The 131,032-nt window shown below is 50.9% G+C and overlaps 2 protein-coding genes across 4 annotated transcripts; one reads left to right on the plus strand and one right to left on the minus strand.

Moving 5' to 3' along the window:
• Positions 1-13,990: 13,990 nt before the first annotated feature.
• Positions 13,991-33,155, minus strand: ECHDC2 (enoyl-CoA hydratase domain containing 2). 3 transcript variants are annotated; one of them, XM_029082752.2, is made up of 10 exons: positions 33,057-33,155; positions 21,790-21,857; positions 20,808-20,895; positions 17,400-17,486; positions 16,996-17,088; positions 16,751-16,807; positions 16,281-16,468; positions 15,416-15,466; positions 14,726-14,773; positions 13,991-14,301 (listed from the first exon to the last, which is right to left on the minus strand). In XM_029082752.2, the coding sequence occupies exons 2-10, from the start codon at positions 21,838-21,840 to the stop codon at positions 14,224-14,226; spliced, it is 741 nt and encodes a 246-aa protein (XP_028938585.1). In that variant the 5' UTR covers positions 21,841-21,857; positions 33,057-33,155; the 3' UTR covers positions 13,991-14,223. The 3 variants fall into 3 exon arrangements, with proteins under 3 accessions (XP_028938585.1, XP_028938583.1, XP_028938584.1); XM_029082750.1 differs by lacking the exon at positions 33,057-33,155 and adding an exon at positions 27,698-27,957; XM_029082751.1 differs by lacking the exons at positions 15,416-15,466; positions 33,057-33,155 and adding an exon at positions 27,698-27,960.
• Positions 27,892-119,190, plus strand: SCP2 (sterol carrier protein 2). The gene is made up of 17 exons (XM_029081836.2): positions 27,892-28,015; positions 33,192-33,517; positions 40,829-40,886; positions 42,171-42,242; positions 42,804-42,932; positions 43,872-43,936; positions 50,575-50,701; positions 60,582-60,645; positions 69,961-70,047; positions 72,961-73,108; positions 77,740-77,887; positions 79,505-79,612; positions 93,992-94,145; positions 97,562-97,664; positions 103,236-103,365; positions 113,251-113,330; positions 118,151-119,190. Exons 1-17 carry the CDS (start codon positions 27,892-27,894, stop codon positions 118,244-118,246), a joined length of 2,019 nt encoding a protein of 672 aa, XP_028937669.1. The 3' UTR covers positions 118,247-119,190.
• Positions 119,191-131,032: the final 11,842 nt, after the last annotated feature.

Here is a 131,032-nt window from a genome sequence, read left to right on the forward strand (position 1 = left end):
AAGTAAAACACAACAATAAACAGTGATGTTCCCTGCCCACAAACCACCTTTAATTGTGGTATCTGAGAAGCACTTATTAAATGCCAAGTTCTGTTCTAAGCATTGGGTTAGATACAGGATAATTAGGTCTCATTTGGGTTCGTGGAGTAAGTAGGAGGGAGAACTGGTCCCCATTGTGCAGATGAGGGAACTGAGGCACAGAGAAGTGAAGTGACTTGCTCAAGATCACAGACAAGTGGCAGAGCTGGGATTAGAACTCAGGGCCTCTGACTCCCAGGCCCGGGCCCGTTCCACTAAGTCACGTGGAGCCGCCATCCCTGCTCCCCTCTGCCCTAAGTCGTGTCTCCCCCATGCTGGGGAAGGGTCCAAGCTCCAAGGGGGGCCGAACGTAGCTCACAAGCCGTAGGCTCCCGGCCGCTGAGTTAGTTAGACGTGCTGAAGGCTGTGAGATCCCAACGCGGGCTGCGGAGGGGGAGCTGGAGGCCGAGGCCAAGCCTAGACGTTGGGACTGAATTCCTCAAACGCTCCTCTCCATCTTCCTGCTCTTCCTCCTCTTCTCCCATGTCATCCCAGCGTGGGCGGTGCCCTCCCCAGATGTCAACCTCACTGAGTCCTGCAGCCCCACCACGTTCAAGAAAGGGAACGGCCTGGCTGCCCCGTTCAGCGGGGCCCGGGCCTACTCTGAGAGTCAGCAGAAGCCCCTGTCTCACAAGCCCCTGTCCCAGAGCAAAGCAGAGGGAGGGGCTGTAGGAGAAATGTTCGGGATTTAGTGGAGAGACCCCTGGCCTGGGAGTCAGAAGGACCTGGGTTCTAATCCTGGCTCTGCTACTTGCCTGCTGGGTGACTAGGGCAAGTCACTCCCCTTCTCTGTGCCTCAGTTACCTCATCTGGGAAATGGGGATTAAGACTGTGAGCCCCATGTGGGACAGGGACCGCGTTCAACCTGATTAACAAGCGCTGAGTCCACTTTCTGGCATATAATAATAACCTAACAAATATCACAATTATTATGTGAATTGTGGCCCCCACGTCAATATCACCAGGACATTTGGGGGCGTTGTGTTCTGCCCACCCCCTTGCCCTCCAACTGTCCACTCCATTCCGAACTCACCCGGGAGGGACGACTTGTCAGTGGAGCTCGCTAAACACCTCGGGACCCCACCAAGGATTTCCCGCTACAGAGCCTCCCGGGGGAAGCAGCAGGTTCTGGTGGAAAGAGCCAAAGGCCTGGGAGTCAGAAGAGCTCAGTGTTAATCCCGCTCCTGCTGGGTGACCTTAGGCTAGTCACTTCACTTCTCTGTGCCTCGGTTTCCTCATCTGTAAAATGGGGATTAAATCCTACTCCCTCTTGGTTGTATGCCCCATGTGGGGCAGGGACTGTGCCTGAATGTGTTGTACCTACTCAAGTGCTTAATATGGTGCCTGGCACACAGTGAGCTCTTAACAAATATTCATTCATTCATTCATTCAACAGTATTTATTGAGCGCTTACTATGTGCAGAGCACTGTACTAAGCGCTTGGGATGAACAAGTCGGCAACAGATAGAGACAGTCCCTGCCGTTTGACGGGCTTACAGTCTAATCGGGGGAGACGGACAGACGAGAACAATGGCACTAAACAGCGTCAAGGGGAAGAACATCTCGTAAAAACCGATGGCAACTAAATAGAATCAAGGCGATGTACAATTCATTAACAAAATAAATAGGGTAACGAAAATATATACAGTTGAGCGGACGAGTACAGTGCTGTGGGGATGGGAAGGGAGAGGTGGAGGAGCAGAGGGAAAAAGGGAAAATGAGGCTTTAGCTGTGGAGAGGTAAAGGGGGGATGGCAGAGGGAGTAGAGGGCGAAGAGGAGCTCAGTCTGGGAACGCCTCTTGGAGGAGGTGATTTTTAAGTAAGGTTTTGAAGAGGGAAAGAGAATCAGTTTGGCGGAGGTGAAATATCATCATCATAATCTGACAGAGCAAAGATGGTTGATTTTACATTTTCTTTATGGTATTTGTTAGGCACTATGCAAATAGTAGATGCCAAAAAATCAGAATGGACACAATCTTTATCCCACATGATACAGTCTTAATCCTTATTTTACGGATGAGTCACGGCTCCGCGTGACTTAGTGGAACGAGCCCGGGCCTGGAAGTCAGAGGCCTTGAGTTCTAATACCACCTCTGCCACTTGGTCTGCTCTGTGACCTTGAGCAAGTCACTTCACTTCTCTGTGCCTAAGTTCCCTCATCTGCAAAATGGGGACCTGTTCTCCCTCCTATTTACTCCAAGAATCCAAATAAGACCTAATTATCCTGTATCTAACCCAATGCTTAGAACAGAACTTGGCATTTAGTAAGAGAAGCAACTTGCCCGGGGCCATTCAGCAAAGTGGCAAGTTGGGATTAGAACCCAGGTCCTTCTGACTCCCAGGCCCATTCTCTATTCACTAGGCTGCTCTGCTTCTCATAATTAAGCACCTTCTGTGTGCAGAGCACTGTACTAAGCGCTTGGGAGAGTAATAGTAGTAAGCGCTTAAATACCAAATTATCACAGTAGAGTAAATGAATCCAATCCTCGCCCCCGAGAAGCAAGTTTCAGAACTGAAGCTCGTCCATCCTTCCTGACAGAAGACCTTAATCCGCAGCCCCTCACCTACGTACCTCACTCCCCCGCCTCCTTTTCCTTTCCCCGGGTTCGCTTTTTGTCTCTTTTGCTGCATCCTTACGACTTGTCGCTCCCAGCTAAAGAACTCACTAAACCCAGCGGGTTCCCGGGGTGAAGGGAGGCACCTTTTCCACCCGCTCAACCCAGCCTCAGACTCCTCCACAGACAAAAGGCCCGTTCTTCGGCCTCCTTGTTCGGATCCAATATTTCTTTCTAAAGCGCAGGGTGCCATCATCTGGTGGCTCGCTTCATGAACCGCGCCTGCCGTTTGCTCGTTCAACTCAAAAATTCAGCCGATGAAACATTGGACCCGCGCATTTACCTTTTGTAGGAAATGACCGAGGAAAATACGAACGCGGTCCCCAACTTCCACGAATTATATAATCAAATTTCTTGCATTTGGGGAAGTAGCAGGGATTAACAATCAATCTCTCAATCAATCAATGGTATTTTTTTTTGTATGGGTATTTGTTAAGTAATAATAATAATAATGTTGGTATTTGTTAAGCGCTTACTATGTGCCGAGCACTGTTCTAAGCGCTGGGGTAGACACAGGGGAATCAGGTTGTCCCACATGGGACTCACAGTCTTAATCCCCATTTTACAGATGAGGTAACTGAGGCACCGAGAAGTTAAATGACTTGCCCAAAGTCACACAGCTGACAAGTGGCCGAGCCAAGATTCGAACTCATGACCCCTGACTCCAAAGCCCGTGCTCTTTCCACTGAGCCACGAAGTGCTACATGCCAGGCACTAAGACTGGGGTTGTACACACATAGAGCTCAGTCTTAATCCCCATTTTACAGATGAGGGAGCTGAGGCACAGAGAAGTTATGCGTTGCCCAAAATCACCCAGCAGAAAAGTAAAGGAGCCGGGTTTAGAACCCAGGCCTGTGATCTTTCCATTAGGTCACACTGCTTCTCTTCTTGAATGCTTACTGTGTGCAGAGAGCTGCACTAAGCGCTTTGGAGTTGGAAAACCTGCTCTATCTCCGCCCACAGGAGCTTACAGTCTGCAAAGGGAGCCAGATGTTAAAATAAATTACAAATAGGGAAATTGAAGAGTATAAGGATCTGTAAGCCCCGTGGGAATTGGGGTGGAGTGAATATCATTTACTTAAAGGGTACAGATCCAAGGGCTTAGGGGAAGCGGGGCAGGGGAAGGAGCGTGGGGGAAATGAAGGTTAGTCAGGGAAGACCTCTTGGAGGAGACACTTTTAAGGGTGGGGGGGTGTTTAAAGCTGCAGAGAGCAGGGGTCTTTAGGAACTGAGGGGTGAGGGAGTTCTAGGCCAGAGGGAGGACGTAGGTGAGGGGTCAGCAGCGAGACAGAAGAGATTGAGGTACAGTGGGCATCTCATCATGGGTCAAAAAACAATGCCAGCGTGTACTGGAGTCGTCCCTCCCTCCCCCCCATATTTAGGCATGAATATATTCCCAAGGTATTGCACAGCCCTCTCTCCTTGACATACTCCATTACCGGGCTGTGGTCATCTCTCTCCATTCCATTAGCCTTTCCCCGCTTTTCCTTTCAGCCCTTTAGGGTGCTTACCCAAAACTCCTCACTCCAAGACTCCAGGCTAAAGAGGTCTTAAAATCCAAAGGAACTTCAGTGGGACCAAACCGGCTGCAGACCTATCTAGACGTGGTCCCCTACCCAAAGTAGGCAACCTGGGGAAAGGGACTCCACGAACCTAATAGTGAGGAGCTTCTAAGCACTTTGGAACTCACACCCAACCCTACTCCACTTAATTATAATAATAATAATAATGGTATTTGTTAAGCTACGTGCCAAGCACTGTTCTAACCAGTGGGGCAGATATAAGGTAATCAGGTTGGGGCTCACGATCTTTACCCCCATTTTACAGATGAGGTACCTGAGGCCCAGAGAAGTTAAGTGGCTTGCCCAAGGTCATACAGCAGAGAAATGGTGGTGCTGGGATGACGTATATATCCTTGAACTCAATTCCTTCCCTTACCTGTAATTTATTTTAGTGCCCATCTCCCCACACTAATAATAATAATGTTGGTATTTGTTAAGCACTTACTATGTGCAGAACACTGTTCTAATAGCTGGGGTAGAACAGGGTCATCAGGTTGTCCCACGTGAGGCTCACAGTCTTAATCCCCATTTTACAGATGAGGTAACAGGCACAGAGAAGTTAAGTGACTTGCCCACAGTCACACAGCTGACAGGTGGCAGAGCCGGAATTCAAACCCATGACCACCCATGACCTCTGACTCCCAAGCCCGTGCTCTTTCCTCTGAGCCACGCTGCTTCTCTCACTAGATTGTAAACTCTTTGAGAGGAGGGATCCTGTCAACCAAGCAGCATGGCATGGTGGATATGGGCCTGGGAGTCAGAAGGTTATGGGTTCTAATCCCGGCTCTGCCACTTGCCTGCTCTGTGATCTTGGACAAGTCACGTCACCTCTCTGTGGCTCAGTTACCTCATCTGTAAAGTGGGGATTAAGACTGAACCCACATAAGGGACAGGGACTGTGTCCAACCCAAATACCTTGTACCCACCCCAGCGCTTAATGCAGTTCTCTGCACATAGTAAGCGCTTAACAAATGCCATCATTATTATTATTACTCTCCCAAGAGATTAGTGCAGAGTAAGTGCTCAAAAAACAGTATGGGAAGCGGTGTGGCCTGTGCCCCTTGGTGGAATAATCCCCGCGAGTTCTGACAGCCTATGGCTCCTGCTGGAATAATCCCCGGGGCCTCCGAGGGCCTGCGGCCCCTGCAGGGACAATCCCTAGGGACTCTGAAAGTCTGCACCCCCGATGGACCAATCCTCGGGGTCTCTGAGGGTCTGCATCTCTCGGTGGATCAATCTTCAGGGGACCTGAGGGACCAAGGACCTGCACGAAACTCAACAATTTCCTCAGGGTTCAAGTAGTTATTGCCGTTGACTACCTCGCCTACAACGCTTAAACTTCCTTGAACCCACCGTGATCCCTCAACCCCTGCCCTCCAGTCAGCCCATCCCAGTCCTCGACACTCCTTCCCCTCCTGCTCCTCTATATAACCTCTCCCCGTTCTGCCACTTGGCAGCTGTGTGACTGTGGGGAAATCACTTAACTTCTCTGGGCCTCAGTTACCTGAGAAGCAGCATGGCTCAGTGGAAAGAGCACGGGCTTTGGAGTCAGGGTTCATGAGTTCGAATCCCAGCTCTGCCACTTGTCGGCTGTGTGACTGTGGGCAAGTCACTTAACTTCTCTGTGCCTCAGTTCCCTCATCTGTAAAATGGGGATGAAGACTGTGAGCCCCATGAGGGACAACCTGATCACCTTGTATCCCCCCAGCGCTTAGAACAGTGCTCGGCACATAGTAAGCGCTTAACAAATACCAACATTATTATTACCTCATCTGTAAAATGGGGATTAACTGTGAGCCTCACGTGGGACGACCCGATTACCTGGTATCTACCCCAGTGCTTAGTATGGTGCTCTGCACATAGTAAGCGCTTAAAAAATACCAACATTACTCCCCACTCCTCACCCCGTCACCACCCATCACGCCTTCCCCGTCCCTGTCCTCCTGTCCCAGTGCTACCCCTCATCTCCCTCCCCCGCACCAGCTCCCATCAACTCACTCTCATCCAACCCGTCCTCACCCCTTGCACCTCCCCAAACCAAACACGTCTAACAGGGAACTCCTTATCTTCCCTCCCAAAACCTGTCCTTCCCCTGACTTTCCCATCACTGTAGGTGGCACCACCATCCTTCCCATCTCACAAGCCTGTAACCTTGGCATGATTCCTCTCTCTCATTCAACCCACATATTCAATCCATCACAAATCCTGTCCGTCCCACCTTGACATCATCACTGAAATCCACCCTTTCCTCTCCATCCAGACGGCTGCCATGTCAATACAGTCATTCATCCTATCCCACCTGGATTACTGCATCAACCTCCTGTCTCTCGCCACTCCACTCCATATTTCACTCTGCTGCCTGGATCATTTTTCTACAAAAATGTTCAGGCCAATGTTTCCTCACTCGAGAACCTCTAGCAGTTGCCCATCCACCTCCACATCAAACAAAAACCCACCACTGGCTTGAAAGCACTCAATCACCTTGCCTCCTCCTACCTCACCTCACTACTCTCCTACTTCAACCCACCCCACACACCTCGCTCCTTTAAGGCCAACCTTCTCACTGTACCTTGATCTCATCTATCTCACTGCCAAACTCTTTCCCCTTGTCCTGCCTCTGACCTGGAACACCGTCCCTCTTCACATCAGACACTCTCCCCTCCTTCAAAGCCTTTTGAAGGCCCATCTCCTCCAAGAGGCCTTCCCTGACTAAGTCCTCCTTCCCTCTTCTCCCACTCCCTTCTGCGTCCCCTTGATTTGCTCCCTTTATTCATTTCCCCTCCCAGGCCCACAGCACTTATTTACATATCTGTAATTTTATAAATTTATATCAATGTCTAAGTACTTAGTCCAGCGCTCTGCACGTGGCCTAGTGGAAAGAGCACGGTCCTGGGAGTCAGAGGATTTGGGTTCTAATCCCAGCTCTGCCACATGTCTGCTGTGTGACCTTGGACAAATCACTTCACTTCTCTGTACCTCAGTTACCTCATCTGTAAAATGGGGATTAAGACTGTCAGCCCCAAGTGGGACAGGGACTGTGTCCAACCTGATTACCTATAACTACCCCAGCGCTTAGAACAGAAATACCACAGTTATTATTATTATTAGTGGTAGTAAGCACTCAATAAATGCAATTGACTCACTGCACCCCCTGGCGAAGCAGTCCCCAGAGGCTCCGGGGGACACCCATCCCCGGTGGACTAATTCCCAGGGGTTCTGAGGGCCAGCACTTCTGCTGGACCAATCATCAGGGGCTCTGGGGGCTTGCATCTCCTGGTCAACCGATCCCCAGGGAGTCTGGGGGCCCACACCCCCGATGGACCAATCCCCGGGGTCTCTAAGAGCCTGCATCCCCATTTCCCAGAAGCTGGACCAATCTCCAGGGGCTCTGAGTTCTGGGGCCCCTAAGGGGACCAATCCCCAGGATCTCTAAGGGCCTGCATCCCCATTCCCCAGAAGCTCTGACATTTTGTTCCCCCAAGCTGGACGAATCCCCAGGGGCTTCGGGATCCTGCGCCCCTTGGTGGGCCAATCCCAGGGCCTCCGAGGTCCTGAATCCCCCAGTTAGACCAATCCCCAGAGGTTCAGAGGGCCTGTGCCACCTGCAGGAACCGTCCCCAGAGCCTCTGAGGGCCTCCCCCCGCTGCTGGAACAATCTCTGGGGCTTCTGAGGGTCTGAGTTGTGACTCAATCTCCAGGGGCTCTGAGGGCCCGTAGCCCCAGGTGGACCAATCCCCAGGGACTCAAAGGACCTGTGACCCTTGCTGGATTAATCCCCATCAGACTAATCCTGAGTCACATTTCCTGCTGGAACAATCCCCCGGGACTCGGAGGGACCTCGCTCTTTGTAGAACTAATCTCCAGAGGCTCAGGGGGGCCAGCACCAAGCAATGGGGATCGAGAGGACACGTTTCCTTTATTTAGAATTCATTTACTTCAACGAATCTGACAATCTGTGCTATTTATCGAGCGCTTACTGGGTGCCAACTAAGTGTTTGAGAAAGTACAGGACAGCAGAGCCGATGGATGCAACCCCTGCCCACAGAGAGCCTACAGTCGAGAGGGGGAGACAGACATTAACGTAAATTCGCGAGATGTACGTAAATTCGGTGGGCCTGAAGATGAGGTAAATTACAAGTGCTGAAAGGATTCACGGCCAAATGCACAGATGGCACAGAAGAGCGAGGGAGTAGAGGAAATGAGGGCTTAGTCGGAGAGGGCGTCTTGGAGATGGGATTTTAATAAGGCTTTGAAGGTGGGAAGAGTGTCAGCTATGAAGGGGCAGGGAGCTCCAGGCCCAAGGGAGGACATCATCAGATGAGAACAAGGTGGAATGTGAGTAGGATGGCGTTAGACGAGCGAAGTGAGCAGGCCGGGTTGTTGTAGGAGAGTAGCAAGGTAAGATAGGACAGGGAGAGCTGACTGAATGCTTCAAAGCCAATGGTAAGGAGTTTCTCTTTGATGTGCAGGTGGATGGACAATCGCTGGAGGTTCCTGTGGCGGGGTGGGAGGGATGTGGGCTGAATGATTATTTAGAAAAACGATACATGCAGGAATATGAAGTATGGACTGGAATGAGCAGAGATAGGAGGTGGGGAGGTCAGCGAGGAGGCTGATGTAATAGTCAAAGTGGGATAGGAGCAGCATGGGAGCAATTTGGGTTGGCAAGGCTAAAACCTGCCTTGTCCTCTCCATCCAATCACTGGTATTTTACTCTCACTGATATATATTGGTAGATTCGTATTTTTGTTCAGTTATTTATTCTGATGCCTAGCCTAACACACTTGCTCAACTACCAATATTTATCTTTGTTCTCGGTAATCTAGCTCCTGCCCCCTTCATTCCCTAGAAACTGCCCTCAGAGGTCACCAAGGATCTCCTTCTAGCTAAACCCAATGCCTTCTACTCCATCCTAATCCTCCTTGATCTCTCGGCCTCCTTCGACACTTTGGATCACCCCCTTCTCCTGATTGCTTTTAAGCTCCTTGAAGGCAGCTGATATGTCAATTGCTTCCCTTGTATTCAGCAGGTGCCCAATCAATTCCATTGATTGATTGATTGGGGTTGTGTCTCCCAGTGGGCTGCTGCCTGGGACAAGATGGTTGTGCTTTGAGTGACACTTCTAAGAGTCAATGAACTGTACTGATGCTGGTGAATGGGCATGTCTATAAAGGCATCTTGGCACCATTATCATCCCTTGACCTTTTCTGTGGGGAGAGGGGAATGTTATGATTAATAATAATAATGTTTTTTGCTAAGTGCTTACTATGGGCCAAGCACTGTTCTAACCACTGAGCCCCCGAGGACCCAGAGGATTCCCAGGGGCTTGGGGGAGTCTCCCTGTGGAGGAGTGTGAAGGAACCAGGGTTCCTCCAGGACTTCCCCTCTCTGCTTGTTCTTTAGCAGCCCCTGTCCAACCGGATTCTTAGCTAAGTTTTCCCTGAGGGCCCAGGGCACCGTACTATACCAGAAAATCCCCCTCTTCCCACTCTCTGCTCCAAGGCCACTGCATCCCCTGCCTTGGCACCTGAGAAGATTGGTATGTTGCTCAGTGAGATTGCTCCGGGCTGTGTACATGCATGCTCTGTGGGGCAGAGGGGATCTGATGACTTGCACACAGATAAGCAGTCAGGCAGGCAGGTGCTGGCATTTTCTGCCTCCGGTCTGTCAGCTCTGCAATGATTTCCCAACCTGCGGGCCCCAGACACTACCCTGGGCATTGCACCAGCCTGGGATTCCAGATCTGTGGAGCCCATCCGGCATGTTGAGTCCGGTCCCCAGAGAACTTAGAGCCTGTGGGCCCAGGCCTGCCACTGGATGCTCTTCTGTCCAGGGGTCCCCGTGACAGGGCTTGACTGACTCCGGGGCTCACGGGGTGAACCGTGGAGCTGCTGGGATAAAGGCTCCCCGGAACAGCCCTCGCTATGGCCACCGACTGAGGCTCCCACCTCCTATTCCGACAAAAACTGGCCAGTTGGAGTGGCTTTCCCCCAGTCACTCCCCCTCAGAACTCCCTCCCTCATCATTACCACCGTCAGTGGTATTTATCGAGCATTTACGTTATGCAGATCACTGCACTAACCGCTGGGGAGAGCGCGATTCCACAGAGTCGGAAGCTACATTCCCCATCCACACTGAGCCCCCTTTCAGCCCCCTTTGGCCTGTTGCTGGGGACAGTATGTGGGAGGTGCTTACGGGCTCCAGCATCAGCCAGGAAGGGGAGAGCACCTCCAGACTCGCCAAAGATCACCCTCCTCACTTTTCCTCTCCTCATCCTCTGCTCCCCAAACCCTGAGCTACAGGGAAGTCAAATCAAAGTAGTGCCAGCTGCTGTCCCAAGAATGCCCAGGTGCCCAGGCCCCTTTGCCAAAGAGCATATGAATCTTGTCAACTAGAGAAGCAGCATGGTGTAGTGAAAGGGGCCTGGCAGTTAGCGGGTCTTGGGTTCTAATCCTAGCTCTGCCATTTTTCTGCTGTGACCCCTGGGCAAGTCACTTCTCTGTGCCTCAGTTACCTCATCTGCAAAATGGGGATTGAGACTGTGAGCCTGTCCCAAAGTGACCCATCATCTCAATTTCAAATGCTATCTCGTGACTGCCCAAGCCAGCAAGGCAGAGCTCCGAAGCGTGAGTGGGATAATAATAATAATAGTATTTGTTAAGCGCCAAGCACTGTTTTAAGCGCTAGGGTAGATACAAGGTTGTCCCACATGAGGCTCACAGTCTTAATCCCCATTTTATAGGTCACTGAGGCACAGGGAAGTTAAGTGACTTGCCCAAACAGCTGACCAATCGTGGAGCCGGGATTCAAACCCACAACCTCTGACTCCCAGGCCCGTGCTCCTTCCACTAAGCCACACTGCTTCTCTCATACTGGGGACACCGCTCCCACAGGCCAAACCACTAGAGAAGCAGTGTGGCTCAGTGGAAAGAGCCCGGGCTTGGGAGTCAGAGGTCATGGATTTGAATCCTGACTCTGCCACTTGTCAGCTTTGTGACTGTGGGCTAGTCACTTCACTTCTTTGTGCCTCAGTTACCTCATCTGTAAAATGGGGATTAACTGTGAGCCTCACGTGGGACAATCTGATTACCTTGTATCTACCCCAGCGCTTAGAACAGTCCTCTGCACATAGTAAGCGCTTAACAAATACCATTATTTTTATTATTATTAGATTGTCAGCCCAAGACGGGAACACAGAAAGCGTCCCTCACCCCCGTGCCAATCAAATTAGGTATGGAGGAGGGGGAAGGGTGGAGATTGGATAAACTGAGGCCAGAAGCTGGAATGGCCTCGAAGCACAGGTAATAAATACCTGTGGCCTCTTTCTGGGCAGCGGATCGACACTCACAGCAGCCGGCTGTGGGTCACCTCTGGCCAGAGCAAGGGTTGCCCGCTCTGCCTGCGCCTAGAGAGGAGCTGTGGGATGGGCGACTGCCCCGCTGAACGCTCGTGGGGCTGGAAGCTGGGTGCCTCACCCCGGGTGGCAAGTGGGAAGCGTCCGTAGGTGGGAGGTAGCTGCCTCACCATACGTGAACGAACTGTAAGTCAATTCCTCCTGGGTGGGACCTGGGTATTTTCCTAGACGCGAGTGACACGGAAGTATATTCCTCCTGATGGGAAGCTCTGATACCATTAATCATATTCCTCCCGAAAGGGAGGTTCAGTTGGCCTCCTCTAAAGAGAATCAATTCCCGAAAGAACCCATCCCCGGCTGACGGGTGTCACAGCCCCATGTGGGACAGGAACTGGGTCCAACCCGATTTGTTTGTATCTAGCCCAGAGCTTAGAACGGTGCCTGCACACTGTAAGTGCTTAAATACAATTATTAATTAGCATCAGCTGATAGTGCTAGTCCATTAGCATTTGTTAATGCTACAACTGGGGAGTTAGTGTCTATTAATGGTGGGAGCCAGAGGGTGGAAACCCTTCTCCACAACGAGGAGCCGGTGAGGAGATAGAGGATCATCAGTCTCGTCTATCTTGACATCAAGGCTTCTCCCTCATCCTGCTTCTGGCCTGCAGTGCCCTCCCTCAACATATCCGACAGACAACTCCTCTTCCTGACTTAAAAGCCTTAACGAAGGCCCATCTTCTCCAAGAGCCCTCCTTTCGTCGTTTCCCACTCCCTTCTCTCTTTCCAGGCCCGACGTCTCTTCCGACCCACGTTCTTGGGTAGAACGGAATTTTCCCTCCTCTTTCCGGGAGGGTTTACGCCTCCCTGTGCCCGACCCCGGTCCCTGGCCAAAAGACGTGAGGGCGGCCCAAGGGGATGGGGGAAGGCCGAAGGCGACCCAAGCGTCTCTCCTACCATGTATGCTGAGCAGCCGGCGGGCCCGGCGGCCCAGCCCTGCGGGAAGCTGGCTGGGAGCCGAGGGGGTCCGGCTCAGGAGGGGCACCACCGGGCTCTGCGGGACCCTGTGCCTGCTGGGGAGTCCCTGGCTGACCAGCCTCCTCGGACCCGGGGAATCCCTGGTGGGAGCAGGAGCCACGTCCGGCCCGGACCGACTCGTTAACCGTCAGGGCCCACCGGGCCCAGTTGAGGACTCCGCGCCCCGGTCCCCTACCCCGCTCACAGCCCGGTTTCTCTGTGGGCCCCAGCGGGTCAGCCCAGGTCCCGGGAAGGGACAGTGATAGCCTAGAGCAGCTGGCCCAGCCTGGAAACCAATCCGATTCCAGCTCCCTTGGTGATGATGATGATGATGATGGTATTTGTTAAAACCAAGCACTGTTCTGAGCACTGGGGTAGATACAGGGTAATCAAGTCATCCTACGTGGGGCTCACACTTTTAATCCCCATTTTACAGATGAGGTAGTTAAGTGATTTGCCCTAGGTCACACTCAGACAAGAGGCAGAGCTGGGATTAGAACCCACGTCCTCCGAATCCCAAGGCCACGCTCTTAAACGAAATGAGTCGCACGAAGAGAAAACACTGTCAGAAGAAGTGGGTGGTGGAGGGGACAGCCCCGGTACCCTGGCCTGCCTCTGACAGTCCAATCCCAGAAGAATAGGGTGGTGCCTCCGGGTCTGGGGAAGGACTCCAACTCTGGCGGGTCCGAAGAGCGTGTGCCGGCCGGGCGGCCGGCAGAACAAGCCGGAGGTCGTGCCTGGCAGCTTTGGGGCCGGAGAGCGGGCCCACGGTTGACTCCACGGGTTGGTCTGGCTCCTCCGGGCAGCCGGAGCCGAGGGCAGCCGGCCTGGCTACGTTTACCAGGGGCTTGGGTTGAGAAGCCAGGAGCTGAGAGCGCGGACAAGGCCACAGGCGGGCAAGGGCAAGAGAGGTAGGGTATGAGCTGGGGGCAGGGCCTGCGGGAGTGGGTGGGCAGGCAAGAAGTTGTCCGTTCCCCAGGACGATTCCCCCAGCCCTTTGCAGGAACGAGGAGCACGGGCCTAGGAGTGGCGGTCAGAGCAGCTGGCCGGGGGGCTACAGCCAGGAGCTTCCCCCACTGGGGAAGGCGGAGAGTGCTGAGGGGCAGATAGGTGGGGTAGGCGCCAGGATCATCTCTGGCATCCGGGAGCAGCTCTGCGCTGTCAGAGGTCAGGTGCTCCGGCAAGCCCAAGGTCACCGACGAGCTACGGAGAAGCTCCTCTCTAGCACACCCCAGAGCCCCTCCCCGACCCGCACCACCACCACCCGCCGCTCACCGCTCCCAACGGCCCGTAGAGACACAGCCGACGGAGACACGGGCTGCGGAGACCCGGCCGGGACACGTGGGTCGCAGAGACATAGGCTGGGCTTCAACAGCGGCAGGGTAGAAACTTTATGGAGTGTGAGTTCACGCTCCCTGCTTCACCCTGGACAAGCCTCCTTCCTACGGGAAGCAACACAAAAGCTGGATGTGGGGGAGGGCAGGGGAAGGGGGCTGAGAGGAGCGTGGCTGGCCCAGTTGGGTGGGAGGCCGGAAGCTGGCGAGGAGTCCGGGAACGGAGGCCGGCCAGGGTTGGAGAGGGCTGGGCCTCCGCTGGAGCGTCACTGGCCCGTGAAGCGGGGGGGCCGCTTCTCCCGGAAGGCTGCCATGCCTTCCCGCCGATCACGGGTTGGGATGTTCTGCAGGGAGAGAGAAGGTGCCGGTGAGGCCGGAGCGCGGGGCCGTTTCCCACCCGGCCTGGCCCCTCCTGGCCTCCCACGCCCCTGCCGGTTGCCGAGTCAGCTCCCTCCTTGGCCCGCCACCCACCGGGCCCCCACACTACCCCTCCGCCCCCTGAGGCCGGGCACAGTCGGCAAGACTCTCGGCCCCACCTGGGGAGAGGTACTGGGGACCCACCCACCCGGCTCAGCGGGGCCCATCCTGGCCCGGCCGCCCCCTTCCCTAGGGGCAGAGAGAAAAGTCCGGGTTGAGTCTCGGAGCCACCGGCGTCTGCTGGGCCGTGGGGACGCACTGACCAGAAGCCCCGGTTCGAGCCCCCGGGGGGAACCGCGGGTCGGACTCCCCCTCCCCAGCTGAGCGCAGCCCCGGGCCGGCCGGTCCTACCTGAGCGTAGCAAAGCCCTTCGAGGGCCAGGCCCGATGCCAGGTCCATCTGGGGGAGCAGAGAGAGGCCGAGGCTGTCAGCGGGGTAACCCCGGAGAAACGCCGACACGGGCACGCGCCCCCGGCCGGCCCACGGCTCCCCCGACCCCAGCCTCGGGGCAGAAAGGGGACGGGCAGGTTGAAGTTCAGAACAGCCTGGGCTGCGCTGGGTGCTGGGGGTGGACTGGGGCGTGGACGGGAGGATGAGGCTGAGCTGTGCTGGGGATTGGACTGGGGACTGAACTGGGGATGGGACTGTGTTGAGCTGAGCTGGGAGTCGGGGGGCTGCATCCACCTCCTCCCTCCAGACAGGTATTTCTGGTTCTGCCCCAGTCCAGAGACCTTCAGGGTGGGAGGAGGGATGGAGGCGAGTCACATCAGCTTTCTCCCCCCAGCCCCTCCCACCACCCCCGTCGCGCCCCTTCCCGCCAGCCCCTGATCTGCTCTGTTCAGCCAGGCCCCTCGGCCCAACCTCCGAGATAGCCATCCACGGGCCAGCCCTCCAGCCCCCGGCCCCCTGGGGCTCAAACGGAGTCAAGCCACTGCCCCTGGGGCGGCCCCGGGTCCTGGAGCGGCCCGGCCCGCTGGATCAGGCCCCTACACCTGGGTCCCCGGGCTTCCCCTCCCCCCAGGGGCTGGGGACCCTCCTCACCTCCATCCCTCTGGACACGGCCACTTTGCCCAGTTTCACAGCGATGGGGGCCTGGGGAGAGGAACGGAAGGTGCCCTCTGGAAAACCAGGCCCGCGCCCCTCCCTGACCTCGACCTGCCCCAACCTGGACTGGGGGCATCCCGAGGGCAAGAATGCTGGGAAAGGGTCTACAAGCTGTGGTGGCTTAGTGTCCTCTCCCTCCCCTCCCGCCAGGCTGGATGGGACCGCTCCAAGTCATCTAGCCCATCCCCCCGTCTCCGGACAAGAATGCGGTCCAACCATCACAGCTCACCGTCTCCGGACCGGAAGACCCGCCAGTACAATGACCGGGATGTGTTAAGCGCACACTATGGGCCAAGCACTGGGGTTGATTCAATCTAAGCAGATCAGACACAGTCTCTTTCCCAAATGGAGCTCCCCGTCTACGTGGGAGGTGGAGCGGAGATTGTACCCTAACCACTCTTACTGATCCGCCACCACCAGCCGCCAGTCTTAGAAGTCTTGCCCCCGGAGTCCCGAAGTCTAACCTGAGTCCTTCCTGCTACGGGCTCATTTCCTGCGATCTGGTTTTTAGAGGAGAGGGATCCAGCCACCGCCCTCGGGGTGGAGGGGGGCCCGACCCTCGGGGTGCCCGCTGTCTGCACTAGGGGAGCCACCCTGGTCCGCGCCACCTTGGCTCGCTTCACCTCGGATGACTGACTGCCTCCCAACTCCAATCCCCCACCTCGATGCGGCCCGCTGGGGTCTTCTAGGGCTGCGGCGGGGAGGAGTGGAAAGACCGAGCCCTCCACACGCAGCCACACCCACTCCCCGCTCCTCTCCTCAGCGGGGGCCGTGCCCTCGCTGGTCTCGGCATGCCGCCCACCTGGGGCACGATCTCCAGGGCTAAGGCCAGGGCCCGGTGGTAGGCGGCGTCCCCATCCTGGTTCTGCTGCACGGCGTGGTTCACCAGCCCCATGCCCGCGGCCTCTTGCCCGTCCACGCGTCGCCCGGTGAAGATGAGCTCCTTGGCCAGGCCGGTGCCCACGCAGCGGGGCAGGCGCTGAGTCCCGCCTGCACAAGGGAAGGGGCGAAGGCGGGAGTGGGGGTATTGCGGGGCAGAACTCAAGCCCGGGGCCTCTGTGCCTGACTGGTACCAGTTGACCAAAGCTGGGGAAGGGATGGAGCGTCCCGCCAACACAAGGTGTGTCGGGGGGTGAGGGCCGGGAAGGGCACGGAGGAGTAGCCCGTGCCCTGGTGAGCAGGCCGGATGCGGGGCAGAGCTCAAGCCTAGGGTGGGTCTATGCGTCGGGGGGCGGAGGTGGGAGGGTGGGGGCCTCGTCGGTGGGAGGTTACCTGCCCCAGGAAGGAGTCCACGGGTTGTCTCGATCAGTCCCATGATGGCGGAGGAAGCTGCCCGCACCCGAGGAACGGAGGGCGAGAGACCAGACTTCTTTCCCCGTGTCGGAGGGGTCTCCCCGTCCCCGCCCGCCCCAAACCCACAGGTGCCCCGTTCAGGGGAAGCAGCGGGGGCCGGGGATCTCACCCCAAGACCCCTGGTCCCCACCACCCCAACCCCGAACCCGTCCCCGGCCACGCACCTGCCACGCGCAGGTCACAGGCCAAGGCGAGCTCCAGGCCCCCGCCCAGGGCGAAGCCATCCATGGCGGCGATGGTGGGGGCGGGGAACGCGGCTGTGGGGCAGACCCAGGAGACCGCGGCCTCAGCCCCAACCGGTCGGCCCTCACCAGCCGGCCCTGACCCGGAACGGGGGCCGTCACGGGGGCCTTGTGCTCCCAGCCACCCCCCCTTCACTCAGGCAGGGTTGCTCCTCTGCACCTCAGTTTCCCTGGGTGTACAAGAGGCAGCAGCAGGGGCAGGTCAGGGTGGGTCACCTTAGTGGAGGGGGGAAGGGATAGGAGCGGCTGGGGACATGCTGGGGAAAGGGCTGGGGCAGGGCTGGAAGCAGGGAAGGGAGACGGGGAGGGGGTGGCCTGGCCCATACCAATCTCATCCATCAGTGTCCGGAGACGCTGCACGAAGGGTCCCACCTCGGCGTCGCTCATCTGCTCACGCTCCTTCAGGTCAGCGCCTGGGGCGGAGGGACGCGGGGGCAGAGTTGAGGCCCCGAGCAGCGACCCCGGGGTCAGAGCAGGGGGCCCCGGGGTGTACGGAAAGGGACTAGCCATGCGGGCCGCAGGGCAGAGCAGGGGGCCTGGGGATGTTGGGGAGGGGAGTGGCGATGCGGTCAGCGGGGCAGAGCAGGGGGCTTGGATTGAGGGAGCGATGGATGCTGCTCATTGGTGCAGAGCAGGGCTGGGGGGATTGACTGAAGCAGAGCTGCCCCATCCCCAACTCCCCACCCCAGGGCCCAGTGGAAAAGCTGCCCTAGAACACCTGGCTTCCTGAGAGAGGAATGAAGAGGCCGTCCAGTCCCAGCCCCGGCCCTGTTCACAACACAAGTCTACCCTCCCCTCCACTCCCTCAGCCAGCCCAGTCCCCGCCACAAAACGACCCCAGCCCTGTTCTCGGCACAATTTTCACCCCCCTACCACTCCCCGAACACTTCAGCCGGCACAGCCAGGGCCCAAGGTCCAGCCCCAGCCCTGTTCCTAGCCTAATTCTCCCCATCCCCCCACGACGCCAGCCAGCACAGCCTCAGCACAGCCTCCGCACAGCTCCAGGCCCAGCCCTGTTCTCCCCACCTCCCCAGCACCTCAGGCAGCGGGAACGTCCTCAGGCCCATCCCTTGCCCAGGCCGTTCTGAGCTCGAACCTGTCTGGCTACCCCCTGGCTCCTGCCCCGAGCCCGGGGCTTTGCTGCACATGTTGGCATTTCCGCGTTTCCATATTTAATTTTGTTCCGAGCCGGGGCTGAGCCCACGGTCCTGGAGAAGAGGCTCCGGGGCCCTAACGGCCAAGAGCATCCCAGACCCCAACCCATGCCTCGGGCCCCCCCGGCCCTAGCACACCATCGCCAGGAGCAAATGCCCCGGGGGGCGCCCCTGCTAGCCAGGGGCAGAACGGCTGACAACGCTCATCGTGTCCCAGGGGCCGGCCTGGGCAAGGGCAGGCAGACAGGCAAACCCTTCTCTCCCCATCTCGGAGCCAGGGGCTCAGGCTGGGTCCGACACCTCACCCCCCAGAGACCCGGCTCCCCGAGTCGTGGAAACTCAATCCTGGTCCGGGATCGGTCCGGGCCCGGTGCGAGCTCGGGCCCCGCCTCCGGGATGCACTTCGCCCATCAAACCTGGCCCACGGGCTGAAAGCTCCTTGATGGCAGCGAGGATGCCTGCCCTCCCCGGAAGCGCCCAATCGATCAATCGATAGTATTTATTAAACGCTTACTGGGTGCAGAGCACCCCACTAAGCGCTTACCCATTGATCGATCGATTGAGACTCCAGCTCCCCACAGTGCCGGCGGGAAGCACCGAAGGGGGACTGGCTGGGATTCGGACCCCTGGTGGGGCAGGGGATGCTCCTGGGATCCAGCAGGTCGCAGCGGGGCTACAAGCAGTGGAGGCAGAGGCGGGCTGGGAACGCAGGATGTGGGTTCAGGCTCGGTTAGGCCACTCACTTGCTGGGTGAGCTCGGACAAGTCACCTGACCTCTCTCTGGGGCCAGTTCTCCATCTGCAGAGTGGGGATGGTCCCAGCCAGCTGCCTCATCACACCTAGGGCCCAGAGATCTGACTGAGGCTCCGGCTGCGTGGGTGGGCGGGAACTCACCGGACAGGTGACTGAGCTTTTCAATCAGGTGGGCTGGGTCAGCTCCAACTTGAAGAACTGGTTTCAAAATGCCATACCGTCGCCTCTAAGGCACTTCTTTCAGCCCTCTTCCCCTCCACGGACCCTTGGTTTTCTCCCCTCCCCTCAAGCCCGCAAGCTTTGCTCTTCTCAAGCCAACCTTCTCTCGTCTCTCTCAGCAGTGTCCCTTGGCTCCCTCCCTCCCTCCCATCTTGCCTGGAACTCCCCCCAACTTCGCATCTGGCAGACCACCACTCTCCTCATCTTCAAGCCCCCACCTACCTTTTTATGGTATTCGTTAAGCACTTCCTCTGCGCCAGGCACTTGTATTAAGTGCTGGGGTACCTCCAAGATAGGCTAGACACAGTTCGTGTCCCTCCTGGGGCTCAGAGTCTTCCCCCCTATTTTACAGATGTGGTAACTGAGGCCCAGAGCAGTTAAGTGACTTGCCCAAGGTCACAAAGCAGACAAGTGGTGGAGCCAGGATTAGAACCCAAGTCCTTCTGAATCCACTAAGCCGTGCTGCTTCTAAACCAGCAGGCCTTCTCTAGTTTCTCATCCCCTCCAACCTATCTTCCCTGCCACTGCCAGTTCAGCACCTGTGTGTCACTTAAACACTTGGGTAGAGAGGCAGCGTGGCTTAGTGGAATGAGCAAGGGCCCGGGAGCCTGGGTTCTAATCCTGGCTCTACCGCATACCTGTGTGACCTTGGGCAAGTCACTTAACTTCTCTGCGCCTCAGTCCCCTCACCCACAGAATGGGGATTCGATCCCCGTTCTCCCACCTATTTAGACCGTGAGCCCCTTGGGGGACCAGGTGATCTTGTACCTACCCCAGAGCCTATGACGGTGCTTGGCACACAGCAGGTACTTAAATGCTACGATTATTATTAAAGTTACCCCACTCTCTCAACTACAGTGCTTTATGTACAGACCTTTAAATTCTGTTGCTTCCTACCTGTAATTTATTTTAGTGCCTTTCTCTCCCCTGCCAGATTGCAAGCTCCTTGAGGGCAGGGATCCCCATCTACTGACTCTCCTGGACTCTCCCAAGTCCTTAGTATCATGGCTGATTAACTTACATCCACCTCAACGCTTGGAACAGTGCTTAAGACAAAGTAATAAATGCCATAAAAAAGTAAACATTCGATCACTACCACTGATTGATTGATTGTGACGCCAGGAATTGCCTTTCTAAGGCTAGATGCCGAGAACTGTTGAGAAGGTTCCCCGGGGGAACATCACGAGGAAAATCCCGGGGGCATTTGCCGGCAGTTACTAGCTCCGATGTGGTTTTCATCCGGCGCCTTGGCCCGATTCCTCCCAGCACCGCAACTCCCATCTCCCCAGCCTCGTCTTCTTCCTTTCTGTGCCACCTATGCATTTGGGTCCCTACCCTCTAAGCACTTCGATCCTCATCCCCAGCCCCACAGTCCGCTTCTTCGCTTGTAATTTTTTACAAAATGTCTGCAGCCCCTGCTAGACTGTCAGCTTCTCATGCTTTCCAACTCTCCCAAGCGCTTAGCTGAGCACTCAATAAATGCCACTGATTGATTGAGAGGGAAGATGGGGTGAGTGGAAATCGTGACAGCAGGAGTGATCCCTGAGGGATGCCGGTGGGGGGAGAAGGAGTACGTGGAGGAGGGAGGGAAGGGCCGTGCTACTTTACCTGCGCAAAATACCCCTTTCACGGCACTCCTGACCACCACCACCCGAACTCCGCTGTCTCCACGCAGCCGGTCCAGTGCAGCAAACCACTGAGAGGGGGAGATGCTTCGGTCAGGGTGGCGGGAGTCAGATCCCGCACCCCCGGCCTGGCGCTGCCCGACCCGCTTTAGCTGCTGGGGGTTCGGAAGCCCCCTCTCCAAAGGCGAATGGTCAGGGACCCCCCCAGTGGGGCGGGGGCAGTGGGGAGTTGGACCCCCGAGGTTAGGATCAGAACCCAGGGATCAGTTTGAGGTCCGGCCGCCCCGATCGAGGTGTCTGTGTCTCCCTCGGAGATCTTCCCGCAGGGGCGAGAGAAGGGCAGGCAGACTAGCTGCCAAACCAACATGTCCAGACCTGCCAGGGCAGGTGGGCTTCATATACTGAACCCACAGCGGAGAGAGGAGTGTATTGGTGGGAGGGACATCTCTCTGGGGCTCTCTCCATGGAAACCCTGGATCTGGGCCGTCAGGCCATCCCGTCCCCAGGTGTGAGGCGAGAGTGGAACTGGAAGTCTCCGAGTGGGCTTCGACTCTCCGGTCTGCACCAGCAGGAGCGGGGGTCACCGAGGGCCGGGCCGGACCGGTGACGGCTCAGCTGCTTCCTTCCGGGCACAGCCCGACCGGTCCCGCTGCGCTCGACCCAGGTCCGTGGCCCCCGGCCAGCCATTCCCGTCTCCAGGCCACCGGCCGGGGCCGGGCTTCCGGTGCTCCCACCTGACGGGAGCTATCTCCTACCCCGTAAGCTCTAGGGGGTCAGGGGGTAGGAGGGGAGACCCCGAGTTCAACTTCTTTCTCTCCCCTGCTCCCTGCAGAGGGGCAAGTTCTGAAGCCTCCACTTTCCCATCTGTGAAATGGGGCCCAGCATCCTGGAGACACTGAAGCCCGATGGGGCTTCTCCCCTCTGGAGCCGTGAGGATGGGGACGGGGGACACACACCCCACTCACCTCACTGATAAAGACCTTCCCCAAGGAATTCCGGGCATGGGGCCTGTTCATCAGAATTTCGGCAATTCCTGTGCGAGAGAGAGAGAGTCAGAGACCACATCCTTCCGGCCCAGTCCAGGGCTGGCTCATCCGGCTCCGTTCCCAGAGGATATTTAAAGGGTGGGAATGGGGGGCTGGGGGTTGGAGAAAGGTCACTCCTACTAGGCTAGGAAGCAATAACATCACTTGGGTACAGAGCTTGGCACCCAGTAAGCGCTTTAAAAGTTCTAACACTACGCCTAGCCCCCGGCTCTCACCGTCCGTCAACCTTCCCGCCCCGTCCCCCAGAGCGACGCCCATTAACTGTCCCTAACCCACAGACCACGGAAGCTCCAGACTGGGGTTTCTGACTCCACGCGAAGGGCCTCTTTCCAGCTGCCCTTGGGTCTGGGCTTGCTCTTCCAGCAAGGCAAACCTCTAACTTTCCCACTTCCCTCCTCTCTCCTCACAGACTCTGCTCCATATCAAGTCTCCTCCCTAAAACCTAGACTCCCCTCATGCCCAGCTCCACTCAAGCCAGTAACCAACAGATGGGTGGAATTTATTGAGCACTTACTCCATACTCAGTGACTTGGAGAATACAATAGAGTTAATAGCCACTAAAATCACATCTCCTCCGGGACATTCCCCGAGCCACTACTGCGTCGCCTACGCGCTCGAGTCCGTATCCCCTGAGCCCCACCTCACCCCACCCCATCACGTACAGATCGTTAAATTTTGGTGTTTCTTCCGCCCTGCAATCAATCCTTAGTGTCTCTCTCCCCTGCCAGTCTGTAAGCACCTTGGCGGGGATTGTGTTTACTAACTTTATTGCACTCTCCCAAGTCACCCTTCCATCTCCCCACAATTGTTTCCTTGAAGTAAATGTCTACATAGCTGCAGCTGGTTGGTTTCCAGGCATTAATCAGGGTTATTAGTAATAATAATAATAATAACAAGAGCATTTTTTTAGCCAAGCATTGCACTAAAAGCTGGAGTAGATCCCAGAAAATCTGGTTGGACAGAGTCCCCAACCCACATGGGGCTCACAGTCTAAGTGGGAGAGGGAAGAGGCATTCATCCCCATTTTACAGAGGAGAAAACCGAGGCCCAGAGGAGTGAAACGACTTGCCCGAGGTCACACAGCAGGCAAGTGGATAAGCCTGGATGAGAACCCAGGTCCTCTGACTCTCAGGCCTAGGCTCCTTCCACTAGGTCATGCTGCTTCCCAATCTTGCCAGATACGGGGGGAATAGGCACGGTCAGTTCAGTGTCCCGGGGAGTCCCGCACACTGGGAGACTCCCAGTGGCCACCAGCTCAGGACACGGGCAGGATTCCCCAGCATCAAACTGGGCAGGCTGCCTGGCACTGGACGCAGCCACCTCACGTCTACCAACGCTGTTGCGTTGTGCTCTCCCGAGCGCTTGGTACAGTGCTCTGCACAGAGGCCCTCAGTAAACACCACTGATTGATAGCTGGCCTCCTCCAAGAAGGGCTGGGGACTGGGCTTCTTCTCACCACGGTTGAAGTGAACAAACAGGTGGTTTTTCACCCCTGTTTGACTTTGCCTCTACAAATACACAGGGCAAATATTTTCCAGTTGGTCGGTACTGACCCCGCTAAATGAGTCAGCTGGGCCGAACCGCCGACCTCCCCCTCCCCCCGAGGTCACTCACTCTTTGAACGCGGACTCCGCTCCCGGCGGGAAGGTTTCTGGCCGGACCCCTCTCCTCCTCTCGCTCCAACAACCTGCTCCCACCAGTTCCCCGCCCACCCCGGGGGCACCACGGTTGGCACTGGAGGGCCGGGGTCAAGGCGACGCCCGAGCCCATCGGAAAGCTGTTCAGCTGAGGGTGGCGATGCCCAGCGCTCCGACCGGGAGAATCGGGCCCGGCTGAAAGTTCCCCCAGTTGGCCTGCTCATTCATTCAATAGTATTTATTGAGCGCTTACTATGTGCAGAGCACTGTACTAAGCACTTGGAATGTACAAATTGGCAACAGATAGAGACGGTCCCTGTCCATTGACGGGCTTACAGTCTAATCGGGGGAGACACATAATAATAATGTTGGTATTTGTTAAGCGCTTACTATGTGCCGAGCACTGTTCTAAGCGCTGGGGTAGACACAACACATGGACAAAAACAGTAGCAATAAATAGAATCAAGGTGATGTACAACTCATTAACAAAATAAATAGGGTGATAAAAATATATACAAATGAGCGGACAAGCACAGTGCTGAGGGGAGGGGAAGAGAGAGGGGGAGGAGCAGAGGGAAAGGGGGGGAAAGAGGGCTTAGCTGAGGGGAGGTGAAGGGAGGGCAGAAGGGCAGCAGAGGGAGCAGAGGGAAAAGGGGAGCTCAGTCTGGGAAGGTCTCCTGGAGGAGGTTGAGCTCTAAGTAGGGCTTTGAAGAGGGGAAGAGAATTAGTTTGGCGGAGGTGAGGAGGGAGGGCGTTCCAGGATCGCGGGAGGACGTGGGCCAGGGCCAACTGCTTTATGCACTGGGCCTTCTTGCAATTTATGACCATTTTTAATGGGATTTTGCTACTTCATCAATTAATAGTCATTGATTTAATTCCAGCCAGATAGCCCAAGGGCTTCCGGCAGCGTTTCGCCGACAAGCCGGGGCCAAGAGCTCATTTATAATAGTAATAATAATGTTGGTATTTGTTAAGCGCTTACTACATGCAGAGCACTGTTCTAAGCGCTGGGGTAGATACAGAGTAATCAGGTTGTCCCATGTGAGGCTCCTAGTTAATCCCCATTTTACAGATGAGGTCACTGAGGCCCAGAGAAGTTAAGCGACTTGCCCAGAGTCGCCCAGCTGACAAGCGGTGGAGTCGGGATTAGAACCCATGACCTCTGACTCCCAACCCCGGGCTCTTTCCACTGAGCCGTGCCGCTTCTCAAGCCTCTTGGCTCATTCCCGGTGTCGACCGCTCGGTTCGTTGACTCTGATGGGAAGCGGCACGGCCTAGTGGATAGAGCACTGGCCCGGGAGTCGAAAAGACCTGGGTTCTGATTCCGGCTCTTACACTTGTCTGTGTGACCTTGGGCAGATCTCCTAACTTCTTTGGGCCTCAGTCACCTCATCTGTGAAATGAGGACTGAGACTGTGCGCCCCGTGTGGGATGGGGGCTGTGTCCAACGAGATCTGCTCGTATTCACCCCAGGGGTCGGTCCAGTACCTGGCACATAGTAAGCGCTTAATAAATCCCACAATTATATTATTATTATGCTAGTGGGTGTTCTTTGCCCTTTGTATTTTTACCTCATCTCCTCACTGGGATGGTGACTCTGTCTGACCCTGTTATGTTTGTAACATTCTCAACACAGTAAGCAACAGCTTAGCAAACACCATAATCCTTCCCCCAGCTCCCTTTCCAAGAGGGAAAGGGAATGTGTCCCACCTGATTATCCTGCATCTACCCCAGCACTTAGTACAGTGCTTGGCACCTAGAGAGCACTTATTACATGCCACGATAATCATTCCCATTATTGCTTTTCGATCCCTGCCCTAGGGCCTGGTACCCACCCGGCACGGCAGCGATTACAGTTGCTCAGCCTCTCTGGGTGACCCCAGGAGTTGCCGGACCTCACGGCCCCAGAGCAGCCGGTGTGACCGCGCTCCGGCCACGGCGTGGGAGGAGCGGGCCGGGCTCCGCAGCCCTTGTTCGGAAAGAAACCAGCCTCGGTGGTCCTCCACAGAGCAGGGAGCGGGTGGGTGGTGGTGGGGAGGGCAGTCTCCTCAGGACGCTGCAAGCGTCTCGGTCCCGGCTGACCTCGTGGCAGGGTTCTCTGGTCGGGACTTCTGCCTGGCAGTCCTCTGAGGGCTTTGGGTTGGAACGGGGGAAACTGCCGGTGGGTGGGCTTCCTCCCCGCCGCGTCCCTGAGACAGAAGCAGAGGGTGCTGGGCACTGTGGGCGGACAGCTTTAATGTCCCCGGAGGGTGGGCTCCTCTGCTCGGGTGGGGGGCACGTGCGGGCAGAGCGTCATTTCCCCAGTGACTTCGAGAGAAAGGAAGGGGATGGAGAGGGGGGTGTCTGACTGGAGGTTTTGGGGGTGGAGGGAGGAGGAGGGAGGTTGGGTTTTGTTTGGTCTAAATCACCACATCCCACCTGCCGGCTGGGTGGGGAGTCTAACCGGGGCCCCTCCTCTCCCATCTCGTTCATTCATTAGTATTTACTAAGTACTTACTGTGAGCAGAACACTGTACTAAGCGCTTGGGAGGGTACGATATAACAATCAACAGACACTTTCCCTGCCAGCAATGAGTTTACAGTCTAGAGGGAGAGACAGGCTTGAGGCCCTGGGGTCGGGGTGCCCCGGCATGGCGGCGGAGGAGGGTCCGGGCTCTTTTGGGGTGGGGGAGTGGGGTCTCTGGGTCAGTCCCCATGACGGGGGGGAAGGGGCAGGCAGGAGGGCCTGGGCAACGAGTCCACCCCGGGGAGCGGGCCACCTTCCTAGGATGGGGTCCTAGCCCAAGTTGGGGTCACGTCCAGCTCCGGTGGGTGGGAGCAGCGGCCCATTCCCGGGGCTCCCCGAGACCCCTCTCTGCCCTTCCAGGGCCACGGAGGTGGTGTGGATCCGTGGAAAAAGCCCGGGTTTGGGAGTCAGAGGTCGTGGGTTCTAATCCCGGCCTCCACCGCTCGCCGGCTGGGTGACTGTGGGCAAGTCACTTCACTTCTCTGGGACTCAGTGACCTCATCTGGAAAATGGGGATGGAAACTGTGAACCCCATGTGGGACCACCTGATCACCTTGTGTCCCCCAGAACATAGAACAGTGCTTTGTACATAGTAAGCGCTTAACAAATACCACCATTTATTTTCCCAGACTGAGCTTCCCCTTTTCCCTCTGCTCCCGCCCCCTTCCCCTCCCCTCAGCACTGTGCTCATTTGGATAGATTTTTATTCCCCTGCTTATTTTGTTACTGAGGTGTACATCCCCCTCATTCTATTTATCATCATCAATGTTGTCTTGTTTTTGCCTGTCTGTCTCCCCCGATTAGACTGTGAGCCCGTCATGGGCAGGGATTGTCTCTATCTGTTGCCGATTTGTATATTCCAAGCGCTTAGTACAGTGCTCTGCACATAGTAAGCACTCAATAAATACTATTGAATGAATGAGGGGGGACTAACTTGGGAGACACCTCATTTTGGTGGGGGGAGCTCAGCTGAAGCAGCACAGCGTAGTGGACTTCCACGGGCCTGGAAGTCAGAGGGTCATGGGTTCTAATCCCAGTCCCGCCACTGGTCTGCAGTGTGACCTTGGGCCGGTCACTTCACTTCTCTGGCCCTCAGTCCCCTCCTCTGCAAAATGGGGATTGAGACTGGGAACCTAATGTGGGAACAGGGCTGTGTCCAACCCCATTTGCCTGGATTCATTCAGCAGTACTTATTGGGTGCTTACTAGGAGCAGAGCACTGTACTGAGCGCTTGGAATGTACAATTGGGCAATAGAGAGAGACCATCCCTGCCCAATGACGGGCTCACGGTCTGAACGGGCTCCAGTCTAAACTTCGATCTGCCTTACTGCTTGGAGAAGCAGTGCGGCTCAGTGGAAAGAGCCCGGGCTTGGGAGTCAGGGGTCATGGGTTCGAATCCCGACTCCGCCGCTTGTCAGCTGTGTGACTTTGGGCAAGTCGCTTCACTTCTCTGGGCCTCAGTTCCCTCATCTGGAAAATGGGGATTAACTGTGAGCCTCACGTGGGACGACCTGATGACCCTGGATCTCCCCCAGCGCTCAGAGCAGCGCTCTGCACATAGTAAGCGCTTAACACATACCAACATTATTATTATCACTCCAGGGCCTGGCACACAGCAGGTACTTCACAGATGTCATCATCCTAATTATCATGATTATTTGAGTTATTGGCTGAGCGCACTCACCGCCGTGTTCTCCGGCCAGCGTCCGCACCTGCACCTCGGGGTCCCCGGGGTGGCCCCGCGCGCCGCCGTAGCCCCGGCCCGGGCTGCCGCCGGCGGGTCCGGGGGCTCCCTCCGGCCGGACCAGCCGGAGACCGGTCGCCCCGCGGCCCGGGGGCCGCAGCGCTTGGCGCAGCGTTGGGCGCAGGACGGGAAGCATGGAGCCGGGCTCGCTCGGTCCGTCGGTCCCGGCGCGGGGCGAGAGGCGCGGCGCCCCCTGCCGGCCCTCCGTCGGAACACCCGGCCGGGCAACCCCGCCCCGCCCGGACCGCGTGACGGCACGTGCGCCGCGCCCCCTGCCGGCCCCCCGAGGGAACACCCGGCGGGGCAACCCCGCCCCGCCCGGAGCGCGAGAGCGCGCGCGAGGGGCGGGAGGCGCAGCGCCCCCTGCCGGCCCTCCGCGGGCCCCGAGCGGCCCCGCCCGGCCCGGCCCGGCCCTCCCATGTTCAATTCATTCCTTCACTCAATGGTCTTTATAATAATGATGGTGGTATTTGTGAAGGGCTTACTATGTGCAAAGCACTGTTCTAAGCGCTGGGGGGGGATGCAAGGTGATCAGGTTGTCCCACGTGGGGCTCACAGTTTTCATCCCTCTTTTCCAGTTGGGGAACTGAGGCCCAGAGAAGTGACGTGACTTGTCCACAGTCACAGAGTTGACAAGTGGCAGAGGCGGGATTCGAACCCATGACCTTTGACTCCCAAGCCCGGGCTCTTTCCACTGAGCCACGCCGCTTCTCTATTTATGGAGCGCTTACTATGTGCAGAGCACTGGATTAAGCATTCGGAGTGGACAATGCGGCGACGGATAGAGACAATCCCTGCCCAATAACGGGAGAAGCAGCGTGGCGCGACTCAGTGGAAAGAGCCCGGGCTGGGGAGTCAGAGATCATGGGTTCAAATCCTGCCTCCACCTCTTGTCAGCTGTGTGATTTTGGGCAAGTCCCTCAGTTACCTCATCTGTAAAATGGGGGTTATAACTGTTAGCCCCATGTGGGACAACCTGATTACCTTGTATCTCCCCTTTCCCCCTGCGCTTAGAACAGTGCTCTGCACACAGTAAGTGCTTAATAATGTTGGTATTTAAGTGCTTACTATGTGCAGAGCACTGTTCTAAGCGCTGGGGTAGATACAGGGTAATCAGCTTGTCCCACATGAGGCTCACAGTCTTCATCCCCATTTTACAGATGAGGGAACTGAGGCACAGAGAAGTTAAGTGACTTGCCCACAGTCACAGAGCTAAGTGGCAGAGGCAGGATTCAAACCCATGACCTTTGACTCCCAAGCCCGGGCTCTCTCCACTGAGCCACGCTGCTTCTCTGCAACAAATGCCAACATTATTATTTTTATTATTATTATTATTATTAAACGGCTCTGTCCAGTTCTGCCTTAGGTCGGCCCAGATAGAAATCTCTAAACTCTGTTTCTTCCCCCTACTTGTCATTTATCATCACCACCTTCGGTGGTATTTATTGAGCGCTCTCTGCAAAGCACTCTGCTAAACACTCGGGAAAAGGCAAAAGAACAGAGTTAGCAGATCCTCACTCTAGGCTTCAAGGCTCTCCATCACCTTGCCCCTTCCTACCTCTCCTCCCTTCTCTCTTTCTACCGCCCACCCCACATGCTCCGCTCCTCTGCCGCCCACCTCCTCACCATCCCTCGGTCTCGCCCATCCCGCCGTCGACCCCCGGGTCACGTCCTCCCGCGGTCCCGGAACGCCCTCCCTCCTCACCTCCGCCAAATTGATTCTCTTTCCCTCTTCAAAACCCTACTTAAAACTCACCTCCTCCAAGAGGCCTTCCCAGACTGAGCTCCTCTTCTCCCTCTACTCCCTCTGCCATCCCCCCTTTACCTCTCCGCAGCTAAACCCTCATTTTCCCCTTTTCCCTCTGCTCCTCCACCTCTCCCTTCCCATCCCCACAGCACTGTACTCGTCCGCTCAACTGTACATATTTTCGTTACCCTATTTATTTTGTTAATGAATCGTACATCGCCTTGATTCTATTTAGTCGCCATCGGTTTTTACGAGATGTTCTTCCCCTCGACTCTGTTTATTGCCATCGTTCTTGTCTGTCCGTCTCCCCCGATTGGACCGTAAGCCCGTCAAACGGCAGGGACTGTCTCTATCTGTTGCCGACTTGTTCATCCCAAGCGCTTAGTACAGTGCTCTGCACATAGTAAGCGCTCAATAAATACTATTGAATGAATGAAAGATACACGTCCCTTGCCCATAATGAGTTTACAGTCTGTTCCGGCCTCGCTCTCCGCAGCCAGAACGTGAACTCCCCGAGGGCAGGGATCATGTCTACTATTATTTTTTCCAAACGCTTAGCCCAGTGTTCATTCAGTAAAGGCCACTGATTGAGGGGTTCTGGACCCACTTTTCCAGGGAGTTTTCTATTCCACGTCAGGTCTTGTGGCTGCTGCCTCACGCTGACTCATATCGCCCTGGGATTTTCACCCCTCCCTTGCCCCACAGCACTTATGTACATAACTGTGATTTGTTTATTCATATTAATGTCTGTCATCCCCTCTAGACCTTAATCTCACCGTGGTTAGGGAACAGATCTACCCACTCAGTTATATCTCCCAAATGCTTAGAACAGTGCTCGGAAGACAGTAAGTGCTCAATAAATATGATCGATTGAATGACTGGCTCAAGTTTACTGTCCGGAAGAAGGCTGTGGTAAACCACTTCTGTATTTCTACTAAGAAACTCTAAGAATACACTACTAGGACGATTGCAGATGGAGGAGGGGCGTCCTGGGAGAGATGTGTCCACGGAGACCACTCGACAGCATAAGAGGGGACTCTCCCGAGCACTCAGTACAGTGCTGTGCACACAATAAGTGCTAAATTCACGCACCTGAATGAAGGAATGGCTCACGGTCTAAAAGGGGGAGAGAGACAACAAAACAAAACAAAACAAGAGCAGGCATGAGCAGGCCTGCTCTTTGACTTTGGGCACGTTACCACCTCTCGAAGCCTCCATTTCCACCTGTATAAAATGGGGATAAACCTGATTTTCCTTCCTCTTAGTGTGTGGACGCCAGGTGGGATAAAGGCCATCTGATCTGGAGATCTTATACCAAAGTCAACCACAGCCTGGCTTGCCAAGTAAGCATGTAGCAATCGCAAATTATTAACCTTTTGGGGTCAGTGTCCTGCCTCTTCCTACTGGCAAGAGGCAGCGGGGCTTAGTGGAAAGAGCACGGACTTGGGAGTCAGAGGTCATGGGTTTTAATCCCGACGCTGCCGCTTGTCAGCTAGCTGTGTGACCTTGGGCAAGTCACTTAACTTCTCTGTGCCTCCGTTACCTCATCTGTAAAATGGGGGTGAAGACTATGTGCCCCACGTGGGACAACCTGATGACCTTGTATCTACCCCAGGGCTTAGAACAGTGCTTGGCGCTTAACAAAAACCAACATTTATTATTATTATTACTGTCCAGAAGCAGTGAGATGCTGGCCTCCCCTGATTCATTCTTCTTCCCTCCATTCAGGCCACACCCCCCACCCCAACAACCAACTCGACTTCTGGGGATTTCCTCTCCACTTAGACACTCAGACCCACCCATAGACCCTCCTATCCCTAATTTATTTATTTATATTATTAATGTCTCTCTCCCCCCCACCCCCAAGACTTCTAAGCTCTCTTTGGTCAGGAAACATGTCCACCAACTGTTATATTGTACTCTCCCAAGTGTTTAGTACAGTGCAGAGCACACAGTAAGCACTCAATGTGATGGATGGATTGATACCTACTTATCTACAGACCTTAATCTTTGAGCACTTTATTTATTTCACCTATCCATTTTTATATTCTGTTCTATCTGCAAACTCTTTTGCATCTGTCTCCACTGCTAGACTGTAAACTAGTTGAGGGCAGGGATTGTGTCTCTGAAATTGTGTCTCTGAAATGAGAAGCAGCGTGGCTCAGTGGAAAGAGCACGGACTTTGGAGTCAGGGCTCATGAGTTCGAATCCCAGCTCTGCCACTTGTCGGCTGTGTGACTGTGGGCAAGTCACTTAACTTCTCTGTGCCTCAGTTCCCTCATCTGTAAAATGGGGATTAAGACTGTGAGCCCCACGTGGGACAACCTGATTCCCCTATGTCTACCCCAGTGCTTAGAACAGTGCTCGGCACATAGTAAGCGCTTAACAAATACCAACATTATTAAATCTGTTGTGCCCTCCCAAGTGCTCAATACACAATAGATGTTCAATCAATGCTTTATGGGTTTTAAACGCCTGCTGTGTGACCTTGGGCAAGTCACTTACTGTGCCTCAGTTTCTTCATCTGGGGCAAGTGGGATTGAGTACTCATTCTTCTTTCCCCTAAACTGTGATCCCCAAGTGGGATAGGAACTGCATCTGATCTGATCGTATTGTATCTGTCCTGGCGCTTCGGACATACCAATCGTCTTTATTGAGCCCTTACTATGTGCAGAGCACTGTACTAAGCACCTGGGAGAGCACAAGACAACATTATTAGCAGATACTTTCCCTGCCCACAGTGAGCTTACGGTCTACAGGGGGAGAGAGACATGAATGTGACAGACAGACAGTACTATGAACACTTTAACAAATGCAGTTATTTTTATCTACCATCTTAAAAGCAGTAATTATGTGAACAGTTATGATCAAGATGGAAAAATGTGGCATTTGCAATTAATAGGCAATAATAATTAAGATGGCATATGAGAAGCCGCGTGGCCCAGTGGAAAGAGCCCATGCTTGGGAGTCAGAGGCCATGGGTTCGAATCCCGGAGCTGCCACTTGGCAGCTGTGTGACTATGGGCAAGTCATTTCACTTCTCTGGGCCTCAGTTACCTCATCTGTAAAATGGGGATGAAGACCGGGAGGCTCAAGTGGGACAACCTAATGACCTGTATCTACCCCAGGGCTTAAAACAGTGCTCTGCACATAGTAAGTGCTTAACAACTACCAACATTATTATTATTATTGTCAGCCGGGTGACTGTGGGCAAGTCCTTTCACTTCTCTGTGCCTCAGTTCCCTCATCTGTAAAATGGGGATTAACTGTGAGCCTCACGTGGGACGACCTGATGACCCTGGATCTCCCCCAGCGCTTAGAACAGTGCTCTGCACATAGTAAGCGCTTAACAAATACCAACATTATTATGATTATTGTCAGCCGTGTGACTGTGGGCAAGTCCTTTCACTTCTCTGGGCCTCAGTGACCTCATCTGGAAAATGGGGATTAACTGGGAGCCTCACGTGGGACGAGCTGATGACCCTGGATCTCCCCCAGCTCTTAGAACAGTGCTCTAAGCGCTTAACAAATACCACTATTATTAGTAAGCGCCTAATTGTCCGGCGGAGGGCAAGGGCAGGCGAAGCAGGACGGCAGAAGCGGAGCCCCGGCCCGTCGACGTCCAGCTCCCGAAGGCCTCAGCGGCGGCACGAGGCCGTCGGCGCCAAGGCGGGGCTCCCCGCGCAGGCGCCCTGGGGCCGACGCGCGAGGGCCGGGCGTGCGCCTGCGCAGTCGGCGGCGGGGGGGCCCCCCTCCCCCTCCTCCCCCCCCGCGCAGGCGCGCGAGCGCGGGGTGTGCGCGTGCGCAGCGGGCCGGCCGCTGAGGCGGAGGGGAGGGCGGGGCGCCCACCGACCACCCAGCGACCGTCCTGCTGCCCGTCCTCCTGCCCGTCCTCCAGTCAATCCTCCATCCTCCTGCCCGCCCTCCTGTCCATTCTCCTGCCCTTCCGTGCTCCCGTCGCCATGGCCCCGGCCGACCACAGAGTCTTCGTGGTGGGAGTTGGCATGACCAAGGTACCGGCTGGGGGGCAGAGGGGGCGTCACCCATCCTAACTCTGCTGTTTCTTAAGCGCTTACTCTGTGCCAAGCGCTGGGCCAAGGGCGGGGGGGCCTGTATAAGCGCCGCTCACCTCCTCACTGGGCTTCATTCTAGGTCATGGGTTCGAATCCCGGCTCTGCCCCTCGTCAGCCGTGTGACGGTGGGCCAGTCACTTCACTTCTCTGGGCCTCAGTGATCTCATCTGGAAAATGGGGATGAAGACAGTGCTCTGCACATAGTAAGCGCTTAACCAATACCACGAGAAGCAGCGTGGCTCAGTGGAAAGAGCACGGGCTTGGGAGTGAGAGGTCTTGGGTTCGAATCCCCGCTCTGCCACTTGTCAGCTGCGTGACTGTGGGCAAGTCACTTCACTTCTCTGGGCCTCAGTGACCTCATCTGTAAAATGGGGATGAAGACTGTGTGCCCCACGTGGGACAACCTGATTCCCCTGTGTCTACCCCAGCGCTTAGAACAGTGCTCTGCACATAGTAAGCGCTTAACAAATACCAACATTATTATTATTACCAACATTATGATTATTCATTCTCGCCGTCGAACCCCGGCCCACCTCCTCCCTCTGGCCTGGAACACCTGCCCTCCTCACATTCACCAAACTCTCTTCCCCTCTTTAAAGCCCTCCTGAGAGCTCACCTCCTCCAGGAAGCCTTCCCACACTGAGCACCCTTTTCCCTCTGCTCCTCCTCCCCATCGCCCCTACTCCCTCCCTCTGCCCTACCCCCTTCCCCTCCCCACAGCACTTGTCTATATTTGTACATATTTATTGCTCTATTTATTTTATTAATGATGTGTACCTATCTATAATTCTGTTGATCTATTTTGATGGCAGTGATGCCCGTCTCCTTGTTTTGTTGTCCATCTCTCCCTTCTAGGCTTTGCACATAGCAAGCGCTTAACAAATATCACTATTTATTTAGGCTGTGAGCCCGTTGTCAGGTAGGGATGGTCTCTATCTGTTGCCGGATTGTCCTTTCCAAGCGCTTAGTAATAATAATAATAATGTTGGTATTTCTTAAGCACTTACTATGTGCTGAGCACTGTTCTAAGCGCTGGGGTAGACATAGGGGAATCAGGTTGTCCCACGTGGGGCTCACAGTCTTAATCCCCATTTTACAGATGAGGGAACTGAGGCACAGAGAAGTTAAGTGACTCGCCCACAGTCACACAGCCGACAAGTGGCAGAGCTGGGATTCGAACACATGAGCCCTGACTCCAAAGCCCGTGCTCTTTCCACTGAGCCACGCTGCTTCTCAGCGCTCTGCACACAGTAAGCACTCAATAAATAGGAAAACTATGTGCCACACACTATTCTAAGCGCTGGGGCAGTTGTGCAACTGAATCAGGTTGGACACAGGCCCTGTCTCACTCGGGGCGCACAGTCTTAATCCCCATTTTCCATGCGAGGTCACTGAGGCCCAAGAAGTGAAGTGATTTGCCCAAGGTCACGCAGCAGACGTGGCGGATCCTGGATTAGAACCCACATCTTCCTACTCCTAAGCCTGTGCTCTTTCCACTAATAATAATAATGTTGGTATTTGTTAAGCGCTTACTATGTGCAGAGCACTGTTCTAAGTGCGGGGGTAGGTACAGGGTAATCACGTTATCCCACTTGAGGCTCACAGTCTTCATCCCCATTTTACAGAATAGGGAACTGAGGCACAGAAAGTTAAGTGACTTGCCCACAGTCATCCGGTAGACAAGCAGCAGGGCCGGGATTCGAACCCATGACCTCTGACTTCCAAGCCCGTGCTCTTTCCACTGAGCCACGCTGCTTCTCCGAGGCCACATTGCTTCATTCAGTCGTATATATTGAGCGCTTACTGTGTGCAGAGCACTGTACTGAGCGCTTGGGAGGTACAATTCAGCATTAGAGACAACCCCTGCCCACAGTGGCCTCACGGTCTAGAAGTGGGGAGACAAACAGCAAAACAAGTCAACAGGCATCAGTAGCATAATTATAAATTAGTAGAATTATAGATACATACACATTAATAAAAAATAAGTAGAATTATAAGCATAAATATGTACATATCTACGCAAGTGCTGTGGGGCAGGGAGGGAGGGTAGAGCAAAGGGAGCTGGTTGGGGCAGTAGGGAGAGGAGGGGGAGTGGAGGAAAAGGGGGGCTTAGTCTGGGAAGGCCTCCTGGAGGAGGTGAGCTTTCAGTAGACTTGGCAAATGCCTGTGGCCCATGAAGACCATCTCATAGACTGGCCTGGCCACCTGGGGGCTGACCCTGCTCCTCCTTGCGCCCTGGTTGTTAGCTAGAACCCCCCTCCAACCCCTCTCCAACCCCCCAAAAGGGAAAAGCCTGGGAGAAGACACCTCCTACAGTGGCAAGATCGGAGGTCAGAAGCCTCCCACCAGGGTGGTGAGAAGCCTCAAGGGGCCCACAGAACAGATTTTTATTTTTTTTTAAGTCATGGCAAGAGCTGTTTGAAATGGTATTCATTTTAATCTTATTTATTGAGCATTTAATGTGGGCAAAACATTGTACTAAGCGCTTGGGAGAATGCCGTGTAACAACAGACGGACACATTCCCTGCCCACAATGAGCCCACAGTCTAGAGGGGGAGGTGGACATTAGTTACATAAATAAGTAAATAACAGATACTTGCATAAGTGCCATGGGGCTGGGTTGGGAGCCGGGGGATGAATGAAGGGAGCCAGTCGGAGTGACGCAGAAAGAGAGGAGGACTTAGTCAGGGAAGGCTTCTTGGAGGAGATGTGCTTTCAATAAGGCTTTGAAGGGGGAGCTCCCTCAACCTAGAAGAGATTGTAGCAGGAGGGAGTGTGGCGAGACACAAGGAAAAACTTCCAATCAAGGGCATTCAGAACAGAGTCAGATTACTAAGGGACGTTATGGGGCTGTCCCTGCGGGGGTCTATCTGTCAAGGGAGAAATTATTATTGCTCACCCCTCCCTGTGCCACGCAACACTTAGTCCGTATCTGTAATTTATGTATTTGTATAATTATAAATACATTATAATTATATTTGTCTCCCCCGCTAGACTATAAGCTTGTTATGGGCAGCTAATTCTGTTGTATCGTGCTCTTTGAAGCAGATAGTACAGTGTCCCGCGCACTGTGAGGGCTTAATAAATATAATTGATTGAAAGGGAGGAGAGGCGGGAATTAATGCTTCACCTTCCACCGGGGCAGGGGGCTCGACCAGGTGGTCTCCCGGGGTCATCCACTTAGGGGATTCGGTGAGAAGAAGGTATTGTGCTCTTGGTCCTTATAATTCAGGAGAGGCAGGAGCCTCGAAAAGTTTTTCTCTCTCCCCCCAGATAGGTGAGTTTGTGGAATCAGTTGGCTAACGTGGAGCTAAATATTTTCTAAGATAACTGTTTATTCGAGATAAATATCCATCCTAGATAAATAGACTTTTGTAGCTTTGGCTCTTTGCACAAGAAGGGAATAGATCAAGGCCGGACAGGCTTTTTTTTAATGGTATCTGTTAAGCGCTTATTATATGTCAAGCAGCATAACCTAGTGGATAGAGCATGAGCCTAGAAATCGCAAGGACCTGGGTTCTAATCCCAGCTCGGCCACTTGTCTGCTGTGTGACCTTGGGCAAGTCACTTCACTTCTCAATGCCTCAGTTACCTCATCTGTAAAAAGGGGATTAAGACTGTGAGCCCCATGCAGGACAGGGACCCTGTACAACCTGACAACCTCGTATCTACCCTAGCGCTTAGTATAGTGTCTGGCGTATAATAAGCACTTAACAAATACCAACAAAAGAGCACTGGGTTAGATGATAATACATGATAATCAGGTTGGGCACAGTCCCTCTCCCACATGTGGCTCACAGTCCAAGTTGGAGGTAGGGGGACTTAATTCCCATTTTACATAAGAGGCAACTGAGGCACAGAGAAGTTAATTGACTTGCCCAAGGTCAAACAGCAGACAAGAGTCAAGTAGGTCCTCTGAATCAGGCCCGTGCTCTTTCCACTAGACCGTGCTGCTGCTTTTTACTCTGTTTTCTTGCGTAAGGAAGCTGCTCTGACTGCAAAATGGAATTTTATCTAGTGTAAAATTGAGAGTTTTGGGAGTACAACCCTTTGGGAGTATTTACAAATCTTAGGGACCGTTAGGCCGCACACAAAATTGGCTTACTGTGCCTTGATTAATATTTTGGTATGTGCAAAGTACTGTGTTAAATGCTGGGGAGGAAATATACAGATGAGAAGTAGCCCCCAGCCCTCTACGGGGCTCACAAACTTGTACGTACCCCAGGGCTTAGTACAGTTCTTGACACATAGTAAATTCTCTAGTAACAAATACTGCGATGATTATTAATCCAATCTAAGAATAAAGAGGAAAGGGTGGGGATTTGTGCCAGACGTGTAAGGAAAGGCAAACGGAAATAAAAGACCAAGACAGTGACAAACGTGAAAGGTACAGCAGGTTTTCACAGTCCTCCCAGATCAGACCGCCAGTCACAGAGTTCACAACAGCAGAAACAAAGCCGCTTTCCAGGTCCCCGTGTGACTCCATTGACGAAGTCTCCCGTTGGGACCTCTGAACCATTGCGTGGGCAGATGCCCCTGCCAAGAATGGCTTCTCCCTTCATCTCCCTCAAACCAGGACCTTTCCCTCATTCATCCGTCAGTTGCATTTATTAAGTGTTTATTGTGTGCAGAGCACCGTACTGAGCGCTTGAAAGAATGCAGTATCAAAGAGTTGGTAGATGTTGTTCCCTTCCCACTTGCAGTCTACACCAATCCATTCCAGGTTTACTTTAGCCACAATAGCTCTTACCAAAACAGCGTGGCTCAGTGGAAGGAGCCCGGGCTTGGGAGTCAGAGGTCATGGGTTCGAATTCTGGCTCTGCCACTTGTCAGCTGTGTGACTGTGGGCAAGTCACTTAACTTCTCTGTGCCTCAGTTTCCTCATCTGTAAAATGGGGATTAAGACTCTGAGCCTCACGTGGGACAACCTGATGACCCTGTATCTACCCCAGCGCTTAGAACAGTGCTCTGCACATAGTAAGTGCTTAACAAATACCAACAGTATTATTATTATTATTAAAGTGACCCTTCAGGACTTGGGTCTGTACACTAAAACACTTGTTTTTCAGCAATTCAACAAATCCTGCAAGAGTCAGGTGAGAGGGGAAAAAGCAGGGAATAAGTGGTTGCGGAGGGGACAGTGGGAGATTAGGGGAATTAGCTGGAGTGCTGGGTTTTGACGGTTTTATCGTTCCCTCCCACCCACGTAGCTCAGTGTCCTTTGCACAGCAAAGGCTCAATAAAATACTACGGATTGACTGATTTTAAGGCAAGAGGCAATTGCAGCCATTTCAAGGCCCAGTGAACGAGAGCAACTGGGGCACAGTGAGACTGGAAGGAATGGATTCTCTTGGATATTTAGGAAGGTGGAAAAGAGCGGTGTTCCCCCGGACCTAGGACAATGATGTTTTGGAACCCCTGGAGCCTGGGGATGTCAGCTGGCCTGAGTTGCCCCGGATGAATAGTTTGGGGGAGCTGCCTTGGGGGAACCAGTCCGTGCTCGATCAGGCCCCTTGGTCTCTAGATCTGCCTTGACTAGGGAGGGAGGCCGGACCTTGGGCCCAGCGGGCTCTTCTCTCTTCATTTTCCCTGTCTCAGGGGGAACCACTCTTTTTTTTAATGGTCTTTGTTAAGCACTTACTATGTGCCAGGCTCTGTACTGAGTGCCGGGGTAGCCACAAGGTAATCTGGTTGGACACAGTTGCTGTCCCACATGGGACTTACGGTCTTAATCACCATTTTACAGATGCCGTAACTGAGGCCCAGAGGAGTGTAGTGATGTGCCCGAGGTCACACAACAGATAAGTGACAGAGCCAGGATTAGAACCCAGGTTTTTCAGACTCCCGGGTCCGTGCTCTACCCACTAGACCACGCTGCTTCTCTGAAACCACTAGTCCCTCTGAGGTGGCTTCGTTCTGGGTTACCCAGAATCAGAGGAGGGGTTCTATTGGATAGTCACCCTACTTTGGAGAACTCCATGATTCAGTGGTATTTGAGTGCTTGCTGCTTGCAGAGCACTGTGCTAAAGCACTAGGGAGAGTCCAGTATAAGGGAGTCAGTAAACATGATCCTTGTCCATAGGAAACGTAGAGAGAGAGGTTACAGTCTAGAGAAACTTTTTAAGTACTGGAGTGGAAGTGGAAAGTGAGGATCTGGCTGCTCTCCATCTCTTCTGCCTTTGAAGACCTGCCTTGAGGTCACTGCGGTTCTCCTGATGTGCAAGCCACAGCCATGGTCTTCAGCAAGTCGGACAGAGGTGGAGCATGCTAAAGCTGCCGTGGGCCTAGTGTCCTCGTGCTCAGATTTTCACCCTTTATTCACCCCTCCGTCAGCCCCAGTACTGATGTACGTATCCATAATTTATTTATATTGTCTGTCTCCACCTCTAGGCTGTACTTGTGGGCAGGGAATGTTTCTACCAACTCTGTTATATTGGACTTTCCCAAGCGCTTAATACAGTGCTCCGCCCACGGTAAAGTCTCAGAATATACAGTTGATTGGTGGCAGAAGGATCCCAAGATCTTCAGCTGTTCTGATTTTTTTTCGATATTTGTTATGCACTTACTACGTCCCAGGCACTCTAGTAATCGCTTGGGTACCCGCTGGTAGATACAGGCCATCCCATGGGGGACTCACAGTCTTAATCCCCATTTTACAGATGAGGTAACAGGCACAGAGAAGGTAAGGGACTTGCCTAAAGTCACACAAAAACATGTGTGGAGCCAAGATTAGAACCTAAGTCTCATGACATCCAGGCCTGTGCTCTTTCCACTAGACCGCACTGCCTGTTGAGGGAGCCAAATCCAAGCAAGTGCGTGGCTTTCTCAGCAGACCCCTTTAATATTTCAAAATGTTGGTGTAAGTGTTGAATTTATTCGGGTATCCAAAAATATTTTAAAATGCTTGTATATGGATAGAGTTCACTGTAATCCAAAAATATGTGAAACTTGCCCTTATATCAGAAAGGAACGGCAAGTATATCTCCGCAACCAGCTGCCCACAGACTGGAGATGGTGACAAAATACTTACTGCCGTCCCAGAAATTCAAACAAGCAGCCGTTGGGCTGAACTAGATATTCCTTTGTTCTTTAAAATGAAAACCTGAAAAGTGATACTGAGTGGTAAAGGCAAAGACACAAACGGGAAAGGGCAGTAATTGTTTCTTATGTCTCTGGCCATAAAATCTGATTCTCAAAACCCAGTCATTATGGTTTTACTGACTTTTTTTTTCTTTTGGGTACATTTTCTAGTTTGAGAAGCCTGGGCTTCAAGGTGCACTTGACTACCCTGAAATGGCAAAAGAGGCAGGTAAGTAATGCTTAGGAGAACGTTGGGCTTTGAGCATCCCTAAATCAGATTGTCTAACCTAGTGTGTGTGGCCACATTCAGGTGGCTTGATTGTCCCTTTCCCTGGGTGGAGGGGAAGAGATGTGGTGTCTACAGTGCTGGAGTGGCGAAGCCGCTGTGTCTGCCAGAGCTCCAGATGAGGAGCCATGTGGCCTCTGAGGGAAACCTGCCCGGGTGGAATAACAGTGACGTCCCAATCCATCCACTGTCCACTGGCTAATCCCTCAGAAAGAGGATCTTTCCCCCAAACCAAGCAGCTGCAGAGCCCGGTCTTGGACAGATGGGATTCTTTGATCCAGGTGGAGGCTGGGCCTCAGAGTAAGATTGTCAGGGATGGGGCTTGACAGAGATTCCTCTGCACATGGGCCCAGCCAGCTTCCTCAGGTCTCCAGAAGCGATGATGCCGTTCAACGTGAGGGCAGTCATTTTCTTTTATTCCTCTTTCCGTCATCATCGGGACAAATCTTGTGGACCCTTTGCACTGCTCTGTATCCCTGCCTACCTACTCGCCCCTCGCAGCAGGAATATGACCAGCTGGGCAGAGACAGTGCCAGTGACCCTGCCTGAACCATCCTCATGTTAATCAATTCCCCAGAGGAGGTTCGTGGTCACAGAGTCTCAGTCCCAAGACTCAGGCTTTGTTCACGATGGGAGACTCTTTTTTTTAAATGATATTTGTTAAAGCACTGTCTATATGCCAGGAATTGTACTAAGCACTGGAATAGAGGCTGGACACAGTCCCTGTCCCACATGGGGCTCGTAGTCTTAGTCCCCATTTTATAAATGAGGAAACTGAGGCCCAGAGAAGTGAAGTGATTTGCCCAAGGTCACAGAGCAGGCCCCTGGCGGAGCCGGGATTAGAACCTAGGTCCTCTGACTCCACTAGGCCATGCTGCTTCTCAGTGTAGATCAGAACAGGGAGAGGCAGGGAGGTAATCGGGAGGGATTTAACTTTTTTATGGTATTTGTTAAACGCTTACTATGTGCCAGGTGCTGTACTAAGTGCTGGAGTAGATACCAGAGCTCACATCTTCATCCCCATTTTATAGATGAGGTAACTGAGACCCGGACAAATGAATTGACTTGCCTGAGGTCACACAGCAGACAAGGGGCAGAGCCAGGATTAGAATTCAGGTCCTGACTCCCAGGCACTTTCTCTATCCACTAGGCCATGCTGTGGCATTTTGCACTGTTGGAAACTCCATTTACAAACAGGTACAAATTCAATAAATTGTTTTCTTCCAGGCCAGAGAGCTTTAGCTGATGCACAAGTTCCTTATTCGGCTGTGGAACAAGCGTGTGTTGGCTATGTTTATGGTAAGTTATATTTGTAATGAATTGTTCAGGAAAAAAAAGAAAATTAGCAATCCCGTGCTGACCCAGTGGTCCACCCAGCCCAGTATTTCGTCCCTGGTAATGGCAGTGGAAGAGCACTGGAATTTAGGGCCCCGGAAGATGACCCCGTACTCCTTAGCTGGGCTCCTAGAAAAAGCTAGGTGTCAGTGCCTGATCCCTCAGCTCCAGGCTTCCCGGTGGGCTGGACTACTAGTCTCCGCCGGTGCCTACAGTTAGTTGCTCCCAACCGCGTTGGTCGCACACTGACTAACCACAGCCATCCCTATTCCAGAAGTGAAGAGTTGGGGATCATTTTTTAAGTTTTCAGAGCGGAAAGCCGAGAAGATTGTCCTGTCTGCCCCCTTAACAGTGCGTTGGTGGTTTTGCCCAAAGTCCATATTAGGAAGGTATCGTTCAGTAGGCCCTTGTTCTTAACCACTTGCTGGATCCAAATGAATGAGAACGCGCATGCTTCAGCTAAGCGCCCTGCTTCGGCCAGCGCCGTGCTTTCTCAGTTTCCCCTTTGTCTCCCGTTCTCTGTAGGCGATTCCACCTGTGGCCAGAGGGCTGTCTACAGTTTAGGAGTGACAGGCATTCCCATCATCAACGTGAACAACAACTGTTCCACGGGCTCTACGGCTTTGTTCATGGCCCGACAGCTGATCCAGGGAGGTAACGGTCTCTTCAGTCTTACACTACGGACACTTAAAACTAAAATCTTACGTTTCTCAGAAACTGTCTCCCAGAGCCCTCTGGTTAATAAACTGCAGATATTTGCCATTAGATATTTGATACGACACCTTTGCCTTAGGTGCCTGTGTTCAGATGTTCTTGTTTTAGAGCTTGGAATTATACCAAGCAGAGTTAAACAGTCATGGTGCAGACAGAAGGACATGCGGATTCGCAGACAGCTGGGTGGATGTTACGTAAGTACATTCAAGTGGCAGAGCTATGTTTAGAATCCAGGTCCTCTGACACCCAAGCCTGAGCTCTTTCCACTAGGCCCCACTGCTTCTCGATGAGAAACATTTGCAGCCTAGTTCTCTTATTTTGTTTGTTTGTTTTTAATGGTATTTGTTAAGCGCTTACTATGTGCCAGGCACTGTATTAAGCGCGGGGATAGATAAAAGAAAAATCAGGTCCAGTCCATGAGGCTCACAGTTTTAATCCTCATTTTAGAGTTAAGGTAGCTAAGGCACAGAGAAGTGAAGTGACTTGCCCAAGGTCACACAGCAGACGCGGTGGAGCAGGGATTAGAACCTTCTGACTCCCAGGTCTGTGCTCTATCCACTAGACCACACTGCTTCTCTGTACCCTTTACACACTTGATATTCACCCCATCTGCAGTCGCACTCGTGTATGTAACTGTAATTTATTTTAATGCCTGTCTCCCCATCTAGACTGTAAACTCTTCTTGCACAGGGAGCATGTCTACCTACCCTGTTATATTGAGCTCTTCCAAGCATTTAGTACAGTGCTCTGCACACAGTGAGCACTCAGTAAATACCAGTGATTGATTTTACAGCTTATAACACCAGCAACTTTGGCTGTTATCGTGCCTGTGGAAATTTAGCCCGACATTAAATTAATCTCCCCTGTTTTGTTTTCAAGGTTTGGCAGACTGCGTCTTGGCTCTTGGGTTTGAAAAGATGGAAAAGGGATCGCTCGGATCAAAAGTAAGTGTTTAAGTTGTTCCCCTTGAAATTCTAACCTACTGATCATTAAAGCAATGGGAAAATGATCCTAAACAAAATTGGCAGAATTAATTTAATACGAAATGAGGCGACCTATCCTCAACCAGATTCCTTGACAAGATAAGATTACAAAATGTAGATCGTACCTTTGCAGCGTAAAAAGATGAGAGCACACGGCAGTGAACTCGAAGACAGCCAGTCACTCCCAAACTGAAGGGGGGTGGCGGGGAAGGAGAAAAAAGGGGAGTTCAGGGATCAAGACCGACAGTCGAAAAGTCTCCTGTTCTGCCGGAGGCCCATAGTGACCAATGTGTGAGGCACATAGGCAACCACAGACGATGTGAGGGAACGTTAGCACTGGTTCCCCCATGCTTAAAGCTGCCTTTTTCCTTTGTTTAAGTATTAGATCGAACAGCAGATTCGATGGCTGGAGGATCGGTCTCAGGCCACAGGTTTCCAGGCACTGCATCAGTGGGGTTCCTTTGAAAGTTGGGCTTAGTACAGCCTTGCACCCTTTCCTCTCTGTCCACCTTTGGAGTGGACTTCAGTACTAACTTCTCCAGAGTCGATCGTCCGTAGCAGATGATGCATCATCCCATCTGAGCCAGTGCCTCGGTGCTTTCGATTTTGTAATATGGCAGGACCTCGATGTTTGGGAGTCACTGCCCTGTAGACCAGCTCTCCATCTCGGGCAGGAATTGGGCAAGTGGTTTCATAATGCTGTCATAATGCTCACAGCTCCGATTTTCCCTGAGCCCACATTTTCCAGATTTCCCAACTCTATCCTGGCCATATTGTTATGTCTTGTGATGTCATCTCTAGCAGCAAGAGTAGACTGTCAAGGATATGATCCTTTCAGAGCAGACGCTTCTCTTGGAGCACAACTGCAGGCTTCTTCGGATTGATTTTTCTGCCCGAAGCGATTAGTGGCTCGCGTGGAGCATTAAGTAAGGAATCGTGTCTCCGAGAGCATTGCCCGCTAGTGTGCTCATCCCCAAATAATAGATCACAAGAGTCGCTGGCTTCTTCGTCTTTTGCGTAAGTGGCTGCAAATTCCCTACTCTGCCGTCTAAGTGATGCTCTTTGTGGACTGCGGGCTGTAGGCTTCTAAACACCGTCAACAAGGCTGGGACCATTAATGGTGAAAGGCATCCGTCTGTAAGAAGGCAGCGCGCCTTTATGCCATGTGTGAGAGTGTAGGGGGTCAGACTTATTCCAATGTGGAGGGGCCTCGTGATGGTTAAAGAAACTTTTCCCAACAGCCAAACGAGCTAAGATCGTCTCATAGGCCATCACTGCATACCCAGTGGAAAGCCTATGTGGTTCCGCTCGCCACATTTTTCCTGCAACGGCCTGCTGGCAAAGATCACGTCAATCGGCCGTGGTTTTCAGGAAGTGTTTTTTCCTCCCTCTGGTCTGTTCGGTGGTTCAGCATTACTCTGGCTGGAATCTGGCCAGGAATGGCCAGGAGAGCTCTCCTTCATTCATTCATTCAATAGTATTTATTGAGCGCTTACTATGTGCAGAGCACTGTACTAAGCACTTGGGATGAACAAGTCGGCAACAGATAGAGACAGTCCCTGCCGTTTGACGGGCTTACAGTCTAATCGGGGGAGACGGACAGACAAGAACAATGGCACTAAACAGCGTCAAAGCGAAGAACATCTCGTAAAAACAATGGCAACTAAATAGAATCAAGGCGATGTACAATTCATTAACAAAATAAATAGGGTAACGAAAATATATACAGTTGAGCGGACGAGTACAGTGCTGTGGGGATGGGAAGGGAGAGATGGAGGAGCAGAGGGAAAAGGGGAAAATGAGGCTTTAGCTGCGGAGAGGTAAAGGGGGGATGGCAGAGGGAGTAGAGGGGGAAGAGGAGCTCAGTCTGGGAACGCCTCTTGGAGGAGGTGATTTTTAAGTAAGGTTTTGAAGAGGGAAAGAGAATCAGTTTGGCGGAGGTGAGGAGGGAGGGCGTTCCGGGACCGCGGGAGGACGTGACCCGGGGGTCGACGGCGGGATAGGCGAGACCGAGGGACGGTGAGGAGGTGGGCGGCAGAGGAGCGGAGCGTGCGGGGTGGGCGGTAGAAAGAGAGAAGGGAGGAGAGGTAGGAAGGGGCAAGGTGATGGAGAGCCTCGAAGCCTAGAGTGAGGAGTTTTTGTTTGGAGCGGAGGTCGATAGGCAACCACTGGAGTTGTTTAAGAAGGGGAGTGACATGTCCAGATTGTTTCTGCAGGAAGATGAGCCGGGCAGCGGAGTGAAGAATAGACCGGAGCGGGGCGAGAGAGGAGGAAGGGAGGTCAGAGAGAAGGCCGACACAGTAGTCTAGCCGGGATATAACGAGAGCCCGTAATAGTAAGGTAGCCGTTTGGGTGGAGAGGAAAGGGCGGATCTTGGCGATATTGTAGAGGTGAAACCGGCAGGTCTTGGTAACGGATAGGATGTGTGGGGTGAACGAGAGGGACGAGTCAAGGATGACACCGAGATTGCGGGCCTGCGGGACGAGAAGGATGGTCGTGCCATCCACGGTGATAGAGAAGTCTGGGAGCAGACCGGGTTTGGGAGGGAAGATGAGGAGCTCAGTCTTGCTCATGTTGAGTTTTAGGTGGCGGGCCGACATCCAGGTGGAGACGTCCCGGAGGCAGGAGATGCGCGCCTGAAGGGAGGGGGAGAGGACAGGGGCGGAGATGTAGATCTGCGTGTCATCTGCGTAGAGATGGTAGTCAAAGCCGTGAGAGCGGATGAGTTCACCGAGGGAGTGAGTGTAAATGGAGAACAGAAGAGGGCCAAGAACTGACCCTTGAGGAACTCCAACATTAAAGGATGGGAGGGGGAGGAGGCTCCAGCGTAGGAGACCGAGAATGATCGGCCAGAGAGGTAAGAGTAGAACCAGGAGAGGACAGAGTCCGTGAAGCCAAGGTGAGATAAGGTATGGAGGAGGAGGGGATGGTCGACAGTGTCAAAGGCAGCAGAGAGGTCAAGGAGGATCAGAATGGAGTAGGAGCCATGGGATTTGGCAAGAAGGAGGTCACGGGTGACCTTAGAGAGAGCAGTCTCGGTAGAGTGGAGGGGACGGAAGCCAGATTGGAGGGGGTCTAGGAGAGAATGGGAGTTAAGGAATTCTAGGCATCGATTGTAGACGACTCGTTCTAGGATTTTGGAAAGGAAGGGTAGTAGGGAGATAGGACGATAACTGGAGGGGGAAGTGGGGTCAAGAGCGGGTTTTTTTAGGATGGGGGAGACGTGGGCATGTTTGAAGGCAGAGGGGAAGGAGCCCTTGGAGATTGAGTGGTTAAAAATAGAAGTTAAGGAAGGGAGGAGGGCAGGGGCGATGGTTTTAATAAGGTGAGAGGGAATGGGGTCCGAGGCGCAGGTGGAGGGGGTGGCACTTGCGAGGAGGGAGGAGATCTCCTCTGAGGATACTGCAGGGAAGGATGGGAAAGTAGGGGAGGGGGTTGTTGGGGGGGAGGGGAGAGGCGGAGGGATGACTTTGGGGAGCTCAGACCTGATCGTGTTGATTTTCGTGAGGAAATAGGTGGCCAGATCATTGGGGGTGAGAGATGGGGGAGGGGGAGGAACAGGGGGCCTAAGGAGAGAGTTAAAGGTCTCCTGCGTCGGCTATCGCGTGAGGCACGATTGACCTTCTTATTCCGACGGACAGCCGGTGCCTCTTTGAGCCCTTGTGGCACTTCTTCCCATTCCCGGATTATACACAATTCGATGAGGTTCCCCTGGAGTTTGTATCCAACATACGTGGACTGCACTGCCAGGGCCTTTCCTGTTCGAAGCCTTCAGTACTGCAGCTGGCGAAATGAGAGATGGTTATTTTAAGGAAACTGCTTCAGTTCACTTTCTGTGGCACCCAAGACTTTGAGAAGGCAATTGAGAATTTTGTCGGAGCATTCACCCCAAGTGGTCTAGATGGCAGTGGGCTGGATCACTGGTGGAAACTCAGCATTTAGGGTCGTAGGACTCTGGTCTGTGTATTGCCCAAAGTTCATCAAAAAACAACTCGCTAATCCTATATTCAGCTGCTTCTGCTTGCGGCATCTGACACTTCTCTCTGGGTTGGTAGGTTACTTCTTTACATAATTCTTGTTGTGCTTGTTGGGAGGAGTCATTGAGCAACAATGGGATTTTTTTTAGTTAAACCACACAGTGTGTCTAGGCCTATAATCGGTCCCTGATAACGTGTTACAGGTTTTTGACAAAATTGGTTTGATCAGTGATGTGTTACTCATATCATTCACCAACTCAGTCATTTGGCGGATCATGGCAAACTCACATTCACCTGTGTAGACTGGTATTGCTTGACCTGGTGGAAAGAGCACGGGCCTGAGAGTCAGGAGGACTGTGTTCTAATCCCTGCTCTGCCGCTTCACCTTGGGCACATCACTTAACTTCTCTGTGCCTCAGTTGTCCCCCTTTATAGAATGGGGATGAAGACTGTGAGCCCCAAATGCGACATGGTCTGGGTCCAACCTGATCATCTTGTATCTACTCCATCACTTGACACATAAATCAAGTGCTTAACAAATACCATAAAAAAGAAAAAACAAATTACAAATATTCTCCAAATCAAATAATCTGCACAGAACTGAGAAATCGTCTTCCCACAGTGGAGAGAGTGACTAAATCCTCTCCACCCAATCTTTTTGCTCAGGAACCATCTCTTTTTGGAATAAAGATCCTTCTCTTACTCCTAGAGATTGTCTCTGCTTGGAGAAGGTTTACCTCTGTATAAGATGGAGTCAGTCTGTCTCTTTTGCCCAATTAAAAAAAAAGTGTTTTGGTTTAGGCCGACTCAGTGGCTGCCTTCTACTTGAAGGGAGATTGTCTTCAGACTCCAGTAGCCTGAGGCTCTGAGATCCTGGTTGCCGGATTTAGCATCGATTTCTCAGACCCTGATTGAAAATGTCTAAGGATTTGCCTGGTTTTTCTCTTCCCCCTTCCTCTGCTTTCAGCAGATGGGGTGGTGAGCCTCATGGTTGGATTTGCTCTCATGTGGGGCTTCTCTTTTCTTTTTGAAAATGGATTCCGTGGCTGCTTGGACTGTTGAAGACTTTAGTTGACTGGACAAATTTTGTGTAGACCAGTACCCGGCATGGGGCACCTTGCCAAAATACCTAGAGTAAGACGCAATATTCCTCCTTCAAACCAGGCATGCAGAACCTGGCCAGAAACCGCAAGGAAACTCAACCTGAGTATGTCGTTGAATTCTAAAACTCTGATTACTCGTGTCTGTTAATAATATTTTATTTGGAGGTATATTTGCGTGCAAGGATGCAAAAAGGTAAATTCAAATAGATTTAAAACCCCAACCCAAGGTTTACACCAGAAAACCCCCAAAACAGATCATCCATGCCCTTTTCCCCAGCCTACCTTCCCATCGGATTAACCAACGATAGGGGCTTTACCAAAGTGAACAAGGCTCTGAGGAGGCCCCTGACACTGCATCGGGAGGAAAAAGATAGGTGAAATCCTTCCTCACCATTATCCAGGGCAGCTCTGGGGTTTGCTTTGCCCTGGATCACCCCTCTTATGGTGCAAAGAGGTCAGGAGTTGAGCCTCTTTGCTTCCTGGGACTGGCAAGTCTAGTTTGGTGCTTTTCTCCCCTCTCTGAGTGACTTTCAACAGGATCTTTTGGATTACTGAAAACTGACCATAGAGAAGCTCCACCAATCCTCCTCCTCCTAATAATTATGGCATTTAAGTACTTACTATGTGTCAAACGCTGCTCTAAGTGCTAGTGTAGGTACAAGTTAATCAGGTTGACCATAGTCCCTGTCACGTAGGGGACTCGCAATGGGATTGGATCCCCATTTTGCAGTTGAGGAAACAGTGATTTGCCTAAGCTCACCTTTTGGGTAAATGGCAGGCCTGGGATTAGACCCAGGTCCTCTGACTCCCAGGCCTGCGCTCTTTCCCCTGGGCCACAGGCTGCTTACCAAAAACTGACCCTGGCTAGATTCTGGAGAGGGTTCAAGACCTCCTACCTTGTTTTTTCTTCCTCCTGCAACTGGTTCCTGTAGTTTTGGCTAGTCCATCCTTAGAGTGGGCAACTTTTTGCACCAGTGCAGTTGTTCCACTCAACTGCTGGAATGAAGAATCCCCAGAGTCCAAGGGGGATGACCATCCGCAAATGCACACACCTCAGAAGGCAACTCTGCAGCCAACTCAATCTCACTTCTGAGTTTGGGATCTCAGACACCTGTCACCTGACAGTGGTGGCTGGGGGGCCGAACCCTGTACCCGGTTTTAAGTCTGCCCAGCAATTAATTTCATTATCAATTATGTATACGAATCTCTTAAATGCCTCATAATGAGAAATCAGAAAAAACCCTTCATAACATCATTTGAAAAATACTTTCTTTAGTCAGATGATTATTTCTCTTCTAGGCAAACTTATGATATCTCAAATGTACGGTTTTTTTGGTCAGAAGGAACTTCTGTCCGAATTTTCTTGAGTGCTGAGCGACAAGCCCTTCATTTTCCAAATGATATAATAATTTTCGTGAGCACAAAGGAATGTAGTTTGTTCCTCACCGTTTCCAAAGGGGAGACATTCTCTTGCATATCCAGAGATTCCAACAGCCCTCTGAATTTGTTTGTTTTACAGTACACAGACAGGACCAACCCTTTGGACAAGCACGTAGAAGTGATGGTGAAGAAGTTTGGCCTTGCCCCAAAGCCAATAGCTGCTCAGCTCTTTGGAAATGCCGGGAAGGAACACATGGAAAAATATGGTACTTTTCAATTCTCTTCCTAAATCATTTTTTTTCGTTTTTGGTGACGACGAATAGAACCAGAGAAAAGTGACGTGAATTACAGCTCTTTTAAAAAGATCCATACTCTCCCGCCTCATGCCAGTAAATGAAGGAGCTTCATTCTGAAGCTGGTGAACCATCAGTTAACCAATTGGCAGCATTTATCGAGCACTTACCGAAACAGTAGTAGTAATTTTATTTACTCAGTGCTTATTGAGTGCATAGCACTCTTCTAAGCACTGAAAAAAATACACAGGTGGGAATCGGACATGGTCCCAGGTCCTCGGTGAAAAAAAAAAAGGGAAAGGGGACTGGTGACAGACGCATAGGGAGAGAGGAAATAAAACTCTAAGACAGCCTTGAGACAGAAATAAAATTCGGTGGAGTGCAGTGGCAGAAGAGCAGAATTTAAGGCTCCCTGTGGCTCCGCTCCATCATCCCACTGCAGCTGCCCGGTCTTCCCGAGGTTTTGTGGAGGCGGGGCTGGGCCGTGGCTGCTTCTCTGTGTCCATCCCTCCAGGGCGGTGCAAGGTGGATCAGGGTGGAGGCTCCTCAACGATGCAGAGGAGGAGAGCCAGAGCGGGATCCCAGGGAGACAGTGTTGAGGTCCGGTAGAGGAGGACGCCGTGGATCCTCGGAGCCGCGGTGCGGGACAGTGAGGACCCAGGGGAGTTGGATGGCCCTCGGGTGGGCCTGCTGTGTCCAGGGCATGCCCGGGCAAAGCTCTGAGAGGGTGCTGATGGAGAGACCTGGGGTGCAATCAGCTGAAGCTAAAATCCACGCAAGCAGCCCTCGGTGCTTTTTCCAGCTGCGTGCAAAGCCCTGTACTGAGTGCTTAAGAGAGCACAATAGAGTTTATCGTTTATGGTATTTGTTAATCGCGTACTATGTGCCGGGAGCTGTCCTAAGTACTAGGGTAGATACAAGTTAATCAGGTTGGACAGAGTCCCTGTCTTACAGGGGGCTCTCGGTCTGAATTCCCATTTTACGGGTGAGGTCACTGAGGCACACAGAGTGAAGTGATTTGCCCACGGTCACACCGCAGACAGGCGGCAGAGCCGGGATTAGAACCCAGATCATTCTGACCGAGTTGGCAGACATGATTTCTGCCCTCAAGGAGCTTACAGTCTAGATGCGGGACACAGACTTTAAAATAGATAACAGATCAGGGAAGCAGCAGAATGTGATGATACGTGCTGTGAGAGTGGAATGACTATCAAAGTGCTCGGGGAAAGGGACCCAAACGCATAGTGGATGCAGAAGGGAGGAACATCGGGGAGGAGAGATAAGAGGTTAATCAGGGAAACCTTTCTGGAGGAGATATCGTTTTAATAGGACTTTGCAGATGGGGAGAGTGTTTGAAACAGAATATGATAAGATCTTGGATCAGGTCCGTAGCAGTTTGGATGGAGAGGGAGAGCTGTTTTCTAGAGATGTTGTGTGAGCCCGTTGTTGGGTAGGGATTGTCTCTATCTGTTGCCGAACTGTACTTTCCAAGCGCTTAGTCCAGTGCTCTGCACACAGTAAGCGCTTAGGAAATACGTTGAATGAATGAAAATGGAGCTGATGGTTAGAGCACGGGTCTGGGAGTCAACTGACCGTGGGTTCTAACCCAGGCTCCGCTACTTGTCTGCTGCGCTGGGACTGCCATCCTAAGGAAAAGGAAACAAAGGAGGAACTTCCTCCAAGTTTGATGGTTGGTAATTTGGTGGGCCGGGGTGGGGGGAACTGTCGGGCCCCCTGTGGACCTCCCATCCTCTGGGGAACTAAGCCACAATTTTGTTTTGCTTTTTTATGGTATTTGTTAAGTGCTTATTATATGTCAGGTACCGTTCTAAGCTCTGGGATAGATACAAGCTAATCAGGTTGGACACAGTCCATGTCCCACGTGGGGCTCACAGTCTTCATTCCCATTTTACAGATGAGGTAACCGAGGCCCAGAGAAGAGAAGCGACTTGCCCCAGGTCACATAGCGGACACGTGGTGGAGCCGGGATTAGAACTCCCGTCCTCTGACTAGAGACCCGTGCTGTTTCCACTAGGTCACGCTTGGTTCTGCATGTGGAACCAAGGCATGCTATCCATCTTCCAGACGTCCCGGGAAGTAGGGCCCCATTGTCATGGAAAATATTTTGGAACTGAACCATCTGTACCTAAGAAAGTCCATGTGTGCAAGAGAACTCCAGGAGTTCATGTGTTTGCCTGAGAAATCCTAGCAGTTCAAGCAACGCAAAGATTTGGTGTCTCAGATAGAAAGAATTTCTATCAAACCTTTGTCTTCTACCAAATAAGGTCATTTTTTGTTCTGTTTTCTCATTTCTCTAACTGCCTTTAATCAGGTACAAACGTTTCCATTAGTTGTCCCTGGCGAGTCAGTTTGTACTGTCCATTCTCAGTTAGACAGGCACAAGCTTTCCTGCTACACTGGTCCCCTGGGCCCTCTCTCCCTCCTTCCTGGCCTGTCTGTATGTCTCTTCTACCTAAATTAGTCAAGTGCCGGTGTTTCACTTCAGGCTTTGCCTGTAAATCCAAACTGCTGATCTTCTCAATCTAGTTACCTCTGTGAAAACTTCCATTTCGCTTAGGTGTTTTTGTATTTTTCTCTTTAGGGACCTGAATTAGAAAGGTGACTCTGCACCTTTTTTTTAGGTCCCCGAGTCGATCAGTCAGTTGTATGTGTTGAGTGCTTATTGTGTGCAGGGCGCTTGGGAGAGTACAGTATATATAACAGTTCGGAGATTTCCAGTGAAGGACACTTTATGCCTGAATTCTAGTTATTGTCTTTTGAGTATGATGCTAGCCCTCCCAGGTTTTGTGAACTCAAATGTTGGGCTCCATATATTAGATTATATATATATATATGTATAAACTTCTGCCACAGTTCCTATTTTATTGGGTCTCATTAAAGCTTTGCACAGAAACTTTGGTGGCATTCGTTCTAACTGGCCTTGTCGTTCATGGGGTGTGGGTCATAGGAGATTTTAGGGCATTGTTTGACTTTTTTGCATCTCCAAAATTCTTTTATGGGGGATCCAAGCCAGGTGATGTTAAAGGACCTCTTATAATTTTTTTTTTACATTTTCAAATCAGAATTAGCATAACGGATACTTCAGAAAGCCCAGAATTCCCTATCTAGTTGACGGCAAGACTGACCGCTAGTAGAGGGGGAAAGCTGGATAGAGGGAGGAAAAAAGAGAAAGGGGTACAGACTGTTCGGTAGGAAGGCGAGTAAAAAAAGCCACGTTTTAGGTTTTCCACAGATTCTTTGCAGGGTCAGCTGTCCGATCAGTAGACTTCTCAAGATAGTACAGCAGTACCCTGCCCGAAATGAAAGGGGAGGGCGTTCTTGGCTGACAGAGGGCATGAACAAGAGGTTGGCAGGGAGGCAGTAATCTTCCCCGCTGTTTTAAAACTTCTAGTGGCTGTCCATCCATCCATGAAGGAGGAGAGAAGGCAAAAAAGACATCAGTATGGCTTAGATAATTGGAGGTGGGGATTGGGAGTGGTAGGTGGCGGGAAAGTCCGTGGTAGAGTTTGACGGGCTGGGCTTCGAAGGAGAAGGAGAGGGTTGGGTGGAGGTGGGATGGTGCGAAGAAGATGCTGCGGCAGGCCCACCCCACCCCCTTTCCCCCCCAGCTAGTGGGATTGGGAGAAGAAGAGTTTGCCTTGGGAGAAGAAGAGTTTGCCTGTGGTGGAGCCGGGGTCCCTCAGGCAGCATTTAGATGGAGATGTGAGGAGGGGGACCGGAGGAGGGGTGGTGGAAGGGCTGGGATCAGTTTGCATAGGAATGAACTAACAGGGTGTGATGCAGAGCTGGGAGGTTAGGACAGCAGTGAGACAGTGGTACGGAAGGGGAAAGGGGGAGCAAAGGGAGGGTGAGGAAAAATCTATCTGGAAACCTATGAGGACCCCGGCTGCCAGCCCCTTGGTGGTGGACAAGGGAGCGGAGTGTCAGGTTTCATCCAGCTGACCTCAGAAGAGTTCAGGCAATTCAGATATGACAGACGGGACCGACCGAGAATAGCCCAGACTGCTGTTTCCATTACCAAAATTACCTTCTTGCTCCCCGTTGCCACGTTCTCTCCATTCCACCTCTCCTATCTCTTTCCCTTCTTGTGAAGCCCATATCATCCACCACTTCACTCTGGACTCTAGTAACAGCCATCTACCTCTCCCCCAGCCCCACCTCCAACATTTTAAACCATTTTGATTTCTTTCTCACATTCCTTCTTTCTCCATCCCTACATCGATCCTTGAGGACTTTAATACCCACATAGATGATCCTGATGACCTTTCTGCTGCACGCTTTCTATCACTCCTCAGTTCCTCCGACCTCCTGCTCCAACCCAGCTTGCTCACTCACCAACTTGAATACACACTCAATCTCATCATTTCTAGCCAACTGCACAATCACCATCTCTGGAATCTCTCTATCTGACCACAACCTCCTTAGCGCCTTCTCTCCCACATACCTCCACCCTGCAAATCTGGGCTGTTCCCATACAGAGATCTCCAATCTTTTGACTCCAGGTTTCTCGACTCATTTAACCTCCATACGCAAACTGCTTTTCCTTGATGACCAAAGTGATGCTCTCAACACCACCCTCTCTACTGAACTCAACTCACTCGTTCTCCTATCCCTTCGTCGATCTCGTATCACTAACCCACAGCCCTGGATCACCTCCACCTTTTGCTTATTTTGGTCTTGTGCACTAACTGCAGAGGGCTGCTGGCGGACAAGTTCATCCTTGCGTGTTTTTACTCTGCCCTGTCTTCTGTCCAGCAAAAGTATTTCTCCAGCCTTATTGATACGCTTTCCAGTTGTTCCGGACGTTTAACTCCTTCCTCAAACCCTCCGTTCCCTCGCCTTCCCCATCTCGTGCCCCTAATAACCTGGTCACCTACTTTATTGAGAAAATCGAAACCATCAGGTGTGATCTGCCTAAAAATCTCCCTTCTCCTCCCCAGTCCCTCCCTCCTCTATCAAAACTGCTACACATTAATCTAATCACATCCTCTCCTGCTCGAATTACTGTATCAGCCTCCTTGCTGACCTCCCTGCCTGCTGCCTCTTCCCCACTCCAGTCCATACTTCACTCTGTTGCCCGGATCATTTTTCTACAAAAACATCCAGGCCATGTTTCCCCACTCCTCAAGAAACTCCAGTGGTTGCCCACCTACCTCCGCATCAAAGAGGACTCGTTACCATAGGCTTTAAAGCATTTTTTCTCCTCCATCTCCTCTAAGAAACCTTCACTGACTAAGCCCTTTTTTCCTTTTTTCACTCCCTTCTGTCTCGCTGCCTTTATTCATCCCACCTCCCAGCCCCATATTACCTGTCTGTAATTTATTTATGTCAATGTCTGTCTTCCCTCTCTAGATTGTAAACTCGTCGTGGGCAGGGGTTGTGTCCGTCACATTGTTGTATTCAACTCTCCTAAGTGCTTAGTACAGTGCTCTGCACCGAGTAAGTGCTCAATAAATGTAATGGATTGATCCCTCCACCCTCCCCCAGGGACCGAAGCGACCAGATGCCAAGCTGTGGGTATCAGTGACTGGGGTTCGGAAGCACGGGCCAGAGGGGAAGGGATTTCCTCCCTCTCTTTCCTGCTTCACTGTCCCATTCCCTTAATCCCCCACTTCAAGGCCTTTGTCTCCCTTGGGCGCATGGGATGTAAGAAGAAACATTGCATGCTGATTCCCCAAAGGATGACGACCCTGATTTCTCATTTGTTCTAACAATCCAGAGGCATTCTTCGAGTTGTCAGGAAAGGATGCCACTGTGTCTTCTCTGCACCCCTTTGCTTGGTCCTTGGGAGTCGCTGGAATGTTTTTAGACCTCCACAATTTCTACTTTTTTAGTGCGTACAAGAAAGACAATACTCTATCAGCCCCCTCGCTGGCCTCCCTGCCTCCAGCCTCTCCTTTCTCAAGGCTGTATTTTACTGTACCTCTTAGATCATCTTTCTAAATTGCCCTTCTGAACACCTCTCTCCACTCCTTGGAAGCCTCCCATGGTTCACGATTCGTTTTGCATGTCAGTCCCATCCGTTTCAGAGCTAGCTGCTTCCTCGTCGCCCTCCTCCATCCACCCCGACAGGCCACGGCTCTCCCCTTCAGGAAGGTCTTCCAGGAAGCCTTCCCTGCGGTACTCTGCTTTCGTGGGCAAGAGTGTACAAGCGTGTACATTCATGGGTACAATTTCTGAAAATTCCTTTTTAATGAGCACCTTCAGTGTGCAGAGAATTGTACTGGGTGCTTTGGGAGAATGCCATAGAATGAGAAGAATCGCTCTTGACCTTCCAGAAGCATACAGTCTCTGAGGGAGACAGATTCAAAGTAATTTACAGATAGGAGGTCAAATAGACCGGCAAGGTGTAGGCATGGATTGTCCATATGTGCTTAAATCATCATCAGTGGTATTTACTGAGCGCTTAGAGAACTGTACTAAATGCTTGGGAGAGTTCAGTACAACAGAGCTGCCAGTCATGTTCCCTTAAATGGAAGAGGATGTTAAACAAACTCTTCTCCATCTACACTCACTCCCTTGGTGAACTCATTCGCTCTCACGGCTTCAACTATCATCTCTATGCAGATGACACACAGATCTACATCTCTGACCCTGTCCTCTCCCCCTCCCTTCAGGCTTGTATCTCCTCCTGCCTCCAGGACGTCTATGCCTGGATGTCTGCCCGCCACCTAAAACTCAACATGTCCAAAACTGAGCTCCTTATCCTCCCTCCAAAGCCCTGTCCTTTTCCTCACTTCCCTATCACTGTGGACGATACCAAAATCCTTCCCAGCTCTCAAGCCCATGACCTCGGTGTCATCTTTGACTCGGCTCTCTAATTGACCCCACATATCCGATCCGTCACCGAGACCTGCCAGTCTCATCTTTATAATATCGCCAAGATCCGCCCTTTCCTCTCCACCCAAATGGCTATTTTACTGGTACAGGCTCTCATAATATCCCGGCTGGATTATTGTGTCAGCCTTCTCTCTGATCTCCCTTCCTCCTGTCTCTCCCTGCTCCAGTCTATTCTTCACTGCCCGGCTCATCTTTCTGCAGAAATGCTCTGGGCATGTCACTCCCCTTCTTAAAAACCTCCAGTGGTTGCCTGTCGACCTCCACACAAAACAGAAATTTCTCACTCTAGGCTACAAGGCTGTCCATCACCTTGTCCCCTCCTACCTCTCCTCCCTTCTCTCCTTCTACTGCCCACCCTATACGCTCTGCTCCTCTGCCGCCCACCTCTTCACCGTCTCCCGTTCTCACCTATCCGGTTGACCCCTGGGCCACATCCTCCCACGGTCCTGAAATGCCCTCCCCCCCACCTCCGCCAAACTAATTCTCTTCCCCTCTTCAAAGCCCTACTTAGAGCTCACCTCCTCCAAGAGGCCTTCCCAGATTGAGCTTCCCCTTTTCCCTCTGCTGCCCCTCTACTCCCCCTTCACCTCCCCTCAGCTAAGCCCCCTTTTCCCCCCTTTCCCTCTGCTCCTCCCCCTCTCCCTTCCCCTCCCCTCAGCACTTTGCTCATCTGCTCATTTGTATATATATTTTTTACCCTATTTATTTTGTTAATGAGATGTACATCACCTTGATTCTATTTATTGCTATTGTTTTAATGAGATGTCCATCCCCTTGATTCTATTTATTGCTATTGTTTTTGTCTGTCTCCCCCGATTAGAGTGTAAGCCCGTCAGTGGGCAGGGACTGTCTCTATCTGTTGCGGATTTGTACATTCCAAGCACTTAGTACAGTGCTCTGCACATAGTAAGCGCTCAATAAATACAATTGAATGCATGAATACAGCATGGCTCAGTGGAAAGAGCCTGGGCTTGGGAGTCAGAGGTCATGGGTTTGAATCCTTGCTCTGCCACTTGTCAGCCATGTGACTGGGCAAGTCACTTCACTTCTCTGTGCCTCAGTTACCTCATCTTTAAAATGGGGATTAAGACTGTGAGCCTCATGTGGGACACCGTGATTACCCTGTATCCCCCCCAGCGCTTAGAACAGTGCTCTTCACATAGTAAGTGCTTAACAAATACCAACATTATTACTATTATTATTATGAATAAAAGCACTATGGGAAGTTTGTGAGTATGGAATTAAGACAGGGTAAATCCCGAGTTGGCAGCTGGAAGGCTAGGACCTGGGGAAAGCTTTCTGGAGGAGGTGGGATCTTGGAATCCATCAATTGTATTTATTGAGCACTTACTGTGTGCAGAGCTCTGTACTGAACCCTGGGGAGAGTATAATACAACAGAGTTGGTAGACACATTCCCTGCCCACAGCGAGCGCACAGTCTAGAGGAGGAGGCAGAAATTAATATAAATCAATTACAGATATGCAAAAAAGTGTTGTGGGGCAATAATCAAGGCGGGTGGGAAAAGAGGAAGTGAGGGCTTAGGGAAGGCCTCGAAGGAGATGTGCCTTCAATAACACTTTGAAGATGGGGAGAGTAATCGTCAGTATGAAGAGGGAAAGGCGTTCCAGACCAGAGGCAGGACGTGGGCGAGAGGTCGGTGGCGAGTTGGATAAGATCGAGGTACAGTGAGTAGGCTGGCATTAGAGAAGCTAAGTGGCTGGACTGGTTGTAGTAGGAAAGCAGCGAGGTGAGGTAGGAAGGGGCAAGGTGATTGAGCACTTTAAAGCCCACGGTGAGGAATTTCTCTTTGATGTGGAGGTGGGTGGGCAACCACTGGAGGTCCTTGAGGAGTGGGGAAACATGGACCGAAGGTGTCTGTAGAAAAATGACTCGGGTAGCAGAGCAAAATATGGACTGGAGTGGAGAGACAGGAGGCAGGGAGGACAACAAGGAGACTGATAACGCTAATCAAGATGGGATAAGATAAATGGTAGGAGTAATGTGTTTGAATGGAGAGGAAGGGCTGATTTTAGCCATGTTGTGAAGGTTGAACTAACAGGATTTTGCGATAGGTTGAATGAGAGAGGAGTCAAGGATAACGCCAAGGTTGCGGCTGGCAAGACAGGAAGGATGGTGATGCTGTTTACATTGATGAGAAAATCTTGGGGAAGACAGGGTTTGGGTTTGACTAGGAAGATAAGGAGTTCTGTTTTAGATATGTTAAATTTGAGGTGGGACATTCCAGTAGACATGTCCTGAAGGCAGGAAGATAAGCGAGACTGCCAGAGAGGGAGAGAGATAGGTCTGGATATGTAGATTTGGGAATCATCCACGCAGAAGTGGTAGTTGACGCCATGGAAGCGATAGAGTCCTCCAAGGTAGTGGGTGTAGATGGAGAATAGAAAGGGACCCAGAACTGAGCCTTCAGGGATTTGGAAGGGCTTTGAACTTGGGAAGAGCTGCAGCCAAGGTATGCAGGGTTTTGAACTGAGCGCTTCGGGAAATAGAGCCGAAGCACAAGACGCATTCCCTGTCCACAAGGAGCTTACGCCCTAATGGGATGGTGGCCTGACGGATCCGTGGCCGGAAAGAGTTCCAGGCAAGAGGAAGAGCATCGGCAAAGGGTGCGGGGCAGGAGAGTCGAGAATGAGGCACAGTGAGACGGTGAATTTGGGGAGCATCAAGAGTTCGAGCTGGGTTTGAGTGGGAGAAGAGAGCGGCTAAGGGAGAGATTGCTGGTAGAGAGTCTTAAACTAATGGTTTGGCATTTCTGCCTGGTGTTGAGAGGAACAGGTAGTGGATTGGGAGGAGCTGATAGCTATTTACAAAAGTTAACATCTCTAAAGAAAGTGGATCATACCTGGAAAACACTTATCTGCATCACAAATTATGATGTATCAATGGAAAAATGTAGCCAAAAGTTATGATGAAATACATATAAAGCAATATTGGAAAAGCATGCTCTCTAATTTCCAATTTCTTTCTGTACAGGGACAAAAATAGAACACTTTGCAAAAATTGGATGGAAAAATCATAGCCATTCCGTCAATAACCCGTGAGTATTCTAGTGAGTACTGACAATGTGCAAACTTAAATTGTAAAGCAAAGATAAGACCTAGGGCTTGTGCAAACAGAACGGAGTGCTGCATTTTATTTATAAAGTAACCTCTTGAATATGGTCACTATTAGGCATCTTTCCTGAGACTCCATCCAGCTCTTGCCTGCTTTATTAAGCAATGCATAGCTTTGCCTGTAGGATTTCACATCATACAAATGTGCCCCGTGTCGGCTCGGTTGCTCTGCTGCTTTCCGACCCGCTCTGTAAGTTTTATTCTCCCAACGTTGTCTTGTTAATAGATAATATTAACAGATTTGATATAAATGTCATCTACAATTTAGACGACAGATTAGTTTGTCTTTAAGACAATCTGATTCTGTGACTTTCTTACTACTCTGTTTACTTCTTCGTTATTATTCTTCAGCATGGCATCTCATTTATCTTCTCTGTTTGCAGTCTTTTCCTCCCAGATTTCGTTGTTGCTTTACTCTTTTCAGCTGTAAATGTTTTCTTGGTGCTTCTCAGTTTTCACCTCTTATAAATTAAGTGCCACTTCCTCCATACTAATACTGGTTATCTCCGAATAGCGTTTCATTACATAGAATAACTTTATCATTCTTTGAGCAATTTGGGAAAATGCCTCTCATATCCTATCTTTTCCTTTTATTTTCGTATCATCCTGCCTATATGAGATTCCTGCTCCATCACTGGTTTTATTTCCAAAATGGTTGAGTGTCTGCTGCTGACTCTTTCTCCATCTTACAGATCAGCTGTCTTTCCATCCTCTCCCAACTCACACTCACTTTCCAAACGAACAACTCTTTTGACTCTCCTACCTCGATCTCCGTGCTCATGCTGTCCCTCAGACTGGAACCTCTGCCTTCTCCCTTGCCCTGTGACAACTCTTCCCCTTCTTCAAAGCCTTCCTTTAAACCTCACCTCCACTGGAAGGCCTTCCCTGATTAATTCCCAACACATCCACTGCTGAGAGTGTTTTGTTCAATTAGTGTGAATAGGCATTTCTGACATAATTTTGTATCCTGCAAAGTGGATCAAAATTAAAACGTTGAACCAAATTTCATGTTTTGATGTATCCACGGTGGTTTAATCATGACTACTTTACCTGCTTAGGTTAAGCCTCCCCTCCATCTCCATCGTCTCTGGAATGGAGGAGAGGACGGTGTGGAGATGGGGTGGCAGGGGCCTGGTGGGATAGCACTGTGCTAAGCACTGTCAGAGGAGACACCAGCCCCTGTCCCACATGGTGCTCCCAGTCTGAGGGGGAAAAAGGAAGAAGGGATTAGGTTAGAGTAGCAGGAGAAGGAGTTGGATTTTGAAAGCAGATGCGGGGAGTCTCTTGAGAGACAATTCAGGAGGATGAGAACATGGATGGAGGGGGTAGGAGGGGTGCTAGGGAGGTCATGCCTGATTGCTTCGGTTTTGTTAACAGCAGAGCTGGCCAGAATGTTGAGATAGGGAGAGGGGTTAATGGGGATTTCCAAAGGGAGCTATAAGTCTGGAAGAATTGGAGGAGATATATGACTTTTGAATGGAGGAGAGAGCAGAGGTAGAGCAGACGAGTGTGAACTGGAGACGGCTCAAGTCATCTAGGTGGCAGGCTTTCCACCATCAGTGCTCTGCGGCGTGAGCACTTGAGCAGAGGAAGGAAGTGGTGGAGGTGATCCAGGTCTAGAGGATGCTGAAGAAAGACTGTCAAAGGAACAGAAGGGCCAGGGAGTTAAGTTGGGTAGAGGAGGCGGAGTGGAAGGTGGGGATCTGTGCATCGAGAGGGGACATTGCGGGCAGGGAGTGGTGTACTGCACTCTCCCAAGTGCTTAGGACTCAATAAGTGCTCAATAAGTCCCATTGATCTTGGTGAGGTGGGGGTACCCTGGCCGAGCGGAAGAGGAGCTAAAAGACTCTTTGGAGAGATGTCAGTTTTCAAGGGGGGCAGGGGGCAGTGAAAAGGTTGTCAAAGAGTAGGATTTTAGAGTCGGTGAGGTTAGAGATTATTCAGCGATTAGTGGACGGTGAGCTGCAGCAGGTATCCTAGGGGGTAAGGAGATAAAGTGGATGGAGCCGGGCTGGGATGTCATCAGGAATGTCCACATGTTCTGTTGAAATCCCTAAGGATCAGTGTTGGGATGGAGAAGCAGAAAATAAATGTTTTAGGAATAGGAAAATATTCTCCAGGTATTTATTTAGCTACTTAATTTGCCCTTTCTTTCCACTCTTAGAAGTGAATGTATCCATTCTTTTGGCCTGTTGTTTTCTTTTTTTATTAATGGTATTTGTCTTAATCCCCATTTGGGAGACAGGGTAATTGAGGCACAGAGAAATGAAGTGACTTGCCCAGGGTCACACAGCAGGCAAGTGGCAGAGCTGGGATTAGAACTCAGATCCTGATTCCCAGGCATGTGCCCTATCCACTAGGTGACACTGCTTTCTTTGCTGCTCTTTGCATTTCTTACTAAAATTCCCCTTTTAATTTTTCCCTGTGGGATAATAGTGCATGCCCTTATTTGTATCCAACACAAATGTAATCTTTTTTCAGCTACTTTGTGCCACCACTGTTTACAGTTCATCATGCAGTCTTTAATCCAAATGCTTCATGTTTTTGTAAATCCTAAAGCCAGCGCTTTCTCCATCATAATTATGCAAATTATTCCATTTTTATATTGAGCTGGATTATTTCAAGAACTTTTGGTTGGACTCTGTGTAGTCACAGAGTATATGAGTTATCATTTACTCAGTTTCCGGTCCTTTTTAACCTGCAATAAATCTGTGGTGGCATAATATTTACTTAGATGTCTGGGTCTAGCAAACATTATTCCTTAGTACCAGGCTATATTAGCCCTGTACTCCAATCTGGATCGCGTCCAATCATTTTCACATTTCCTTTCATCATCACGTCCCTCTTTAAAACCTCCCACTCAACTGACAATTTGATCTTATAACAAAGTTATCTTCGAGAGCCCCAGGACTGGGGTTTGATTTAAATTCTTGAGAACCGCGAAGTTGACTTTCTTAATGAGATTTGAATCTTTCAGTTGGCAATGCCCTTTGGTAAGCAGTAGTCCCGAGCTTTCTGGTTGACCAGGTTGATTACATTTCTCCTCCCTTCAGGCTTTGGTGTGTTAAAGCTGTTATATTAAAAACAACTTCCTCCCCTGCTCTGATTCCTAAATATATTGAAGTTGCTTTAGGCTCCTCTTCTGGAGTTTGCCCATATGGTTGAAGAAGCAAGAAACTCCTGTATGAAACTTTTTTGTGGTATTTAAGTGCTTACTTCTGTGCCAATCTCCCCCGGTTCAAGCTAATCAGGTTGGCTACAGTCCCTGTCTCCCAAGGTCTTAATCCCCATTTTATATATGAGGTAACTGAGGCACAGAGAAGTGAAGTGACTTGGCCAGGGTCACACACACAGCAGCCAAGTGGCTGATTCCCAGGCCTGGCTCCATCCACTAGGCCTTACTGCGTCTCAGTCTTTCCTTTCGTGAGCAGAACTTGTAGTCGGTTTTACCACTCTAGGTGTGATTATCTGAGCTCTAGTTAAATGGGAGGCTTTCCTCACTTTTCTGCCCAATATTGGTTTTCAGTTCACCCCTGGGATGCTGTGAACCTTCTCTGAGACCTGCAGTCTCTGCAGGTTTTATTGACAGTGGGACGTTTGTGGATCGATAAGACTGAATTATAAACAAGAGTGACTGACTATAAGAACGAGCCCCTCCTAAACTGCTTTCTTTTTTTTATGGTATTTAAGTGCTTACTGTACTAAGTGCTAGGTCACGTACAAGATAATGGAGTTGGACGCAGTCCCTGTCCTACACGGGGCTCACGGTCTTAATCCCAATTTTACAGAAGAGGTGACTGAGTCCCAGTGAAGTGACTTGCCCAGGGTCACACAGCAGGCAAGGGACAGACCTGGGATTAAAACCCCAGTTGTTCTGACCCAGACCTGTGCTAGGCCATGCAGCTTTCTGTTGACTCAGCCAGCAGTAGGGTGTAGTGGATAGAGCCCGGGCCCAGGAGACAGAAGGTCATGGCTTCTAATCCCATCTCCGCCCCTTGTCTCCTGTGTGACCTTGGGAAAATCACTTAACTTCTCTGTGCCCCAGTACCTCATGGAGTCCTGTGTCATTCACATGAAAAATACTGTCCAGGCTTAATGAAATTTTGTAAGTGCTTCAGTCAATTAGGATTAAAAGCTATGCTTGGCAGGGGCTGCTTTTGAGAATATAAAAAGATTAGGACATTGGGCCAAGGAAAATGTTTCTTTGAAAAGCACTGGAAATTTCTAGAAATAATGTTTATTAAGCACTTTTCGCATCTGGATTAATTAAAGAAAGGACCTAGTGGAAAGAGCCCGAGCCTGAGAGTCCGAGGACCTGGGTTCTAATTCCGGCTCTGTCCCTTGCCTGTTTTGTGACCCGGGGCAAATCACTATACTCGTCTATGCTTCAGTTCCCTCATCTGCAAAATGTTGATTCGATACTTGTTCTCCCTGCAGCGCTTGGCACAGAGTATGCGTTTAACAAATACCATAGTTAGATTGTAATTTCTGGGCAGGACATGATCATCTTCACGTAGCGCTTAACAAAATCCACTGTTATCATTAAAACTTGTGTTTCAAAAAGATGTATTCCTGGTCCAGCAGCTTTAATAACTTTAGCCTGATTGCCTCCGACCTACTGATAGACCAGTTCACGCTCTAAAAGAACCGCAGAAGTCGAATAAGCTTGTCTGTCACCAAAATGAGATCACTGGGGTCGGAGTGCATTTGGGCTGCTACTTTGACTGATGATAATTCAAGAGCCATTATAGGTGGGGTGTTGCAGAGAGGCAGGCCCCGCCATCACTCCCCGGGGTCGAGAGCTGGGCAGGCGGTGGCAGGGACTCTGGAGAGCAGAGTTCAGTTATCACCCTCGCCATTGAACGTTCAGCCCGCAGGCTGCCGTTTCTTTTTATTTTGTTAAGTGCTTACTTTGTGCCAGGCACTGTACTAAGCACTGGGGTAGGTAAGATAATCAGGGTGGACACAATCCCTGTCCCACATGAGGCTCACAATCTTAATTCCCCTGTTACAGATGAGGTAACCGAGTCACAGAGAAGCGAAGTGACTAGCCCGAGGTCACGGACACAAGGCTGAGCCAAGATTAGAACCCAGATCCTCTAACTCCCAGGCCTAGGCCACAGCATTTCTCAACTAAACGATAACACTGGAACAGGTTAACTCTTCCAGTCCCTCCTCACCTCCCCTGGCCATTTGCATTATCTTTTAGATAGTGTCATGTGACCCCGGGGCCCTGGGAACCTAATTTTAAAACCAAATTAGAGCATTAAAAACATTCGTGACCCAAAGCGCTCTTCACTTGGGAGCTCAGAAAGCGATGCGGGCTTGGAAAAATAGAGCTTTTTGCCCTCAGTTCTGCAGAATCGTAGCGGAAAGGGCATTCCGTTCATGCCCCGCTGCTGACCCGCTGTCCAGTCCACTGGTCTGTGCTCATCGCTACAGGCATTTTCTGGGAGGGGAGGGAGAGGGGAGAAGGCGAGAGAAAAAACACACACCTGGAGACCGAAGTGAATTCTTTGAGTGCCCTCAGAGCAAATTCTTTGACTGCCCTTCAACTCTACTTCAGTGCAGCTGCCAGAGTCCAGGTGTGGTATGTTGAGTTTGGCTCTTATCTCTCTCTAAAGATCTGAGTGGCATTTTCCAGTCTCATTAAAGCCCGGTGCCCCTCTTGGGGCGTTATTTGTGGCTGCTTAGTACAGTGCTCGGGCCATAGTAAGCACTCAAGAAGTGCTGTTGATGATGATGCTTTTTAAAGTGCTTGAACTGTCCCAGGCTATGTGGGTTTATTGTGCTTGCCTCCTCCTCTCTCGCCCCGCTCCAGTCTCTTCTTCACTCGGCTGCCCGGCTCATCTTCCTGCAGAAATGTTCTGGGCATGTCACTCCCCTTCTTAAAAACCTCCAGTGGTTGCCTATCAACCTCCGCTCAAAACAAAAACTCCTCACTCTAGGCTTCGAGGCTCTCCATCACCTTGCCCCTTCCTACCTCTCCTCCCTTCTCTCTTTCTACTGCCCACCCTGCACGCTCCGCTCCTCTGACACCCACCTCCTCACCGTCCCTCTGTCTCATCTATCCCGCCGTCGACCCCTGGGCTACGTCCTCCCACGGTCCTGGAATGCCCTCCCTCCTCACCTCCGACAATCTAATTCTCTTCCCCTCTTCACATCCCTACTTAAAGCTCACCTCCTCCAGGAGGCCTTCCCAGACTGAGCTCCCCCCTTTTTCCCTCTGCTCCCTCTACCCCCCCTTCACCTCTCTGCAGCTAAATCCTCTTCTCCCCTCTTTCCCTCTCCTCCTCCCCCTCTCCCGTCCCACCCCCTCAGCACTGTACTCGTCTGCTCAACTGGATATATCTTCATCACCCTATTTATTTTGTTTAATGAGATGTACATCACCCTGATTCTATTTATTTGCCATTGTTTTGTTGCCATTGTTCTTGTCTGCCTGTCTCCCCCGATTAGACTGTAAACCCATCAAATGGCAGGAACTGTCTCTATCTGTTGCCGATTTGTACATTCCAAGCGCTTAGTACAGTGCTCTGCACATAGTAAGCGCTCAATAAATACTATTGAATGAATTAATGCTATCACTACCTAGTCCTAACTACATAGGCAAGTGCTTAGTACAGTGCTTCACACAGAGTAAGTGCTTGGGAGTCAGAGGTCATGGGTTCTAATCCCGCTTCCTCTTGTCGGCTGTGTGACTTTAGGCAAGTCACTCAACTTCTCTGGGCCTCAATTCCCTCATCTGTAAAATGGGGATGACGTCTGTAAGTCCTCGTGGGACACCCTGATTACCTCGTACTACCCCAGCACTTAGAACAGTGCTTTGCACATAGTAAGTACTTAGCAAATGCCATCATTATTATTAATATAATTGAATGAACTAACTGCCCTTTCCCCTGCCCGTATTTATTTCTTTGTCTGTCTCCCAACTCTGTTCATTCAGTCAGTCAGTCAGTGGTATTTATTGAGCGCTTACTTTGTGCAGAGCACTGTACTAAGCACTTGGAAAGTACAATTCGGCAACAGATAGAGACAATCCCTACCCAACGACGGGCTCACAGTCTAGAATGGGGAGACAGACAACACAACAAAACAAGCAGACAGGCATCAATATCATCAGCATTGATAAATAGAACCATAGAGAAATGCACATCATTAATAAAATAAATAGAGCAGTAAATATGTACAAATATTTACAGGTGCTATGGGGAGAGGAAGGGGGAGAGCAGAGGGAGGGTTGTATTATACTCTCCCAAGCACTTAGTACAGTCTTCTGCACACAGTGAGCATGCAGTAAATAATATTGGTTGATTGGTAGACATTCTTTCCCTGCTCCCTCCACGACCCTTTTAGGTTATGGTTATGGAATAAATTCCAAGGAAATGCAGATAGTTTTTCAAAGCCACATTAAGAGAAGCAGTATAGCTCAGGGGAAAGAGCCCGGGCTTGGGAGTCAGAGGTCATGGGTTCGAATTCTGGCTCTGCCACTTGTCACCTGGGTGACTGCAGGCAAGTCACTTAACTTCTCTGTGCCTCAGTTACCTCATCTGTAAAATGGGGATTAAGACTGTGAGCCTCACATGGGACCACCTGATTACCCTCTGTCTCCCTCAGCGCGTAGAACAGGGCTCTGCACATAGTAAGCGCTTAACAAATACCAACATTATTATTATTTAGTCTCTAAGCTCATATTCAGGTATGTGCCATCACTCAGAATGATCTCAATGGCAAATGTTTGTAAATCTCTAAATCTGTCAGCTTTAGTAACTAGTCTCTTATGATGTGTTTCGGGGGAGAAAAAGAAACCCTTCTGTTCATTGAACCGCTTGATGTTACTTGTTGTGACTGAGAGAACATCTATTGCCAAAGGTTGAAAATGCCTTGAGTCTGGATTTGATGTAACCATTTGAGCATAGTTCTCTTTCACCTCTAGCCCTCCTGACTAGGTCACTCGCAGTAGATATGTAATCTCAGTTTCACAACCTGCTCATCGTGCTGTAGACTGAAGCCCACCATCAGTCAATTAATCAAGCAATGGCATTTATTGAGCCCTCACTGTGGGCAGAGCACTCTACATAGTACTTAGGGGACTGATGATAATAATTGTGGTGTTTGTTAAGCCCTTACTACATGCAAGGAACTGTTCTGAGAGCTGGAGTAGATATAAGCAAATGGGGTTGGACCCGATCCCTGGCCCACATGGAGCTCCCAGTCTCATCCTCCATTTTACAGGTGAGGTAACTGAGGCCCAGAGAAGGGAAGTGACCGCCTCAAGGCCACACAGCAGACAAGTGACAGAACCGGGATTGGGAACCAGGTCCTTCCGACTCCCAGGCCTGGGGTCTATCCATTAGGCCACGCTGTAGACATACCTGCCCACGAGAAGTCTAGAAGGGGAGACAGACATTAAAATAAATTACAGATAGGAAAAATGGGAGACTCTAAGGATAAGAACTGTGGGGCTTAGGATGGGCGGAATAGCAGTTGCTTAGGGGTCCAAGTGATGATGACGATGATGGCATCTGTTAAGTGCTTACTACATGCCAGGCTCTGTGCTAAGCGCTGAAGGGGGGTATACAAGGTAATCAGGTTGTCCCACATGGGGCTCAGTCTTCATCCCCATTTTACAGATGAGGGAACTGAGGCCCAGAGAAGTGAAGTGACTTGCCCAAAATCACCCAGCTGACAGGTGGCAGAGCCGGGATTAGAACCCATGACCTCTGACTCCCAAGTCCAGGCTCTTTCCACCGGGCCACGCGGCTTCTCTTATAATGATGGTATTTATTAAGCGAAGTGCACCGGTGATGCCGAAGGGAGGGCGAACAGGGGAAATGAGAGCGTAGGGAAGGCCTCTTGGAGGAGATGTGATGTTAGGGGGGATTTGAAGGTGGGGAGAGTGGTGGTCCATTGGATCTGAGGGGAGAGGGGGTTCTGGGCTAGAGGGATGACGTGGACAAAGTGATGGCGGCAAGATAGACAAGATGGAGAGAGAAAGTTGGCATTAGAGGAGCAAAGCCTGCGGGCGGGGTTGTAGTAGATCAGTGAGGTAAGGTAGGAGTGGGAGAGCTGATTGAGTGCCTTAAAGCTGGTGGGAAGGAGTTTCCGTTCCAATGGGCAACCGCTGGAAGTTTTGGGGGAATATACCAGTTTGGCTACGGTTCGTTACTCCTGTCATGGAAGAGTTATATTTGCAAGGCTTTATTTACTCTTAAAATAACTGTTCATTTTATTCCTAGGTATTCCCAGTTTCAGAAGCAGTACAGCTTAGATGAAGTGATGAAGTCTAAAAAAATTTATGATTTCCTGACTGTCTTACAATGTTGGTAAGAATTATTCTTTTTTTAATCGCAAAGTGACTTTTTTGGCGCAACAACTCTCATACTTTTGTAGTTGTGTGATTTCTCTATCTGCTTCTTTGAAGAAACCATCTTTTAGAATTTTTTGTATAGGAATGAGTACTTCTTCCAGAATTCCCTCGTGCTCTCCCTCCCTGTCCCCAAAGAGTTTTTCTTACTTCGAGACCTTCTTTCCAAGCCAAGTGATCTGAGAAAACCCTGGCTGTTGGCACACCCTCTCCTAGGGTACTCAAAAATCCCCAGCTTGACTCCTTTTTTGAGCCACCTTACCTGAACGCTCTCCACCCCCTCATCCCGAAATAACCCCACTCTATAATTCCACCCCAGCGTCTCCCTCCCCACTCCCAACCAGAGCACGGTTTTCCTTGGAAAACCTTCTCGCCTGCTCAGTTTCCCTTCATCAAACCCTCCTGTGTCAATCAATCAATCAATAGTATTTATTGAGCGCTCCCTGTGTGCAGAGCTCTGTCCTAAGCGCTTGGGAGAGTACAGTACAACAGAATTAGCAGCCACATTCCCTGCCCTTTATGAGCTTGGGGTCTAGAGGGGGAGAAAGACATTAATGTTAATACTTTATACAATTGATATGAATAGTTTATAATATATAATTGAAAGATATGATACGTATAAGGGCTGTGGGGTTGAAGGTGGGATGAATATCTGGGCCAGACACTTCTCACGAAGCAGATCAGGAAAATTTAAAGTCATTGAGAAACTGTAGAGCAAAGGAAATCAAAAGTTACCGTTATTTTTAAAGTGCCTGGATTTAAATGGACAATCAATCAGTGGTATTTATTACGCGTTCACCGAGTGCAGAACACTGTAATAAGTGTGTGGGAGAGCACAGTACAGTAGAATTAGCAAACACGCTCCCTGCCTATAACAGGCTTAGAGTCTTCCGTAGACACTGTTAATGCCTGTCTCTCCCTCTAGATTCGTTGTGAGCAGGGAATGTGTCGGTTTATTGTACTCTCCCTAGCGCTTAGTATAGTGCCCTGCACAGAGTAAACACTCAGGAAATATGATTGACAAATTGCTGGTGGCATTCCTAACTATTTCATAGACCTGGACAAGGACCAGTAAAAAGCTCCTAGCAGAGACAATAGCCGACGATGTTTCATAAAGTTATTTTCATTTTCCAAATAAGTTTTCAGTCTCCGAAAAAGAATCTGCACTCAATCCTGCCACAGCATGTGTCCCCACTGGGCTTTTTGGCTAGAACGCTCTTAAGGAAGTAGGGCAATTGGCTCCGTTCCGCTTGGTGCTTCCCAAGATTGGACAAAACTGCTTCTGGGCATGCACGGGACATCTGAGGGTGGCAAGAATGCAATGCTCACATTCTAGGGGAACTGGGTCTCCAGCTTTTCTTTCATTATCAGCCAAAGATCTCTTATTCCAACAAAGGATTATTGTGAGCCACCCTTTTTTAGTAATGCTCTTTCTCCCAACATCCTCCTCAGATCTAGTTAGGAGTAGTGGCCGCTGGTCTACTCTCAGTTATTCGTAGTTAGTGTCTGTCAGAAAATGTGCGGGTACAAAGGAAGGCAGTGTGGCATAGTAGAAGGAGCGTGGGACTGTGAGGGACAGAGTTGGGGTGTCACCCCAGCTCTGCTTCTGAGTTCCCGTCGCACCTCGGACAAGTTACTTCTCTTGGCCTCAATTTCCTCAACTGAAAAATGAGGATAAAATACCTGTTCACCTCCCCTCTTAGACTTTGAGTGCCGAGTAGGACCGAGACCAGGCTCAGTCGTGATCATCTTCTACCTGCCTCAGCACTTAGCACAGGATTTGGCCTGTTAGTATGCACTTAATAAATATCATTCATAGAGCTACAGATAATCTCCGACCCTCTTATCGTCGTTTCAGTCTTCCCTCCTCAACTAATCCTTTGCTGAGGAACTGACAGACTGGAATTTTTCCTTCTCCCTCTTTCCTTGCCCACCCTCAGGAGGGGACACTAAGTATCCGTCAGTCAGTCGAATTGTCTGAGTGCTTACGATGTGCAGGGCGTGTACTCAGTGCTTGGGAGAGTACAATACAACAGTAAAGAGAAGCATTCCCCCCTGCTCAGAACGAGCTTATAGTCTAGAGGCAGTGTACCGACGGAGTGTATTGACCTCAGTCAGCAGCATCGAAGGAAAGGGAAAACCCGCTCCCGATATAATGAAGCTAACTCCTGAAGGGGACTATTGTTAATTTCCTGACTTGGGTTATCCCTGCCACCTTCCTAGTGCGTTTCCCAGGGCCCCAGCTCCTGACATATGCCCTGTGAGGGAGGGCTTCGGGGCTGCAGAAGTCTGGGAAATTGGGATTGTGACCGGCCTCAGCACCCTCATGCCCCTATAGGACTCTCTGACTGTCAGTCTTTTTCGGCCTCTGAGCCTTTTCCTCTTATATTTTGCTTTTCAATTTTTATGGTTCATATTTCCTGTTGTGCCCATAGCCAAACCATTCCCCACATTTTTTTAAATTGTGAGGTCCTGTAGAGCCAGGAATCATCCCTGACTCCCTTTTGTGTATTTTTTCCCCCCAGCACTCAGCAGAGTGCTCTGCGCACAGTCAGTGCTTAATCACCACGATCATAACTACTTCTCACTTGGCAAACAGAGTCCCAGAGTTGATCATGTTTGCTTTTGCTTTGTGTTTAATATTATTTCATCGTCCCTATTACGTCCACAGCCAAACCATTTCCTGTGTCATTTTTTAGGTTGTGAGCTCCTGGAGGGTCAGAGACCGTGCCCAACTCACATTTGTGTTTTTCTACCAGCACTCAGCACAGTGCTCTGCCCCCCACTGAGTCCTTAATCAGTAAGATTATACCTACTCCTCACTTTGGACGCAGTATTTATCCCAGGGCTGATCCCGTTTGCTTCCGCCTAGTCCGACGTCCGATGGGGCCGCAGCGGCAGTTCTGGCCAGCGAAGCGTTCGTGAGGAAGCACGGGCTGGAGTTCAAAGCCGTGGAAATCGTGGCGCAGGAGATGATGACGGATCTCTCGAGTTCGTTCGAAGACAGTTGTATTAAAATGGTTTGTAGAAAGCTTCGTTCCTCTTCTTTTTGAGAGCAACCATTTGCTTGGTGCTACTCGCTGTGTGCTGCACGGAATCGATCTGTCAGTGCGGAGAGATCCCTTCAACTCTGAAGGGAGCCTCGAGTTTGGAGCTATTCTCTATAACTGGGCAGTGCTCACAAAGAAGGGGGAGGCAGAATCAATCCATTAATGGTATTTGAGTGCTTACTGTGTACAAGAGCTGCGTACTAAGTGCTTTGGGAGAGTGTAGGCCAACAGAGTTGGTAGGCATGTTCCCTGCCCACAGGAAATTGTCAGTAGAAGGGGGAAAAGACTTGAAAAGTTCCAGAAGTACTGTGGGACTGAGGGTGGGGTGAATATCACGGGCTTAAAGGCTACAAATCCAAGTGACATGGAAGGGAGTGGGAGTAGAGGAAATGAGGGCTTAGTTGGGGAAGGTCTCTTGGAGAAGATGCAATTCTAATCTATCAACTGATGGTATTGTGTGCAGAGCACTGTACCAATTGCTTGGGAGAGTGCAGTGCAATAGATTTAGACATTATCCCTGCCCACAAGGAGGATACAATATAGAGGGGGGTAAATTACAGATAGGGGAAATAGCAGGGTATAAGGAGAGTTAGCTCGTTGTGGGCGGGGAATGTGTCCCTTTTTATACTGTACTCTCCCAAGCGCTCAGTACAGTTCTCTGCACACAGAAAGCACTCAGTAATCACTACTGAATGAATGAATACAAGGTAAGTACATAAGTGGTGGGAGATGGGTGATTATCAAAGTGTCCAAGGAGTACAGACCCAAAAGCATAGGGGAGGGCAGATGGGATGGGGGAAATGAGAGCTTAGTTGGAGAAGGTTTCTTGGCGGAGATGTGATTTTAATAAGGCTTTGAAGGTGGGGAGAGTGATAGTCTGCCAGGTATGAAGTGGGAGGGAGTTCCAGAAGATGGACATGGCAAAGGGTTGGTGGTGAGACAGACAAGATCAAGGTTATTAATAATAGCAATAATAGTATTAAATGCTTACTATGTGCCAGGCACTGTACTAAGCGCTGGGGTGGTTACAAGCAAATGGGGTTGGATAGTGGGTAGTTTGGTGTAGAGGAGTGTTATGAATGGGCTGGTGGTGATGGTGAGGAGTTTCTGCTGTTAGATGGGCAACTGTCGGAGCTCTTTGAGAAATGGGGAGATGTGGACTGAATGTTATTTTTCAAAATATGATCCAGGCAGCAGAGTGAAGTATGGCTTGGATTGGGGAGAGACAGGAGCCGGAGAGGGCAGCGAGTAGGTTTGTGCAGTAGTCACGGTGGGATACAAGCGCTTGGATCAGCCTGGAAGCGGTATGGATTGAGAGGAGAGGGTGGATTTTAACGTGATGTGAAGGTAGGACCGACAGGATTGGGGAATAGGTTGAATGTGTACGTATGTAGAATGAGAGAGACGAGTCAAGGATAACGCAGGAAGGAATAGCAGAAGCGGCATGGCCAGAAACGGCATGGCCTAATGGAGAAAGCTTGAGATTGGGAGTCAGAAGGACCTGGGTTCTAACCCCGGCTCCACTACTTGTTTGCTGTGTGACCTTAGGCCGGTCACTTCACTTCTGTGTACCTCAGTTACCTCTTCTGCTAAATGGGGATTAAGACTATGAGCCCCAGCTGGGACAGGGACTCTGTCCAACCTGATCAACTTGTATCTATCCCAGCGTTTAGGATACAGACTAAGTCCTTAACAAATACCATGTGAAAAAAGGAGCAACAGAAAACCAGGTTTCCCACTGGGTCGTTCCTTCACACCCCTTAATAGAAGCGCAGGAAAATGGGGACTGGTATTTTCTGATTGCGGGCCAGTTGAGGAATTAAACTCCTCCGTTTGCAGCGAATGAATCGTCATCAGTGGTATTTATTAAGTGCAAACTGTGTGCCAGAGCACTGTACTAAGCGCTTGGGAGAGTGCAGTACAAAAGTATGACACCTTTTAAAGAACCATGAGCGTAAGAGGAGAGGGAAATCCAACGGACTGGCCATGATTCAGTTTTGTTCCTCTTTGAATACAGTTGTGTTTTCAAGTTGTCTAGGCCAAATGGACTGTGTAGTATATCCTAGTTTTGCTGCTTTGCCAGGGACTAAATGACCAGGCCGAGCTGTGGGTTCAGCTTTTCTAGAAAATTAACAGCAAAGTGTTGGATCTGAAAAAGATAATGATTCCGGCAGGCCGGGTAGGAAATAAATCTCACATAAGACGCGATACAATCTTTTTATTAAGTGCTCTATGGTGGTGGGTCAATGAGATGAAAACGTTGGGTGGATAATCCAGTTTAGGCAATAAATCTTTTGATAGAGCCTCTCTCCTCTCTGCAGTCTCGCAATTCTCTCTTGCCTTCAGGACATCTCTACTTAGTCGTCCCACCAACGCCTCGGATTTAACATGCCCAAACCAGAATTCCTCATCTTCCCACCCAAACTCTGTCCTCTCCCTGCCTGTCCTGTCCCATAGACAGCACCGCCATTCCCTCTGTCTCACCAGCCTGGAACCCTGGCGTCATCTTCGGCTCGTCCCTCTCGTCCGACCCGCACATTCGGTCTGTTTTGTGAAGTCCTGTCGGTTCAACTTCACACCGTCTCTAGACTCTAGCCTTTCCTCTCCATCCAAATCCTGCAGCCTATACCTCACTCTGCTACCTGGATCGTTTTTCTGAAAAACCGGTCCGTCCTTATCTCCCCACTCTTCAAAAATCTCAAATGTTGCCCATGCACTTTTGCATCAAACTGAAACTCCTCGTCGGCCTCAGAGCACTCACTCAAGCCCTCACTGATTTCCTACTAAATCCCAACGCACACAGTATGCTATTATAACGTTAACCTACTCCCTGTACCTCTGTCCCACCACTGACCCCTTGCCCTTATTCCCTCTTCTTTCATATTTGACATTCCACTGCTCTTCCCGACTTCGTGAACTACCTAAAAATCACATCTCCTCCAAGTGGCCTTCCCCAGTTAAGCCCTTCCGACCCCTCCTTGCCCTCCCCTTTCTGTCAACCGTGCGCTTGGCTGGCGGGCTCGTTAGTGGTATTTGAGCGCTTACCCTGTGCGGAGCACTGTACCGATCGCTTGAGAGAGTACAGTATAACACGGTTGGTAGACACATTTCCTGCCCACAATGAGCTGGCAGTCTAGGTGGATTGCTCGACCCTTGGAGGCATTTGATAGACTTAAAACTGTCTGCTGGAGCAGTTGTTAGTTTTTAGTTAGTAGCGCAAGGAATTAGTTGCCTATCCCCAGTTAATGAATGGCAGATTTAAAAGCGCTCATCGTTGTATCGTGTATTATCTATATTTTGCATAACGTTCTACACAAAAATAATAAGCACTGATAATATTAACTGGATTTAAATACCTTAAATGAAGTTCACTATTATTAATATAAGAATAACTTATAATTATAGTGATAATTACCGTGGCATTTGTTACAGGCCAAGCACTGGGGTAGATCCCACATAATCAAGTCGGGCAGAGCCCCTGTTCCATGCGGGGCTCGCAGTGTTTGCAAAACTGTCGATGTTAAATGGTTCATTGTGACCTTGGAGATTGGGGTCGAGGGGACAAGGCCTCAGTTTTCCTCTGGGTGTCCTGTCCCCCTCGTCGGTGATAGAACATTGGGCCAAGCAGAACACTTATTTGCCCTTGAGTTCTTTCCTTAAAGAAAAAGAGTTGGTTCGATGAAAAGCCCCCTGCTTTCCACATTTCTTTAGATGGAGCTAGTAAAGTATCGGTCTTCTTATGATGATGTGTGTTTCACCTAAGAGGAGAACCCAGTTGTTTTGGGGGGGCGGATTTTATGTTAGCAGTTTGCAGAGTAGAGTGGTGATCCAGTATATTTAAATGGGACAAATTAAGGACATTCCTGTGCACCAAATATAAACCTCTCATATCTTAATCACGTGGAAAGCAGTGTGGCTTAGAGTAAAGAGCATGGTTTTTGGGAGTCAGAGGCCCTTAGCTCTGCCACTTATCTGCTGTGTGACCTTGGGATAGTCAATTCTGTTGCCGAATTGTACATTCTAAGCGCTTAATACAGTGCTCTGCACATAGTAAGTGCTCAATAAATACTATTGAATGAATGAATGAATTTCACCATCTGTAATATGGGAATTAGGACTGTGAGCCTGTGGACCGTGTCCAACCTGATCGGCTTGTATTTACCTCAGCGCTTAATACAGTGCTTGACATATGTGGAAGTGCTTTACATACACTTATCCTTATCCATACTTATCCATAGCTTCACATATACTATTATTAGTATTATCATCTTTATCATCTTAAGACACTTGTGCACAGTATGGCCCAAAGGATCATGTTCCTTGCAATCTGTGTACATTGTTTTTTACTAGAAACATGTTTGTCTACAGAATACATTATACTAAATATATAACTAATATTTATATACAACTATTATCAAATACTCAGAATTGCCACCCGAGGATTACTTCATACTAACTCTTCGGGAAGTGTGAAGATGGCATTTCTTTGTGGACCTGGAAAAGTTCCCTTTCCTCTTCTACTGGGGGAAAAAGCATAAAACATATGTTTGAGCGATACTGAATTTGGATGGCTCTAAGTGTACATTTTCTTGTCCTTCCAGGTTGGCTTTGACATGACTCAAGAAGCTGCCAAGAGATGCTATGAAAAGTCGGGTTTGAAACCAAGTGACGTTGATGTGATCGAGCTTCACGACTGTTTTTCCGCTAACGAACTCCTTACTTATGAAGCTTTGGGGCTCTGTCCTGAAGGTAATTTCATTTAGAAGAGGGGATTGATTTGATTCATTGGGAAAATAGTGTACACGAAAACAATCTCCAGCGAGATAGACGTCATTTAAAATCAGTCAGTCAGGGCCCTTCTATCTGCACTTACTTTCTACAGTAGACCATGCTGATGCGGACAAGAAAAAGACCGTGCAGGCAGTAGAACAGTTGAACTGTTCTATATTATAGAACAGTTTTCTTATGTGTAAAATGGGGATTCAGTACTTGTTCTTCCTCCCCCTTAAACTGTGAGCCTGTGGAGGACAAAGTCTGTGTCCAACTTGATTATTTTGAATCTACTCCAATGCTTATTTCATTGCTTGGCTAGCTCACTCAGTCATTATTAAATTAAAACATTCCCTCAATTTACACTAGTTCATTATATAATGAAGTACAATAACATCATTTTGGGGGGGGGGGTGGAGTCTGGAAACTAATTCCCTTTATTTAGATTGAATTTAACGAATTTTATTTTTTCTCGGGATTATTTCTATTATAGTGTAAGGGATTCCTAATCATCTTTGATCCATAGATTGCTGGGAGGTCGGGCAGGCAATTTAGGTTTGGGAGTCGTCCCCACAGGGGTGGTAGGTGAAGGCGTGGAGGCAGATGAGATCCCCAAAGGAGTGGGTGTAGATGGAGGATAGAAGGGGACCCAGCACCGAGCCTGGAGGGACTCCCGCGGTTAAGGGGTAGGATGAAGTAGAGAGGCCCATTGGATTTTGCAAGGAGGAGGTCATTGCAGAGAGCTGTTTCGGGGAGCGGTGGGGGAGGAAGCTGGATGGGTCAAGGAGGGCACTGGACGAGAGGAAGAGGAAGCAGTGGGTGTCAACAGCTCTTCTGAAAAGTTTGTATAGGAATGATAGGAGGGAGATGGGGTGAAACAGAATGTGCCCTGGGGTCCAGAGACCTTTTTTAAGCTGGGGGGATAAGAGCTTCTTTGAAGAAAGCAGTAGGAGTGGTTTGAAGATGACGGTCAGGGAGGAAGGAGAGTGGGACCAAGCCCGTGTCGTCCATGGTAGCAAGTTACTTTTAAGGATCCCTGCTCAGCCTGAGTCGTAGGTAGTTTTTGGGTCAGAAACTTTCACCAATCAACCAATAGTATCTATGGAGCACTCAGCACAGAGAGGTTTCACTGAGGGAGTACGTACGCTGGGGTTAACAGACACAATCCTGGCCTTCAGGGAGGCTGCAATCTAGTGATCGTTGCCGACGACGTAGTCCCAGCAGGCGGAAGCAGGATCAGCAGCAGGTTGTCCTCTCAGCAGCTGGGGCAGGGCCCTGACATGTGGGGTCTGGGCTGGGGAGGGCTGTCGAGCCCCCTCCCACATCCGGCCCCAACCCATTCCCTCACAATCTCTGGATCTTGGCCATCCCTCACCTGCCCCACCCCTCCAAGGATCCCTTCTTGCCATGGCTGTTAAAGGTCATGTTTCGATCTGTGTCCGTCGGCCGTCTTACGTTTTTGGTTTCTGGTTCTCTGGTTGGGGAGATTCGGCTGCCCCTGTACTATTCCCACACCAGACTGATTTTAGTCTGTCCTGGGCCATGCTATTTGGAAGAAAGGTGTATCCTGAAGTGTGTGTTTTGATTTTCTTGTAGGGAAAGCGGGCGAACTGATTGATAGAGGAGACAATACTTATGGAGGAAAATGGGTCATAAACCCTAGTGGTGGATTGATCTCCAAAGGACACCCTCTGGGAGCCACAGGTAACCTGAAATGAAGGTCTCAGTTACCTCTAATTCTTCGTCTTGCCATTTGGAAGCCCTGAATGTTTCAGGTATTGTTTAGGTGATAACTTGTTCCTGAGCATTTTGGATGTTGTTCAGGCGGTAACTTGCTGGTGACTCTGGGAACGCTAGGCCTATCCTGGGAACAGATGCAAACGGTCCCGTACTCTTCCATTCCCGCTTTCCCAGAGATTCCAAAGTCTTTGTATTGACCTTGGATTGAGAGGATTTCCACCTTGCGGTTTCAAATTATCGTTGACGCTTACAACCCTGCCTCTTGGCAAACCTGGGGGTGGCCACTGCGGAGGGTCCATGATCCTTCAGTGATAGGCGGGTTAGACTTCATCTGACCCTGGAACTAACTGGAGGGTCAGTTAACCGCGAAATATTGCCACAGTGTAAATGGCCTGCGGCAGACATTTCCAGTTTAAAGAGACGGCTAAATAAAGAGATGCTGAGGAAAGTAAGACTGAACCCAGCACACACGGGCAGGGGGAACTCTTTCGTCAGTCAGTGAGGTTCATTGATCACTTACTGTATTATACTGGGCACATGGGAGAGTTCGTAGCTATTCCGTTAATCAGACAGAGGCAGTGGACAAGATGGATTGGGAATCTTTGATCCGTTTTCAGTACCTACTGTTCTTAAATCGTCGGAATATTTTTCAATTATAAAAATTGGAGTTTGAGACTCTAACTCCTTAATTCCCACCGATTCATTACATCACAGTGTTTTCCAATAACGCAACCCCATTATTGTGAAGTTTTTTTGTGCAGTGAACTTTAGTTCCTGGAATGTTTTTAATCGGTCTTCATTTCTTCAAAATACGCAACTGCCATATCCTGCTGAGACTCCCTAGAAATCTAAGAATCATTTAGAGAGACTCACAGTGTAAGCAGTTTCATAGTCCATTGAAGAGGTGCCGTGGTACAGGTGCGTGGAGACGGTTATCTCCAGAACTGTGTCCTATCTGGCCACTAGAGTCACATGGTCTAGAGGACCTGGGTTCTAATCCCGGCTCCACTTGTCCGCTGCGTGACTTTGGACAAGTCACTCCCACGACACCTCCGTTTCTTCCTCTGTAAAATGGGGATTACGACTCTGAGCGCAATGTGGGAAAAAGGACCGTGTCCAGCCCAATTACATTGTATCTACCCCAGCATTTAGTACAGTTTGACTAACGTTCCTGCTAATTCTGTTGTACAGTGCTCTCCTGAGCGCTTAATTTGGCGCTCTGCACACAGTAAGCTCTCAATAAATACCACTGACTGATTGATCTAGATTTGGCCCAAAATAAATAAATGTTTCCTTTTTTCTCTCAGAGCAAAGTTTAAGGTAAGTGCCCGCCGATGATGCGTGTAAATGAGTAATGTCGGTCTTTCGCTGTGGGAGAGACCCGAGAGAGACGGGGATAATGAGAGCAAAAAGAGCCCAGTGTAAACTTCAATTTGAGGAATCAATCAAGGGTGGTTGTTGAGCCCTTACATGTGCAGAGCACCTAAGTGCTTGGGAGAGCACAGTACAATTGAATTAGTGGGAACGTTCCCTGCCCAGGAGAGCTTACAGCCTACAAGGAAGGGACGTATTTGGGCAAATGATCGACCACATTTTTTTTTTAGTGTGCATTGACGATAACAGCCATAAGATTGGGAATTAAATGATCTTGAAAAGATGCTTTATGGAAAATTATTTTTCCATTCTAAAATATTAAACTGGTGGGGACGGGACGTTCGTTGCGTGTTAAATCCAAGATGGTCTTCAATCCGTCAGTGGTATCTATTGAGCACTTACTGTGTGCAGAGCACTGTACTAAGCATTCGGAAGACGGAGTCAGTAGACATGTTCCCCCCTCACAATGAACTTGAGGTCTGGAGGGATGCCTTGGTTTGGGAGTGGTACAATAATGAGAGAGAAGCAGAGAAGCAGCTTGGCTTACGTGAAAGAGCATGGGCTCGGGAGTCAGAGGACATAGGTTCTAATCCTGGCTCCTCCACTTGTCTGCTGTGTGACCTTGGGCCAGTCACTTAACTTCACTGTGCCTCAGTTACCTCATCTGCAAAACAGGGATTGAGACTGAGAGCCCCACGTGGGACAACCCGATTACCTTCTTTTTACCTCAGCGCTTAGAACAGTACTTGGCACAGAGTAAGCGCTTAACAAATGCCATGATTTATTGTTATTACTGTTACGAGTGCTACTGAGGTCAAAAGAACATCCCAAACTATCAGGGAGTTTCGAAACTAGACTTGGAGGTTAGAGCAGGCCAGAAAATGGTGGAGTTAGCAGTGTGGAGCCTTTGGTTAAAAAAAGAAAAAGCCAAGAGGGAACTGAAACAAATTAAGGGAAGTCTGACCTGCTATAGGGGTCTCCCGCCCCGGGCTGGGTCTCCCGACCCAGCTGTGGCTGGGTCCTCGGCTGCAAGGGTCTCTGGAGCCGCGCTCACTGCCCTGGGGCGGGAGAGCTGTGGCCAGGGGGCTCCTTGTCTTCTCTCCCCAGCTCCCTGGGCCCTGAGTTCTAGAGAAGAGAAATCGGAGAAACAACAAAGCCTAGTGGGAGTCACTAGGCTAGGCCCTGTGCCTGCAGTGTGACCTTGGGAAAGTTGCTTATCCTCTCCGGGCCTCAGTTTCTTCATCTGGAAAATGGGGATTCAGTGCCCGATCTCCCTCCTACATAGACTGTGAGGGCCAGGTGGGGCAGGGGCTGTGTCGAAAGTGATGATCTTGTATCTCCCCCAGCACTGCAGGCTCCTCCTCCACCTCCCATCATCTGTGGGAGTCCCTCAAGGCTCAATTCTGTTTTCTCCATCTCCATCCACTCCTGCAGAGAACTCACTCGCTCCCGTGGCTTCAGCTATCATCTTTATGCGCATGAGACCCTAATTTGACATCGTCAGGCCCGATCTCTCTCCTCCTCTGCAGTCTTGTTTTTCGTCCTGCCACACCATCCTCCCTGATTCCCAAGCCTGTAACTTTGGCCTTATCCCCCACTCACCCCTCTGTTCTTTTTTATGGTATTTGTTAGGCACTTACTATGTTCCAGGCACTGTACTGAGCACTGGGGCAGATACAACCAAATCAGGTTGGACACAGTCTGTGTTCCCCATGGGGCTCACAGTCTTAATCCCCATTTTACAGAGGAGGTAACTGAGGTAAAGAGGTGACGTGCCCAGGGTCACACAGCAGACAAGTGGCAGAGGCAGGATGAGAACCCAGATCCTCTGACTCTCAGGCCCGGGCACTAGGCTGTGCTCCTCAACCCAAGTATTCAATCTGTCACCGCATCCCATCAGTTCGACCTTCACAGCATCTGTAAAATCCAGCCTTTCCCCTCTCTCCAAACTGCTTCAGAAGCAGACAGAAGAATATGTCCACTTGGCTGTCTCCCCCATTTAATTAGAAACTTTTCTAAAGCTCTGTCTTCTGTGCGGGGTACGATGTTTTGCGCACAGCAGGTCCTCAGTAAACGTCGTTGGCAGAGAGAGGTGGCTCTCTTTAAGTAGCAGATTTGGGAAGATCCAGATTCCTAAAAGGTTACACTTAAGGCATTTGGCTAACTAGCGCGCAAGGAAGAAATCTTTCTCCCGGCTTGTCGCGGAGTGGATTGTCAGTTTCTCCAAAGTATGTTTTCAGCCACACCTCTCTTGAGAGATAGGGTCTCACTCAATGTCAGCAGTGTCATCTTGCAGGTTTCCAGGACACGTGCACCCACCCGTGTGCATACCTGCATGTGTGTAGAGTGCTCGGTCGAGGCAGAGCCCCGCGCACGTCTCTCCCGAGGTTGTAGAGCGCCACGGCTCCAACTCCAGTTGCCCAAGCATCCCCAAACTCTCCCTGCCCTCCCCAAAGTCGTGCCGTAGCTAACCCAACCCATCCAGCAGTGGGGAGGACCGGCCTGGGCAGATCTTGTGATTCACAGTTTGTAATTCATTATTCTCTCAAGTCTGTGCTTCTTACAAGCTGCCTTCAACTGCCATCAGAATGAACCGAAGTTTGCACTTTCTCCTATCCAGTAGGACTCTGGGACCTGGTGGTCAGGGAAAAACAGCTCCTCTTGGCATCTTCGAACAGTATTAATAATTATTATAACAATAATAATAATATTGGTATTTGTTAAGCACTCACGATGTGCCAGGCACTGTCCTGAGCACTGAAGTGGAGAGCCCCGGCTACAAAAGGGTTCACTAAAACTGGTGCAGAGCATGTATTCCACCTGCCTGGTTGGGAAATTCACGGAGTTGGGCAACAAAGTGGATTGCACACAAGAGATCAAATACTGGTTTGTTTTTTTTAGTTCAGAGTAAGCTGCAGGGCGTCATGTGACGTGAGGCCATTTTCTTAGAAAATACATCTTTAGTCAGATGAGGTTGGAATTTTGCCTCCAAGAGTAAATTGCCTCTCAAGTAAAAAGTAAAATACCTGTGACCTTTGCATTCTGTCGTCTTATTTGCCTGTTAGATATTGGCTCAGTTTTGTTCAGTGGAGCGAGAGTAGCATCCTCAGTCAGTGGAAAGAAAACGGCGAAAACTGTCTATGGCCTTTGAAGGAGAGGATTTTCCTGCCAAAAACAACTGGGGTTTTTGCTTGGAATCAATAGCTAAAATCACATGGGAGGTAGCTTGCATGCTTGGCTAGTCAGATCATTTATTATAAATGAAGAGTGAGATTACACAATAGTTCCCTGTGGCTAAAGCTGGGGAGTTGTCCATAGCATTTGGAAAAGGGAAATTGAACCATGGACATCAAAAATACGTTGCAGCTTCTGTTGGAGGGATAAGATCAAACAACACTGAGCTGCATTTCACGTGGTGTCATTGTATGACCTTCCTAACGTGTGTGTGTTGTATGTGTGCATGCGTGTGTTTCCCTTCGGGCATGATGTGGAGGAGCATGTGTGGAGGATTAAACGTTTATTATGCATTTTTGTAGATTTTGTGACCGAAAGCTTCATTGCGATCTGTTTAAATAGGTCCTTTCTTAGCTTCCTGTTCTCCCTCTACGTTGCCCTCCCTCCCCCTTTCTCATTCCAAGCCGTCCCTCGGGGGTTGCAGAAAATTAACTCTGTATCTGTAGCCTTCTCACCCCAGGAAGAGCCTTCTCACATCTGTGATTGTGTGTTTAACCTCTCCCTCTCCTTCTTCCCTGGCTTCTTTCTCCGTCCATCTCGAAGCATAATAATAGTAATAATGTTGGTATTTGTTAAGCAGTTACTGTGTGCAGAGCATTGTTCTAAGTGCTGGGGTAGATTCAGGGTAATCAGGATGTCCCACGTGAGGCTCACAGTTAATCCCCATTTTACAGATGAGGTAACTGAGGCACAGAAAAGTTAAGTGACTTGCCCACAGTCACACAGCTGACAAATGGCAGAGCATCCTTAGGTCGTCCCTTGGGTTGTGGGGGGAAATGGCCCTGAGGGAAGCAGCATGGCCCAGTGAATAGAACGCGGGCCTGGAGTCAGAAGGACCTGGATTCTAATCGCAGCTCTGCCGTTTGTCTGCTCGGTGACCTTGGGCAAGTCACTTCACTTCTCTGGGCCTCAGTGACCTCATCTGTAAAATGGGGATTAAGACTGTGAACCTTTGTGGGACAGGACTGTGTCTAACCTCATTAGCTTGTATATCTACCCCTGAGCTGGCACACAGTAAGCACTTAACCAAGACTATTTTATTTTTAAAAAAGCACCCCCCTTTTTCTCCTTCTCCCTTTCCTTGTTTAGACTTAATAAGCCTGTTCTCTCCCCCCGCTGCCTCCACTTTCTCTCTCCACCAATCTTTTCCTTGACCCTCACGCTGTGGATTGATTTCTTCACCTAATGAAAATCACTTTCACAACGGTGAACTCATTCGCTCTCACGGCTTTGACTACCATCTCTACGCAGATGACATGCAGATCTACATCTCCTCCCCTGTCCTCTCCCCCTCCCTTCAGGCTCGCATCTCCTCCTGCCTCCGGGACGTCTCCACCTGGTTGTCGGCCCGCCACCTAAAACTCAACATGAGCAAGACTGAGCTCCTTATCTTCCCTCCCGAACCCGGTCCTCTCCCAGACTTCCCTATCACCGTGGATGGCACGACCATCCTTCCCGTCTCTCGGGCCCGCGATCTCGGTGTCATCCTTGACTCGTCTCTCTCGTTCACCCCAAACATCCTATCCGTTACCGAGACCTGCCGGTTTCACCTTTACAATATCGCCAAGATCCGCCCTTTCCTCTCCACCCAAACGGCTACCTTACTGCTACGGGCTCTCGTTATATCCCGGCTAGACTACCGTATCGGCATTCTCTCTGACCTCCCTTCCTCCTCTCTCGCCCCGCTCCGGTCTATTCTTCACTCCGCTGCCCGGCTCATCTTCCCGCAGAAACGATCTGGGCGTGTCACTCCCCTTCTTAAACAACTCCAGTGGTTGCCTATCGACCTCTGCTCCAAACAGAAACTCCTCACTCTAGGCTTCGAGGCTCTCCATCACCTTGCCCCTTCCTACCTCTCCTCCCTTCTCTCTTTCTACCGCCCACCCCGCACCATCCCTCGGTCTCGCTCGTCCCGCCGTCGACCCCCGGGCCACGTCCTCCCGCGGTCCCGGAACGCCCTCCCTCCTCACCTCTGCCAAACTGATTCTCTTGCCCTCTTCAAAACCCTACTTAAAACTCACCTCCTCCAAGAGGCGTTCCCAGACTGAGCTCCTCTTCTCCCTCTACTCCCTTTACCACCCCCCCCTTCACCTCTCTGCAGCTAAACCCTCTTTTCCCCCTTTCCCTCTGCTCCTCCCCCTCTCCCTTCCCATCCCCTCGGCACTGTACTCGTCTGCTCAACTGTATATATTTTCATTACCCTATTTATTTTGTTAATGAAATGTACATCGCCTCGATTCTATTTAGTTGCCATTGTTTTTACGAGATGTTCTTCCCCTCGACTCTATTTATTGCCATCGTTCTCGTCTGTCCGTCTCCCCCGATTAGACCGTAAGCCCGTCAAACGGCAGGGACCGTGTCTATCTGTTGCTGACTTGTTCATTCCAAGCGCTTAGTACAGTGCTCTGCACATAGTAAGCGCTCAATAAATACTATTGAATGAATGAACGGTTGCCAAGAGTTTCCTCTCAGTCAAATCCAAAAGTCCCTTGCTAGTGACTGGTCTTTTTAACCTCTTCATTGCTTTTGACACAGTTCATCGCTGTCTCCCGCTCACGACTCTTTGAGAACTTGCTTTCAAAGGCACAGTTCTAGATGGATTTGCCTGACATCTACACCGTTTCGTTCACTGACTCATTTGCTGACTCTCTCCTCTTTTCTCACTTTTTGACTGTGAATATACTTGGAGGCCTCCTGCTCCTGGCTGACTCCCATGCTTACTGCCCCCATCAGCTGTTCCAGACTTTTAACTCCCTCCTCAAACCTCCTGTTCGCCTGCCCCCGTCATCTCTCTCCCTAATACCCTGGCCACGTACTTTGTCAATAAAATTGAAACCATCAGGAATGAACTCCCTAAAATCTCCCCTGCTCCTCTTCAACACCCCCCACTCCACCCTCTTTGACCCTCCCACTCTTCCCAGCAGCATCTCAAGAAGAGATTTCTCACCTCCTCCCCAAATCCACCCCTCCACCTGCGCATCTGACCCCATTTCTTCACACCTTATTAACACACTCGCCCTCTCCCTTCTTTCCTCCTTGACCACCATCTTCAACTGTTCGCTCGCCAGTGGCTTCTTTGCTTTCCAACCTGCTTACGTATCCCCTATCCTAAAAACAAAAATTCCCCCTTGACCCCAGGGCTCCCTCCAGTTATCACCCCATCTCCCTCCTACCATTCCTCTCCAGACGGCTGGAGAGAGTTGTCCACACCCGCTGCCTCAAGTTCCTTTCCTCTAATTCCCTCCTTGGGGAAGGTTTCCGCCCCCTTCATGGAGATAGCCCTCTTTAAGATAACCAGTGACCACCTTCTCGCCCAGGCTGACAGCCTCTACCCCATCCGGATCCTTCCGGACCCCTCAGCTGCCTTCGACAAAGTGGACCACCCCCTTTTGGAAATTTTAGCCAACTCTGGCTTCACTGACGCCCTCCTTTCCTGGTTCTCCTGCCTCCCTGACCTCTCCTTCTCAGAGTCTTCTGCCAGTTCCTCCTCTGCCTCCCATTCTCTGACATTGACATTTGACATTGACATCTGACATTGAAGGTGCCTCAAGGCCCACTCCTTCTATTCTCCATCTACAGTCCTTTGGCGAAGTCATTCGCTCCCATGCCCGTCTGCTACCGCATCAAACAGAAACTGCTTAAGGTCCTCAGTCAGCTTGCCTCCTCCTACCGGGCCTCTCTGATCTACCTCAACCTACCTACGCAGTTTGCTCCTCCGGCAGCAGCTTGCTGACCGGGCTGCGATCTCATCTGTCACACCGCCAGCCTCTTTCCCATATCCTCCTTCTGGCCCGGCCCTTCCCCTCCATATACACCAGATGACCGTTCTCCCCTCCCTTCAAAGCCTTATGAAGGGGGCACCTCCTCCAAGAGGCCCCTCTCCTTCCCCTGTCCTCTAAAGTGCCCTGATCCAGTGCTGGGCCCGTGCCTTTGGCCGAGGTTGGGAATGGGGCTGGAGAGGGGGACGAGCAGCGGATGGCAGCTGCCGTTAAAAATAGAAAGAAGATGGACGGGCCACAGCGGGGGCGTGTGAGGGAAAGGTCAGCAGGGGAGGGTGCGGGGTGGCTTTTCCAGGTGGGACCCAAGCTGAGTTCTTAAAATACAAGCAGAAGCCCCAGCCACAGAGCCAGGGGAATGGAGAGGCAGTTTAGGCTGTCGGTGAACTAAGTGGTGGTTTTTCTTTGAGCTCTTACAGTGTGCTGGGCTCTGTCCCGGGTCCAAGGGGAAATGGGAGAAGTAATAATAAAAATGTGTGTTAGGTGCTTACTGTGTGCAGAGTACCGTGCTGAGTGCTGGGAGAGATCTCACAGGCGGGATTTAGATGTAGTCCCTGACCCTCGGGGAGCAAGTGTTTAGTCCCCGATTTACAGATGAGGAGACCGAGGCAGAGGTAAGTGAAGTGACTTGCCCAGGGTCACTCAACAGGCAAATTCACATTCAGTCGTATTTATTGAGTGCTGACCGTGTGCAATGCACCGTACTAAGCATTTCGACGGCAGGGCTGGAATTAGAACCTGGGTCTCCTGACTCCGGGGCCTCTGCTCTTTCCACTAGGCCATGCCGCTTCTCAGTGAGGGGAGTACTAGTGGAAACAGGGGAAGGTCGAGCTAGGACAGGAAGGGATTTAAGGGATGACATCGGAGTTCGTTCGCATACATTTATAACAAGTGTATGCGAAAATAAACCCCAGCGTAAAGCAGGTTGGCCTAGTAGAAAGAGCGTGAGCCTGGGAATCAGATGACCTGGATTCTCATCCCACTTATGCCACTTACCTGCTCTGGGACGCCGGGCACGTGTCTTGGCTTCTCGGTGCCTCAGTTTCCCCATCAGTAAAATGGAGATGAAATTCTAAGTAGGATCTGAGCCCCATTTCAGACCCGATCATCTTGTCTCTACCCCACAGTCTAGTATGGTGCTTGGCACATAGTGCTTCACAAATCCTATCATCATTATTATTATTATTACATTTTTCAGGAACACCACTTGGTAGAATGGGGGGGATTCACCTGGATCATAAAAAGAATAGTCTGGGAGGAGCAGTGAGGGCAAGCTGGGGTGAAGTGGAAGAAGAGAGTGGACATAGAGAAAGGAGAATGCCAGTGGAGAGCCTTGGGTCCATTGGTCTTGACGGTTACTGGGTAGCCACTGGGTGTTTTTGATGAGCGGGGCGATGGGTTCGGCCCGACGTTTTAGGAAGGTGATGTGGTGGGCGACTCCCAGATCTCCAGCCCTGCCCCTGGACCGCTCTGACTGATCGACTGATCTCTTCACTGCTCTCGTCTCCTATTTCCTCTTGTCCCTGGGGCTCCCCGCCCTACCGAAATTAAAAACGTCAATAATGGAACTTTTCGTTCTCCCATGTAAACCCTCCCACCTTCCTGGGCTCCGCGTCGCTGACGCCACCCCGCGATCCGTCCCCTCCGTTCCTCATTCCGGGAGCTTGGGAGTCAACCCGGCCTGCTCCTTCGCTTCCCGCAGCTCCGGTCCTGTGCAGCCTTCCCCCAGGTCTCCCCACCTCCTTTCCACATGTCTAACGACGGCCCATCCAGGGCCGGCGTGGTGCCAGACTGGAAACGGCCAGGAACTCAACAGGTGCCGGCCTAATCCCCTCGTGCTCGGAACACACAGCCTCCTCACGGCCGTCTGCTTCCGGCCTCTTCCCGCCCTGCTCTACCCTACTCTACCCTACACGGTTAGCTTGAGTCATCTTTCTCAAGTATCAATCCGAGCCCGCCACTCCCCTCTTCGAAAGCCTGAGTGGGTCTCTGAAGGTGTTCATAGCAAATCGAAACTCTTGGCCATTGACTCGGAGACTCCTCACGTCGCTCCTGCTAATCTGATTTGTCTTTTTTTCCCCATTGCCCCCAGTTCCTCCACCCAAGCCGACCCGATCTCCGTCCTCCCCTCATGTGACTTCTACCTCAGGCGTCGCGCACGCCTTTCCTCACCTCAAAGGCGCTCTTTCCCCTCTTCACTTCAAGCCACTTCCCCCCCTCAAAGGCAGGGAACGTTTCTACCAAGTCTGTCGTTATCTCCCAAGCACTTAGTAGAGTGCTCTTCACACAGTAAGTGCTCGATAAATACCACTGATGATGAGACAGCATTGATGATTAGCCCGTGCCTTCCTGCTCCCTGAGAAGCAGCGTGGCGGAGTGGCTAGAGCACGGGCCTGGGAGTCGGAAGGTCATCGGTTCATGTTTTATGTCACCCCCCCCCCCCAGAAATCTCCAGCGGTTGCCCGTCCACTTCCGTATCAAACAAAAACTCCTCACCGTTGACTTTAGAGCCCTCCACCACCTTGCCTCCTCCTACCTCAACTCGCTTCTCTCCTCCTTTAACTCAGCCCGCATGCTTCGCTCCTCTGGCGCTGACCTTCTCACTGGGCTTCGATTCCGCCCGTCTCGCCACCGACCCACGCCCCAAGTCCCGACTCTGGCCGGGAACGCCCTCCCTCCTCGAATCCAACAGACAACTACTCTGCCCCCCACCCCCTTTAACGTCTCCAAGAGGCATTCCCAGCCTAACCCCCACTCTTCCTCATCTCCCACTTCTTTCTGCGTCACCCCAACTTGTTCCCTTTGCTCGCCCCCAGCCCCACAGCACTTATGTCTTTATCTCTAATTTTATTTATTTGTATTGATGTCTGTCTCCCTCCCTAGACCGTAAGCTCGCTGTGGGCAGGGATCATTATTGTTTGCTGTTATATTGTTCTTTCCCAAGCGCTGTGTACAGTGCTCCACATAGAGTAGTGCATAATAAATACGATTGAGAGAATGAAAGTACAGTGACTCGCCCATAGGCTCCAGGGCCTTGGAGATCAGCAAAAACCTGTAGGCGACAGAGCCGCTATTCACGCTCCAGACCGCGGGCTTGCAGGCCGACGCTCAGAACAGTGAGGTGCTTTTTGCTAGCGGTACTCTTTCAGCACTTACTAGGTGTCGATCACTGTGCTAAACACTGGGGTAGGTACAAGGAAGGGCCTGGTGGAAAGAGCTCAGGCGTGGGAGTCAGAGGACCTGGGTACTAATAAGAGTTCGGCCAACTGCTTGCTGTGTAACCTTGGGCCAGTCACTTAACTTTTCCGTGCCTCAGTTTCCTCAGCTGAAAAGTGGGGATTAAATACCTGTCCTTCCTTCAGCTGAGGGCCCCTTGACCTAATTCACTTTTTTTATGGTATTTATTTAATGTTTGCTTTGTGTCAAATATTGGTCGAAGCGCTGGGGTAGATAAAAGTTCATTAGGTTGGACCCAGTCCCTCACAGGGCTCACAGACTAAGTAGGAAAGAGAACAGGAGAGCTGAGACCCAGAAAATAATAGCAATAATAATAATAGTATTTGTTAAGCACTTGCTACGTGCCAAGCACTGTTCTAAGCGCCGGGGTAGATACAAGGTTATGAGGTTGTCCCATGTGGGGCTCTGTCTTAATCCCCGTTTTATTCATTAATTCAAAAGTATTTATTGAGCGCTATGTGCAGAGCATTGTACTAAGCGCTTGGAACGTACAATTTGGCAACAGAGACGATCCCTGCCCAATAACGGGCTCACAGGCCAGAGAAGCAGCATGGCTCAGTGGAAAGAGCGCAGGCTTGGGAGTCATAAGTCATGGGTTTGAATTACAGCTCCGCCACTTGTCAGCTGTGTGACTTGGGGCAAGTCACTTCACTTCTCTGGGCCTCAGTGCCCTCGTCTGTAAAATGGGGATGAAGGCTGGGAGCCTCACGTGGGACAACCTGATGACCCTGTATACCCCAGCACATGGAGCAGTGCTCTGCACATAGTAAGCGCTTACCACCTACCAGCATTATTATTATTATTCTTATTAACCGGGGGGGGGGGGGAAGGACAAAAACAAGACATCATGACGAAAAATAGAATGAATAGAATGAAGGGGATGTACATCTCATTAACAAAATAAATAGGGTAATAAAATATATATTTTATTTTATATATATTATTATATTTATAATATTCTGTGTAGCGACTACTATGTGCAGAGCACTGTTCTAAGCGCTGGGGGAGACACAGGGTAATCAGATTGTCCCTGGTGAGGTTCTCCGTCTTCCTCCCCATTTTCCAGATGAGGTCACTGAGGCCCAGAGAAGTGAAGTGACTTGCCCACAGTCACACTGCCGACGAGTGGCAGAGCCGGGATAGTAGGTGCTTACCGCATACCAGCATTATTATTATTATTATTCTTATTAATCGGGGGAGATGGACAAAAACAAGACATCATGATGAAAAATAGAATGACTAGAATGAAGGGGAGGTACACCTCATTAACAAAATTAATAGGGTGATAAAATATATATAAAATAAGCAGCACTTAGCCCACCCACCCCCGTGCCAGCCGAGCTCCGCCCGTCAATGGGCAGGGATGGTCTCTCTCCGTTGCCGAAGTGTCCAGAAGCTTAGTACAGTGCTCTGCACGTAGAAACTGAGCTCCTCATCTTCCCTCCCAAGCCCTGTCCTCCCCGACTTCCCTATCACAGTGGACGGTACGACCGTCCTCCCCGTCTCTCAGGCCCGCAACCTCGGTGTCATCTTTGACTCGCCTCGCTCGTTCATCCCGCACATCCGATCCGTCACCAAAACCTGCCGTTCTCACCTTTATAATATCGCCAAGATCCGCCCTTTCCTCTCCACCCAAACGGCTACCTTACTGCTACGGGCTCTCGTCATATCCCGGCTAGACTACTGGGTCGGCCTTCTCTCTGACCTCCCTTCCTCCTGTCTCGCCCCGCTCCGGTTTATTCTTCACTCCGCTGCCCGGCTCATCTTCCCGCAGAAACGATCTGGGCATGTCACTCCCCTTCTTAAACAACTCCAGTGGTTGCCTATCGACCTCCGCTCCAAACAAAAACTCCTCACTCTAGGCTTCGAGGCTCTCCATCACCTTGCCCCTTCCTACCTCTCCTCCCTTCTCTCTTTCTACCGCCCACCCCGCATGCTCCGCTCCTCTGCCCCCACCTCCTCACCGTCCCTCGGTCTTGCCTATCCCGCCTGGGCCACGTCCTCCCTCCTCCCCTCCGCCGAACTGTCTTCCCCTCTTCAAAACCCTACTTAAAGCTCACCTCCTCCAAGAGGCCTTCCCAGATTGAGCTCCCTTTTCCCCCCTGCTCCCTCTACCCCCCCTTCACCTCTCCGCAGCTAAACCCTCTCTCCCCCCTTTCCCTCTGCTCCTCCCCCTCTCCCGTCCCACCCCCTCAGCACCGTACTCGTCCGCTCAACTGTATATATCTTCATCGCCCTATATTTTGTTTAATGAGATGTCCATCACCCTGATTCTATTTATCTGCTATTGTTTTCATGAGCTGTTCTTCCCCTCGACTCTATTTATCGCCATCGTTCTCGTCTGTCCGTCTCCTCCGATTAGCCCGTCAGCCCGTCAAAGGGCAGGGACTGTCTCTATCTGTTACCGATCTGTCCATTCCTAAGCGCTTAGTCCAGTGCTCTGCACCTAGTAAGCGCTCAATAAATACTGTTGAATGAATGAATATGAATGAACGACTGAGCTCCCCCGTCTCGCTAGGGGGCGGAGGGCGGCTCTGGGGGGGGGCTGAGTGGGGGCTGGCTCCGGGGCGGCTCGGGGTTGGATGGGTCGGGTCTGGCTCGGGGCGGCGGGGCGGCTCCGGGATGGATGGGTCGGGTCTGGCTCGGGGCCGCGGGGCGGCTCCGGGATGGATGGGTCGGGTCTGGATCGGGGCGCTGAGCGTGTCGGGGCTCGATGGCGCAGGTCTGGCGCAGTGCGCCGAGCTGGTGTGGCAGCTGCGCGGGGCGGCCGGACGCCGCCAGGTCCCGGGGGCCCAGGTGGCCCTGCAGCACAACCTGGGCCTCGGAGGAGCCGTCGTCGTCACCCTCTACAGGATGGGCTTCCCCGACCGTGCCCGGTAAGACCCCCTCCCCCCCCCCCACGCACGCCCCGCTCTCCTCTCCCTTCCGTCCGTCCCTCCCTCCGTCCTGATGACGTTCGGTTTTGTGGCGGGAAGGTCGGCGTTCCTTCAGCGCTGACGATGTGCAGAGCGCTGTCCTGGACGCCGGGGGAGATACGAGGTCACCGGAGGCCCCCGGTCCTCGTCCCCACTTTCCGGGTGAGGTCACTGAGGCGCCGAGAAGCGAAGGGACTCGCCCGCGGTCACGCAGCCCACCAGGGGCAGAGCCGGGATTCGAACCCGTGACTTGTGACTCCCCAGCCCGGGCGCTGTGCACCGAGCTGCTTCTCTAAGCGCCGTTGTCGGGCGGGGACGATGACGATGATGATGTTTATTAAGCGCTTACTATGGACCGAGCACTGTTCTAAGCGCTGGGGTGCATACAAGGTAAGCAGCTGGTCCCACGTGGGGCTCCCAGGCTTCATCCCCATTTTCCAGATGAGGGAACTGAGGCACAGAGAAGTGAAGCGACTTGCCCAAGGCCGCGCAGCGGACAAGCGGCAGAGCCGGGTTTCGAACCCATGTCCTCTGACTCCCAAGCCCGGCCTCTTTCTACTGAGCCACGCTGGACGGTCTCCGGCCGTGGCCCGATCGTCCAGCCCAGGGCTCTGCGCAGAGTAAATACGGCCGAACGACTGAAGAGGCCGGGCTTGGGAGGCAGAGGTCGTGGGTTCTAGTCCCGGCTCTGCCACTTGTCAGCTGGGAGACCTTGGGCAAGTCCCTTCACCTCTCTGAGCCTCAGTTTCCTCATCTGGAAAATGGGCATGGAGACTGGGAGCCCCACTTGGGACAACCTGAACACCTTGTATTCTCCCCCCACCAGCGCTTAGAACAGTGCTCGGCACATAGTAAACGCTTAACGAATACCATCATTCGTTCATTCTATAGTATTTATTGAGCGCTCAATATGTGCAGAGCACTGTACTAAGTGCTTGGAATGTACAATTTGGCATCATCCTCAGGGTGGCCCAGTGGAAGGAGCACCGTTGCTGAATTGTGCGGTCCGAGCGCTTAGTACAGTGCTCCGTACATAGGAAACGCCCAATAAATACGAATGAACGACCAGGACCGGAGGGAAGACGGGATCGGCGAAGCCCCAGGGAGCCCCGACCACCGGGTCCTGACCGGGACAATCACGACAGAGCGACGGGGGCTTCGTTCGCTCATTCAGGTGCATTTACTGAGCGCTTACTGTGTGCGGGGCACTGTACTAAGCACTTGGATCCGGCAACAGATAGAGACAATCCCCACCCAACAACAGGCTCGCAGTCCAGGAGAAGTCGAGAGAAGCAGCGTGGCTCGGTGGAAAGAGCCCGGGCTTGGGAGTCCGAGGTCATGGGTTCTTATCCCGGCCCCGGCGCTTATCAGTTCGGGGACTTTGGTCAAGTCCCTTCACCTCTCTGGGCCTCAGTTCCCTCATCTGGAAGATGGGGATGGAGACTGGGAGCCCCACGTGGGATAACCTGATGACCTTGTACCTACCCCAGCGCATAGAACAGTGATTGGCACATAGAAAGCGCTTAACAAATACCGTAATTATTATTATTATTATTCAAAGGGGAGCGGGGGCTAAGAGAGCGCACAGCCCGCCCCAGTAGACGCTCAAGGGCAGGAGTTCTGCTTGTAGCCGGGGAAGGCTCTGGAAGTCTTTAAACACTCCCGTCTCCATTTTTAAAAGATCCTGCCTCTGTGTTCGGAGGGAGAGAGAGCCTGGGGGTGGGAAGACCCCAGATAGACCAGCTGGGAGATGAGGAGGATAGTAGGGTGGTGATTCAAAGGGTGGAGAAGAAGAGGGAGGATCCAAGAGGAAAAACTGGTAGAACAATGCCCACACCCAAGCGTGGGAGGAAAAGGACCAGACTCAGAGATATCATCAAGGTGTCAACCCCGTGGGCTGGAGAGATTGAGTTTGAAAGGGATGGGAAAGTAAAGAGGAAGAGATTGATTGAAAGGCAAATTGGGCTTGGCTGGGGCCTTAGTAGGTGCTTTTTTTATATGGCGTTTAAATCCTTACTACGCTCCAGGCACCGTGCTAAGTGCTGGAATAGATGCAGACTAGTCATCTTGGACCCAGTCCGTTTCCTACATGGGGCTCACGCTCTTAATCTCCACGTTACAGTTGAGGTACCTGAGGCAGAGAGAAGTGAAGTGACTTGACCAAGGTCACCCAGCAGTCAAGTGGCAGAGCTGGGATTAAAACCCAGGTCCTCTGACTCCCAGGCCCGGGCCCTTTAGGCCACGCTTCTTCTCAGGAAGCCCTTTTCCCCAGATTCAGCACTGGCGTATTATAATTTACAAGCCGGGCAAGTTTTTGCAGATTTAATCCGTGATCCATTTTGAATTTCGCCTAACTGGGAGAAAGGGCAAAAAAGCTCTTGGTCATAAAGACGGTAATTATCAGACTTTTATTTTCTAATTCATTCATTCAGTCGTATTTATTGAGCGCTTATGCGTGCAGAGCACTGTACTCAGCGCTATGGAAGTGCAATTTAGCAACAAACAGCTAATCCCTGCCCACAACGGGCTCGTAGTCCAGAAGGGGGGGAAACAAACAGCAAAACAAGTAAGCAGGCAGTATGTGTTAAGTGCTTACTATGTGCCAAGCTCTGGTCTAAATGCCAGGATAGATATGGGGTAATCGGATTGACCCACTTGGGGCTCACGCTCTTCATCCCCACTTTACAGATGAGGTAGCTGAGGCACAGAGAAGGCAAGTGACTTGCCCAAGGTCACATAGCTGACAAGTGTCAGAGCTGAGATTAGCACCCACGACCTCTGACTTCCAAGCCCGTGCTCTTTCCACTAAACCGACCCCAGTGGGAACGGCAATCTTAGTCATCTGGTAAAAAGGGTCTCGAAAACGTAATGCATTCAAAAAAAATTTGTTTTAAGCTGGGGTTGCAGGTAGAGCTGTCCGGTCTTCATAATCAGGCCTACCCGGAGCATCTATCAGACAGTCAATCATTCATTCAGTCAGTCGTATTTATTGAGCGCTTACCGTGTGCAGAGCACTGTACAGAGTGGGAGAGTCCAGTACAGCAGAATTAGCAGACGTGTTCCCTGCCCCTACCGAGCTTACAGTCTAGAGTGTATCGCCCCTGGAGGGTGGTAACTGAGGGTGGCCGGTGTTTGCTCCTCTCCCCGTCCCCGCTGCTGAAACCTACAGCGTCCGTGGACCTGTTGAGAGGTGGCCCTTGGGAACGCAAACCAGCGGAGGATGAAGAGGAAGAAGAGCGATGGTTTGGATCCCCGCCCGGGTTCGGGGACCCAGTGGGCCCGCTGGGGTCTCCGGGGTCCGGTCGGGTGGGTCGGCCCCCGCCGCTCTCCGCGGCTCCTCCTCTGCCCCAGGAACTTATCCGGGTGGTTTTCCTCAGTTCTTTCAGACCTCACCAAATCGAGGCCGTTCCCACCAGCGCAGCTGTCGACGGATTTAAGGCGAATCTGGTCTTTAAAGAGATTGAGAAGAAACTCGAAGAGGCAAGTAGCTGCTTCTCTCCCCTTTGAGACTTGTGGGTGGGGGTGGAGAGGAGTCGAGAAATGGATCCACTTGCCTATTTGGTTCACTGTCTCGGAGCAGAACCCCCGTGTCCTCTGAACTGCCTTGGTCAGGTTGTCGCCCTTGAATATGGTTTGTCTCAATCTATATGTTATTTAGGAACTCTCTTCACCCTAGTTAGCAGAATGAAGATTTTATTCCCCCTTGCTATACACAGGCGTTTTTGAGAGAAATTTTTTCTTTGGCGTCCATTAGCAATTGAGTCTGTAAAACACTATGGTGTCCCATATTTTTAATCTGGAAAGACCCTATAGTCCTCGCTCAAGACTTTCAACTCCTAAAGACTGGCAACTCGCTTGGCTAATGGTAAAAAAAGTCTTTGAATAAACGCTTTGTCTGCTTCCCACCACTAGTCATTTAAAATAAATATCTCCCAGAATATTCCCTGGGATAATTCTCTTGTTTAGTACCTGTTCTTACTCACCTGCCCCCTTGATTCATCCTCCCCCTCCCCAGTCCCCCAGCACTTATGTACCTATCTGTACTTTTATTTATATTAATGTCTGTGTCCTCCTCTAGACTGTAAGCTCACTGTGAGCAGGGAGTGTATCTGTTATATTGTACTCTCCTGAGCCTGTAATACAGCGCTCTGCTCACAGTGAGTGCTCAGTAAATACAACTGACTGACAAGGGTAATGGAGAGTCCTAGAATGTCCCAAATCTCCATTTGAACCATCGATCATTAGTCTCCCCCTTCTTTTCTGCACCCCCTAACTGGAATAAAAACAGTACCTGTGAGCCTTGGTCAGGGTAGGGACTGTGGCTGACCTGAAAACCTTCTAACTCCCCCCTAGCGATTAGTACAGTGCTTGGCACACAGTAAGTGCCTAAATACCACCATTATTACAACCCTCTCGGAACACATTTTGCAGCTGGGTTTCAAAATGTCTAAATGTTGGTTAGAAAATCCACTGCGTGGTAAAATGACACTTTTTCCGAGGGGTTGGCGGAGGCTCCCTTTAAATTTACTACCAAAAATATTAGGTATTAATCCTAATATTAGAATTCATCCTCTCTTTTGTAACTTGGGTCCGTTTTCTCATTGTGTGAATTGGAGTAATTCTTAATTGAAAAAAGGGCACTGGAAGATGTATTCAAGAAAATCCATCATCCTTTTCTTGCACTGGGAGTTGAATTAGAGAATGCACTCCAAGATGTAGCATCCAAGAAAAACTCATTCAGCAATTTCCAGACCTGGGTGGATCAATCATTTGAATTAATTGAGGTTTCACTGTGTGCAGAGCACTGTACTAAGCACTTGGTACAATACAATACAACACGACAGAGTTGATGGACACCTTCCCCACCGCCAGTGAGCTCGGAAATCCTCTAGAACAGTAAAATTCTGTGTGGCCCATAAATATAAGAAAGACAAGTCTGTTTCGAGGATTCCTCTTCTGCCTTCACTTCCCAACTGTTGGGTGTCCCTCGAGGTTCAGTTTTGGGTCCCCCTCTATTCTCCATTTATACCAACTCTCTTGGAGACCTCATTCACTCCCTCAAATGGCTTCAACCACCATCTCTGTGTGGATGATTCCCAAATCTACATCTCCAGTCCTGATCTCTCTTCCTCTCATTCTCCCCCCCCCCCCCTTCAAGAGATCTTACCTTCACCTCACATTAGCAAGTCCAAACCAGAACTCCTTATCTTCCCACACAAACCCTGTTCTCCCCCTGATTTTCCCATCACTGAAGATGGCACCACCATCCCTCCCGTCTCCCAAGCCCACAGCTTTCGTGTTGTCCTTGACTCCTCTTTCAACCCACACTTTGGGCAAGTCACTTAACTTCTCTGTGCCTCAGTTACCTCATCTGTAAAATGGGGATTAACTGTGAGCCTAACATGGGACAACCTGATTACCCTGTATCTACCCCAGGGCTTAGAATAGTGCTCTGCACATAGTAAGCGCTTAACAAATACCAAATTATTATTATTATGTTCAATCCCTAGTCACGTCTGTCGGTTTGAACTTTACGACACTGTTAAAAATCTCCCCTTTCCTTTCCATCCAGACCGGTGCCATGTTGATCCAACGGCTTATCCCACCCGCCTTGATTATTCTCTTGGTCTCCTTGCTGACCTCGCTGCCTTCTGTCTTTGGCCACCCCAGTCCATACTTCATTTGCTTGCCTGGATCATTTTTCTGCAGAGACCTTCAGGCCATGTTTCTCCACCCCTCGAGAACCTCCATTGGTTGCCCATCCACCTCCACATCAAACAGAAACTCCTTAGCGTTGACTTAAAAGCACTTAGTTACCTTGGCCCTCCTGACTCACTTAGCTACTCGGCTGCTAAACCCCCCCCCCCGCAACCCCCACACTTTGCTCTTCTAATGCACTGAACTTCAGTCTCGTTTATCTGGGCACCCACATCTCACCCACTTACTGTTTCTGTCCTGGAACGCCCTCCCTTTTCATTTCCAACAGGCATTTACTCTCCCCCCTCATCCCCCGAAAGCGTTACTGAAGGCCCATCTCCTCCAAAAGGCCTTCCGTGACTGAGCCCTCCTTTCCTCTTATCCCACTTCCTCCTGTGTCAAGCTGACCTGCTCCCTTTATTCATCCTCCCCCTCCCCAGTCCCCTAGCACTTATGTACCTATCTGTACTTATATTTACATTAATGTCTGTGTCCTCCTCTAGACTGTAGCTCACTGTGACCAGGGAGTGTATCTGTTATATTGTACTCTCCCGAGCCTGTAATAATAACAATTTGGTATTTGTTAAGCGCTTACTTTGTGCCAAGCACTGTTCTAAGTGCTGGGTAGATACAAGGTGATCAGGTTGACCCACCTGGGGCTCACAGTTCTAATCCCCATTTTCCAGATGAGGTAACTGAGGCACAGAGAAGTTGAATGACTTGCCCAAGGTCCCACAGCGGATAAGTGGCAGAGCCGGGATTAGAACCCATGACCTCTGAGTCCCAAGCCCGGGCTCATTCCACTGAGTCACGCTGCTTCTCTAAAAATGTTGGTATTTATTAAGCCCTTGCTATGTGCAGAGCACTGTTCTAAGCGCTGGGGTATACAGGGTAATTAGGTTGTCCCACATGAGGCTCACAGTCTTAATCCCCATTTCACAGATGAGATAACTGAGGCACAGAGAAGCTAAGTGACTTGCTCACAGTCACACAGCTGACAAGTGGCAGAGCCGGGATTTGAACCCATGACCTCTGACTCTCAATCCTGTGCTCTTTCCACAGAGCCACGCTGCTTTTCTATACTGTATTAAAGTGCTCTGCTCACAGTAAGCGCTCAGTAAATACAACTGACCGACACGGGTATTGGAGAATCCTAGAATGTCCCAAATCTCCATTTGAACCATCGATCATTAGTCTCCCCCTTCTTTTCTGCCCCTCCCTAACCAGAATAAAAACAGACCATTTGACGGCGTGTGTTTTTGTTGAAGCAGTTCGCAGGCAGCGAAGTAGCCAGAACGGAGCAGCAAGAAGGGAAAGAAGTCAGGGGTCATGATTAAATCTGCCAGTCTCCAGCCGAGATCACCACCTGCCCTCTCTCTGCCACGGGTAGATGGGGTTTGCGGGCGTGGATCGTCTGCCCGCCTCCCCTCTGCTCCCCCACCCTCCCCAACTCTGGGGGAGCTTGCCCTCTCTCCCTCCCAGCCACGTGGCCTTCTTCCCTATCCCTCCCGCGAGGGTTCGGATCCGAGAGCCGGCAGCCTGTGCTGGAGCCCAGACAGCGATCTTGGAGACGTTCAAATGGGCGAGCGGGTTTGCTGTGTTTTGCATCTCAGTAGTGTTAGTCTCTAGGTCTCAGCCTTAATTTTTCTCCTTCGCGTTCTTGTCCCTGTGACCTTGGTTCTCTGCAGCCTTGTTTCTGGGTCCTGTCTGTGGGCCGCCCCGGAGCAATGGTGGAGAGCGTGGAGTGGAGCAATGGAGGGCAGAGGCTGAGATTTCCTGGCCCTGGCCATCCAGTTCTGATTTTGAACAGCCAGTGGTGATGGGCGTTTTTCCCGGTATATGTCTGGCCGAACCTGTTTTGCACCCCCTCCCCTTAGGGAGATGTGCCCTTTGGCCTACGAGGAGCTGGCTAGAACTCATAAATGTGTGTCCCAATATGAGTTCGTATTTCATCAACCTTCCTCCCCTTTCTTTTCTCTTTTTTTTCTTCTCTCTCCTTCCCTCCTTCCTTCCCTTAGCCACCCCCTCCTTCTCTGTACCTAGGATGTCAAGCTTTTGGTGACTGAAGAAATGGAACATTAGGAAGGAACGGTTTAGTCCCCGAGGCCCTGCCGCAAGGGCACGCCATGTGTGTGATTTACATAAAGCTGAGGGAGAGGGCCCGGCCGGATCACGAATGCAACCGGATGGCTCCTAGCTGGGTGTCTCTGCTTTTGGCCTCCGCGCCCTGTGTGCCTGCCTACAGAGCCAGAGAGAGAGAATACTCACGTTAATGGTTGTCTCCCTCTCTCGTCCATCAGCTGGGTACGGACAGGGAACGCGATCATCAACTCTGCAGTGTGCTCTCCCAAGTGCTTAGTGCGGTGTTCTGTACATAGTAAGCACTCAGTAAATATTGCTGGAGAGAGATTGAGATTGATCTGCTTAGGGGTAGTTGCTTTCCCCCTCATGATTCTGGAGGTCCCGGCAGGGCACTGGGACATCAAGTGGGAGAGGGGAGATCTGGGGAAGATTGGCGGGGCGGCGAGGACCCCTTTCCCTTCCTCTCTTCCCTCCCACGCGTGGCTTTACAGATCCACTGAGGCTTAGCTCGCTTGAATGCCTCGTTTAGTGAAGGTGGAGGGGCTTGATCATCTGCACCGGTCCAGATAGAGCCTGCTTGAAAGCCCGCATGGGCCCTCTGCCCTCCGCCCCCAGTGAGTCGGGGCTAAAGGAGAGAAAGTTTCCCCCAGTCACATGCAGCGGGCCCCTGATCCTCAGGATCCAGCTTTTAGCCGGTCGAGTCCTGGCAGCTGGGAAGCATGTGAGTTATGTGGGTCAGAGTTGAAGAGGCACAGGGCTTGGGCCCGTAACCGCGGGGATGGCTCCCTCAGAGCCAGCATTGCAGAAGCCCCTCCGGTTCTTGGCCGAAGGCAGGTTAGGGAACCCGCCTCCCCCGCCGCCAGGAGCGATCGGGCCGACCTGGGCGATGTTCTAGAACCCCGGAGACCCAGGAGTCGCGGGTGACTACAGCCCTCATGGTAGGAGGGAAGATGGGCTGAGTAAGGTTTTCCCACCCCTCCATAGGAAGTGGCAGGGGAGAGGAGAAGCACGGAGCTTTCGCACCGACCGGGCTGCTGCGAAGAGAGGGGAAGGATGTCCCTTGGCTTCCCTCGAGTGTCCCAGGCGGCCGTGATGAGGTGGGGGGAGAGGGGATCCACGTTGGACCTTCCTGGCAGCTGGAACTCCACAGAAGAGCAACACGGAGCAGTCTCCTAAAGGAGTGTGGGGATTGGCCTTGACCTGCTGCCCTGCGGGCCGTTTCTTCCCAGCCGAAGGGATGGGCCAAGTAACGGGATGTGTTTCTCTTTGCAGGAAGGAGAGCAGTTTGTGAAAAAAATCGGAGGAATTTTTGCCTTCAAAGTGAAAGATGGCCCAGGCGGGAAAGAAGCCACCTGGGTCGTGGATGTGAAAAACGGCAAGGGTTCCGTGGCCATCAACTCAGGTCAGTTCTGTCTCCTCCCAGCTTAGGGTCAGGCCCACGGGCCTGGGTTTTGAGCCCCAAGCCTCGGTCCCCGCTGTGTTGCTGGGGACTGGGACACGGCCGGTGGGGCCCAGGTGGGGCGAGGATGAGCGGATGAGCTAGCTCTAACCTCCCACTGGGTCGTGACTAACTTCTGGGTTAGCCGTGGGGTTGGATTTGCCCACTGCAGGGCCCCCGACCCTGCACGCTCCTCGCCAAAACCTCCAGCTCACCCTGGGCTCAGAGCAGCCCGGCGTCTGCCTCGTCCCTTGGAGCACTTTTTAGCCCACTCAGCTTTTGGCAAGCTCCCCTCTTCCCCCCCAAATGGATACATAAAAAAACACCTCCTCATCCAGCAGTCATAGCCTTTCGTTCCTACTTATGATGACCTCAACACTTGTCTGCTTAGTCGAGTGCTTTTTTTTCTGTCTCTTTGTTGACCAGTGTATTTTGGAGTATTTATTCCTGCCTCCCCCTTGGATTGTAAGCCCTTCGAAGTGAGGGGTAGTATCTTGAACTTCCTCTCTGCCTTAGGGGCTTCACCTTCTCCCCATCCTCAAGATTCTGGGAAAGAAAGAGGGCTTGGCTTCCTTCTTGCTCCCCACTGCCTTTGACACCATCCCACCTCCCCCATTCCTCTCTTTCCCTTCCTCTGGTTCTACCGCCCATTCCAGTTACTAGTTACGGTCATCTCCGCCTCCCTGACCCTTCCCCCAATTTTCTGAATCGTTTTGATCCCCCTCTCCCATTTCATCTGTCTTTCTCAATTCCTACATTGGTCCCTGGGGACTTCAATATCCACACGGACTTTCCCGGCGACCCTTCCGCTGCCTGCTTCCTCTCACCTCCCTTGACCTCCTTTGCCACCCCTCGCCAACATGGACGCACACGTGATCACATTATCTCTAGTCACCGTGCGATCTCTGCCTTTGCCAGCTCTGAAATACCTCTATGCGACCCCAACCTCTTCCCCTGCCTTTTTTTTTTTCTCCACGGTGTTTAAATGCCTACTATGTGCCAGGCACGCTACTAAGTAAGCTAATGGAGATGGAGTCTGTCCATGTCTCACATGGGGCTCACAGTCTTAATTCCACTTTTACAGATGAGGTAACAGGCACAGAGAAGTTAAGTGACTTGCCCAGGGACACACAGCAGACAAGTGACACAGCCTTCTCTCCCACTTACCTCTTCCCTGCGAGTCTGTCTTGTTCCCCCAACAGAAACCTTGCAATCCATTGGTCCCTTCCAATAATTTTAAAGTCATCATCCCCCGTTTGATCTTGCTCCCCAGATTGCCTTCTCCCGGCACCATAACCCTCTCCACTGAACTCAACTCTTCCTCTACAGTTCCTCCACCAACCTTGTACTACTTCTAACGTGAACCCCGGATTACCTCCACGGTGTGCTCCCCCTTCTTTTACCCCATGGCTCCCTAGAGTTATTGCGCCCATCTCCCTCCTACCCTTCCTGTCTAAACTCTGTGAGCAAATTGTATACAGCTGCTGCATCCATTTCCTCACCTCCAGTTCCCTCTCTGACCCCCCTGCCGTCTGGTCCCCACCCCCTTCGCCGCATGGAAAAGCAGTGTGCCTCAATGGAAAGAGCACGAGCCTGGGAGTCAGAGGACCTGGTTTCTTATCCTGGCTCCGTCACTTGGCTGCTGCATGACCTTGATCGAGCCACTGAACTTCTCTGTGCCTCGGTTTCCTCATTGGTCAAAGGGGGATCGAGACTGGGAGCCCCGTGTGGATCGGGGACTGTGTCCAACCCGATTACCTTGCATCTCCCTCAGCGCCTAGTACGGTACCTGGCACATAGTAAGCGCTTAACAAGTACCACACTTATGGAAACCGCCCTCTCTAAGGTCACCAGCGACCTTCTTGATAAATGCAGTAGCCTGGACTCCGTTAGCCGGTAGCCTGTGCCCTCCTCAAGATCTCCACTGCATTTAACACAGTGGAATGATGGTCCAACCTTGACTTCAGGGTCCTCTCCTGGTTTTCCTCCTGTCTCTCTGGCTTCCCACCCCCTAACTGAGGGAGCCCCCTCAAGATTCAGTTCTGGGCCCCCCCTCTATTCTCCATCCACACCCGCTCGCCTGGAGAGCTCATTTGCTCCCATGGCTTCAACTCCCATCTCCATGCGGATGATTCCCAAATCTATGTCTCCTGCCCCGACCTCTGTCCTCTCACCTTTCTTACTGCCTTCAGAGCATCTCTACTTGAACATCCCACCGTCACTTCAAGCTTAACATATCTAAAACAGAGCTCCTTATCTCCTCACCCAAACCCTCCCCTTTTCTTTCCCATCGCCGTAGACACGATCATCACCTCGTCTCTCTCTTTCAACCCGCGTATTCAGCCTGGCACCAGATCCTGTCAGTCCTACGTTCGTACCATGTCTGGAATATGCTCCCTTCTCTCCATCCAAACTGCAACCAGACCGATGGTACTTATTAAACACCGTGGTACTTGCCTGGTGCTGTTCTAAGCAGGTTTATCAGTTGGACACAGTCCCTGTCCCACATGGGATTCACACTCTTGTCCTCATTTTACAGAGGAGGTGACCAAGGCGCAGAGAAGATGAGTGACCTGCCCAAGGTCACACAGCGGGCAAGTGGCAGGGCTGGGATTGGAACCCAGGTCCTTTCGACTCCCAGGCCCGAGTTCTGTCCACTGAGCCACGCTGATCCAAGTCCATAGCCCACCGTGACTGCTGCATCAGCCTCCTCTCTGACTTTCATTCATTCATTCAGTCGTATTTATTGAGCGCTTACTGTGTGCAGAGCACTGTACTAAGCACTTGGAATGTACAGTTCGGCAACGGACAGAGACAATCCCTGCCCAACAACGAGCTCACAGTCTAAAAGGGGAGACAGACATTAAAGCAAGTAGGCATCAATACCATCAAAATTGATAAATAAAATCATAGATATATACACATCATTAATGATAGAGTAATAAATAATATATACAAATATACCCAAGTAATGTGGGGAGGGGAAGGGGGTAGAGCAGAGGGAGGGAGTAGGGGGAATAGGGAGGGGGCAGAGGGAAAGGGAGGGCTCAGTCTGGGAAGGCCTCCTGGAGGAGGTGAGCTCTCAGTAGGGCTTTGAAGAGGGGAAGAGAGTTAGTTTGGCGGAGGTGAGGAGGGAGGGCATTCAAGGACAGCAGAGGGTGTGGGCCAGAGGTCGACGGGATAGGCAGGAACGGGATGGTGAGGTGAGCGGCAGAGGAGTGGAGCGTGTGGTGTGGGCAGTAGAAAGAGAGAAGGGAGGAGAAGGTGTGGGCAGTAGAAAGAGAGAAGGGAGGAGAAGTAGGAGGGGGTAAGGGGATGATGGAGAGCTTTGAAGCCAAGAGTGAGGACTTCTCGCTTCATGTAAAGCTTGATAGGCAACCACTGGAAGTTTTTGAGGAGGGGAGTGACATGCCCAGAGCGTTCCGTGCCTCTCCCCTTTTTAGTTCATATTAGTACAGAGCTTTGCACACAGTAAACGCTCAGTAAATGCGATTGACTGAATATTTCACTTTGTTGCCTGGGTCATTTTTTAAAGAGCATAGGTCAGTCCACAACTTCCCCACTCCCAGTCGTTGCCCATCCACCTCTATCAAACAGAAACTCCTTACCCTCGGCTTTAAGGCCCTCAATTGGCTCTCTCCTTCCTCCTTTATCTTGCTGACCACCTGCTACACCTCAGCCCACACACTCTGCTCCTCTAAAACCCATCTACTCCTTGTACCTCAGTCTCTTCTGTCTCACCGCCAGTTCTTGCCCACGTCCTCCTCCCGACGTGGAACTTCCTCCCCCTTTCGTATCCCTCAGTTCACCACTTTCCCCACTTTCAAAACCCTCCTAAAATCACATCTCCTCCAAGAGGCGTCCCGGTCGTTCGTTCATTCATTTAATCATATTTATTGAGTGCTTACCGTGTGCAGAGCAGTGTATTAAGTGCTTGGGAGTAGGAAATAATAAGCAGACACATTCCCTGCCCATAACGAGTTTACAGTCTCGAGGGTGAGGCAGACATCAATATAAATAAATTATAGATCATGTACTTAAGTGCTGTGGGGCTGGGGGCTGGTGGTGGATGAAGGAAGCAAGTCAGGGCGATGCGGAAGGGAATGGGAAGAGGAGAGGAGGGCTTAGTCAGGGAAGGAGATGTGCCTTCAATAAGGCTTTGAAGTGGGGGAGAGTAAATGTGTGTGGATTTTGAGGAGGGAGGGAGTTCCAGGCCAGAGGCAGGACTAGGCAAGACGAGATGGAGGACGAGGAGGAGTGAGAAAGTTAACAATGGAGGAGCGAAGAAGCCGTGGGCCTGGGTTGTAGTAGGAAAATAGCAAGATGAGGCAGGAGGGGCAGGGAAATGTGGCGTCAGTGTTACTGTAGAAAAAAGATCTGGGCAGCAGAGTGAAGTATGGACTGAAGCGTAGCGAGACAGAAGGCTCCTCAGTCTAAGCCGTCATCTCCTGTGTTTGCCTTCCCTTCTTCGTCACTTTAGGCCTTTGGATCTGTTGCCCTCAAGCACTTATTTGGACAGATCCTTACACTCTCCCATTTCCTCTCTCTGTAATTTACTTTATTGTCTGTCTCGCCCTCTCGTAGGCTAGCTCCCTGTGGGCAGAGCCAGTGCCTACCAACTCTCTTGTAGCGTACTCTCCCAAGCGCTCGATCCAATGCTCTGCAGCCAGTAAGGGCTCCATAAATACCACCGGTTGGTTGGTAGGTAGTCCCCTACTGTACTGTACAGTGGGAGTCGGGGGCTGCACCTCTAAATCCTAGTTAAACTGGGGAGGGCGGGAGGCTGCCTCGCCGGGTCAGGGCCCCCGGCCCCACCTCTGCGGGAGGACTGGAAGTCATAGCTCCTTGGTCCCTCCTTCACTTGCCGCTGCTGTCCCCCATCCCCCCCGGCCTGGGGTCACAGGAGACACCCGCAGATCTTCCAGCCTGGTGTGACGTTAGTTCCGGGGGCGTTACCCCGAAATGGGGCTGCAGGTTCAGAGATACAACCGATACCATCATCCTGAGGCGGGCTCATGGGGTCCAGGGGTCGGGGTCAGGCCTCCTGGACCAGAGCGGCGGAGGCCTCGGGGTCCAGACCCAAGGCCGCCGGCCCCGTGGAGTCTTCCACAAGAGCAGCCCCAGTTTTCCATCTCCCTTCCTGGTTGATTGTGGAAAGGAATCCCTACGATTGAGGGAGGATCGGTGGAGAGTCGTAGTGAGCATCCAGAGGAGGATGTGTTTTCACAGATGTCCCCCCTCGAGCCAGGAAGTGACTACCTTGTGGATTTCCGATAGAATTGGCAGACATCGTAGTGCAGAGGAGGGGCGGTTTTGCTGGTTGCAAATCCCCAAGGTTCCTGTTGCTTGTATTTTGCTTGTAAACACAGAGTTAGTCACAATGCGTGTCGGTTTGTCTCTTGAAAATTGGTGGCAGGATGTAGATTGTGTGGTGATGCAGTATCACCAGAGAGAACCAACTGCCTGGGCCCAATCTGGAGCCTGGAATCTTTAAATGTAATAATAATAATAATGGCAATTGTTAAGCGCTTACTGTGTGCCAAGCACTATTCTAAGCACCGGGGGGCAGGGGGTACAGGTCATCAGGTTGTCCCACATGGGGCTCCCAGTAGTAATTCCCATTTTCCAGAGGAGGTAATTGAGGCCCAGAGAAGTTAAGTAACTTGCCCAAAGTCACCCCGCTAGCGAGTGGTGGAGTCGGGATTAGAACCCACGACCTCTGACTCCCAAGCCCGGCCTCTTTCCACTGGGCCACACGGCTTTAAAGGAATGCTGCTTTTCCCCAGTAATAGAAAGCAAACTTGAGAAGCTGAGCTGTAAGTGATAGGACGGACCGCTTTTCACAGTGAATTCACTTCTGGAGTTGTCTGTACATGAATGACCTTCTCCTCGCCTGCGAATTTCCTTACAAGGAACGAAACTGGCAGCCACAGGAAGGGGTCCCCCCGAGGCCTGGCCTCAGGAGTGGGCCTTGAAGGGGTTCCATTGGATGGCAATCAATCAGTGGAGTTTATTGAGCGCTGGCTGTGTGCAGAGCACTGTACTGAGCGCTTGGGAGAGGACAGTGCAACAGAAATAGCAGATACGCTCCCTTCCCATAATGAGGTTACGATCTAGAGATGTGGACAGGCAGTGTAGATGGTAGGTGTCCCGGGGCGGGTTCTGTTCCACGTCTTGCTCCCGACATGTGCCCCCAAGCACTTGGCGCAGTGATTTGCACAGTGTAGACCCTCAAGGCCTTTGGATTTCTGACTCCGAGGCCGTCTGATCTTGATTGTTAAAGGGCCGTAACGGAGACTGAACCTGTCACCTGGCAGTCGGTCTGATGGAGGAGCTACCATCCTACTCCCTCGGTGATGTGAACTAGGTCGTTTCTGCCCTTAGCTCGCTAAGTCACGTCTTTGAGGGTTCGGCAGTCTCTTGGAAAATCCGGGTCTGGAATTGTTCGGGAGCGAGGAATTGGGCTCTTTGGTCTGACCGCCTTGTGTGTTCCAGCCGTGTGCATTAGAGGTCAGGCCTTGAGTACTTTTTGGTCATCCCTCAGTTGCTCAGGAAAGCGGTCTGATGTTTGGCGTAGGATGTGGGGGGAGAGACAGCGAGAGGTGGTGAGAGAGAAAGAGGTAAAGACAGGAAGCAGTGTGGTATAGTGATAGAGCACAGGACTTGGAGTGAGTAGGAGCTGGGTTCAAATCCTGGCCCCGCCACTTGTCTGCTCTGTGACTTTGGCCAGGTCACTTGACTTGTCGGTGCCTCGGTTCCCTCATCTGTAAAGTGGGGATGAAGACTGTGAGCCCTGTGTGGGACAGGGACTGTATCCAGCCCGATTATCTTGTATTTACCTCCAGTGCCTGGCACATAGTACGTGGTGAACAAATAGCACAGTTATTATTATTACTACAAGGGGGGAGAGACAGGGAGAGAGAAAAATAGTGAGAGAGCGTTCCAGCAGATTGTAATGTTCTGTACTTTGGCCTGGTTGAGGCAGGACTCCCATCCACATTCCAATAGCAGTGGCATTTATCGAGTACCTTCTTCATGCATGCAGTCGTATTTATTGAGCACTTCCTGTGTGCAGAGCACTGTACAATAAAGAACTGTAAAATAAAGTACAATAGAGTACAATAAAAATGGACACATTCCCTGTTGACGAGAGCTTAAAGTATGGGTGGGGATGTGACAGACATTAATTTAAATAAATACAATACAGGTGTATACATAAGTGCTGTAGGCTGGGATGGGAGAGAACGAAGGGAGTGTGTCGGTGATGAAGGGAGTGGGAGAAGAGGAAAGTGGGGCTTAATCAGGGAAGTCCTCTTGGAGGAGATGTGCCTTCAGTGAGGCTTTGAATGGTGGGGCGGGGGGTGGATCTTCTGTCCGGTTTGAGGTGAGAGGGCGTTCCAGGGCATAGGCAGTACATAAGTGAGGGATTGGCAGCGGGATAGATGAGATCGAGGCACAGTGGGAAGGTCAGCATTAGAGGAGCAAGGTGAGTTAGGTGGGGGCAAGTTGGTGGGGTGCTCTGAAGCCAATGGTGAGGAGTTTTTGTTTGATGCAGGGGTGGATGGGCAACCGCTGGATTTTTTCGAGGCGTGAGGAGAAAAACGATCCAGGCAGCTGAATGAAGTATGTACTAGAGTGGGGAGATCAGTAAGGAGGCTGATGCACTAATCAAGACGGGATAGGATCGGTGCTTGGATTAACATGGTTTGGATGGAGAGGAAAGGACAGATTTTAGCGATGCTGTAAAGGTGGGACTGACAGGATTTAATGATGGATTGAATATGTGGGTTGAATGAGAGAGAGGAGTCAAGGATAATGCCAGGGTTACAGGCTCGTGAGACCGGCGGGATGATGGTGCTTCTTCGGTGATGGGAAAGGGAGTGGGCGGATGGGGTTTGGGTGGGAAGATGAGGTGTTTTATTTTGGATGTGTTAAGCTTGAGGTGATGAGAGGACGTCCACGTAGAGATGTCTTGAAGGCAGGAGGAAATGTGAGACTGCAGAGAGCAAGAGCAATCGGGGCTGGAGATGTAGGTTTGGGTATTGTTCGCCTAGAGATGGTAGTTGAAGCCGTGGGAGCAAAATCTACCTCCGAATCTACATCTCCTCCCGTGTCCTCTCTCCCTCCCTCCAGGCTCGTATCTCCTCCTGCCTTCCGGACGTCTCCACCTGCATGTCCGCCCGCCACCTCAAACTCAATATGTGCAAGACTGAGCTCCTTATCTTCCCCCCCAAACCCCATCCTCTCCTGACTTCCCCATCACTGGATGGCACGACCATCCTTCCCGTCTCACAGGCCCGCAACCTCGGTGTCATCCTTGACTCTGCTCTCTCATTCACCCCACACATCCAATCCGTCACCAAGGCCTGCCGGTCTCACCTTCAAAACATGGTCAAGATCCTCCCTTTCCTCTTCATCCAAACCACTACCTTGTTGGTACAATCTCTCATCCTATTCCGACTGGATTACTGCATCAGCCTCCTTTCTGATCTCCCAACCTACTGTCTCTCCCCGCTTCAGTCTAAACTTCACTCTGCTGCCCGGATTACCTTTCTACAGAAATGTTCGGGACACGTCACCCCCCTCCTCAAAAATCTCCAGTGGTTGCCTGTCAACCTTCACATGAAGCAGAAACTCCTCACTCTTGGCTTCAGAGCTCTCCATCACCTTGTCCCCTCCTACCTCACCTCCCTTCTCTCCTTCCACAGCCTGGCCCGCACAGTCCGCTCCTCTGCTGCTCACCTCCTCAGTGGGCCTTGTTCTCGCCTGTCCCCCCGTTGACCCCCCAGCCCACATCCTGCCTCTGGCCTGGAATGCTCTCCCCCTCACATCCGCCAAACTTGCTCTCTTCCCCTCTTCAAAGCCCTACTGAGAGCTCACTTCCTCCAGGAGGCCTTCCCAGACCCAGCCCCCCTTTTCCTCTGCTCCTCCCCTCCCCATCGCCCCTACTCCCTCCCTCTGCTCTCCCTCCTTCCCCTCCCCCCAGCACGTCTATATTTGTACATGTTTGTTACTCTATTTTATTAATAATGTGTATATACCTATAATTCTATTTATCTATTTTGATGATAGTGATGCCTGTCTACTTGTTTTGTTGTCTGTATTCCCCTTCTAGACCATGAGCCCATTATTGGGTAGGGATTGTCTCGGTTATTGACAAGCGCTTAGTACAGCGCTTAGTACAGTGTTTCCAAGCGCTTAGTACAGTGTTAAGCACTCAGTAAATTCAATTGAATTGAATGATTGAATGAATGAAATGAGTGGGTGCAGATGAAGAATAGAAGGGGACCGAAAACTGAGCCGTGAGGGTCACCTACAGTTGGGGGTGGGAGGCAGAGGAGGAGCCTGTGAAAGAGACTGAGGGGCCAGAGGGATAGGAGGAGAACCAGGAGAGGACGCGCAATACACTGTGCTCAGTGCTTGGGAAAGTTCCGCCGAGCACAAGACTGGTTCCCAGCCCACAAGGCACTTCCACTGTGGTGTGGAAGCCGGGGGGCAGGGAGGGCGTTTCAATCGGATTCCCTCTCACGTCCCCTTGAAACAACAGCCCTCCAGTGTCGAGTTGGCTCTTAATGAGTTCTGTTTGGGTCACATTGATAAGCACGACTGCCTCGTTCATCCCAATCAATGAGGGGGATGTGTCAAGCGCTTACTGTGTGCAGAGCACTATACTGAATGCCCGGAAGAGCACACTCCACCAGAATTGGTAGGCGCGAACCCTCCTCTCATGGGGTCCGGGTAGATTTGTGATCGAGAGAGCTGTGTATGACTTCTGGGAAAACTCGTTCTCGAAACTGAATTTTCTTTCCCATCTCTTTGCTCCCCCTCCCCCCACGCCCCATGCTTCAGATAAGAAGGCCGACTGCACCATCACCATGGCTGACGCCGACTTGTTGGCTTTAATGACTGGAAAGATGAATCCTCAGTCAGTAAGTATGAAAAGAAAGAAAGCAGCTCTGCAGCTGCAGTTAAAAAATATCCCGATCTGCAACACATTCAACGCTCCGGGTTTCTGCCGATTAGATAGAGTTGATGTGATCACAGGCCTGCCCCTGCCTTTTTTTTTTTCCTCGTGGTGTGTTACCATTTGCCAGGCACTGTACTATGCTCTGGGGTAGATAAAACTAATCAGGGTGGACACAGTCTCTGTCCCACATAAGGCTCACAGTCTTAATCCCCATTTAACAGATGAGGTCACTGAGGCCCAGAGAAGTGATGTGACTTGCCCAAGGTCACCCAGCAGACGTGGTGAAACCGGGATTTTAGAATCCAGGTCCTTCCGACTCCCAGGCCAGCCTACCTCTGCTGCTGATGCTAGTTTTCAAGACTGGCTTAAGCACCCCAGTCTGGCTTGAGTAATTTCCCCCCTTGATGGAAGAGGTTGAATGCTCAGAGCAGAGCCTCCAGGGTCCCACTCTGGGAGCGGCCGCCCAGGTCTGTAACTGGCCAGGCAACCATTCTGCTCCGTCCCATGGCTTGCACAGCCGCTCCTTGGGGCAAGGACTGCCCGTCTGTGAGGAGGGGAGGCTGCCGGCACCAGGGACGATGAGGGTCTGTCACTGGCAGACTGCCCGCTGCGCCAGGCACAGTCCTGCAGGACGCACCTTTCCCGACCCCCAGCCTGGAGTGGTGAGCGTTGGCGAAGAGGGGGAAAGGCCCCGGGCTTGGGGGATTTTGGGGATCAGGGTGGTGGTTTGAGGCATCCCTGCCCTCTTCTTGCGTAGTCCCCTCGTGCCCAGTGGTGTCACTCCTGAAGTGACTGTCTACCTCAGTGCTTATTACAGTGCCCGGCACCTAGTAAGCACTTAAATACCATTAAAAAGCAGGTGAGGGTAGGGAATGGTAGCCGGTTGCGGCCACCAGATAGATACTGTTTCTTAAGATCGCGACAGCAGCGGACACCTTTGTGTCTACCCATTCCCTACCACTTAGGTGGCGGGTGAGTTTACTTTAGAGGCTCAGATTGTAATACAAGCAATATTATAGTATTGAAAATGACACTCCTGGATCAAGTAGATGATTTCCTTATTTTAGCTTCCAAATAGCTGCCCTAAATGCACAGGAAGCACCAATAAATGACTGGCCAAATTCCCAAAGATGTGTACTTGGTGAATTCCTTTCCTCCTTCAGGTCCTCAGTTTAATGCATTCCTTCATCTCTGGGCTCCAAAGTAGACAAAAACTCACCCTTGGATACCTTCTCACGCCATATGTCTCCACGCTGCGCACGCACTATCTCTGTCTCCCTCCTCCTCCCCTCACTCGCACATTTGTGTCCTCTTCTTCCGCCTCTCCCATCTTGCTCTGAATACCGTATTTTCCATGTCAGTTTGACTACAAGGGGTGCATTTAGGAGATGAGCTTGGTTTCTTTTTTTTCTTTGTAGTATTTATTAATATTATGGTATTTAAACACTTACTGTGTGCCAGGCACTGTACTAAGCACTGGAGTGGATACAAGCAAATCAGGTTGGACACAGTCCCTGGCCCACATGGGGCTCACAGTTTCAATCCCCATTTTACAGATGAGGTAACTGAGGCCCAGAGAAGTAAAGTGATTTGTCTGAAGTCACACAACAGATTTAAGCACTTACTATACATCGGGGACTCTTCCAAGCACTGGGGTAGATACAGGTTAATCAAGTCGGACAGAGTCCCTGTCCCATATGAGACTCACAGTCTTAAGGGGAAGGGAGAATAGGGATTGAAACCCATTTTACAGTTGGGGAGACTGAGGCAAAGAAGCAGTGTGGCCTAGTGGAAAGAGTACGGGCCTGGAAGTCAGAATACCTCTGTGGCTCCTCTGCCTCCCTGCTGCGGAAACTTGGGCAAGCCACTTCACTTCTCCGTGCCTCAGTTCCCTCATCTGCAAAATGGTAATTCAATACCTGTTCTCCCTCCTTCTCCAAGTGGGACCTGGTGATCTTATGTCTACCCCGTGCTCGGGACAGTGGTTGACACTTAGTAAGCGCTTAACATACCACAGTTAGTGAGGCACAGAAAAGTTAAGTGACTTGCCCAAGGTCACACAATAAGCAAGTGGAGGAACTTCTGACTTCCAGATCCATGCTCTTTCCACTAGGCCACACTGCTTTCTTTCCTTTCACGATGCTTGTTTTCCTCTCACTCCTCTTCCAAGTGCTTAGAAGCAGCGTGGACTAATGGCTAGAGCTCAGGCCTGGAAGTCAGACGACCGGGGTTCTAATTCCAGCCCTGCCATGTGTCTGCTGCGTGACCTTCACTTCACTTCTGTGTGCCTCAGTTACCTCCTCTGTAAAATGGAGATTAACATTGAGCCCCGTGTGGGACCTGGACCTCATCCAACCCGCTTAGCTTATTTCCACTCCAGCTGGCACATATAGCAAGTGCTTGACAAATGCCATAAAAAAAAAATTGCAAAAACGAAGAAGAAATTGCTGCCTTCTCTCTTTAGTACTGTCCAGTGTAGGCTCACCTGTCTGGTTCTCATCAGGTTTTGGCAGGTGCCGGATTCCTGGCCTGCAAAGCATTCCAAAGTGATGGTCCCCTGCTCCCTCACCCTTATTTCCTGTATATCCCCATATTTGTCCATGGCAGCACCAGCCCCACCTGCTCTTGACACCCGGGACAATTTCAAACTGGCCTCAACCCCATTTCTTCGCTCATCTGGGAGCTGATGTTGGTTGTGGGCAGGGAACGTCCTCTCCCGGTGCTTATTCCACCGATTGATTTATGGTGGAAACCTGGAGTGGGGAAAGGGGAGAGGGGGTTACTCCTTGGGTCACCTGGGGATTCTCTCTGGATTATGTACATTTTCCTAAAACTGGAAGGGGGCTGATGGAAGATGATCTGAATCTACAAGGTGGGACCGTTACCGTGCTCCTCAGAGAGCTTGGCTAGCCATCCTTGAGTGAGGAGAAATTTCTGGTGTAAAATGATTTCATCCTTTGGCTGCCAGTGAAACAAGGTATGGTGCTGTTCTTTTGTTGTAGCTCGATTTGGACCTAGACCCAAATCCAGTGTCACGTAACAGCTGCCACTCTGGGGGGCTGAACTAGGATTTGTCCATCGTCCAAATTAAGAGTTTGTTCCTGAAAGACTCTTGCTCCCTTCCCCTTGACTCCTGGGGGAGGTTCGTTTGGCGACGGTTAAATAGTTTGCACATTCAAGTACCTCTAGTCCCTGGAGAGGAGGCCGCCTGCCAGGTAGAACGTTTAGTTTGGCGCAAGGGAGGAAAAAAGAGTTAGTCATCCTCACCAGAAGGCCAGGAGCGATGCAGTGCGGTCTATCCAAGAGGCGGGCCTGTGAACAAAGTGACTTTCTCAGGCTGGAAAGGCAAGAATCTTGGACAGCAGAGAGGTTCCGATGGCACTCTCACCCCACTGGGTGTTAAGTGGCAACCCCGAGATGGCTGCTGCGAGGACGGCGGCAGGGCACCGGCTTTCGGAACCTCTCGGAACGTCACGTAACCCAGCGAGCCTCCCTGTGGGAAGCTCCCCCACGTGATGCCGGAATGACCCAGGCGGCATCCGTAGCGGGGATGGGTCGGATTTTCTTTGGTTTCATCTGGCCGTGCGGTCACTAGAGCACCCCCAGCCTGGCCGGTGCCCCGGGAGCGTGCTCGGTGCCCAGGTCCCCTCCCCCAACCGCACTGAGTCGTTGGCCATCAGCAGCGTAGCTTAATGGGTAGAATCCCGGCCTCAGAGGCAGAAGAACTTGGGTTCTCCTCTTGGCTCTGCTGAGTGACTTTGGGCATGTCGCCTCATTTCCTCTGGGCCTCAGTCACCTCATCTGTGAAACAGGGACAAAGTCATGTGGGACAGGGACTGTGTCCAACCCAATTCCTTTGTATCCACCTCAGCTCTTAGAACAGTGCCTAGCCCATAGTAAAGGCTTAACAGATGCCATTTAAAAAAAAAATCTTCCAAATCAGCCTACTGAGAAGCAGCAGAGCCTGGTGGGAAGAGCATGGAGGACTTGGGCTTCTCCAAAATTCACCACTCGTCTGCTATGTGACCATGGGCAAGTCACTCAGCTTCTTTGGGTCTCCATTTCCTCATCTCTAAAATGGGGATTCAGCCTTACTCCCTTTTACTTAGACCGGGAGCCCCCATATGGGTCAGGGACCGCGTCCAACCTAATGATCTGGTATCTACTCCGGTGCTTAGTACAGTTCTTGGCACATAGTAAGCACTTAACAGGTACCACTGCCCTGGCCAAAGGCTCCTCGGCGTAATTTTGGTACCAGTTAACGACTTATGGGCCAGAAACTTGTACTAAGCGCAAGGGGACCGTGCAGCTAGATCAGACACAGTTCCTGTCTCACGCCGGGAGGAGGGGGGGAATCACAGTCTAAGCGGGAGAGCTAGTAAACGACTCCCAGGGGCATGGTTGCAGTCCTCCAAAAATATATGTTGAGCGCTTACTATTTTCAGTGTTTGTTAAGTGCTTACGATATGCTCAGCACTGAGCTCTGGGGTAGGTACAAGATAATGAGATCCGACACAGTCCCTGTCCTGCCTACTCTTTGCAGAGAGCTGTACTAAGCACTTGGGAGAGTTGGTAGACAGGTTCCCTGCCTGCAAGGAGCTTACAGTCCCGAGAGAGAAAGGTAGAGAGTCTAATAAATTCCCGAGTGGGGAAATGGGAGAGTATATGGATACTAAGATAAGTAGAGGCTTGCCCGGAAACCAAGCAGGCGGTATAGAGAGAGGCCAGGAGAACTATAAAGTTCTCAAGCAAGGATCATTTTCTTTCTTTCTGTTTTCTCAGGCCTTCTTTCAGGGCAAATTGAAAATAACTGGCAACATGGCCCTGGCTATGAAGTTACAGAACCTTCAGCTCCAACCCGGCAAAGCTAAGCTGTGAGGAGCGCTTTGGACTACTTGAGAAAGATCAAGATGCAGTACCGATTTCCTTTTGAGATGCTACACTGGCATGAGGCATTTGCAGTCACATGGAAGCAATTTGTATTTAAATGAAAAATGAACAGCCCTGTCTTTCTTTTGGCTCTCTCTCCCCCCCCTCCTCCCTCCCCTCCCAGCCCATCAGTACTGCTGTGGGCTAAACCCTTAGCCTGTTAACTGGGATCCTACAAAGTAATGTGGAAATTAGGGTATGGGAAGAATCTGAGGGGCACCAGATGAAGAACAATAAAATCCAAAACAAAATTTGGGAAGCACTTTGCTTTAATCAGTCCTTCAAGTCACAGATCCAGTATTTAGCAACAGGATTTCTTTCCAAGTTTCAGATCTGAATCGTCCTCCCGAGAAAGCGAAGAGAACAAAATAGGTGGTGGGCATTGATGAGGGTTATAACGAGATAATAATCCACTTGTACTAATGTGTTTAATTAGCTTGGTTTAAATTCTGGCATTTTGCATTTTCATTTATTTAGGCAACGGTTCTAAATCAAATTAGCAAAGGCAACAAAATCAGGATTTGGTTAGAACTATCTTACAGCTTCTCGGTCTGCTGAACAAACCCTTTCAAGGGGAAAACCGAAACTATGAAGATTTTTCTCCTGAAAATCAGAGTGTTAGATTAGAAAAATGCCATTACTTATAATCAATAGGCCACCAGTTACCTTTGAGGTGTTCTTAATGCCTCTCTACTTGGGACTAGAGTTAAATCATAACTTGGAAATAAGTGGAAGGTTACTGATTTTAGAATTCTCATTGATCAGCTAACTTGGCTTACTGCTTTTCTAATGTGGATTTTATCAAATCTTATTTTCTTATAACTTTAGAGTTGGAATAAAACAATGGTTTTAAAAGAATGTTTAATAGAAATTAAATTAGCTTTTCCTGGTTTGCCTGGTTTATTCAGGGTCTGTGTTTTTCAGGGGAACGGGTCCAGGGGGGTTCTTTTTCTATTTTTTTGTAATTTTAGAAGAAGGCCATTTTGAGAGTCTCGTTGCTATTAGATGTATAGACTTCCAGCAGGGATGACCAACTCTCAGGGGTCAGACATCTAATATGGCCAGCCCTCTGTGTTATCCCAATCCTGTGCTCCCCTTCTTCCTCCTCCTCCTCCCCCACTCATCCCGGCCCACTGTCTGCCGTGTGCCTCCCCGCCCCTCCCTCTGTCTTTCCATCCTTCCGACCTTCCCTCCCTCTCCCCTTGAGTGTGGAAAGCAGCCTGCGTCTATACCGCGGGACGGCAGAGTGCTCAGACGTCATGTAGGGCTGGCTAGAAGTTGGAGTTGGACGGGTGTGTTCGGTGCTCCATGGAACTCATGGAAATGTGACTCTTCATTATGGTTCTGAGCAGAAACCCAGTCTGTGGCCTTGAGTCGTCGAAGGCCCAGAAAGCATCGGTCGGGGTGGATGAAGGAGAGCGTTAGAAGTAAGGGAGAAATAAGCTGTTTTGACAGTCTTGATCTGTCACCTCCTATTACCTCATTCCACCATTAGCATGAATGGCTGAGAGTCAGTTGGCATCCTTTAGAGTGATGTTTTTTTCTCTTTTCATAAGGTGGGTGAAGAAGAAAGGGCCCGGATGAGGTCAGGTGTTGTTTCGTCATTGGGCGATATCGGTAGCGTTAGGCAGAGATGCCGTGCCGTGAACACCACTGGCACTGCTAGAGTAGCCCCATATCCCTTCGGGCCCCGGAACTCTGGCTCCAAAGGGGGGCGTCACTGGGAGGAACCAGGGGGCGATTGCACAGAGAGGTTAAGTGCCCAAGGTCACGCAGCACACAAGTGACGGGGGCGAGATTAGAACCCACACCCCCCGGCTCCCAAGCCCATGCACTTTCCACTAAGCCACACTGCTGGGCCTGGGGGAGGGAGGTGAGTAAAGGGAGCAAGTCAGGGTGATGCAGAAGGTGGTGGGAGAAGAGGAAAGACGGCCTTAGGGAAGCCCTCTTAAAGGAGATGTGCCATCAATAGACTTTGAGGGCTGGGAGAGTAGTTGTGGGATTTGAGGAAGGAGGGCTTCCAGGCCAGAGGCAAGATGTGGGCGAGGGGTCTGCAGTGAGATAGGTGAGCTCGAGGCACAGTGGGAAGGTTAGCATTAGAGGAGTGAGGTGTGTGGACTGGGTTGTAGGAGAGGAGCGAGGTGCGGGAGGAGGGGGCAAGGAGATTGAGTGCTTTAGAGCCAGGAGTGAGGAGTTTATGTTTGATGTGGAGGTAAGTGGGCAACCCCCAGAGGTTTTCGAAGAGTGGGGGAACATGTTGTCTAGAAAAATGACCCAGGCAGTATGGACTGGAGTGGAGAGAGACTGGTAAGTCAGCAATCAAGGCGGGAGAGGTTAAGTGATCGTATTAGTATGCTAGCAGTTTGGATGGAGAGGAAAGGTGGATTTTAGTGATGTTGTGAAGGTGGGGTTTAATGAAGGATTGGAAATGTGGGTTGAGTGAGAGAGAGGAGTCGAGGACAACGCCGAGGTTATGGACTTGCGAGATGGGAAGGATGGTGGTGCCATCAACAGTGGTGGGAAAATGGGGGAGGACAGGGTTTGGGCGGGAAGATAAGAAGTTCTGTTTTGGATATGTTAAGCGAAAGCAGGAGGAAATGCAAGGCTGGAGAGAGGGAGAGCGATCAAGGCTGGAAATTATAGATTTGGGTGTCATCTGTATATAGTTGAAGCCAGGGGGGCGAGTGAGTTCTCCAAGGGAGTGGGTGTAGATGGAGAATAGAAGGGGACCCAAAGCTGAACTGAGGGTCCTCCACAGTGAGGGGGTGGGAGGCAGAGGAGGTGCCCGCAAAGGAGACTAAGAAGAGCGTCCAGAGAATAGGTGCGGATGAACCGATGCCTATATTCTTTCATTTCATCTGATGGAGTTATGGAAATACGGGAACTAGGAAGGGGTTTGTTTTTGTCTTCAGTAGCTGTGGTAATAGAAGGAATTATGAAAACAGTGGCTTCTGATCCCCACAAGATTTCCACATTCCTTGTCTGTCATGTCCCATCTCCCTCTCTTCCCACCGGACTTCATGGTGGCTCCTTGCTCATTCCCTACTTTGGGGCCTCATTCTCTTCCACACTCTCCTGCCCCTCAATTTGTCTTTACCCTCCCCCCGCATTATTGTTCTTTCTCTCTCCCTGGACAACTTTTTTTGGCCTCTGCCTCCCGGTTTCCCTGACCCGCTCCTTCCCTATTTCTTTTTTCCAATTCCCCGGGGGTCAGAGACAGGGTTCGGGAGGAACTCAACGGGCCCTGGTCTCCAGATTGAGGGAGTTGGGGTTAGAGGGGTTGGGTTAGCAATCTAGAGAATGGGGTGTTTGGGAAAGAGGGGATGCTTGGGTCCTAGTTCCAACCCTGAGGTGAAGGGAGAAGAGGCATTCATTCATTGACTCAGTCGTATCTATTGAATGCTTACTGTGTGCAGAGAAATCCCCATTTTACAGTTGAGGAAACTGAAGCACAGATAAGCCAAGTGATTTGCCCAAGGTCACACAGCAAGCAATTGAAAAAGCTAGGATTAGAACCCTGGCCTTCTAACTCCCTGGCCCATCCTCTCTCCACTAGGCCACGCTGCTTCTCTATTCTACCATTTTCTACCTTAGCTGCTGCAGTAGAGAAAAGACTGTCCGTTGCGTGATCAGTCTTTTTCTCCAAAGGCAACGTGAACTCTGTTGTAGGTTGAGCCCTGGAACGGGCTTCCAATTGAATGAGCCAGGCAAGAAAGGAATCGAAGGCAACAAGGATGTTCTTGTTCAATCTCCAGCTTACCCTGGACTGAGTCAAGTTGTGAGGAAGCCAGGAATAAATTTAGAGTGCTTAAATTGCAAAAGTGGGTCAGTGAAACAGGTTGAAATTGTAGCTGGCAAGTGCAGGAGAGTTGATGGAGACGAATGGCACAAATCCAAGATGGGGACAGATTGGCCAGGCACAAAATAGCAGAAGAAGACTCCAAACTGGATACGAGTCAGCGTAGTCTGAATATAGCAGGGTCACACCGTGAACACTGCCAATAGGTCCTGGCCTGGCACACGGGAGTCTGTAGATTCTAAGCTCCTTTGGGGCAGGGGAAGAAGCAGCGTGGCTCAGTGGAAAGAGCACGGGCTTGGGAGTCAGAGGATGCCGGATCCTCCACTTGCCAGCTGGGTGACTTTGTGCAAGTCACTTCACTTCTCTGGGCCTCAGTTACCTCATCTGTAAAATGGGGGTTAAGAATGTCTACTGACTATTCTAGAGAGCACAGGCCGGGGAGTCAGAAGGACCTGGTTTCTAATCCTGGCTCCACCACCTGTCTGCTTTGTGACCTTGAGCAAGTCACTTAACTTCTCTTTGCCTCAGTTTCGTCATCGTTAAAACAGGGATAAAGACTATATGCCCTCTGTGGGACATGGACTGTGTCCAACCTGATTAGCTTGTATCTACCCCAGTGCTTGGCAAATAATAAGCGCTTAACAAGTACCATTATTTTTAAAAACAAAACAAAAAGCACATACACCCCAAAACCTATTGTATTCTCTCAAGAGCTCAGCATACTGTAGGTGCTCAGATACTTGTGATTAAAGAATTGGTCAGTAATTGCAGTAACACACTACACAAGTCAAACCTCAGCCCTGTGTCTTCCTATGTCCAGGTGTGGTTTCACCTGTTAGGTGGGATGTGGAGAAACTGAGAGGGTCGAGAGAGAGAGAGTCTCAAAGGGCCCAAAGGGAGAGAAGGTGGTGTGGGGACCCTAAATGTAGGAAGTATTTGAAGGGAGTAGCCTGAGCAGCTGTTCTCCATGTCCCCTAAGGATCGAACATGAAGTCATGAGTTTTTGTGAGAAGTGGGTGAGATTTTGGTTGAATGTGAGGAGAATTTCGTGACTCAATTTGATCAAAACTGAAGAAAGCGAGTGAAGGAGCAGGGAGAAGACTGAAGTTTGGGAGATCTAAAGAGTCATAGTATTTCGAGTGTCTGCTTGTTTGCCGAGTACTATATCAAGCTCTTGGGAGAGTTCAATAGAGTCCAGGTGCCGTTCCTGCCCTCAAAGAGCTTGAATTCCAATGGAGACAAACAAAATAGTTTTCAGAGAAGAGGAAGGAGTGCTTGGAGTAGGTAAATGGGTAGGTACAGAAAGAGCTGTGGGCTGAGGGAGGCCATTGAAGGGTATAACTTGGTGAGAAGAACATTTATTTGGGGAAAGTCTCCTGGAGTTGGGAGGAGCTGTGGTCTGGTGGTGGATTTGAAGGCGAAAGAGGGGAGTAGGCCAAGGTGTGGAGCCAGGAGAATTTGAGAGCAAAGCGCAGTGAGGTGATCCATGGGAGGAATGAAGAGTGAGAGCTGGGCTGTGGTGGATGAATAGAGAAGAGGGAGAAAGCTGATGGGGTCTCATCAATCAATTGTACTTACTGAGCTCTTACTATTTAAAGAGCACCATACTGAGCATTTGGGATAATGATATTAATAATTGTCTTAAGCACTTACTACATGCCAGGCACTGTAGTAAATGGTGGGGTGTATATAATCAGATCAGGTAGAACACATGGGGCTCACAGTCGTAAATCTCATTTTACAGATGAGGTAACTGAAGCAAAAAGGAAGCAGAGTGACTTGCCCAAGGTCAAGCAGCAAGCATTTGGCAGAACTGGGATTAGAACCCAGGTCCTTCCGCCTCCCAGCCCATGATCCGAGCTGCTTCTCTGGGGAGAGTAAGGTGCAACAGAGTTGCTAGACATGTAGCCACTGGTCAGGAATTTCTGCTTGATGCAGGGACGATTGGGTAGCCATTGGAGGATTTTGAGGAGTGGAGAGAATTTGGAAGGAGAGGAAGGGGTAGATCTGGGAAATGTGGAAGAAAAACCAACAGGACCAAATGTGGGAGTTGAAAGAGTGAAGGTTCACGGATGACACAAAGGGTGTGGGCTTTGGAGATGGGACGGGGATAGCGTCACCTCTGACGGGAAAGGTCTGGGCTCTGAAGAAATTCTACGCTTGAGAAATGGTAGTTGTGAGCTCTCATGGCGCCTGCTTCTATTCCACATCCGATCATTTATTGGCTGGAAAGTGACAGTTGAATAGGGCTGAGTTTATTGGCTGAGTCCCCTCAGGGCACCCCTGTCTGCCCACGGACCCAAAAACGCGTAGACACCTGGGAGCCCGGCAACAAAAGCAGCAAACGGCAAGAGCGGGAGGCCAGAGCCTCCCAGGGCAACCCCGTCCCGCTCTCGGGCTCACATTGAATCCCTGCAGTTCATGTGAGTGCTCCCCAGAGCCGGGAGTGATGCAGGTCGCTTCCTTCGCTGCCCATGCCATCCGCAGCGTGGCTTAGTATGCATCAGTGTGTCCAGTTGAATTTCTCATTATGAGCAAATCGTCTTTGTCATTGCCCTTATTTGATCACTATGGCAAGGTAAGCTCCATCCTGCTCACAAGAGGCTTCCGGTTAGTTTCCCATTGGCGTTATCGAATCTATCACGATACCCACAATCCTGACACTATCTTGAGGAGCAGGTTCCCCTGGAAATGATCCGTTAAGGACTTCTCAACATTAATCCTTTCCTTCCCCAACAATGAATACCAAAATACCACAGGATTTTGGAGGGAAGATGAATATTTTACATGCCCAACCGGAAACCCACGCGCTGGGGTCCTGGAGACAAGAGGAAAGGTAAGATGGCAGGGGAGGTGATGGGTCAGGGCTAGTGGGATTTTTGAAGCATCGGCAGAGAGCTGGTAGATGAAGCCAGGGGAGTGGAGAGCTTCCCGAAGGAGGGGATGTAAAGTAAGATGAGAGGGCCCAGATTAGAGTCTTGAGGAACACCAGAAGTTAGTGAAGGAGAAATAAATACTAAGGAGGTTGCAAAAGAGTGACCAGAGAAGTTGTGAGAGAACCGGGAGAGAACGGTCTGAAAAACCAAGGTTCGAGTGCATTCCCGGGGGAAGGGAGTGGTCCACAGCATCAGGCCAGCCAGGAGTCAAAAAGGAGTCAAATTGACAAGGAAAAGGCACTGGTGAATTGGGAGAGCTCATCTCCGAGGTGCAAAGGGAGCAGAAACCAGATTGGAGAGGGTCAAGGAGGGAGTTGGAGGAGAGGCAGTGACAGCAGCAAGTACTGTATCATCTGTGCAAGGAGTTTGGACTGGGATGGGAGCAGGGAGATTGAAGGTTATTTAGGATTGGGTGGGTGTGTTTTTTTTTTTAGTATGGGGGAAAATGGAAGCAGAGGGGAAGGAGCTGTTGAGGAAGGCACTTAGGAAGAAGTGAAGAAGAGTGTGGGAGCAAGAGGATTTTGAGGATGAGGAGATGGAGTCAGACCCAAGGTAGTGGGGCTGGAGGATTTGGAAATCAGAGTTTGGAGGCAATTTAGCTTAGTGAAAAGAGCAGGGGGTCAGAAGACCCCCGCATTTGAGTTCTGGGTCTGCTATGTGCCTGCTGTGTGACTTTGGCAAATTACTTAACTTCTCTGGGCCTCAGTTTCGTTGTAATATGTAGATTAAATGCCGTCTCTCAATAATAATGATAACGATAGGATTTAATTGCTTACTATGTGCTAAGCATATCTGTTAGACTCTGGTACTGTCCTCCAATTCTTTCCTCGACCTCAGGTAGGCTAACGCCCCCCTTCCCTCCACAGAAACTGCCCTGTCTAAAGTCACCAATATCTTCTTGCCTCTACTCCAATAGCTTAGAGATCTCTCAGTTGGCTCTGACTCTGTGGACCACCCCCCTTCTCTTGAAAACAGGATCTAACCCTGGTTTCACTGACATCGTCCTCTCCTGGTTCTTCTCCTCTCTGGCCACTCACTTTCGGTGTCTTTCACAGGTTTCTTCTCTGCATCCCACCCTCTAACTGCGAGAGTCCTTCAAGACTCAGTTCTCTGCCTCTGTTGTGCATTTACAAAGAGGAATCCCAAATCTACCTCTCCAATCCCAGTTGCTCTCCTTGCACATTTCTTCCTTCCTTCAAGACATCTCTATATGGATGTCCTGCCAACCCTTCAAACTTAACATGTCCCACCCAAACCTTGTCCTTCCACTGACTTTCATGTCACTGTGGACACCACCACCACTCTCCCTGCCTCTTAACCATGGCATTATTTTTGCCTCATTTCTCATTCAAGCTGAATATTCAGTCTGTCACCAAATCCTGTCAGTTCCACCTTCACGGCATCTCTAGAATCCACCCCTTCCTCCTCATCCAAGCCGCTACTATGCAGATCCAAGCAATTTTCATATCCTGCCTCGACTATTGTGCCAGCCTTCTTGCTGACCTCCCTGCCTCCAGTCTCCCCCGACTCCAGTCCACGACCCAGACTGAAACCCATTCTGTGGTTGCTCATCCATCTCTGCATCAACAGAAACTCCTTACCTGCAGTTTTAAGGCACTCAATCAGCTCCCCCCATCCCCCCCCCCCCCGCCCCCTCACCCCTACCTCATGGTTCCAATCTTACCAATAAAGGATTTGATCTTCCTGTGCAAGACAGGGGACGAGCAGGGGGACTCTGGGAACTTCAAAAGGGAGTTGGAGGTCTGGAATAATTGGTAATGGCAATGAGCATGGGAGTAGGTGATGGAGAAGTAATATAGCTGAACAGAAGAAAGGAAAAGATTAGAGCAAGTTGAGGTGAATTTGAAGTGACAGAAGTGAAATGAAGTGGAAGGTTCAGTCATTTACCTGCCTGGAGATAGAAAACACAACCAGGTGGCTCTTGACAGCCCTTCTAGCTTTGGGGTTTGGATTCCTTGAATCACTGGGATTTTAGGTATGAGCAGCAAATAGTTTTAAATCTTGAGGGCCCCAGAGAATGGAAGCTGAACCTCAGACAGTTTTAATAAGAACTCCCATAGTAGCCTGGAGAGCATTAACGTTCCCCGACCACATGGATAGGCGACAACGTGGCTAGCTTCTACTGGAAACAAATTTGTAATCATACCCTACTCCAGTGTCCCCAGCTGGTGACTGAGTAAGCTCCACTCCCCCTCTGCTCTATAAAGCGTTTCCCCCGCCCCCAACCATTCATCATGTGACTTAAAATTGTTTTCCACATAGTTATCGAGCACATTCCAAATCTGCTGCTTTGGATTTTAAACTTTGACCACATCCCCCACCCCTCGGACTGCCAGAGAAATGGGGGTGGGCCAGGGCTTCCCCGTCCTCCCGCCCTTGCCCCTTCTCCCTCCCGATCCTTTCTCCCTCTGTGTCCCTCAGCCTTCTCTGGTCCAGCCTGACCCCTCTCCCTCCCCATCCTTCTCCCTCTCTGTCCCTCAGCCTCTCTGTGCCTGCCTGGTCCCCTTGGCTTTGGTAGTCCACAGGCAAAGCCCACAAACTGGGGAAAGGACCGGCCACGATGAAAGATCCGAAGAAATAATTGAGGGAGAGCAGGGGGGACTGAAAATGGGGGGCTGGTGGGTGGTGGATTTGGGAGCATGGGTTGGGATGCAAGAGAGGTGCCAGGAAATGGGGGAAAAGAAATCCTGTAAAAGCCACAGTGTACAGGAAGTGTACTTTGTGGCCGGGGGGGTTATCAAGGGGAAGGAGGGTCAAGGAAGACTTACCTGGGAAGCAGCATAGCCTAGTTAGTACAAAGGACAGGTTGCTAGTAATAATAATAATGTTGGTATTTGTTAAGCGCTTACTATGTGCAGAGCACTGTTCTAAGCGCTGGGGTAGATACAGGGTAATCAGGTTATCCCACATGAGGCTCACAGTTAATCCCCATTTTACAGATGAGGTAACTGAGGCACAGAGAAGTTAAGTGACTTGCCCACAGTCACACAGCTGACAAGTGGCAGAGCAGGGAGTCGAACTCATGATCTCTGACTCCGAAGCCCAGGCTCTTTTCCACTGAGCCCCGTTGCTAGTGTGAGACAAAACAGCAAATTCACTTGTAGTTGAAGCAAAAATCTACCGGGGCATCACAGAACCAAAAAAATTTCCATTCTTGATGAACTCCATTCATTCATTCATATCTATTGAGCACTTTATTGAGCAGAGTACAATATAACAAACAGACACTCCCTGACCACGATGAGCTTACAATCTGGAGGGGGAGACAGACAATATAAATAAATAAGTGACAGATGTGCTCATAAGTGCTGTGGGGGGTGGGGGTGAATAAAAGGGAGTAAGGCTGGGTGACACAGAAGGGATAGGAAGAAGAGAAAAGAAGGGCTTACTTAGGGAAGGCTTTTTACTCTTACTGCTCAGAGGGTAACAAGCCAAATAACTGCTGTTGGGGGAGGAAGGGGTTAATGTTACTGTCTCTCTCTCTCTCTCTCTCAGGCCTGCAAATGAGCAGCAGAACTGAGGGGCTCTGTGTTGGGGGGTGGGAGGGAGGGGGCTTTGCTCTCAAAACCATCAGTAAAGTAACGATAATTGTGATATTTAATTGCTTACTTATATGCCAAGTGCTGTGCTAAGCACTAAGGTAAGCAGATTGGATGCAGATGAGGAAACTGAGGCATTCTCAGGAAGGAAAGTCTCAGTGCCTCAGAGTTCGTTTGGCCCCAAGTCACCCAGCAGGTGAGTGGCAGATCTGGGATTAGAACTCAGCTCCCCTGACTCCTGGGCTCTTTCCGGTAGGCCACGTTGCTTGGCCAAAGTACAGAGGCAGCCTGGGGCTCGTGATTCTTCCTCTGTAAGGGGCTGCGATTCACCTAGCCACCAAAGAGGTGGCCTAGTGCAGAAGCAGCATGGAAAGGGGCAAGGACCTAGGAGTCAGAGGACCTGGGTTTAAATCCGTCCTCTTACACTTGCCCCGTGACCTTGGGAAAGCCACTTAACTTCTCTATGTGTCAGTTACCTCATCTGTAAATTGGGGATGCGAGCCCTATGTGGGATGGTAACTCTGTCTAACCTGATTATCTTCTATCTACCCCAGCACTTAATACAATGCGGGGCCCATAGTAAGTGCTTAACAAATACCATTAAAAAAAATTAAAAACGAGATCAGAGCCACAGGAGGTCACCCCCTACTGAGGACTCTGGGAAAAATTAAAGGCCCTTTGTTCTAAGCGTCCATAAAATCGGGAGGTCCATAAAGCTGCTTGAAAGTGTGAAGCCCACAGAACCCCCTCGAGGGCTAGGACATTTTTCCTCTCAGGGTCCAGCAATAATAGTCCCCTTTGGACGTCTTCCCATCGCCTCTTCCGGCTTCGGGAAAACCCTTGATCCTTCTCTCAGGAGACCAGCTCAGTCCAGCCGGCTTAGGTTTAGGATGTGGTCCGAACGGTCCAGGGCAGGGCTACCTGCGGCCCCGGGATGGGCAAGGAGCCCCAGGAAAGCAGATGGAAGGAGCTTAACAAATTCAGCTGGGCGGTGTGATAACCGCGGGTAGGGCATGATATCAGGCCTCAAATATTCGAGGGCTGGAAAGACCAGAGGCGGAGGAGAGCTGACGTTTGCCCGATCTCTAGGAATGGGAAGAAACTTCAGGCAAAGGAAACGTTACTGAATATCGGGGAAGCTGGATATTAAAGAGAATTCGCGAGATGTGCGATAGGGTAAAAGTCCAGATCCCTTAGGCTACTCGTCAACCAGGTTTTATGAATTCTCGTGGAAGGGGGGTGGGGTTCGCAGCTTTGGCTAGACAGGAGTTCTGGTTTATGGAATGCAGTGGGGGCAAAATGGGAACAAAGGGCATTGTGGCCTTGTGGAAACAGAATGGGCCGGGGAGCCGGCAGGACCCGAGTTTTAATCCTAGCTCTGCCTGTGGTAGGCTGTGCAACCTTGGGCAAGTCGCTTAACTTCTCTTTGCCTCAGTGACCTCATCTGTAAAATGGGGATGAAGATTGTGAGTCCTGTGTGGGACATGGATTGGGTCCAAAATGATCAGCTTCCATATACTGCAGTGCCTAGTACAGGGTCTGGCATATAATGAGCGATTAAGAAATACCATTTTTTAAAAAAAAGTCAGAGGGCCAAGAAGAAGCAACGTCGGTGCGGATGTTGGAGATAGGAGTGTCTGGCTGAATGCCCCAAACTTTGAAGCCCATCTGCCCTGCTGTTTCTGGTCCCAGTTCGGTGAGCGAGGCCTAGGGAGAAGAGTGTCCGGATGAGGTGGGGCATTCAGGGAAGGCTGGTATATGTCCCTGATTTGGGGTTGCCGGGTGGACCGGGTATTTCAAGTGAAACCGAGACGCAACGTGACCTAGTGGAAAGAACACAGGCCTGGGAGTCAGGGGCCCTGAGCTCTAATCCCCAGATCTACCACTCGCCTTCTGCGTGACCTTGAACAAGTCACGCAATTCATTCATTCATTCAATAGTATTTATTGAGCGCTTACTATGTGCAGAGCACTGTACTAAGCGCTTGGAATGTACAAATCGGTAACAGATACAGTCCCTGCCCTTTGACGGGCTTACAGTCTAATCGGGGGAGACGGACAGACAAGAACAATAGCAATAAATAGAATCAGGAGCAATAAGTAGAATCAAGAACAATAAATAGAATTCACTTCTTTGGGCCTCAGTTTCCTCATTTGTAAAAAGGAGCCCAAACTTCCGTTCTCTCTTCCCCTTAAGACTGAGTGCTAAGTGGACACAGGGACTGTGTCCGACCTGATGATCTTGTCTCTACCCCAGCGTGTAGAATGGTACTTGACAAGTAGAACACAAATACCACAGTCATTATTGTTATTATTAGTGGTACAGTTTCAAAGAAGGATTGAAGAAACCTTCTGGGACTTGTAGGCCTAGGCAATGAACATGAGACTATTTTCTCAGAACAAATGTAGTACTTTGATACAGATGGTGTCACTCTGGTTGA

Source organism: Ornithorhynchus anatinus, chromosome 17 (genome assembly GCF_004115215.2).
Source record: "Ornithorhynchus anatinus isolate Pmale09 chromosome 17, mOrnAna1.pri.v4, whole genome shotgun sequence".
NCBI lineage: Eukaryota > Metazoa > Chordata > Mammalia > Monotremata > Ornithorhynchidae > Ornithorhynchus > Ornithorhynchus anatinus.

Bases quoted from the DNA above. Each gene is read 5' to 3' on its own strand.
- SCP2 (XM_029081836.2), top strand. From the start codon at position 27,892: ATGGAGCCGGGCTCGCTCGGTCCGTCGGTCCCGGCGCGGGGCGAGAGG. The intron at 33,518-40,828 runs GTACCGGCTGGG...TACATTTTCTAG, and splicing joins TGGGAGTTGGCATGACCAAG to TTTGAGAAGCCTGGGCTTCA. The intron at 50,702-60,581 runs GTACTTTTCAAT...CTTTCTGTACAG, and splicing joins GGAACACATGGAAAAATATG to GGACAAAAATAGAACACTTT.
- ECHDC2 (XM_029082750.1), bottom strand. From the start codon at position 27,893: ATGCTTCCCGTCCTGCGCCCAACGCTGCGCCAAGCGCTGCGGCCCCCG. The intron at 17,487-20,807 runs GTAAAGTAGCAC...CCTCCGCCCCAG, and splicing joins GAAAGGGGTATTTTGCGCAG to GCGCTGACCTGAAGGAGCGT. The intron at 16,808-16,995 runs GTGCGTGGCCGG...GGGTGCGGGCAG, and splicing joins CTGTGACCTGCGCGTGGCAG to CTTCCTCCGCCATCATGGGA.